At 39.1% G+C, this 144,179-nt stretch overlaps 2 protein-coding genes across 6 annotated transcripts in view; one reads left to right on the top strand and one right to left on the bottom strand.

Annotated features, from left to right (window-relative positions):
* The window catches only part of Gsdme (gasdermin E), a 47,282-nt gene extending 3,927 nt beyond the window's left edge, over positions 1-43,355 (top strand). Inside the window, exons 4-10 of the mRNA XM_090332776.1 lie at positions 19,173-19,344; positions 22,152-22,272; positions 30,781-30,945; positions 33,221-33,351; positions 34,951-35,152; positions 37,215-37,288; positions 40,794-43,355. Coding sequence (XP_090188902.1) covers positions 19,173-19,344; positions 22,152-22,272; positions 30,781-30,945; positions 33,221-33,351; positions 34,951-35,152; positions 37,215-37,288; positions 40,794-41,024 — 1,096 coding nt within the window. The 3' untranslated portion in view covers positions 41,025-43,355. The remainder of the gene's footprint in view (positions 1-19,172; positions 19,345-22,151; positions 22,273-30,780; positions 30,946-33,220; positions 33,352-34,950; positions 35,153-37,214; positions 37,289-40,793) is intronic.
* Positions 43,356-47,947: 4,592 nt separating this feature from the next.
* Positions 47,948-140,467, bottom strand: Pals2 (protein associated with LIN7 2, MAGUK p55 family member). Of its 5 annotated transcripts, none has more exons than XM_090332772.1 (13): positions 140,289-140,467; positions 97,658-97,776; positions 87,937-88,089; positions 84,673-84,822; positions 83,741-83,968; positions 75,441-75,482; positions 73,440-73,571; positions 71,947-72,046; positions 71,347-71,415; positions 69,773-69,934; positions 52,506-52,708; positions 51,515-51,643; positions 47,948-48,179 (listed from the first exon to the last, which is right to left on the bottom strand). In XM_090332772.1, exons 2-13 carry the CDS (start codon positions 97,772-97,774, stop codon positions 48,003-48,005), a joined length of 1,662 nt encoding a protein of 553 aa, XP_090188898.1. In that variant the 5' UTR covers positions 97,775-97,776; positions 140,289-140,467; the 3' UTR covers positions 47,948-48,002. The 5 variants fall into 5 exon arrangements, with proteins under 5 accessions (XP_090188898.1, XP_090188899.1, XP_090188900.1 ...); XM_090332773.1 differs by lacking the exon at positions 140,289-140,467 and adding an exon at positions 139,625-139,688; XM_090332774.1 differs by lacking the exon at positions 140,289-140,467 and adding an exon at positions 139,654-139,672.
* Between the last annotated feature and the right edge of the window lie 3,712 nt (positions 140,468-144,179).

The following is a 144,179-nucleotide window of genomic DNA, read 5'->3' as shown; positions in this document are numbered from 1 at the left end:
GGATGGACGGGCTCAAACATTGCCAAATCATCACATTTGGTAGATGGCCTGTTATGTTGGAGGTGTTACAGGTGTACTACTTTATTCTAGAATTTGAGTTGTTAGCCTGAGGGTGAGGAGCTAGGGAGTACTTTAAGAGGATGTTATTTCAGGTGAATATGTACTTTTTCTTTTGTGCTAGTCCTGAGGCTTGAATTCAGGAACTGGTTGGTGACCCTGAGTTTCTTTGCTCAAGGCTAGCACTCTACCACTTGAGCCACAGTTCCATTTCTGGCTTTTTTCTTTTTAGCAGTTGATTGGAGATCAGAACCTCATTGACTTTCCTGCCCATGCTAGCTTAGAACTGTGTAGCTAGGATTATAGATGTGAGCCACTAGCACCAGGCTGTAAATATATACTTAAAAATCATGTATGAAATAACAATGGTGAAAATAACCATAGTGAAAAAAAGGCTGCATTTTGATTTTATTTTTTTATTGTATTTTGGGAATCATGTTGATTGTATTTTTATTCTTATTTTTGAGAGGGAATCATAAAGTGGCTTGTATTCACCATCCTCCTGCCTCGACTTCCCAGTGTGAGGATTACAGGTTTATGCTGCTATGCCCTGTTCTCTCACACATTCTTTCTCTGTCTAATATTTTCCCTGTCTCTAGTGCTAGGGAGGTAGCTTAGGGTTACATGTTCACTGACCTATATATCCTTAGCCCTCACAATTTTGAATATTAATATCAGTATCAAGAAACTCACAAGGTCTGGCTAGCTCTTTATACTTTTCTAGTGAGGAAGACAGCAAGAGAAGAGCTTTAGGGGAAGGGCTGTTTTCAATATTGACATCTTAAAAAAACATTTAGCCAGGTCCGGGAGTTTGGCCAAGTGGTAGAGTGCTTGCCTAGCATGCACGAAGACCCGGGTTTGATTCCTCGGTACCACATACATAGAAAAGGCCAGAACTGGTTCTGTGCTCAAGTGGTAGAACACTAACTTGAGGAAAGCCCAACGATAGTGCTCAGGCCCTGAGTTCAAACAAAACCATTCAGCTTTCAGTAACTATTACATATCTTAAGATAGCTTGCTAATGTACTTTAAGTCAATTTGCCCACTCTTTGATCTTATTAAATGTATACTGCGTGCCCTCCATGCTGAGGATGCTGTGGTAAACACAATGCCATGATGTGTCCCCTACATTCTGTCACTAGAGCCGGGTACCAGTGGCTCACACCTGTGAACCTTGCTGCTTAGGAGGCTGGAGATCTGAGGATGATGGTTTGAAGGCAGTCTGGGCAGGAAAGTTTGTGAGACTCTTACATCCAATTAATTACCAAAACAGCTAGAAGTAAAAGTCTGGGTCAAGTGATAGAGTACCAACCTTGAGTGAAAAAACTAAGAAACATTAGGCCCCAGGTTTAAGACCCAGTACTAACATACACACAGACATATTTATATACATATGTATACACACATATGTGTGTATACATATGTTGTATAGGTATAGGAAATACAGGCTAAGAAAGGGGCTATGGTTGTATAGGGCTATGGTTTTATAGGGCATGTCTAGAGAAGACAACACTCAGAAGCTGGTGTCCAAGTCCTGGGGGAGAGGAGAAAAGGTCGGGCACTGATGCTGTGGGCAGTGCCCAGGGTGCCTAGAGCCAAGTGGTTAGAGAAGGGTAGTGCAGCTAGAGGAGCCAAGTCCCTCAGGACCCGAGAGCCCATTGAAAAGTCTTTAACTTTTACCCAGAGTGAGATGGGAGCCCTTGGAGGATTTTAAGCAGGAAAGAGCCAGGTTCATTCTGGCCAGCTGAGTTGAAAAGAGTCTAGATGGGCAGAAGGCAGGAATCTGAGAAGTTTTGCAGTAGTCCAATTGAGATGACATTTCAGTTAATATAGAGCTATATGTACATTCTTCGTCATTTCATCAACATTTTTTTTCTTGTAAGACATGAATTCTGATGTAGAATGAAAAGTCACTTGTACTGAGGTATGCATAGCTGATTTCTTTTTTCTAATGTTCTTTGGATTGTATGAAACTTAAAATACTTGTTAAGCAGGATTTTATTTAAAACAAAAATATAGAAAACACATGCCAGTGGATGGATTGTGTATATATAGACTGGACAACTTGGGTCTTCAAAACTGAGTTTGTCTCCTGTAAGACCCCTGTTGAATAGAGTTGAAAGCCTCTGGCTAGGGAGCTGCTTCAGGGTCAGAGAACTTGAAGCAGGTGGCAGAGGTGGAAGGTGGTCGGAGTGTATAGTTCTTTCCTTTACAATAATGCTTGTGAGATACTAGAAAGTCTTCATTTGTATGACATTTAATGTAATGAGTTGCTCTAAGTTTTCTTTGGATAAATCTCCACATGCTTTGGATTGAGGAAGGAGATTCTAGAAAAACTTGGAGAGCCTGGGGCCTCTTTGCTTCTGCAGTCTTTGTGTGGCTTTATTTTAGCTATATATGGTGGTCTGGTCATTTTTGTTTTCATAAGTTCATTGTTGGGCAACGGCTCTGTAATCATACTTCCTGAAAAAGGTTTACAAACACTCTTTGTTATTCAGATGTAGAAATTATGGCCAACAGCAGGGGTGTGTGTGTGTGTGTGTGTGTGTGTGTGTGTGTGTGTGTGTGTGTGTGTGTGTCTGTCTGTCTGTCTGTCTGTGTCTGTGTGTCTGTCTCTGTCTGTCTCTGTCTGTCTGTCCGTCTGTGTGTGAGTGTGAGTGAAGAGGGAAAAAGTAATCTGGAGACAAGAAGTGATTTACAGTGAAGAGGTAAGGAAGGAGCATTGTGGATCACCTACTGTGCGCCAGGCCATTACAGCCTTCATCTCATGTCCTCTTGTACCTGTCCCCTATTACACATGAAGGAATTGAGATGCAGGAAGGGGAAATAACTTGTTCCCAGACATTGGGTTCAGTTTGGGTATGGGAAGTGGGATTCTACTCAGGAGGTTCTGGCTTTAAAGCTTCCTGTGCTTTCCTTGAAATCATACTCTGAAGGTAAAAGTACTTAAAGTGGTAGCATAGAATGCAAAGGCAGAGGCATGAATCAGAGCTCCCCCTTTCTCCTGGTGTGGGGACACCTGCTCGGGAAGGGTGATGGCGTGCCATGTCCTGAGCAGTGTGTGGAACTAGCTGGGCCCACTCACCCGAATACTCCCAGATAAAGGGATTAGCCTACCTGGGAAGTCACACCAGACACCTTTATTTATTGCAGAGGAGATGGGGGATGGAATGGCCTGGGGGGAGGGGAGCAGTGACACAGAATTAGTGAAATTAAAGAAAAAATACATATAGTGTCTCCAGAATTAAGAGGTGACTGTCATTGTTAGGTTAATGAGAGCTCTGAACTACAGGACTTTGGAGGAGGGTTCTACTCTTCGTTCTCGGGATGGATATCAAGCTAACTTTCATGCATGTCATGCTAGAGCAGTAAATTGTTATCTATATGTCCTGTGCCTATCTTTGGACTCTTATAACCTCATCCAGATTAATAAGGGGCTGTTGATACACGAGTCTTTTGGGAGTGGCGGTCAGTGATATGTAAGTACTGTATGTTCTCCAAGGCTTACTTGCAAACCAAGCAATTTTTTAGATCATATAGATGAGTTATCTGTGTACAAGTTATTTAAGACCTCGTAAATGAGTAGGAAGGCTGGAGGTCTAGTTCCAATATGGAGTATTTGTCTAGCAATGCAGGAGGCCCTGGATTTGATCTCCAACTTGCATCATTTTTTTTTCTTTTTACGAGTATTCAGTTTATTTCCTGTGAAATGTGAATTTTCTTGCGAATTTTCAAAAAGAAACTTTAACTGGGAGCTGGTAGCGCATGTCTGTTATACCAACTACTCACAAGGATGAATTCTGAAAATTGTAATTTGAAGCCAGTCAGGCAGAAAAGTTAAGAGACTTATCTTCAACCAACCAGTAAAAGTTGAAAATGGGGGTGTAGTACAAGCAGTAGAGTACCAACTTTAAAGAAAAACCTAAGTGAGAACTTGGGATTCGTGTGTGTGTGTGTGCGCGCGCGTGCACGTGCACATGCGTGTGCACACACATAGATACACACATAGACACACACACATACATAACCAAAATGAACCAACTTCATTCTGTCCTTGAAAAAAAAGAGCTATATTATCACTTTACAATGAGCTCTTTACAAAGAGCATGCATGTATAAAATAATCCTTTTGCATTATCAAGCATGAAAGCATTCCAGGGGTATTAGACCTTAAGCTGACCCCTTTGAACAAGATCATTAGGTTTATCTTAAACATGCCTGATGCAGACATTCATTGTAAGATGGATTATGTTCTTCCTTCTTTCAATGGAGAGCAATCGATACTGAGAATGGTCTCAGATTATTGCTTTGGTCCTCACATCCAACAAGATTCTGCCAGTAAATTCCAGCTTTCCTGTCGTGTCCTCTATCATCAGCTTCCATTTCTTACTGCCTTGAGCTTCACAGCCATTCCTGGACCCACGTCTGACCTTGCCTTATTGCCTTTAATCTCCAAAGGTCAAAGCGACTTTATTTCTGGTAAATAACAGGTGGGCTTGGCAGGTGGGCTTGACCTGCTAAGCTTTGGCCTTAGTTTCCCCAGTTGTAGGTAAGGTATTTGGACTGCATGGTCTTTGATGCTTCCAGCTTTGACTGTCTACAAGTGAACCCTGGCATACAAGTACCAGCTTTTTTCATCTGTGGTGCCAACCTGGTTTTACAGGCTACTTGGGGATCAAGGATACTGCTATCATAAAGGCACATCAGATTTCTGTTATTTGCCATATTGAAAAGCACTGTTTAGTGAGGCATAGATTAAATTTGTGCAGTGTATATACATAGTTGTTAGATGTTGGGATCTTCACAAAGATTTCTAGGTAACACGAAATTGATATGTTATGAAAGCAAAGATATAGCAATAAATCTTCACAAATAATTAACATGCTTTCAGACTCAAATGTTATTTATACACATTTTAGAAAATGCTGTGTGTGTCTGTATGCCTGTGTGATGTCTCTGTGTGTGCCCTGACTAGGGCCTGCATGCTATCCCTGAGCTGTTTTTGCTCAGGCTGGTACTCTGTCACTTAAGCAACAGCTCCACTTCCTGCTTTTTAGTAGTTTATTGGTCAGAGTTTCACAGATGTTCCTGCTTCGTGCTGGCTTTGAACCATAGTCCTCTGATCTCAGCTTTCTGAGTGGCTAGGATTACAGGCATGAACCACCAGCACCCAACAAGAGTGCTGTTCTTTATTATGGTTGTAAAGTGATAGAGTAGCTCTTGCGACTACTACCTCAGTATGTTAATAACTTATTTAGGAATTTTTAAAGGGGGAATGTGAGGGCTCATGTCTGTTCTGAAAACTCACAGCAAACTTCAAACTGTTTATTTTTTGCAGCAATGGGGTTTGAATTCAAGGCTTGCTACTCAGGCATTCTGCCTCCTGAGCCATGCTTCCCCTCGATTTTGCTCTGGTTATTTTTGAGATAGGGCTTTTTTGCCAGCCTAGACTCTGACCCTCCTGCTTATAATTTCTACCATAACGGGGATAGGCATATGTACCACACCCTGATGTTGTTGAGATGGGTTTCATGAGCTTCTTTGCTTGTCAGCTTGGAACTGTGTTCCTCCTGAGGTCACCTCCCACTTCACTGGGGTACTAGACACAGACTATTACGCCTGACTGTTGATGGAGATGCAGTTGTACAAACTTTGCAGAGACTGGACTTGATTTCTACCTCCTGTAAATGGATCTTAGTCCATTTTTCTGTGGCCAGTAGAGAATTTGAAAGCCATCCCACTTTGTCTTTGTTCCCACTTTCTTTACTCAGGGGCTAATCTGCTTTTAATAATTTGTGGGTTTTTTTTTTTTTTTGTCAGTCGTGGAGCTTGAACTCTGAGCCTGGATGTTATTCCTGAGCTCTTCAGCTCAAGGCTGCCACCCTACTTCTTGAGCCACAGTGCAGTTTTCTAGTGGTTAATTGGATGGAAGAGTCTCACAGACTTTAGTTCCTGGGCTGGCTTTGAACTGTGATCCTCAGATCTCAGTCTCCTAAGTCGCTAGGATTACAAGTGTGAGCCACTGTACCTGGCTAGTTTGTATCCCTTTCTTCTCTTTGATATTTTTCCCCTGCAGGGGCAGGCTGTAAATAAGAATAATCAATAATCCAGGTGAGGGCACCCTAACATCTGGGGGTGGGGTGATGCTGATAGTTCCCCTTTATGTTCTTTAAGTGTTGGCCTATGCAGAGTTTGAGATTAATTTCAAGGTGACAAGCCTCAGCTGTTCTTTCTCCCTTTTCTCCTTCCCTCCCTTTTCTCCTTCCCTCCCTCCCTTCCTCCTTACCCCTTGTTAATTTCTTGGGAGATAGGGTCTTTATAACAAATCCCATATTGGACTTGTATTCTTGATCTCTCTGCCCCTACTTCACCATCTCTTCCCCTACTTCACCAGTTCACGTTCTTTTTAAATTAAAAACAAACATGATTGTAGAAACACAAACTTAAAAACAAGAACAATATCATTAACACTAACACACTACCTTCTATCCAGTTCAACAGAAGACTGTCTTCTTCATCTTCTGCCTTCATGGCTCAGAATTTGATCAGCAAAATGTGCTTTGTGTTTCTGTGGGGGGTTACACAAGAGAATTTAAACAGGGCTGTTGAATGACAAGTTCTCAGGTTTTGTAGCTATGACTGGTGTTGCTTCTGGCAAAACAGATCCTACTTACCAAGCCTGGGGAAGTTCAGCCCTCCTGATGGAAAAGGCCTGATTTAGCACATGCAGGCCAGCAGGAGGCGCCTTGATGTGAGGCCATGGGATGGTCTCAGCTTCCGGGGTAGCATTTCCTGTGATTGCCTCTTAATCGTGTTTCCCATCCTGATAGCCGATGAAAGCAGGGTTGTCTCCATTTTGAACTGCAGTATGGAATGGCTGATGACCCCCAGTGAAAGTTGGAGGAGCTTTGGTCCTGATTACAGCAGCAACCTGTGTTTCCCAACATGAGGGTAGACCCACCCATAAAGCTGTGCCCTAGTAACAGTTTGGAAGGCTGCCCTTGGTGTATGTTTTACACACACTCACATGCACTATTTGTCCTGTGCTGTTGTTGCTGTCATTTTTTTTTTCCCCATTAATGCTAGCACTCCACCACTTGAGCTACTTCTTCCAGTTTGTTTTGGCCGGGTGGGGTGGGGGCTGGTTTATTGTATATGAGTCTTACAAACTTTTCTGCCTGGACTGGTCTGAACACTGATCCTTAGATCTCAGGCTCTTGAGACACTGATTACATGCTGATTACAGATGTGAGCCACCAGCATCCAGGTCCATTGCACAAAGATTAAGATGGAGAAGCCCTTAAAGAGAATCAGTGAGCCTTTGTTTGATGGACCTTATGGAAAACTCAGTTCTGAAACTTTCATGGTATGAACATCTCTACATTCTTTATGGTTATTTGCAGATGAGAGTTTCTTGAACTTTCCTGTCTAGGCTGGCTTTGAATTGTGATTCTAAGATCTCAGATTCCTGAGTAGCTAGGATTACAGGTGTGAGCAACTCTTTACTTTTTTTGTTTTAAAATAGTATGTATGTGATGTGTATGTATTTGTATACGTATTAATTTTAGCCTTTGACTGCTAGGCAAGTGCTCTACCATTTAGCCAAATTCCCCCCAATCTCCACCCTATCTGCTCTTTCTTACTTTGTCTCCTGCTCTTAGCTGTTGGGACTGTGAGTCCTAGAAATTTTTTTGACCTCTGTGGTTTCCTTCACAAGTATAAGCATAGCTAACTGCTCACCCCACACTGAAGAGCAGGGTGTGCTGGAAAGGCTGGACTGAGTCGAGAGTTGAACATTCAGCTGTTCGTCTGAACTTCTTCTCTGGGTAGGTCACCATGTGTGACACAGACGCTCCAGTCACCTCTGAACTTTGCATCTTCTCTCACCAGCCACAAGGAGCCATATCTAGAAAGCTAGAGATGGACATGCCTCCCTCCTCCCCTTCTTTCCTGCACCTAGTGTCTTACTAGTTGATTTTTAAAGCTCTTTTTTGGTGTTGGTACTAGGGCTTGAACTCAGGACCTCAAGTTCTCCCTTAGCTTTTTGTTCAAAACTGACACACTACCACTTGAACCATATCTCCACTTCTGGCTTTTTTGCTGCTTAAATTGGAGAGAATAATCTCACAGACGTTTCTGCCTGAGTTGTCTTCATACCACAATCCTCACGCTCAGCCTTGTGATCAGCCAGGTTCACAGGTATGAGCCGCTGGCTCCTTAAGCTCATCTATATTTGTCTTCTGTGTCCCTATTGATTCCAGCCTCAGGACCATTTCTTTCACCAACTTTGTCTTATTTGCCTCCTTCTGGCTCCTCCCATCTCATTGTCACTAGGGCAGCCAGTGGAATCCCATCACTGCCTGCTCAAGACCACCTGTGCTGTCCCCACCCCAGGACATGTATACAGACCTCCTCCACAAAGCCTCATCTCTTCATCTTCCCTGTGCTTCCTCCAGGAAAGTTCCTAGGTTCTGTGCTAAGTTCTCCCTCTGCCTTGACTGGCCAATTCTCAATTGTAGTCCTGCCTCAGAATTGTAGGTCACTCCTCGATTTCTCTTGGGATGCCGACCATGCTATTGGTTCAAGATGTCTGCTGTTTTTTTGTTTTTGTTTTTTTTTTTTTTGTGGGGAGGGTGGGTGGGGGTGGGTAATATATTGGTAGTAGGGCTTGAACTCAGGGCCTGGGCACTATACCTGAGCTTTTTCTGCTCAAGCTAGTAGTGCTCTATCACTTGAGCCACAGCTCAACATCTAGCTTTTTGATGGTTACTTGGAAATTAAGTTTCAAGAACTTTTCTGCCATGATCCTTAGATCTCTGTTTCCTGAGATCTGTAATTCTAGCTAGGATTACAGATGTGAGCTGGGTACTGGTGGAGTCTGCTTTAACTGCCTGGACCTTTCTGGTCCATTGTGGGGTCTGGCACAAGGCTGTATACAGCACACTAGGCACTGCTTGGTTGAAAGAATAATTGATTTATACCATTTTTACATCCAGAAATATGAAATGGAGAAATTAATTGGTTTGACTGAATTCAGTTAGGGTCAGGCTTTCAAAACACATGATTTTTTTTTCTCTACTAGCAGCTGCTTGGCACAGAGCTAGGGAAGAAGAAAAACAATTCTGCTCTATGAACTCACTTTCCAGCATTGGCTGTGCTTGGGCTAATCATGTTTCAGGCTAGTTGCATCTTCTCACCCACTGATGTTAATTAGTGACTGAAAAGCTGAGCACCATAATTGCTTGGTCATTTTTCCTTCCTTTCTCCCAGAGTTGTTTGAAATGAGGAAGAGAAAAGTATAGATGGGCGTGGAGAGAAGTAGAGCAGTCACAGGGTGGCTGTGGTGGGCTGAGGCTTGTCACCTTAGTAATCACATCTCAGCTGAGAGGAAGAGGGGGTCCGGGGGTGGGGGGTGGCCCCTGGCAGCGATGGAGAGATGGAGGATTTTCCTTTTACCTGTGCTGGGACCTGGACTTGAACTCAGGGCCTAGCATTCTTTAGCTGTTTTTATTCAGGCAGACAGTCTTAACACTGAACACCACCTCCACTCCCAGTGTTTTGCTTCTAGTGTTCATGGGATATGAGTCTACTTGGGCTGGCTTTGACTCACAGCTCTTAGATCTCAGCTCCTGAGTATCTAGGATTATAGGAGATATGAACCACCAGCTAATCACTGCCTCGCCCGAAGCTAAGTTAGAGATATGCTTTGAGACTACCAGTAGAAGCTTAAAAGTGAAGCTAGTTTTTGATTATATATGTGTGTAATATATATAAATATACATATAGATGTATCTACAAATACACACATGTATATATGCTTAGAATAGTTTTTTCTGCCCATACTTATGATAGAGATCAACAAAATAACCGAATGGACAGTTATAACAGTCTATATAACTGGAATTAAGTAACCACAGTCTCAGAATATCTTGTCATCATCCTTCTTACAAGGATGTGTGATGATCCGATATCTGTGTAGATAGAATGAGTGAGCATTACGGACTTAAACCTAATATGGCTTTACAGCTTAACCTTTGACAGCGAAGTTACCACAAGTTTTTTTTCTTCACAATTTCACAGGGTAGCTTTGTCTTACTGGAGGATTTGGCAGCTTCGTACTTTTTGTCTTTCTGATCATTAGAAAGTGTGTGTGTGTGTTCCCCAAAAGTTGAAGCTCACTAAGGCTTGTTTTAGGAAGTCCAAATTGCTATGATCTCTCCTCCAGGGGCCATTCATTAGTAAGTGAAATAAGCAATACTTGAGCAATTTTGCTGGCTCCTAAGTGACTCATGGGAGAATACATATACACGGTGAATACCACGTGCAGAGAATGATTCACATCTCAGGTCGATTGGCACTAGAGTGCATACACTACCCAGAAAGGTGTGCAATTTAAAACTTAAGTGTTTACTACTGGGATTTTCAGACTGCAGATGACTCTAGTAACTGAAATTATGGAAAAGTAAAACCTTGGGTAAAGGAGATTATTGTATATTGGAAATGGAGCCATTTCTGCACTGGGCTCTAGTTTTGGTATCTCGGTGCTAATAGTTTGGATCTAGAGTTTCCTTCAAAGGACATGGGTTAAAGACTTTGTCACCAGCCTATAGTACTATTGGGAGATGGTAGAACCTGAAGAGGTGGGGTTTAGTGGGAGGAAGGAAGTCATGAGAGCATGTCTTTGGAATAGACACAAGGACAGTGGTCCCTTCCTGTCTCTTTCTCTTCCTGGCTTCTGTGAGCTGAGCAGCCTTTCTGCCACCCATACTGGCTGAGATGGACTGTGCCACTACAAACCCCAAACACCAGGACCAACCAATTATGGGCTGAAACCTCTGAAGTCATGAGCCAAAATGAACCTTTCCTCTTTTAAACTGACTTGTCACAGTGGTGAAAGCTGCCTAAAGCAGTGACTGAAATGGAAGCAGTTGGTTGTTACTAACGAGCAAGCAGGTGGCTCAAGCTTTCCCTTTTTTTTTTTTTTGCTAGTCTTGGAGCTTGAAATCAGGGCCTAGGCACTGTCCTTGGGTTTTCTCAAGGCTAGCACTCTTCCACTTGAGCCACAGCACTACTCTGGCCTTTTCTGTGTATTTGGGACTAAGGAATCAAACACAGTGCTTCATGCATGTTAGGTAAGCACTATACCACTACGCCATACTCCCAGCCCCGAGCCTTCCTTTCTGCTCAGTAGCCCCTGGCCAGGGCACAATCCAGCAGCCTGCTATATAAATGCCCACAGCTGTAGGGGTTGACAGAGATGAGGGTGGAATTCTTACTACAGCCAGAGGGTGTCAGAGTAGCACAGCAGCTGTGAGCCTGCTGAATGATCAACTTGAGGCTTAGCTGTGTGACTTGAGCTACTGTCATTCACCTCTCTGAGCATAACCCAGGGTCTCAGCAAATCTTTGCTGGCTCATCCACTTGCCTTAAGAGCCCTATCCCATAGTGAGTGCTGCTCTGAGGAAAGTCAGGGGGCCAGGGGCAGCTCTCTTGAGCCATTCTGAGGTGTTTCCAAGTATCCATTGTCCCCAGTGCAGCACCCAGACCTCTCCTTGGGCTTCTTGGAGCAAGACAGAATATGGAAGGAAGAATTTCTTCCAGAGATTGTCTGAAGGTGGTCAAATGATTTGTTTCCTCTGTCCCTATGAGATCTCTCCCAAGGAAAGATAATGACATCTGTCCAGCATATGGCTTCCAAAAGGTGGCAGCACTGACCTGGGAAACAGAATCCCAGCCCCATGGCTGTCTTCAGTGCAGTGAGGCAGACTGCAGCTGGAGGGCAGCTTGGACTTTGCAGCAAGGTCAAAGTCAAAGACATGCTGGCAGTGGGGCCAGCAGGAGCTGGGGCTGTGTGATTTCTGCCTGTCATACCATCCCTGAGTGAGCTTCTGTTTTCTGTTCAGTGGGAGATGTCCCTTTGGGATCTTGCATGTCCTTTGCTGGGCTCAGCAAGCCTTGGGGACCATCCTGTCATCAGAAGTGCCTTTCCCAGTACCAGGGGTTCTGGAGGGAATTGAGGATTGGAAGAAAGGAGACTTGTTTTGTCTAGCCTCCTTTACTAGCCACTTACAATGGACTCTGAACTACATCATGCATTTTAGTGGATTCTGTTTTGGGCATTTCAGTTCAGTGATTTTAGACCCCTAGGCAGTTCTTCTACTCAGGTTTTTGGGCTTGTAGTCAGTGATGGCGCTGCTTTGTATGTGCTCCAGTGATCTGCTCAATCAGTCGAATCCCAGTGGTCTGCAGGAAGATGGACCTTAGAACAGGAACAGGAAGGACATTAGAATTCTATGCTGCTGCAGAAAAAAGAACATCGCCTCATTTGTAAGGAAATGGAAAGACTTGGAAAATATCACATTAAGTGAAGTAAGCCAGACTCAAAGGAACATAGGCTCAATGGTTTCCCTCATTCGTCATAATCAGTAGAAACCTTGGGCTCTACTAGCAGAGATTTACAATAGAGCAAAACCTAGATAAATAAAGCCATATAGGATGACACTAAAAGAAAGGACCTCCAGGATATAGAAACAAAAGCAATATAATGAGTGATTGTTGTTCTTAATATACTATGTTATTTCTCATCTCTTTTGCTGTCCCTTGGTTATCCCATATTGTTACAGTATTTCACCCTGTTATCTGATATATTGTATATATGCTTATTTGGTTATTTGAAATTGGATAGGGAAGGGGGGAAAACAAGATGAGGGGTGGGGGTGGGGGGAGGGAAATGGGGATCAAGACATGAGAAAGGGTATCAATATTTGTGAAGTAATGCACCTTCTATCTGGTGAATATAATGAAACCCTTTTAATTACAATAAAAATATATGGAGAAAAAGATGGTTTCTAGGTAGGTGTTGGTGTCTCACACCTATAATCAAGCTAGTCAAGAAGCCACTGAGATCTGAGGATCATGGTTCAAAACCAGCCTGGGCAGGGGTGTCCTCAAACTCGTTATCTCTATAGTTACTACCAAAAATCCAGAAGTAGAGCTGGGTCTCAAGTGGTAGAGCACCAGCCTTGAGTGAAAAAGCTAAACAAAACAGTGCCTGAGTTAACACACACAAAATAGCACAACATAGTGACTATATGTCTTCTATAATATTTTAGGATATATTATAGTAACTTGGTACAGGTATACAATGTATTATAAACAACTTGTGTAGCAAGCATTACCATCTCTTTAATGTTTCATTACCCTGAATCATTTTTATGTGTTAGGGATGTCATACTCTTCGAGTCATTATTTTTTTCATATATTTTTTATTGTAATAGAAGGGTTACATGATATTTGCCAGATAGAAGGTGCATTAATTCACATACATTGATACCCTTTCACATGTCTTGGTCCCCATTTCCCTTCCCCCCACCCCTACCTCTCATCTTGTTTTCCCCCCTTCCCTATCCAATTTCAAATAACCAAATACAAATATATCTTATATATCAGATAACAAAGTGAGATTCAGATAACAAAGTGAGATACTGTAACAATATGAGATAACCAAGGGACAGCAAAAGAGATGAGAGAAAACATAGTACATTAAGGATAACAATCATTCATTATATGGCTTTTGTTTCTATATCCTAGAGGTGTTTTCATTTAGCATCATACTATATGGCCTTATGTATCAAGGTTTTGCTCTATTGTAAATCTCTGCTAGGAGAGCCCAAGGTCTCTACTGATTATGACAATGAGGGAAACCATTGAGCCTATGTTCCTTTGAGTCTGGCTTACTTCACTTAATACGATTTTTTTCTAAGTGAGTCATTTTTTTTAATGCTGGTTCTGAAACTTGAATTCAGGGCCTAGATGCTGTACCTGAGCTTTTGGGCTCACATCTGGTACTTTACCACTAGAGCTACAGCTCCATTGGTAGTTAATTGGATATTGGATATAAGAGTCTCATAGACCTTTCTGCATAGCTTTGATCCTCAAATTTCAGCCTTCTGAGTATCTGTGATTATAGGCATTACCACTGGTGCCTAGCTAATAATAATAATAATAATAACTTTTTACTACTTGTGCTAGTACTTGGATGGAACTGGGGGCCTAGACACTGTCCTTTAATCCCCTGCCACCCCCTGCCAATGTTGGCACTTCACCATTTGAGCTCTACTTCTGGCTTTGTGATGATTAATTGGTTCATGACATTCTGATTTCATGGACTTTTCTGCTCTGGCTGGCGTTGAACTGCAATCCTCAGATCTCAGCCTCCTGAGAAGCTAGGATTATAGATGAAAGCCATCAAATCCTGGCTCTTTTTGTTTAATCTCTTGAATCCCACTGAATTTCCTTAGGATCATTCTTTAAATTTTTTAGGTATTTCAAATTTCTTAGGTATTTTACCATTTCCTTAGAATTCAGAACTATTTCTCAAGTTGTTTTTCTTTGGAGGGAATCATGTTTTCATGTCATTGTGATTTTGATTGTTTTGCCTTTTTCCAATTTTATGAAATCTTTTGTAGAAGGGACATTCTGTTTATTAGATGGGATTTAAAAACTCAGTTGAATACATGTTTTAGTTTGTAGGGGAATTCCAAAATCTGGTGCCTGTATACTTGATTCATCTTTGATGCTGGCAGTGTCTGTATATATCATATAGTCTTAAGTTATGCATAGGGGTCGTTCTGTGACTTTTCAGTAGACACAGGCTTCCAGTGCTAATAGCATTGGTTCATAGAGTAGCAGCTGCCAGAGTTTGGTGGTATAGGCTGTGAATAGAGAGGGCTATCCTCAGGTCCCTCATTACAAGTTCAAGTGTTACCAAAATAAGGACAAGAGTAAGCATCCTGGGCCACAGAATGTGCAGCAGGCCTACCCAGGGATTCTCAAGATGAACGGGGTGCCAGAAGCCACAGTTCTGGAGCTAGGGGGCACCCATAGTTCTGGAGCTTCCCCAGGTTCCTCAGGACAAGCTCAGCTGAGTTTGGCCCTAATAACTGTGGGCTTGATGCTTTGGAATACACCAGTGACTTTGCCAGGTTCTCTGGGGGGACTGCAGTTGGTCCTGGGAGTTGTAGGGCTTAGGCATTTTCACAGAGGTATGGTATCCACACCATATCTTCTCTGGTCCCAGAAACAAGCACGGGTGGAGCCAGCACATTTGACTCTAGTACTGATAGTTGGAATGCCCTGGATTGTGTTGCAGATGTTCCCAAGCTAGGAGCATTTGGGCTGTTGGAGCTGGTACCAGTGCCCTCCCGGAGGCCTCCAGGGTTAAGCAGGAGTGGTGCTTGGGCTTGTGCCTTTGATACCTGCAGCCATGTAGCTTCAGGAGGCAGGTTAGAATGGTGTTAGGTTGTATAGGGCAAGCTCTTTTAGATACTTGGCTCGCAGCATTGGTGGCTGTAACTCTGTCATTACAGAGCATGTGGGGACTCCAAGGACAAGCTTGGTCCATGCTGAAGTTTTTTCCTTTTCTTTTTCTTTCCCACCAGCAAGTGTAGTTCTACCACCGCAGTCCTGGAATAGGTGCAGAGCTGGGTGGGAATTGGAGCTGTCGCCTCAAAATGTTTTCTTCATACATCATTTTAGCAGCTATTTTTTTTTCTGTCTATTGGTTCCTCTCTTCTTCCCTCCCCTCCTCTCCCCTCCCCTCTTCTCTCCTCCTCTCTCCTCTCCTCTCTTCCCTTCCCTCTTCCCCCTTTTCCTTTTCTCTCTCCCTCCCTCCCTTTTCTTTTATCTGCCTTTCTTCTCTTTTCTACCCTCCCCTCCCCTTCCTTCCTTACCGTCCTTCCCTTTCTTCCATCCCCCCCGCCCCCCTCCCAGACCTCTTGCCCTTGTTTGGCTTTTTTGCACAAGGCTGTTACTCTACCACTTGAGCTATACCTTTACTTTTTTTCCATATATTTTATTGTAATAGAAGGGTTACATTATATTCACTAGATAGAAGGTACATTACTTCACAAGCATTGATACCCTTTCTCATGTTTTGGTCCCCATTTCCCTCCCTTTACCCCTGCCCCTCATCTTGTTTCCCCGCCCCCTCCCCTATCCAATTTCAAATAACCATATAAACATACAATATATCAGATTACATACACCTTCACTTTTGACTTTTGCTGGTTGATTTGAGAGTCTGAGGGATTTTTCCGCCTGAGCTGGCTTCAAACCATAATCTTCCAGTTCAGCTTCCTGAGTACTTCGAATTACTGGTGTGAACCACTGGTGTTTGGCTCATTTTAGTAGTTTTTAAATGAGAGTAGTATAAGATTACTTCATTCCTACTTTTTCTCAATTGTTTTTTATATTTTCCTGCTTACAAAATTTGGCTTTCTGTGTAAGGATGCTTTTCTCCTCCTTGTCCAGTTCCTCGGCAGCACTTGTCCTCGGGGACAGCTGTGTCATGTCTCCCCCTCCCCCACGCAGGGCAGATGGTGCATTTCTTCCTGTAAATCTGAGCTGCTCTTCCAAGTTGCTGACCTTTCTACCGTCCTCATACAACCTAAACTTCATCATCCTTTCTGATGGGATGGCTGGAACACTGGACTTGAATCCTGGCTTTTTGGAAAGAGGGGAAGATGTGGTCTTCCTGCAAATGTGGGAAAGAACCAGAAAATGCCTTTTATGGCTTTTGCATTTGTCAGAAGACACTAAGGGGGGGCTGGTGCCTCTGTAATCCAGTCCCTACCCACCTGACCTCCCAGCCTTGTCTCTGCCTTACATTCAGTAGCCTTGCATTCCCAGTTGAAGGTTTGGCATGACATTCCTGATGGGAACATATTGTTGACACTCATCAACTCCCCTTCAAGGGAGGCCTGCCTGTGCTGTGCCCTGGGTAGAGCAGCGAAGACGCTGCTCTGCAGAACCCATTTGCATCCAAGTATGTCTTGAGCTCATTTCCTCATCTCTCAGTCATTGTGGCCATGAGGATGCTGCCTGCTTCCTAACTTAAGATCTCAAGGCTGGATCAGCAGCCAGGGCACAGGAAGCGCTCAGGAAATATTGTTGGAATAAATGAATAATATCCATTTTCCCTCTTTGTCTTGTTGCTTTAATGAGCATAGGCATTTGTGTATGAAAGATGACTGGGGAAGATAGAGGAGAAAGGATAAGTCCCAGTTTGGTGCAGTGGCCATTGTGAAGCTCAGCCTGTTTGTGACATCTGTTTGGGTGTGCATGCACGTGTATGTGTGTGTGTGCCAGTAGTGGGACTTGAACTTAGGGCCTGGGCATTGTCCCTTAGCTTTCTCTGCTCAAGGTTGGCACTCTACCATGTGAGCCACAGCTCTCCTTCCAGCTTTTTGGTGGTTAATTGGAGATAATATTGGATTTTTCCTGCCTGGGCTGGCTTCACACTGTCCTCAGATCTCAGACTCCTGAGTGCCTAGGGTTACAGGCATGAGCCACCAGTGCCCTATTGTATATTGACCATGTACATTTTTGTATATCTTCCCTTTTTGTTTTATGTATTCTTTATATAACAAACGTTGCTGTTTGAATGCATTATTAAGCATATAATTGGATGGTGGCATTAAGTACAGTCCTATTGCCATGCAGCCAGCACCACTGTCCCATTTCTAGAACTTTTCTCACCCTACCAGGATTCTCCCAACAACCAATGAATCACTTCTCATCTGTCCTCCCTTAGCCTTTGTTAGCTTTCAACCTTCTATCGCTCTGAATTTGCCTATCTACGTGTATGTGGGACCACACTGTAATTGGTCTTTTGATGCTTATGCTTCCATACTGTAGCATATATGAGAACTTCCTCCTTTTCTCTGTGCAAACCATATCTCTTGATCTCATGTGTCAGTTCCCCTGTGGGTTATGTTTCCCAAAGGCTGTAGGGTTCAAGTATATCTTAGCCACCTGTATTTGTGTGGTTTGGGAGGGGTACGAAGCTTTGCAGGGAACTAAACTGAGCGGTTTCAAAAGCTCAGTAAACGTATAGATCTTTGCATGCAGAAACCAACTCTGATTTGTTTCCTCTGCCCACTTCTTCAATACGGTGTTCAATGATGTACCTAAGGAACTTTATTTCTAAACATGGTATCACTTCCTGTAGTCCATGTTCAAAGTGCTATCAAAATTTTAAGCAGCTGAGGGAGGGGTGGAGAGCCCCAAGGTCTCTGTAAAGGATTAGAAATGCCTCCTAAAAAGTTACTCTTCCTAAGTCAAGGTAAGAAACTCCCCCTCTCTCCCCCTCTCTCCCCCTCTCTCCCCCTCTCTCCCCCCCTCTCCCCCCCTCTCCCCCCCTCTCCCCCCCTCTCCCCCCCTCTCCCCCCCTCTCCCCCCCTCTCCCCCTCTCCCCCCCTCTCCCCCCTCTCCCCCCTCTCCCCCCTCTCCCCCCTCTCCCCCCTCTCCCCCCTCTCCTCCCTCTCCCCCCTCTCCCCCCTCTCCCCCCTCTCCCCCCATCTCTCCCCCCATCTCTCCCCCCATCTCTCCCCCCATCTCTCCCCCCATCTCTCCCCCCATCTCTTCCCTCTCCCTCCCTCCTCTCTCCCTCCTTTCCTTCCCTCCTCTCTCCCTCCTTTCCTTCCCTCCCCCCTCCCTCCCAGCTAGTTAGGAGGCTAAAATCAGAAGGTCCTGGTTTAAAGTCAGTTTGGGAAGAAAATTCTGTGAGACTCCTTATTTTCAATTAACGAGCAAAAAGCTGGAAAGTGGAGGTTAAGGTTCAAGTGGTAGGTCATCAGCCTCGAGTGCAAAAGCCAAGGGAGAACTTGAGGCCCCAGTACTGGCACACAAAAATCACCACCGCCACCACTAAAACAACCACTTGAATTTCCTCCTTGCCACTGTGTTTAAAGCCTGTAGTCCTCTGTGTAAGCTACTGCCCCCTCCCTATAATATGTGAGCTGCCTGGGCCTGGCTGTCAAGTGTTGTCCCTAGGTTCTCCCAGAGTCCACTGCGGCTGGACTGCACATGCTCTGTGCACTGGTTTCCTCCTGGAAGCCAGTGCTGTAGTTGGATTGGGTTGGTCAGCCTGTCCTCAGCACGATGTGGGGGGACTCAGGGGAGCTTGGTTAAGACCTTTCTGGGTGACTTGTCTTACATTACCTGGAACTCAGCATCACTGATTGTCACCCTTCCCTCCTTTGCCATCTGGGTCAGGAGGAGAGAATTTGTGCCATCATCTCCCCAAGCCACTCAGTGGTCATTTTTCTTTTTCAGAAAGCTGCATCTGAACAACCCGGTGCTGCAGCAGGTGCTGGAGAGGAGGCATGAAGTGCTGTGTGTGCTGACGCAGAAGATCGTCACCACGCAGAAGTGCCTGATATCTGAGCACGTTCACATCGAGGAGAAGTGTGGCGGCATGGTGGGCATCCAGACCAAGACCGTGCAGGTGTGGACCTGGGGCGTGCGGAGTCAGCCACTGCCATGAGACTCTGCAGGCAGGCAGGGTGTCCACTTCATTAGAAAGAACACTTTCCGGAGTGAGTTGGCAGATACACAGGTCATACTGACACAAGTGAGCGAGGACACATTGACGGCTGTAACTGGAGTATGCGAGGCAATCTGGCTTCAGTCACTGCTGGATCCAGGAGCTGACATTGTGGGCCACTGCCCCTCACAGAAGGTTAATTTGATTAGTCTCCTCACTACCCCCTACCTAGTCCAAGACATTCTTTCTTCTGTTGGTGTGCCAGGCTTTCATCAGTTTTATTGGAATCTGTGGGGGCAAGATTGCCTTAAAACTGGTGTCACCAGATCACTTGAGTCTTATCCAGACCTGAAGCAGTCCCGTGGCCTAGCAGAAGGCGCTTGCCTTTAGTGAGAGTGGAGTGGGCACTGACCAGGCTGGATAATAGGAGAATACTCCTCACACCTTGGGGCCAGGGCTCTCAAATATTTACTCTGAGGTTAGCTAACTTGATGCTCTGTGAACCGAGTGAGGCCCATGACCAAGTTCTTCCAGTTTAAAGTAGAAATGTCCTTGAAGCTGATTCGTGTGTTGGTGCAGACAGCCCCACACTGCACCCTTGACCCATTGCTCCCTAGGGTTTTGGAGATCTACTTTTTGGGTAACTTTTTCTTTCTTTTTGTCCAGTCCTGGGGCTTGAACTCAGGATCTAGACACTGTCCCTGAGCTGCTTTTGCTCAAGACAAGCACTCTACCACTTGAGCTCCAGTGCGACTTGTGCCTTTTCTGTGTATGTAGTAGTGAGGAAAGGAACCCAGAGCTTCATGCATGCGAGACAAACACTCTACCATTAGGTCTTATTCCCAACTTAGTGTAACTTTTGTCATTTTGTTTGTTGTTTTGGAATTTTTGTTTTGTTTTTGTTTGTGGTGTTGATACAACAGCTTGAACTTGGGACCTAGATGCTGTCCCTTAGCTTTTTTTGTTTGAAATTGGTGCTCTACCACTTGAGCCATACCTCTACTTTTAGCTCTTTGGTGGTTCATTGGAGATAAGAGTGTCATGGACTTTACTGGCTTTAAAGTATGATGCTTAGAGCTCAGCATGAACCGCCAGTGCCAGCTCACTTTTGTGTTTTTCTAGTAGACCCTTCATGGCTACATTTGACGAATGGGGGTCTTTATAGGTAGGTAGGGGCGATGGGACAGCGATGGGAAGATGGGCACTTGGTGAGAGATGGCATGCACTGTTCCTACTGATGTTTTGGCTTGTGGTCAATGCCTGCTCAAGTCCTGATGCTGTAGGAGTCAGGAGTCTATCAGCCATTGCGTACTTGACCTAAAGCCACACAATCTAACCAGAAGCAAGTTGCTAAAAAAACGTTTCTTTAGTCTCTAGCAATAGATTCCCAGCCTTGTCTCTTTCAGATCACAGGACTTAAAGGAGGAAACTTTTGTGCCCATGTTTCCTTTGCAGCCTCTCCCCACACTGCCCCGGTTCCGGGCGCATCTGCAGGCATCTCCCAGACACTCTCCTTCCATTGGGATTTTTAGCAGGATTTCCTAACTGTGTCCATAACCATGGATGAGAGTATTGGGAGTGGATTTTATTTGGTTGTACACTGCTTATTATGTTCTGAGAAATGCTTCACTAAGTGATTTCATGGCTGGGTGAACATCACAGCGTCCAGTTGCACAGATGTACATGGCTGAGGTCAATCAGGCCTCTTGATAGTCTAGAGACAAGTGGTCCCGAGATGACAGGCTGCTGCCAGCCTCACTCAGTGTAGTTTCATGGCATTCTTCACCTTCATAACTTAGAAGTATAGCCATTGGCTTCTGAGACAGGAGGATCAAGAGTTCAGGTCCAGCCTGGTCTACATAGTGAGAGCCATTTCACTATGTCTATCTGTATATATGTATGTGCATCTATATATTATATAGTATGTTGTATGGTTTATACATAGCAATATAGTATATACTTTATGTACTATATATAGCATATACTGTATAGTATATACTATACATGTTTAGTTTTTATGTATATACTGCATACTTAGTATATAGTATGTTTTATTTATACTGTATACTTAGTATATATATATATATGTGCACACACACTCAAACGATAAAAAGTATGGTAGAAGTAATATCATGTGCATACACCAACATCACCACAAACACCAGTGGTGTCTCTTGCTGTCATGCCACAGTGGCTGTACTATTACTGTGAGGAACTTTATGGTTTCATTAGTTATTATGTTATGGAACTATTGTAATATATATGATCTGTTGACCAAAATATAATTCAGTAATGAGATGCCTGGTTATTATTTATTTATTTATTTTTGTGCCAGAAGTGAGGCTTGAACTCAGAGCCCCATGATCTAGTTTGGCTCTTTTTGCTCAATTTTCACCCTCTACCACTTGAGCCATGCCTCTACTTCCAGCTGGTTAACTGGAGATCAGTCTTTCAGCCCAGGCTGGCTTGAACCATGGTCCTCAGATCTCAGTCTCCTGAGTGGCTGGGTTTACAGACCTATGCCACCAATGCCCTGACATGTGTACGTCTTACCTCCCTGCCTCTCACACTCTGGGGCTGCACAGGCTGCCCTCTAGCTCTGGCATATGGCAATACATCACAACACCCGTGGGGTTTAAATCCGCACCTTTGTCAGGTCCTCTTTCTCACTTGGCTCCATGGCCATTTTCCTAGCGTGCTTGTATGCAAGGCAGGCCAAAGGGAGCCGAACAGAGAGTGCAGGAGGGGGTGTGTGTTCTTGTCCACAGGTGGCAGCCATGGAGGATGGGAATGTCCTCAAGGACTGCAACGTGGCCCTGGAGATCCCAGCTGCCACCACCATCGCCTATGGCATCATGGAGCTCTATGTGAGACAGGACGGCCAGTTTGGTGAGTGCTGCCTCTGGAGAAGTCTGAAGGACCCCAAGTTCCCTGAAGGCACACACTTGCAGAAGACCTTTTTTGCTTGGGGGTCCTGGGGAGAGAGGGAAGAGACAACAGATGAGTTTGAGCCCATGGCCCTGGATGGTGGGCAGCCCTGGGGGGGCTGAGGTTGGTGAGGGAGTCTAGGGGGATTTCGTCATCCTTCTCAAGACGTTGGATGAGTAATGAGGTTCTACCGCCGGGCAAAGGTACGCCTGTGACTCTGCAGCCAGCCAGACTGGGCTCACCCAGCACCCTGTCCCCTCAGAGTGTGGAATCTTAGAATTTTAGCTTTGCCCCTTGGAAGGGGAAACACACCCCCTGTTGAGGTGGAGGGAGTGGTCAGCTAGATGAGGAGGAGGAAGTACGGGCATGCAGTCACCAACTCTTAAACCTCAGCTGTTCATAGGTTCCTCGTCAGACTCTTAATGGCTAATACTTGTGATTCTAAGGATCCTGATTGAAAGCCTACTCAAGCAAATTCCTCAGACTCATATCTCCAGTTAAAAGCTAGAAGTGGGTGGTGTGGCTCAAGTGGTAGAGCTCCAGCTTTGAGTGAAAAATGGTAAGCAAGAGCATGAGGCCCTGAGTTCAAGCTCCAGTACTGCTGCACTTACGTATACACACACACACACACACACTAGAAAGGAAATGACTAAAACAATAACCTGACCTTCCAATGACATCAGAAGCCTGTCATCTGTCATTGTGACTTGAAGGCAATATCAGTTTCTGTCTCATTCATGTCCCTTCACCTTAGAGGCTCAAGGCCCCTTCCCTCTCAGTTGTAAAGAGAAGAGGTTGTGTTGAACCTAACAAATTGCTTCCTTGGAACCAGAATGAGTAAATTCTACAGCTCAGTGTTACCCTTTTTGGGTATGATAATGACAGTCTGGCTGTGTCTCTAAAATTGTCATGTAGAAGCCGATATTGAAATCTCACAGATGCAAGGACAGTGCCTCTGCTTCGCTCGACTGTGGTGAGTGGAGCGGGTGGAGTGATGCAGGGCAGAGGGCCTTGAACTGCTCATCAGGACCATGCCGTTCACAGTACATGGTGCACACTTGTGGGCCTGTTTGGCATTTTCTAATAGAGTGGCAGGAGGTGTGGCAGTACCCGCATGCACGTCTCGTGCTGTCTCCTCTCCCTTCGCTCGCTCGCTTCAGCCAAGTGGGTTCATGAGTAATTCCATGCGGGGCCTGCTACTCAGCCACCCACGAGACTTGTAGCCCCTCTGGGACAAACCAGGGATGCCGACACCTCATGTAGCGACCCTGTCTTCACCTTCTGGGAACCTGAGGACTCAGCTTCCCTACATGAGGCAAGCCAGCATTTGAGGAAGTATAAGCAAGAAGATGTCGGGTTTTTTTTTTGTGTGTGTTTGTTTGTTTTAACTTGAGCCACACCTTCCCTTCTGGCTTTTTGGTGGTTACCCGAGGATAAGAATCTCAAGGATTTTCTTGCCTAGATGGCTTTAAATTATGACCCTCAGATCTCAGGCTCCTGAGCAACTAGATTTCAGAAGTGAGCTGCGCCCTCCAGTTGAAGTCGGCTGAGGAAGGTTGAGAGGGGTTGGGGGTCAGGAGCACTAAGAGCTTCAGGTATGGCGTGCTCCTCATGTGTGCCAGGCTCCTCATGTGTGCCAGGCTCCTCATGTGTGCCTTCCTGGGTGGCCCTGTGATTTTCTTCTCTTTGAAAGACTTGGGCCTTGCAGTTCTGTTCAGCTGAACTTGGCCTGTGAGCCAACCATGCTTTATTGAGATATAATGGACAGATAACAAGCTAGACAAATTGAATGTGCCCGGGGGATTTACTGTCATCTGCACTGTGAAGTGACTGGCACAGTCAAGCTGGCCAACATATCTCTTACCTGACATGGGTACCGTTTAGAGAGAGTGTTGAAGAGGTGTGTTCTTAGGAAATCGCAACACCAGTTTTAGTTGCTCTAGACTTTAATCCCATATTTATGACCTATTAATATTTATTTAATGTTTCAATGTGTGCCTGTTATATATTGATCATATCCATCACCTCATGCATTTGTTGAATCTTTATGGCAACTATATTCTTTTTTTTATTGTATTTAATAAAAGGGTAACATGATATTTGCCAGATAGAAGGTGCATTAATTCACATACATTGATACCCTTCCACATGTCTTGGTCCCATTACCCTCCCCCCCGCCCCCCTCTTGGTTTCCCCCCCTTCCCTGTCCAATATCAAGTAACCAAATACAAATGTATCCAATATATCAGATAACAAAGTGAGATATTGTGTCAATATGAGACAACAAAGGAACAGCAAAAGAGATGAGATAACATAGCACATTAAGGACAGCAATCATTCATTATATGGCTTTTGTTTCAATATCCTAGAGGTCCATTCAATTAGCTTCATATTATATGGCCTTATGTATCAAGATTTTGCTCTATTGCAAATCTCTGCTAGTAGAGCCCAAGGTTTCTACAGGTTATGATGAATGAGGGAAACCATTGAGCCTATGTTCCTTTGAGTCTGGCTTACTTCACTTAATATGATTTTTTCTAAGTCTTTCCATTGCCTAACAAATGGGGCAATGTCATTTTTTCTGACAGCAGCATAGAATTCCATTGTGTACAAATACCACAACTTGTTGATCCACTCATCAACTGAGGGACATCTAGGTTGGTTCCATATTTTTGCTATGGTGAATAATGCTGCAATGAACATTGATGTGCTAGTGGATTGAGTATGCCCTAGTTTCTGGATGGTTGGGTAAATGCCAAGTACTGGAATTGCTGGGTCATAGGGGAGCTCTATGTTTAGCCTTCTGAGGCACTGCCATACTGCTTTCCATAGTGGTTGAACGAGTTTGCACTCCCACCAAAGTGTAGTAGTGATCCCTCCTGGCCACATCCCCTCCAGCATCTGTTATTATTCGTTTTCCTGATCCTGGCCATTCTAACTGGAGTGAGGTGGAATCTTAGCGTTGTTTTGATTTGCATTTCTTTTATGACCAGAGATGTTGAGCATTTCTTCATGTGTCTATAGGCCATTTTTGTTTCTTCTTCAGAGAAGACTCTCTTTAAGTCTTTGGCCCATCTTTTAATGGGATGGTTGTTACTTTGGAGATTAGTTTTGGAGTGATTTAATTTTTTGAGCTGTTGATATATTTTAGATATGAGGCCTTTGTCCTTTGTATGGTTGGTGAAGATCTTCTCCCACTCTGTAGGCTTCCTAACTAATTTACTAGCTATGTCCTTTGCCATACAAAAGCTCTGCAGTTTAATGCAGCCCCACTTATCCAGCCTTTCTCTGATTTGTTGTGATTCTTGGTCCTTATTAAGAAAGTTTCGACCTGTGCCAAGGTGGCCTAGTGTATCTCCTATTCCTTCTTGTAAAGTTTTCAGTGTGTCAGCTTTTACCTCCAGGTCTTTGATCCATTTGCAGTTAATTCTAGTGCAGGGTGACAAAGAAGGATCCAACTTTAGTTTTCTGCAGGTGCTTAACCAGTTCTGCCAGCACAACTTGTTGAAGAGGCTGTCTTTCTTCCATTCTATCTTTCTGGCTCCCTTGTCAAAGATTAGGTGGCCATAGGTCTGTGGTTTAATATCTGGGTCCTCAGTTCTATTCCATTGGTCTTCAGGTCTGTTCTTTTGCTGTTTTGATAATTATAGCTCTGTAATAGAGTGTAAAATTTGGTATTGAAGTTCCTCCTGTGCTGTTCTTTCTGGTAAGAAGTGTTTTTGCTATGCGGGGTCTTTTATTATTCTATATGAAATTTTGAATTGCCTCTTCTATTTCTTTAAAGAATGACATTGGGATATTGATGGGTATTGCGTTGAATTTGTAGATAGCCCTTGGCAAGATTGTCATTTTCACGAGGTTGATTCTTCCAATCCAGGAGCATGGGAGGTTTTTCCATTTCCTTAGTTCTGCTTTAATTTCCTTTTTCAGGGTTTTAAAGTTTTCATCAAAAAAGGTCCTTTACATTCTTAGTTAAGCTAATTCCTAGGTACTTTATTTTCTTTGAGGCTATTGTGAAAGGAGTTGCCTTCCTGATCGTTGCCTCGTTCCTCTCACTGTTGGCATAGAGGAAGGCAGTTGATTTTTGAGGGTTAATTTTATAGCCTGCTACCCTTCCAAAGTTTTGAATCAACTCAAGGAGCTTGGGAGTAGAGTCTATAGGATTCTTTAAATACAGAATCATGTCATCTGCAAAGAGGGATAGTTTTACTCCTCTTTCCCTACTTGGATCCCCTTTATGCTTGCTTCTTGCCTTATTGCATTGGCTAGGAATTCTAATACTATGTTAAAGAGGAGTGGAGAGAGTGGGCATCCTTGTCTCGTTCCTGATTTTAGAGGGAATGGCTTTAGCTTTTCGCCATTAAGTGTAATACTAGCTGTGGGTTTGTCATACACAGCCTTTATTATATTGAGGAATGTTCCTTGGAGTCCTAGTTTCTCCAGAGCTTTTAACATAAAGGGGTGTTGGATCTTGTCAAATGTCTTTTCCGCATCTATTGAGACAATCATGTGATTTTTGTCCTTGCTCCTGTTGATGTGTTGAATTATATTGATTTGCGTATGTTGAACCAGCTTTGCCTCCCTGTGATGAATCCTGTTTGATCATAGTGTATAATTTTTTTGATAAGTTGTTGTAGACAGTTGGCCAGTATTTTGTTGAGAAGTTTTGCATCAATGTTCATCAAAGAAATAGGTCTATAGTTCTCTTTCTTTGATGAATCTCTGCCTGGTTTGGGGATGAGGGCTATACTGGCTTCATAGAATGAGTTTGGTAAAGAACCTTCATTTTCAATTTCGTTGAAGAGCTTGAGGAGTATTGGTGTGAGTTCTGCTTTGAAGACCTTATAGAACTCAGCAGTGAATCCATCTGGCCCTGGACTTTTCTTAGGTGGAAGTTCTCTTATTGCCATTTCTATTTCAGTGCTTGAAATAGGCTTGTTTAGTTGGGTCAGTTCTTCTTGGTTCAGTGTGGGTATATTAATATTGGCTAGGAATTCATCCATTTCTTCTAGATTCTCAAATTTGTTGGCGTAAAGGTTTGAGAAGTATTCCCTCATGATACTCTGGATCTTGGTAATTTCCGTCATGATATTACCATTTTTGTCTGTGATTTTGTTTATTTTGATATGCTCTCTTCTTTTTTTGGTAAGGTTTGCTAAGGGTTTGTCAATGTTAATTCTTTCAAAGAACCAACTCCTTGTTTTGTTGATTCTTTCTATAGTTTTTTTGGATTCCAAGTCATTGAATTCTGCTTTGATTTTAATAATTTGCTTTCTTTTACTGGGGTTCGGGTTGGTTTGTTGCTCTTTTTCCAGGAGCTTAAGGTGAAACATTAACTTGTTGGTTTGTGATTTTTCCAACTTGTTGTTGTACGCACTCAGCGCTATACTGCCTTTGTATGGCAACTATATTCTAAAGTCTATTCTCTAGCTATTTTGAAATAGTTAAGCTTATTGTTAACTAGCGACCATCTGTTCAAAAAAGAAAAATCCCAATGACTTATTCTTCCTATCTAATTGGTCTCCTATGCATTAACACCCTCTCCCCATCTTCCTCTAGGAACCAACATTCTGGTTTTTTGGTTGGTTGTCTGCGTGTTCTTATGGTACCGAGGATGAAACTCTGGTCTTCAGACTTGCTAGGCTAGCACCCTACCAAACTGACCCATACATCCAGTCCTACAGTTCTCTTCTAGAACATCACTGTTCTTTAGATCTTACACATGGTGAAGTACGGGGTAATACGGTGTTTATCATTTGTGGCTGGCTTACTTCACTCAGCACAGGGCCTTTCAGGTTCCCCTGGTTATCTGAAATGAAGGATTTCACTTTTAATGTCTGAATAAATATTCATACACACAACACAGTATTATTAACTATTGTCACTACTAGATACTAAATTCCCAGAACACCAGAAACTTAGAACTGATTCTATCTCATTTCTGATCACCTTGACAACCACTGTTCTGGTCTCTCCTTCTGTGAGTTTTTTTAGATTTCAAATAGAAGTGTGAACAGTGTGTGTCTTTCTGTGCTTGGCACATAATGTTTGCCAGATTGGTGCATGGTGTAAATGGTGGATTTCATTTTTTTATGGCTGACTAGTATTCCATTGTATATACACAGCATCTCCTCTGTTCGTTCATTCTTGGACATTTATTATTTCTATATCTTGGCTACTGTGGATAATAGCATTGTTGTGAATGCTTTTGAAATCCTGGCACATACCAGAAGAAGCTCATGGCCTCTGTAAGGACACTTGGTATCTGGGGAGACAGGCAGGGAGTTCTGTCCTGCCTTGCCTGCAGCTCTGTAGGGGTAGCCTGTCTTCTTCTCAGAAGGGCCTTTGAAATGTGGTCTGCTCTCCTGTTTGCATTTTAATTTGGAGGCTTTTATCTTAGCTGGCTTTTGCTGTGTTTGAAAATAAACTCCTTATTGTGCTGCCAAGAAGAGGCACCCTGGGAATAGCTCAGTACTCCCTCGACTCATTTCCTGATTCCCCATGGCCTTTGCCCTCTCTCAGTGCCATGCCTGACATTTGAGCATCCCTTGCCCAGACTGTAAACTGTGGATGCATTTTGGTTATTGTCAGTGTTTCCTTTCCTGTCACTCTTGCCCCAGAATGTTTTTTTATTTTATTTTTTTTATTGTAATTAGTAAAAGGGTTACATGATATTTGCCAGATAGAAGGTACATTAATTCACATACATTGATACCCTTTCACATGTCTTGGTACCCGTTTCCCTCCCCCCCCCCACACCCCCCACCCGTCTTGGTTTTCCGCCCCAGAATGTTCTAGTTCTGCCCCAGGGAAATAAGGTTGCAGGGGCTGAAAGGACCCCCTCTTTCACCTCTTAACCTTGGACAGTAGCCCTTGTGTACTTTGTTTTTTCCCTAAGGACCAGGTGCTGCAGCCTGCTGCATGTAGTGCCATGAGTCTTTCCTTCTACAGCTCAAATTCTGGCTTTTTGGTGATTGATAGTCCCACAAACCTTCCTGCCTGTGCTGGCTTTGAACCTTGATCCTCTGGTCTCTCTACTGAGTGTAGGATGACAGGTGTGAGCCACCAGCATCTGGCTTATTTCAGCACCTTTAAGCAATAATGGTTTACTGTATTGACCAGTTTTGCCTTGGTATAAATAGATGCATATAAGATGCATTACTTCTTGTCTTCTTTTTAAAAAATAATTTTTTTTTTGCCAGTCCTGGGCTTGAGCTCAGGGCCTGAGCACTGTCTTTGGATCTTTCTCAAGGCTAGAGCTCTACCACTTGAGCCTCAGCACCACTTCTGGCTTTTTCTAAGTATGTTCAAGGAATTGAACCTGGGTTTTTGTGCATGCTAGGCAAGCACTCTACCACTAGGCCAAACTCCAGGCCTTAAAAAATATTTTTTATTGTAATTAATAAAAGGGTTACATGATATTTGCCAGATAGAAGGTGCATTAATTCACATACATTGATACCTTTTCACATGTCTTGGTCCCCATTACCCTCCCCCCCACCCCCCCATGTTGGTTTTCCCCCCTTCCCTATCCAATTTCAAATAACCAAATACAAATATATCCAATATATCAGATAACAAAGTGAGATACTGTAACAATATGAGATAACCAAGGGACAGCAAAAGAGATGAGAGATAACATAGTACTTTAAGGAAAACAATCATTCATTATATGGCTTTTGTTTCAGTATCCTGGAGGTCCTTTCAATTAGCTTCATACTTGTCTTTTTGCTCCATGTAATATTTGTGTGATACACTCATCCTATCACAGAATGTTTCTTTTTATGGCTGTATCATTGTCTTTACTAACACAGAAGCTAGGATCCTAAATAAAATAAAAAAGAAGCTAGGACTTGTAAAGATGTAACTAAATGGCTGACTGTACACCAAAATATACTGACTATATGACAATGTATATGAATATAACAAGTGTCACATTCCTCAATTTTGTTGATCATAGTGGATGTTATTTGTCTGTTTAGAGTTGTTTGTTCAGATCGGGAGATTATACTCCCAACATGTGAAAGACCAGAGGCTTTCTACTTGTCTGGACATCCAGAGTGAGAGCACTCAAGAGACAGGGCAGACCAGAGGGATGGCACTCCAGAAACAGGGCCCTCTAAAGAGAGAACACTCAGACAACAGGCACTGCAGGAGAGGGCACTCCACAGAAAGGGGACACAGAACAGTTTAGAGAGTGTGAGTGTAGTCCAAGAGAAAGGAACTAGACAGGGCACTCCAGGTGAGAGCGCTAGAGAGACTGCTCTTGAGAGCTTTGGACTCAGAACAGCTACTGAGGGTGCATTTGTAGGTAGTGGTTACGTTTTTGATCAGGCTGCAGAAAGTGGGTAGGAAGTGGTTGTGTGTGGATATGTCTCTGCTCCACCCTGAGTGAGGTAAAGGTAGGGGAAGCTGTGTGCAAGCTAGGCTGATGCCATGCCTGGCCTGTCTTTTCCTTCTGCACTACAGAATTCTGCCTCCTCCAAGAGAAGCATGGTGGCTTTGAGCATGAGAGGAAAGTTGACGACATCTACCTGGACACCCTGGACTACAGAGACATTACGTTTGTGGACATGGCAGATGCCGGGCATGAGTCATCTTCCGACCATGGACCCTTGCATGTTTTTAAAAAAGGTATTGCTAGCTCAGTGGGGTGTGGCCCATGGAGGCTACGAAACCCTTCTGCTCCAAGAGGTGATAAGGGTTCCTGGGCTCAGTGACTCATTGTGAACATTGCCAGGTAGTATCTCTAATCTGAAGCCTGGTCTACTCAGCAGGAATCCCCTTGGGTTGGGCTAAGGGCCTGGGGAGTGAAGCACCATCCTTCCCTGTAACCACCGAAGCTTGCTGATGATGAATAATGAGTGAGCAGCCAGGCTAGAGAACCCACCTTTTGGACCGCTTTCCATTGTATCCCAGGCTTCACTGGCAAGAGCAGTGATGCTTTGTCAGCATCCCAGGCACAGTGCTCTGTGGGATGGCCACTTGGTGTGAAGAGGAAGAGGGCCAGGACTCCTGAGGAGCCCACGGAACATTGTGGTTTTCTAGATTGGTTTCTTTTCGATAAGGTTTCAGACTGCAGCATCCCGTAGGAGATGGAGATGACAGACAAGTAATTAGATAAGAACTCACGGCAGGGCATTTCATGCCTATAATCCTAGTTACTCAGGAAGCTGAGTTGTGAGGGTTGAGGTCTGAAGCCAGCCTGTGCAGGAGTCTTTGAGATTATTTCCAATTAACCAGCAAAAATCCAGAAGTGAAGGTGTGGCTCATGTGGTAGAGCATCCACCAGCCTTGAGTAAAAATGCCGAGTTCAAGCCCCAATGCATGCTGGGGTGTACACACACACACACACACACACACACACACACACAATGAAAAAGTGAGCGGTGGCTTCTTCCTGGGGCTTCCATGTATTCTGGATAAAAGGATGTTTTTTTGTTACAGAATGCTGTTGTTGGAAGGTTCGGCAATGAAAACCAGTCTCGTTCTTCCTATTGATAATATAGAAAGGGACTGCACTGCAGCTGGGTTTTCCTTGATAGTGGACTATTCTAGATGGCTGTGGTGTGGTGGCAGCCAGGCATGTTGGGCAGGGGTGGGTGGCCTTACCTTTTGCTCAAGTCAGGACTCTAGGACATCTACTTGTGTTTGTTCCTGAATAGGTCAGATTACTGCACTTCTCTCTCCTCTTTTCTCTCTCCCTTCTCTACTTCTCCCGTCTCTTTCTCCACCCTCTTCCCCTGGCTTTGGGCAGCATTTCTGTATTAGTATACTGCTCTGCATAGGCAAACATGTTTTTTTGAAAAAACAATATTTTAATATAGAAAATCTAAAATTAAATCAGATATTATACTCTAGTATGTTTTTCTGAAATAGATATCAAGATACAATACTAAAAGTTAAATAATGGGCCGGGAGCATAGCCTAGTGGTAGAGTGCTCATGTAACATGCATGAAGCCCTGGGTTTGATTCCTTGGTGCCATATACACAGAAAAAGCCAGCTGTGGCTCAAGTGACAGAGAGCTATCCTTGATCAGAAAGTGTCCAAAGACAGTGCCCAGGCCCTGAGCTCAAGCCCCAGACTGGCCAAAAAAAATACCTAGAAATAAATGCCTTATTTTCTAAAAAATATTCATTGGGCTCAACTTACTAGAAGCGTGTGTGCTGGCACTGAAGCTTGAATTCAAGGCCTAGCTGCTGTGCTTAGTGTTTTTGCTCAAGGCTGGCACTCTACCACTTAAGGCACAATTCTGAGTCTTGGAGACATTCTTGTCCAGGCTTACTTTGAACCATGATCCTTAGAGCTCAGCCTTGTGAAAAGCGAGGATTACAGGGGAGAGCCACAAGCACCTGGCTGAGGAGCTGTTGACTACCCTTAAAATAGAACAGAGAAGGGAGAGGCTCTCAGGAAGCCCCCACCAATGGACCCAGTGCACACCTTGAGTAGATGAGAATTTCCTTGTTTGCCAGGACCATGTGGGTACCAGTACTTTTGAGAAAGGGGTGTTCAACACGAAAGATACATTATGAAAATGCATTAAGTAATGTGCTTTGGAATTTGCATGTTTCTAACATAGGCTCTGTAATTCAGCATTGAGAAGTCTGCTAGCAGGGAGTTGGACTCTTTAGTTGGTTAGACTTGATAATGTAATCCGGGAACAGGAAGCCTGCACTGCAAACCTGGGCCTCCCTCTTCCTTTCTCCTCTCTCCCTTTTGGGAGTTTGCCAGGTTACTGGAGAAGTTGCAGGCTTGTTTTACTGAGTGCCATGTATTTGAGTTGGTGTGGCAGGTGGCAGCGAGATGTGTGTGAGGGGATGGGTGGGGAGAAGCTGTAAGAAGCCGGCATTGCTGTGTTCCGACATGTGCACAGCAGGCAGGGCACTGGGTCTGTTCTGTCTCCACAGAGACCCTGGACCTGGAGAGGAAGTTCCACCCCTTCGTGGAGCTGCCGGAGCAGCAGCGGACAGCTGTGTGGCATCTGTTACAGCAGTCCATCCTGCTGGATGAGGAGTTCCTGGTGGCCCTAGAGCAAGTGGTGAGACATACAGCTCCTGCTAGGTGTCACTGCTGCTCAGTAGATGGAGCTGGAATGAAATGGTGCTGTTTCCCCACCTCTTTTCAACTCTTTTTGTCTGCGTTAGTTTACAGGTTTTGAATTTTGAACTGCACAAAGGCAACTGACTTTAGGCAGAGAGGGGTGTATAAGTTTCTCAGGGCTGCTACAAGTGACCAGCCACACACAGAAATGTGTTCTCGGGAATCCTGGAGACCAGAAGTAGACATCCTGGTGTAGACAGGGCTGTGCCTCCCCTGGAGATCTAGAAGCAAGCCTTCCTCATCTGGCTGCTGCCATTCCTTGTCTTGTGGCGGTGTCGGTGTGCTCTCTGCTGCTTTCATATGTTCTTTAGAGTGTATCTTGTGTATGTTTGTGTCTCCTTACTGTCTCCTTTAAGGACACAAATCACTGGATCTAGGACCCACCACAATCTAGGGCAATCTCATCTTGAGATCCTTACAAAGAAGCTTGTCTTTGAATCAAGTCTCATTCTGAGATTGCAGGTGGGCAGATGCTGGTTGGGAACTAATCAGCCTAGAATAACCAGGGGCTGTCAGATAAAACCATGACTGCCTCTGCTATTTTGAACAGAGAGCAGAAGAAACTTGTTTTTCAGTATTGCAGCAGGATTTCCTGGGTAGAACAAGTGTCTTAACCATTAGTTTTGCATTTGCAAAACAAATCATTTTTAAGGATCCACTTGCTGTCTCCCCACCCCAAATGCCCAGACTTTTTTGTATGTAAGGTGGCTTTGGAAACCTGCTTTTGTCTTTTGGGTGTCCTACTGTCTGGGGAGTTGGGTTAACTGAATGCTTTGATTTCTGGGATAGTATTTTTCCCTCTTGAAATTGAATTGTGCTGTGGGAATTTCATTCCCAGCCACAGACCTTGAAGGTGTTGAAACAGTTCAATGACCCCCGAACACCTTTGTGTTCTAGAAATGTGGAGCTCAGCCCCAGGAAGAATACAAATTATTCAAAAAGCCAATGATGTTTGCTTCCTAAAATAGCTTTTTCCAAGAAGAAAATGTCAAGCCCGCTCCCCCTGTGGCCAGAACATCAGCTTTCCAGGTGGCAGGTGGGGAATGGACAGGAGCCAGAGGGCGACTGCTGGGCAGAGTGGCAGCGGTGGGTGTAGGTGAGGCTGGGGACATACTCAATTTAGAGCACTACTCTTTGGAGCCTGAGGACAATAAAGGGCTTTTATGTCCTCTCATCAGTTCTGTGTGTAGCCACTTGTTCTTAATCTCTGGTACAACCCAACATTCTAGAGGCATCGATTCAACATCCCTCTCTGTGGAGGGATGGTACTCAGGCAGGCTTTACCAGTCTCATTAGGAGGAAATGTCACAAGGGTGAGTAGGTAAAGGGCACAGCATCTTGTTTCACCTGGGAGGTAAAGAACATGGGGGGGGTGTGTGTGTGTGTGTGTGTGTGTGTGTGTGTGTGTGTGTATTGGAGTGTGGTGCCTGGGAGGTAAAGAACATGGGTATGGGTGTGTGTGTGGGTGTGTGTATTGGAATGTGGTGCCTGGCCTCTGGCCTTTATCACAGCCTCGTTTTTTCTCCTTGCCCCACAGTGTGATGACATGTTCAGTGGCCTCTGGTCCCCACAGGCAGTGTTGGCTGTAGGTGGGCTGAAAGCTGCTCAGCAGCAGGACTTGACGGCCTTCCTGGGGCTGGTGGGGTGCAGGGTACAGAGTGAGTGTCCTGGCCCTGAAGACAAGATCAGCAACCAGAAGCTCTTTGCTACAGCCTACTTCCTGGTCAGCGCACTTGCAGGTATGGAAACAGAAGAGAAGCTGCTGCAATGTGGAAGTCAGGTTGCTTTGTGGGAAGTTTGGTAATTAATGCAAGTTCCTCCTTTCCAGTCAGAGAGGGTAAGAGGCAGAGGCCAGAGGAGAATTCTAGACTCCAGCAATGGAGAAAACTTACTGTCCACCTTGGGCCTCTTTTGCTTTTGGAAGAGCTGTTTCCCCCAGTCCTTCTCTTTACAGATTTGTCACCCCCGACCCTGGCAGCCCAAGGCTTAGCAGCAGCCCCTCCCCCTCCCAGAGAGCCAGCAGCCCCCCCACCTCCCCCTCCCAGCGAGCCAGCAGCCCCATGGCTCCTACCATACTGACCACCCAACCCTGGCTGTTCACCTGTCTGCTTCTCCTATCCTCAGGGTCAGAGACTCTAGGGGTTGTGCCCCTTGGTGAGGAAGCTGGGTACACTGTTACTTCTTGGGAAGAAGTGGCCGAGCAGCCCAGCTGCCCTGCTTAGCCCCATCATTCCTTCTCTAGGTAGTATGAAAACTCCTTTATCTTCCCATGGGCAGCTGAGGGCCTTGTCAGGGTGCAGGTACCACAGTTGAAGGCACTATTAATCTCTGCAGGATCCTGTTTGCTCTTTTGAGAATGAGCCATGCTCTCCTGTCCCCAGACCATAGGTTCAGTGACAAGCTGCCTTTTTACTTCATTATTTTTAGTAACCCATTCACAAGTTCATTTACATAGACTGGAAGACAATTACAGTAATTCTTAGCTTTCATGGCAACAGATGTCATCTTTAAGTTTATCCATCTTAGGAGACTCCATTAAAACTGAAAGTGGTATAAAAACACATGCAGAGTGAAATCCAGGCAGGGGGAGCAGTGACTGCAAAGGCCCTGGGGTATGGATGACTGGGTTGATCAAAGAGGTTATTACCAGAATATAAGCTTGAGAGATAGGCTGAAGCCTGCTTGCCATGGTCTTGTGTGCCGGGTAAATGAATGAGGTTGCTGGGGAAACTCATTATGGCATCTGGAGTGAGGCCAATTAAGGTACTTCATAAAATTAGCATACATTAGCATACATGCTGTTTTTAAAAATATATACAAGGATGCGAATGGTTGCAGGTGAGAGCAATTCCTGAGCCGGCACCACCCCTTCCTCCCGGGTGCTTCGACAGGTGATGTTTCAGCTCAGCTTGTACCTGATGAATTGAGGTTATTTTTAGGCACCGTAGCTTTTTTTTCCTTGGCCAGTCCTGGGGCTTGAACTCCACACCTGGGCACAGTCCCTGAGCTGCTTTTGCTGAAGGCTAGTGTTCTACCACTTGAGCCACAGCACCACTAACAGCTTTTCTGTTTATGTGGTACTGAGGAATTGAACCCAGGGCTTCATGCATGCTAGGCAGGCACTCTATCACTAGGCCACATTCCCAGCCCCATTACTGTAGCTGTTTTATTTTGGGAGTATCTTAATATCTCTTTGGAATAACAGACTTGATTTCCTTTGTCCTGGGAATGGACAGGGCCCTTGTCGCAGAGGCCACAGTGATGCCACAGCTTTGTCTATGCTGAACAATGCTCCCTAAATGATGTTTGGGGCCATGGGTCAAAAGGACCCTTCATAGCTTTCAGTGTTTGAAAAATGCTTCCTGAAGATAATCTACCATTAAATGAAGAAACTGAGGCTCAAACCATGTCACCGGATGACAGGGTCTTTCTGTTTCCATGCTGAGTCCTTTCTCCCACAATCCACATTGTTCTCCCTGACTGACTGAGAGGAATATGCTCTAGTGACAGGATTCCTGCACATTTCAAAAAGGCCTACTGTGTATTTAGCACCTTACACTCATTTACTGAACAATTATTAAACATTCATTCCTCCTGACTGGCTGGTGAGAAGGTGTAAAAAATAGAAACTAAGCATCATTCAGGGGCATGTTTTTTTTGGTGAGCGAAGGGGCTCAAGCCTTGCTCAATGGCCCAAGCTGGGTGTGTAACTAGTGCTCCTGCCTCCGCCGCCCCACCGCAGAGATGACAGGTACACACCACCACACTGGGCTAGTATGATGCAAATTTTGTTTCCTGCAGAAATGCCAGATAATGTTGCTGCTCTTCTGAGTACTTGCTGTAAACTCCAGATGATTCCTACGCTGTGCTGCTTGGTAAGAACATGGGGTGGGGGGTCTTTGGCATAGGAATGGGGAAATAGGGTGGTGGAGGGGAGACTCTACATCTAATAAGACATCATCTATAACAGCTCCAGGGCAGCTCAGAGGTGTCACTGACCCCGACACTGCAGGGGCACATACTCGGGAGGCTAGAGCCTGCCCACGGCCAGTTATTTTCCCCACAGCTTGGAGTTCTAGGGCATGAATACAGTCTGATAACCCTCTCTGTTATGGTGGCAGTGCTTACTTACACTTTTGTTATAAAAACTATCATTAGAATGAGTTAGTGGCGAGCTGAACAGCAGCTCTTTTAGAGCTACTCCAATGTGTAGTATCTGAGTGCTCAGCAGTTCACAAGCCAGCCTTCCTGAGATTCACTAGTGACATTGAGAATGTATGGAAGGAAGTCCTGCTCTGTAGCCAGTGGCACAAACGTAACTGGGATTTCAGAATCGAAGGTACTCTGCTCTCCACCTGTAGTGGTATTTTTCCTTCAACATACTGTATGTGTGGTGGGGCTTGAACCCAGGGCCTTTGAACTGGGAAGAGAGAATCCATAATTCTTAGTTCAGCATGGGCCAAATAGTTACACTGAATATGTAGTGGTGGTTTTTGTGCTGGGCTAGTATTAGAGCTTGAACTCAGGGCATTAGCACTGTCCTTTAGCTTTTTCACTCAAGGCTGGTGCTCTACCACTTGGGATTCAAAGTATGATCCTCAGCCTCCTGAGCAGCTAAGATTATAGACATGAACCACTGGTTCCTACCAAGTTGTAGATTGTGTGTGCTGGTCCTGGTTCAAACTCAGAACTTTTGCACTGTCCCTGAGTTCTTGTGCTGAAAGCTACTGCTCTACCCCAGCTGACTTTACACCAGGAAGCTGAGATCTGAGGATCTTGGTTCATACTACTGGTACCTGGTAAAGTACAGATTTTTTTTTTTTAACTTTTTTTTTGTCATTGGGCCTGAACTCTTCAGCACAAGGCTAGTCACAGCGCCACTTCCAGTTTTCTGGTGGTTAATTTGGAGGTAAGAATCTCAAGAACTTTTGTGCTGGGCTGGCTTTGAACCACAGTCTTCAGATCTCAGCCTCCTGAGTAGCTAGGATAACAAATCTACTGGCGCACAGCTAAGGTATAGAAATGGGCTACTTGACTTTCTGCATTTTTTTTTTTAGACTAGTCCTGTGGCATGAACTTAGGGCCTGAGCACTGTCTTTGGGCCACAGCACCACTTTAGAAGAGATTAAACTGGGTCTTCGTGCATGCTAGGCAAGCATTCTACCACCAGGCCAAACTCATTAATCTGATCTCAAGTGCCTTTTCCACAGTTCTTGCTTCACCCATTTGATTGCATCATGAGCTGAGTTCCACAGCCCTGTGACCCCACCCACACCTGCAGGATCTAGGGAGCGTCTTCCTAGCCTAGAACATTACAATATTCATTGAGACTTTACCCACTCTTGTCAGTTCAGCCCAATCCAATTATCAGGGGCCCCAATACCCACTGCACTCACTTGACAGGAACTAGGGGAGGTCTGAAAGTACAAAAAAGCCCTAGCATGGTTTAAGTAGTAGAACAAGGAGTGTTTGGCTTCAAGCCCTAGCATCACCACGCTTGTCCTTGGGAACTAGAGGGAAGGCACCTCTAAGTAGGCTCAAAATGCAGGAAGCTTTCCTAAGGATATTACATCCATGCAATCAAGTTCTACAGCCATATACCAAATCTACCTACACCTGAGCTGCAGGACCCAGGAAAGGCTCTCCCATGTCCTGCATTCAGCCCTGCACCACACACACTGGACAACCAGGGAACAATCTCAATGGCTCACAGACTGAATCACAGCTCTTCACGCCCAAAGTCTGGGTAACACTTGTGCTTGTCCATTGGGTCAAGTAGGTACTAGCTGGACCCACAGCTCCACAAAAGTGGCTATCAGTACTACAAGCCTCAGCAACTGCCATCTCCCCCATGAGACCTATTAAAGTTCCTAAGTACTTTTCCCCTTAACTCCATGGCTACTGGAGCAATGTCTGTGCTCACCCTGGAGAATCTGGAGAAGGTCGCGTCCTTCCCTGTATCTCTAGATCTGTAGGAGTGATGCCATAGGCTCAGGTATCAACTCACCTGTGTTAGCCTTGAGGGGTCTGGGTAAATAAAAGTCCCCTCAACATGCCACACCAAGACTTCATAGCTACAAGTCCTAGTATCAAGGATCAATTCTGTGAGGCCTGGCGAAACACACCATTGGCAGGCAATGTCTGCTTCACATGAACCAGTCTACAGTAGAGACTATTGAGACACCCAAACATTGATTTCTTTGGTCCATGTCAGCCTAGGGCAGTGTGGAAGAGGTGAATGAACATCAAGAAGCATCACAACAGAAGAGGGATTATTTCCTAACATAGCAAGGTATTTGTTTAAAGAATCATTTTAGTTAAAAAGAATGCCATGCTATTGTTTAAAGAGATGAAAAGCCATCTTACCTAAAATTAATTACATCAAATTACTATAACATACTATTTAAGATCACAAATATGAAGATGTGGTATTTATATACAATGAAATTCTATACTGCTGTCAGAACGACATTGCCCCATTTGTAAAGAAATGGAAAGACTTGGAAAAAATATTAAGACTCAAAGGAACATAGGCTCATTGGTTTCCCTCATTTGTCATAATCAGTAGAAATCTTGGGCTCTCCTAGCAGAGATTTACAATAGAACAAAACCTAGATACAGAAGGCCAGATAGTATAATGCTAAATGAAAGGACCTCCAGGATATCGAAACAAAAGCCAAATAATGAGTGATTGTTGTCCTTAAATGTACTGTTCTCATCTTTTTTGCTGTCCCTTGGTTATCTCATATTTTTACAGTATTTCACCTTATTATCTGATATTGTATATATTCTTAATTGGTTATTTGAAATTGGATAGGGAAGGGGGGAAAACAAGATGAGGGGTAAGGGTGGGGGGAAGGGAAATGGGGACCAAGACATGTGAAAGGGTATCAATGTATGTGAAATAATGCACCTTCTATTAATTACAATAAAAAAATATATGGGAAAAAACCCGTCAAAAGTACTTTTGAGTAATAAAGTACTGCAAAAACTTGATAATATGAATGGCCTGTCCTAAATAGTGTCATAAATGGAAGACCACACACAAAAAAAGATCACAAATATGTTTCAAGACAAAAAAACCTAGACAACTTTACATAACAGTGTATAACAAAGTACTTTGGACCTTTCTGATGTTGGAGTTACTGGGCCTAGAAGGCATAGGTGAGAGTGGGGATTTTGAGGACTAATTGGATAAAAATCAGGTTTAAGGTTCTGGCCTGGAACAAAATATATCTTATTACATCTTAATGGTTTTCCTGCTCCATTTGGTGAATTAAAAATCAGTTGCTTTTTTCATAATTACAGAGCAGTGCATTAGCATCTAAATCCATGGATTTTCTATGGCATTTTAAAATGAGCTTACATTTGTCATTCCAGTTGCATGCTCTGTCTGATGATGAAATATGTGATCTTGAAGACCCAGCATTGGCTCCTCTGAAAGACACAGAGAGGTTTGGAATTGTGCAGCGCTTGTTTGCCTTGGTCGACATTAACCTGGAGAGAATGCAGTCATCTGTGAAAGCCGTCATCCCCAAGGACTCTGAAGTCCTTCCTCTAATTCTCTGTATTTCCTTGAGTGGACTTCGTGCTCTAGGCAGGGAACACTAGTTGCCTGTCAGCCATAGTACAGGTTATAGGCCAAGGCTAGCTAAGGTACTACTTTGGGAGTGAGGTCTAATGGCACATGAAGTTGATTGATTAATGAAGCTATATACAAAGCACTTTAAGAGGTGATGTTTTATTTTATGAGTGCTGATAAGTCCTCTTAGAACTACTTTTTGCCAGAGGCCTGTGCTAGATTCTAGCACCTGTGGAGCTGAGATTCTAAGCTAGCTCCTATAATACAAACACATTCCTTGAAAAATAAAGGACCCACCCATGTTTCTTTTATATACACTGTTGACTGTGTTACAAAATAGGAATCTTTGAACACTTCAATCTAAAACTCATTTTAAATTGTGAATACCATGGGAAAGCAATTTCTGTAGCCTCTCAGCAGGTTACATGTTGGTGATTGAAAAATGAACTGTAAATGCTCTGTCTCTAGTGTGTATGAACATGTATATATTGTGTGAACATGTATATATAATATACACACTTTTTTCAAAACCTCTACAAAACAATTATATTTAAGTATTACAATGTTAACTCCTTCCCTGTTGGGAGTCTAGCTAATGTACATTTTATCTGAACATGCATTGATGAGCACACTAATTCCTTTTTTCTTCCTTCAGCAGTTCTGGTGCTTGAACTCCTGTCATTACACTTGTAATTTAGGTGTTCTACCACTTAATCCAGACCTCAAGGCACATGAAGATACTAATTCTATGACTAACGTGGTATTCTTATGAGTTCTGGGCACTTTTGATCGAAGGGAAGTGCATTGTGCCCTTCTGTTTGACGGCTGTCTCCTGAGGGCGGCTGCTCCCAGTGGCAGGCTCTGTTAATTCCCCATCAGGGATCGGAAGGTCCTGGCATGAGGAGTGGCAGCTGCGGGGGAGAAGCACATTAGGATGTGCTCTTTCCTTCCACGCCACCCACGTCCACCTTTTGTTCTTTCATATTTTAAGAAATATGAACAAGGATGAAATAAAGCAAATAAAGCTTTCATCACCTCTTTGAAAATGAGCCTTAGGCAAGTGCTTATTATATGTGGGGGAAAGGATCTAAGTTGCACACTGGTAAGTGACTTGAAAAACAATTACCTTCTACACAAAATGGAAGGAATATACAACTGACGTAACTGCTAAGTTAGTGGCACCATAGGTGACTTATTGTCTGGTTCTCTGTCAATATAAAAAAAAAACTGCAAAGAGAATGTATACCACGAATCTGCTAATATAAAATATATGTATCACAAGAAACTTGTCAGTGTTCATTTGTGTGCAGGGCCTTAAGATGTTTGGATAAGAGGCAAAGGGACTCCTGTATTCCTCTTAGACATCTTTATGGATCATCCAGTATCACATGGAGTAATGAGCATTATGAAAGCTTGGTGGGAGACACACCAGGCACTTTCTCAAGGGTGACGTGTGGACTCTTGGAAATCATCAGTAAAGAGCTGCCCCTCTCCGCTACCTGTTAACAGCTACAGGCCCAGGATTAAACTGCATCGCAGAAATGGCCACTGTAACTAGGCTATCTGCAAACAAGGTACCATGAATCACTGCCCATCTCTCCTACTAAGGAGATGAAGACCTCAACTTTTAACTGGTACTACGTTCTTTCGAGATTTTGTTCTTGTTGTGGCTGTTGCTCATGGATGGAAACTAAGACTTTACGCCTGGTAAATATTCTAACATGCACTTGTATACACTGCACACTGCTTCTCCACCCTGCTGATTTTGTGTATACACTGCAACTGGGGCTTGAACTCTGTGCCTTTTCTCACACAGCCTTTTTTTTTTTTTTACTCACAGCTGGCACTATGCCACTTGAATCACACATTTTTATTTTTGCTGGTTAATTGGAAATAGTCTATGGACTTTTCTGCCTGGACTGGCTTTGAAGCTTGATCCTCCAGGTCTCTATCTCCTAAGTAGCTATCTTCTTAGTTTGGATTCCAAGTGTGAGCCATAATTGCTGGGCTAGCTAATGAGCTTCTAATGCTGTGCTCTTTCTCTCTTGTAACTTGGAAGGTTCATTAGGTTTCTTCTAAGCTTTTGGAAGAAGAAAAAAGGACATTTTAAGTATGACCTCTCATTTATATATATTGCTGCTTCTGGCTTATTGACTAAAGTGCTATAAAGACATTTTTTTTTTTTTGGTCAGTCATGGGACTTGAACTCTAGGCCTAGGCATTAAAGACAACTTTTAAAATCAGGGTGTGGGTGTGGGGTTCCTGTTCAGTGGTAGAATGTGTACTATCTTTGTTGTGTGATAACACTGTTTTATGAGACTCAGAGTTATTCTAGAAGCAATAAATTATTTAACTCACAAGCTCTAAGTGGCATTTACTTTCACTATAGATACTCATTGTTTGTTCTGGAGATGAGAAAGCAGAATGACTAGCAGGAAAAAGAAAAGAACTATTGCTTTTTACCTTTTGTGCATGTACTTAAAAGTCAAATTTATCACACCAATGAATGATCAGCCAATGGTGGAGAAACAATTAGAAATAACTCTTATCTGAATTTTGAGGTTCATTAACTTGACTGAACTGTGACTTTTTTCCTATGAAGAGATGCCTATTAAACTTAACATCATGGCTTAAACAGTGGTGCTACAGAGGTAAGGACCAGCGATTCTACCAATTCTGGATTTGCAGTAGGATTCTTCAATGGAATTCAGTGGTCCTACGAGCACTCCTGAAAGAGCAGAACACACCCTCAACTGTATCCCTGGGGCCGTCTTAAACCCCAAGTGAGGACCTGAATAGTGTTTACCGTCGGCTGTATCACCTTGAGGTAACTTTAAAGGAACTAGGAGATAAGCAAACTCAATTGAAGTCAACATATTTAATAAATAGAAGATTTACCATATCACAATTAGAAATTATTCCTGGCTTCATAACTTAAGGTGATATTAACTGAAGCCCTATGTAACATGGGTAATAGTAAAGATAAAGGTATAAACTTTCATCAACAACTGGAGTCAGGATGCCAGCAGTTATAACTACATTATTTTTACTTTTACCATGATGGTGTATTCAAAATGGTACAGCAGGGTGCTGTTCAATTTGTGCAATCCATGCTCCTTACCTGGCAGTGGGGCCTCTATGATTCTTTGTAGTACACATTGAGAACTCATATTTGATCCTGGGCATTTGCAACTCAGTCTGGGCACACACATGTTAACATGATGAAATATAGTTTTAAAAAGGAAGTAATTTATGAAGAGTTAAAATAAAGATGCAGTTTAAAAATGACACTACCTTAAAATACAAGAGAACTGCCACCTGCAACAGGCCTATCACACATGCTTGCATAAAAACAGACACGATGCCGAATTATTGGCCAAGTGTATTCTTACATGCTTGTGAGTAATATATCCAGTTGCACTACACATAATTAATGCCACCGTTGAAAGTACTGTTTTACCCAGGAACTCCAAATACATTATACATGTTATCACAAAAATTATCACAGCAAATCCCTTGGAACAAAAGGAGGGCAGGTATTATAATTGGTAAGACTGAATCATGGCACAATTGATTTGAAATTAAATAAGTTCTTCCCAAAAGGCTTCTTTCTATCTGGAACCCTGTATTTTTGTAAGGAAATTAAGGTAGAACAATAAACAATACTTTTCTGAATTTAATTTCTCATATATTTTTCTGAAAGGAGATTAGTATCAGCTTTAAGGCAAAACCAGGGCCTTTAAAAATAATCAAACTATTTCAGAATGTTTATTTCAGAATGTCTAATGATTTAAGGAGTAATGAAAGATTTTTAGAAAACCACTTTAATACATTGGTGAATATTTGTATTATTCACACATTTTTGGAGAATAGAATTCTATGCACAGCTGTGTATATATGTACATAAGTATTTATACACATAGCTACAGATACTTAACATTTAAAAAAGAATTACTTATGTACATAAAATTTTAGGTAGAATGACCAGTTTTGTATTTAGTAGAAAGACTACTATAAATTACAAGATCTCAAATCTGTGATTCTGAATAAGACAGTTTTTCAGAAGTTAACCAGGTAAAGTCTGATTATTCAGATTCTGAATTACAGGCTCTCAAATCTGATTCTGAATAAGACAGTTTTTCAGAAGTTAACCATGTAAAATCTGATTATTCAGATTCTGAATTTGCCAAGTCAAAATAACTATACATCGTTCTATGGTGATCTTAACTTTACTCTTTGGATCATGACATTTGTTATACAATAAAATTTTAAAGTAAGGGTTTTATTGTCATTAGGTTAGCATGGGCAAAACAGTACTGGTCATAAATGTTACACCATTGGATTTTATTGCTAATTTGGGTTAAACTGTGGGTGTGTCCTAATAAACCAATCTGCAGTTTTAAAGAAAACTTCTCATAGACTATAATAAGTAAATTTACTAGACTCTACAATCCAGGACATAGACTCATACTAGGTTTCTGATCACAATTTCTGTTTTGGAAAACTATAGTCAGGAACTGTATGAAGTTGGCCAAAATAAAATAACTGATGTACTTGACTTGGGTATCACCTAAATATCAAGAATAACGGGTATCACCTAAATATCAAGAATAACAAGAATGGGGACTTCATAATAAAAGTTGGGTTATAATGAAGGTAAAAATTCTACTCACGTGGCATCCACTCCTTACAGCTAAACGTAGTGGTAAACCAGGGAACATCACCTCCACAGGTAGTTGTACATTTGAAAATGAACATGTATATGAACAGCCATGTTGAGTGCTGGATGTGGATGCTCATCTGGCCACAGGAATCCTTCAGCGTGACGTATCAGCACACCTTGTTTACCTATTTCCAATTATTCAGTAAAGCTATTACAAGGAAGTCTACAATCTCAGACCTCTCCTATAAGAGGAGTACACATTTCCTTGATTATATTACCTGGAAAAATCCTGAGGTGGGGCATCTTAGCTTCAGCACAGCACTGCTGCAGAAATACTCTGGATAAGCTTCTGTGCTGTCATCCCCAGGCTGTGTGAAAAGCTTTCCTGCAGCAGCATGCAGGTGTACTAGAGAAACAGTCCATTTCCTGGGTGTGTGGAACTGGTATTTCTCTTAAGCACACAGTGGGTGGAAACAAGAAGTCACAGGCTTTCACCTCAGTACTGTGCTTTGATTCATGTTTTGAAAAGCCAAGATTTTAGAGCAAATACAGCTTAGCACTTTCCAAAGTTATCAAGAGGAATGATCCATTACGTCACCAATTTCCAGGTTTTAGAAAAAGAATGTGTTTTGGCTATAAAAGTAACAAAACAAAATTCCTATGAAGTTTTCCACTTTAAACAAATATGTAGCCTGACATCTCTGTCACCAGAGTCTTATCAGTATTTAAACATCTACCTCTCCCCCTTTCTTTTGTCAGTGTTGGGGCTTGAACTCAGGACCTGGGCACTGTCCTTGGGCTTTCTCAAAGCTAACACTCCTCCATTTGAGCCATAGTGCCACTTCTGGCCTTTTCTGTTTATCTGGTACCCAGAAATAGATCCTAAGGCTTTGTGATGCTAGGCAAGCACTCTACCACAAGGCCATGAGTGCCACTTCTGGCCTTTTCTGTTTATCTGGTACCCAGAAATAGATCCTAAGGCTTTGTGATGCTAGGCAAGCACTCTACCACAAGGCCATGCTCCCGGCCCACCTAACCCTTTTTTAAAGTATGAAAACTGTATATGAAAATCTAGAAGGGCTACAGAATATGGCTAAATTAGGTAAGCAATGATTTGGACCGCTCAATGTTTTAGGAAAAAAAAATTATACCATGCAAAATCTTCTAAAGGAAGACAGAGGTAAATGTGGGAATTTGTTATATTATGGTTATCAATGCATCTAAAGAACTTTTTCCAAGTCATCAACAAAAAAGTACATTTCCTAAAAGAAATGTTAAACCCTCAAACCATTATTCAATACATATCTTATAATATATATAAAATGATACATATTATATAATGTATCTATGTAATTGTAAAACAGACAAATGTCTAATTTTTGTAAATTATTCAGTGGATTTGATTTCCCCATACAACAAGCATAACAAGTACCCTAACATTCACATCACATTCAAAAGTCCTATGGATCTTTCACAGAAACACTTCCAGTGGTAAACTTAGAGCCATCTTTAAACAACACAGAAATTTGCAGAGGCAGTTTTACTGATCATACCCTTAAAAGTGTAAATTCGTATTTTCCAGGATAAGGCACTCTCTTTAAGTGTGCATGACCTGGCTCAAGTTTCTATACATGTCAGTTAACATCAGCATGTCACATCAACAAATGAAATGAATAATCTTATACAAGAGTACAAGGGATTGCTCTTCATTTTTTCACTAAAGTTAGAAATGAGGGGGGAACTACTTATGGTACAAATTACAGTAATAGATCACTGAAATAATGTAAAATATGTGATACTGGAAAGACTTTTGGAAAGATGATAGATTAACCATAGCACTAATTTTAAAATCCTGATTTTTTAAAAATCTGATTAAGAAGGAGAGGTTGATAAACTACTATTTTCTTCTAATAAGAGCATCTGACCCTTGGCTAGTTACTGAACTAGATGACAGCTTTACAAAACTATTTCAAGTATTCATTATCACAGTGAAAATGTGAGACCAATGGTAAGAGTAAATGATCTGAAAATTCCTTTGATGAAAAAGGTAAGGGTACTAAATCAAAACATATACAAAATGCTTCAACGCATTTCTTTATGTGATATGAATAGAAAGATTATCCATAAAAAGTTAGAAAAATTAAGATTAAATTATATATTAGTACACCTTCTCAACCACACTTTATATAAAAATTCAGAATAGTGTACTGTTATTTCAATCTACACAATAAAAATGCCTTGACTTGGCAGATTATCTTCTATCTGTGCATGTATTTTCTCAGCAGAAGGTTTATTTGTTGAGTCACTGTTTAAGTTTTATTTTAATTGTTAACCTATTGCATCGTCAGTAAACCCAGCTGATTGGAACCCACTGTGGCTCCATTCTCAGTTTCTCTGTGGCATTTTGTAGTTTCTCAAAGGCTTTGTCTAGATTGTCATTTATGATGATCAGATCAAAATAGTGGTTGTAGGCTCTCTGAATCCGGGCACTTTCATCCACTGTTTTCTTCAAGTCTGAATCCTGTAAAAGTTTAAAAAGATAATGATCATACTGCAATGCATATTTACTTGCTCAAACTCTAAAAGCAAGTAAGAAATAGATCTATGGATACCTACTTAGTACAATACTTTGTAAAATTCATTTAATCTTTACATAGTTACACAAAGGACTTTCACTGTAAGAGGTCAACTTGTTTGTTACAACTAATATTAATCTTCAAAATCTATTCAGTATTTAAAAATGCTACATGTTCATCTCTTAGTTTTTTTTTTTTACCATTTACATTTATGTTTGTACTTCTGGTTATTTCTTATCTTCTGTTTTGCTGACACCAAGACAAAATTCCTAATTAAAAGGCTGCTGACTATAATCTTGGGGTGCATCTACGGCAGTTATTGGCAGGTGACAGGTTTCTAATCCCTTTCAAACGATTTTGTCTTATAGGCTATGTAACTCATGGAAGCCATCTAAGTAGAGTAATGGGTTTTGTATGAGTAAGTAGAGCTTTCTGTAAAATCCCACAACTCCATATCTTACAAATATTTACTGAGTTGCTGCTGTTTCACAGTCAGCAGCCGACTGTGGAAGAGACCAATAATGGACAAATAAACAAATTGAAAGTTGTAAATAGCATTATAAAAGAAACAAAAGCATAAAGTATTTTAAGAGACAGAATTGCTGGAAATACATTGATCAAAGGACAGTTCACTAAGAAGCAAAAGAAAATAAGGAAGTTGTCACATGTGTAGTAGAAATAACATTCCAGACAGAGGACACGACAGTTTTAAGTCCAGAAACGACATGGCCCTAGAGTACTTAAGAGACTGAGAGGGAGGGTTGGAGGTTGAAGCTAGGTGATGAACTGCTAGATGTGACGTGGGTCTCGAGAACATGCTGAGAGTGAATGCAGGAAGATTGGTGTCTGTGATCCCGTCAGAGTATATGGTTACCTGGGGTCAGCATGAGTGGCTCACACCTGTAATCCCTGCTACTCCAATGGCTAAGATCTGAGAATCACAGTTTAAAGCCAGCCTGGGCAGGAGAATCCAGAAGACTTATTTCCAGTCAATCAGCAAAAAGCTGGCTCATGTCAGATCACAAGCCTTGAGTGAAAAAGCTAAGGGACAGTGCCCAGGCCCTGGATTCAAGCCCTCTTACTGGCAGTGGGTGATAGGTGGGGTGGGAAGGTTACCTCTGCCTAGATGGTAACAGTGGCAGAGGACAAGGCAAAGACACCAGCCTGGAAATTTATTTTGGTGACAAAATAATCAGGATTAACTGAGTAACTAGAACGAAATAAAAAGTTGCTCTTAAGTTTCTAGCTTGTGTAGATGCATTAAATACATGGCATAGAAGATATAATATTAAGGAGTTGGAAATGAATGTAGAGAATTTTTGTTTTCACATAAAGTATGTGACAAGCGAGGGCTTTGTAATCCATGAAGAAAAAAATGTAATTTCAAATAACTCCATCTTAGAAAACTCATGCCTGGCATAAAAAATTACCCAGAGTCAATGCTGCAAAGAAGTACTAAAATTCCTCTATACAACTGTTCAAAGATAATAATATTAAAAAAAAGATGGGAAACCAGGTGCTGGAGGCTCATATTACTGTGTTACTATGATTCTAGTTACTCAGAAGGCTGAGAAGTTCATGATATCCTTAGCTCCAATTGACAAAAAAGCCAGAAGTACAGCTGTAGCGCAAGTGGTAGAACAATTAACCTTGAGCAAAAAAGCTTAGGGACAGTGCCCAGGTCCTAAACTCAGGCCCCAGGAAAAGCATGGAAAAAATAAAAAGGTAGGAAAATTCAGCCTACAATGAGAAAAATCATTTAATTATTCACTCCAAGTGACCCAGAACTGATAGCAATAAAATTAGTAGTAGAAACATTAAGCACTTATTGTTAAGTATATTTCATATATTTTAAAAAGTTAAGTGAAGACATGGAGCAACTTAAAAGAGCTAAGGTGACTTAGATCACCTGATTTCCAGACACATTAGCAGCCATATAGGATGGAAAGAGGAAAGTGTGGGGGTGGGGGAATTTTAATGAGGAACACAGGGAAAGTGTAGAGGTGATGGACTTCAGATTCTCATTGACAGGGTTCATGAATACATGCAGATACCCAAACTTATCAAATTGGCTAGTTTTAGATAAACAGAGAGAGCTGTAAGTCAACTGAGCCGAAAAACAGAGATTTATTTAGGAGACACTAAGTAAATGCAACGTATTGAACTTTTTTGGATCCTGATTTCAACAAGTCAACTACAAAAAATCTACAATTTAAAAATTAAAATATAGGCCAGGCATTGTGGCTCATGCCTGTTAATCCTAGCTATTCAGGAGGCTGAGGTCTGAGGATCCTGGTTTAAAGTTAGCCCTGGCACTAAAGAACACATGAGACTCTTATTTCCAATTTATCACTAGAAAATCGGGAGTGGGGTTGTGGCTCCAGGGGTAGGGCAGTAGCCTTGAGCTGAAGAGCTCAAGGACAATGCCAAGACCCAGAGTTCAAGTCCTATCACCCACTAAAAAAAAAAAAAGGAAGAAAACTAAAATATAGAAGACATAGTGATATTAAAACAATGGCTGTTTTTATTAGAAGTATCATGATCATGTTTCTAAAGAAGTTCTTACATTTTAGAAATGAATACTAAAGTATAGCTGACATGGTTATCAGATTTGCTTCAAAATAACTCAAGCTGAGAGAGAAAGTAGGGACGGAACAAACAACAATGGCCAGATGTTACTTATGATAGGAGACAGGCACACGAGGCCGTATGACCTTTTTGGAATGTGCCTTCATATTTTCCATAATATGAAACCATTTGATGAACATGTTTGTTAGAGGCCTTGAAGCCATATTTCCTTATTGGTAAACAGAAAGGGTTGAATTCATATACCTAATTTAATATGATCCTTTTCCTTCCTTCCTTTTTTTGCCAGCCCTGGGGCTTGAACTCAGGGCCTTGGCACTGTAATTGGGCTTTCTCAAGGCTAGTACTCTACCACCTGAGCCACAGCGGGACTTCCGTTTTTTTTTGTTGTTTATGAGGTACCCAGGGCTTCATGCATGCTAGGAAGCATTCTACCACTAGGCCAAACTCCCATCCCACCCTTGATCCTTTTCATTTTATAAAAGATGGACAACTTTTATTTTAAAATAAGGATTCTCAAATAAAAGCAATACTGTCCCAAATGCTAAGTCTAGTGAATTAATCTTTATAATACCTTGTATAGTATATGTTTAGCTTCCAAGTACAATTAAATAGAATCCAGTGTACTTAGAAGAAAAAAGGAAGGAAACAATCTGGAGAAAATAGGGCTGCCTGCCTGCAAAGCAGCACTCACCGTCAGAAGCTTGGTGGTAATGCCAGCATCCACTACAGCCTTGTGCATGGCACGTAAGGTCTCCAGCTCTGGGGCAGCAATAAAGACCACGTACGGCATGAACTCTGAAGTCCTCAACACCTTCAGTGCCTGCGAAGAAGCACAATTAGAAACCAATTTATATAGCACTAGAATCTAAAGTATACTACCATTTAGAGTAAATCAAACTCTAGCTACCCGGTTCTAAGAATTAAGGATATCATTTACCATCTACCCCATCCTACTCATCTATTTTCCTGAAACAGTGGTCTACTTTGTTGTGAATTTGGTCTCCTCTTGAACAAGGAAAGGTGTAAAAATTAACAGAAAAATAATGGAGTGATATAAACTCTAAGAGAACTGTCAAATTGAAAAAAGTAGAAAATAACATACTGCAGAATGAAGTAACTATACATTCAACAGCTTTTCAGAAACTGACAAGAGATCAAGAAAACGGATTTTAAAAATGCTAAAGAATCTGCATGTAATCTTTCCACTTATATAAAAAAATAACAAGTAAAAAAATCAGTGACAGCATGTATGTATCTGTATTTAAGGCATACTAAAATGACTAGAAAGATACACACCAAGTACTTATTTATCTGAGTAAAAAGTGACGTTGAGTTGAGTGAAGAGGAATAGGAAGGGGTGAGACAAAGAGTATTTCTTTGTTGCAGCTTTGAGTTTTAAATTTAGTATTTATTGACATACACATTCATGTCTTATATAACAAGTGAAACACGGAACTTTTATTTAATAACAAGATTTCTATTGCAATATGAGCCCTTGCAGGCTAACTGGTCAGAAATTTAATTACATAATTAGCTATGGATGCATAATGATCTTCTCTATTATGTAAAGTTAGGAGAAAAAAAAAAAGAGTCGTCTTTCCTCTTTGAGAAAGCAAGAGTCCCATTTAGCCTACACAGAACCAAAAACTCCCCAGGAAATAAAAGCTTTAAAAGCAGCTTACTTGTGGGTTGACGTCCAAAATACATGTCCGTCCGGTTTGGACAACTTCAAGAATAGAGTCAATTTTCGTCCCGTAGAGGTTTCCTTCATATTCCCCATGCTCCAAATACTTTCCAGCTTTAATATCTGCTTCCATCTCAGACCGTGAAACAAATTTATATGCTTGGCCATCTTTTTCATCCTCCCGTGGCTTCCGTGAAGTGACTAAGTAAAAGAACATTCCAAATTTATATAGAGATTACAGGGCATAAAAATTAAGACTAAAGTTTGAACAAATGGGAATGCATTAAACTACAGAGCTTCTATATGGGAAAGGACATGGCTAACAAGTTAAATAGAAACCCCACAGAGTGGGAGATCTCCACTAACCATACAACAGACAAGGGCCTCATATCTAAAATATATCTACAGCTGAAAAAATTGAATCTAACCAAAACAAATCTTCAAAGAAACAAACATTCCATTAAAAGATGAGCCAAAGATTTAAAGAGAGACTTCTCTGAAGAAGAAATAAGAAGGGCCTATAAACACATGAAGAAATGCTCGACATCTCTAGCCCTAAAGGAAATGCAAATCAAAGTAACTTTTGAGATTCCACTTCATTTCACTTAGAATGACCATGATCAAGAAATCTAATAACAACAATTGCTGGCCGGGAAGAACTGCTACTACCCTGTTGGCGGGAGTGTAAACTAGTTCAACCACTCATTCAAGCAATATGGCAGTTCCTCAAAAGACTAAACACAGAGCTCCCCTATTACCCAGCAATTCCACTACTTGGCATTTACTCAAATGTCCAGAAGCAAGGCCATACTAAAGCCACTCGCAAAACGATGTTCATTGCAGCATTATTTACCATAGCGAAGATATGGGACCAACCCAGATGCCCCTCAGTTGATGAGTGGATCAAGAAGAGGTGATATTTATACACAATGGAATTCTATGCTATCATGAGAAAGAATGACATTGCCTCATTTGTAAGGAAATGGAAAGACTTGGAAAAAAATCATATTAAGTGAAGTAAGCCAGACCCAAAGACTCAATGGTTTCCCTCATTTGTAATACTTAGTATACTTTAGGATTCTCCTAGCAGAGGATTACAATAGTTCAAAACTAGATACATAAGGTCACATAGGATGAGACTAAATGAAAAGATCTTTAGGATGTGGAAACAAGAGCTTTATCTTGCATGATTGTTGTTCTGAATGTACTATGTTATTCTCTTCTTTTTTTTTGCCCTTTGTTTAGTCTTATATTGTTACTGTATCTGACTTTGTTACCTGGTATATTTTATATACGTTTATTTGTTTATTTGAAATAGAAAAGGGAAGGGGGGGAAACCCAAGATGATTAGGAGGGGGTAAGGGAAATGCAGACAAAAACATGAGACGGGGTATCAATGTGTGAGAAATAATGTACCTACTACCTGACAAATGTAACTGTAACCCCTCTATACATTATCCCAACAATTAAAAAATTAGTACTAACATACACTAAGTAGTTTGTATGATTTTTTTCTTAGTGCAGGGTCTGGCAACTTATAACTTACAGCTAAATCTGATCATTTTTTATGTAAAGTATTATTGGACTATAAGCTATTCTCATTATGTATTTTTAAAGTTTCCTTCCTATTAGTTTCTATGACAAAGATGAGATGGAACACAAAGTCTAAAATGTTTACTGTGTGGCCATTAAGCAGAAATTATTTGTTTACTTCTGACTCAGAAGAATGTTTTAGTAGCAAATATAAAATTTATATAAAAATGTGACTAGGGGGTGAAGGGTCAATGGAACAATGAAGCTTGGTGAAATTGCTTTGTGAAGAGGTGTCAAATGAAATAGTGTTGTATAAACTAAGTGATGTTAATTTAAAAAAATGTGGGGAAAAGGTCATTTTGAAACTCAAAAATTATTGCCTAGAAACAGAGTCCTAAATTAAGCCCACTGTTATGTGAATCTTAGTAAAAGTTTAAGACCGACTGCATGAATCTTGTCTAACTAGCGTGTCTTTTACCTTAAAGAATTTATTATATCCTTTCTTTCTACTTTACTACTTCCTAATTGAGTACCAAAAAGGTGAGCAAAGTTTTCCCTTTCTTAGTAATACTAATTTTCAGAAATGTAGTACTATCTAGAAATTATCTATTCATTAACTTCATTCAAGACCTATCCTTCTTCCCAGGTCCCTCTTGATCAGCAGGAGGGACAGGGAAAACATGCCCCGACCAGGACGAGCGGAGAGGGGAGAGGGCCCATTGACTGCCTGCACCCAGCCTTCCTTCCCTGGAGGACAAACAGACGCGCCAAGGAGGTTCATCAAGGCAGGAACTCTCCCAAAGCCCTCTCCTGAGGAAGTCCCTCCAGCTAATATACCCTCACTCTAGGTCTCAGCAGAGTGATAAAGCCATAACACATCTGTAAACAATGGTAATCAAGTCTTGTGCCCTGCCTCTTGCGCCTTGCCTTGTCTCAGCAGAAAGTTATTAGACATGGCGTTACTTGGCTCCCAGCATGTCTTTTAGCTTCCCACTTATGATCTTACCAAACTTCAAATGTTCTATTCAGAGATGGAGTTAGCCACCTCATTATTGTTATGGCCTATTAATCTCCCCTACAGTTCCTGACATGCGCTTTCTGAATGAGAGTGTTTAGCCCAAGTCCAAATTCAGAAGAGGATCTCTGTGTATTTTACAACTCTGAATAATTTTAGACATGTATGTCTGTGGTAGAATGGACTATTCCCATTTTTCAAACTACTGCAAAGGTGTATTCCTAACCAACTTTGGCTTTTAGAAGGAGATTTTTATTGTGTATTATTTTAGCTTATCTGGCTGGATCAGATTGATCTATCTACCTATCTATCTAAATTCTGAAGTGGTGCTGTGGTGCCTTGAGCAAAAGGAGCTCAGGGACAGTGCCCAAGCCCCAAGGTCAAACCCCATGACTGAACCTCTCACCCCAAAATCTATCTCATATTATATACTTAAAAATGTAGAATGTATATCCAACTAAATCATTAAGTGCAATAAATTAAAATTAGGAAGTAATGTAAATAAAAAGTTCAAAATGTAAGATATCATGAAAAGGTTTATATGATTAAAATGAAGCGTCCAACTCAAGATTCAACAATAAGGCTCCCATTATGAAATCATTTGTATAGCAGGAATTCTCTGGAATAACAAACCTGAAGAATCTGTAAGATGTTATGATAGCTTTTCATTCAAAATATCATCCCTCTTTCTGGAATCCACCAAAGGCAGTATATGATAAAATTTCTAAGGTAACTTGAAATTCTCTCAGTAAATGCATATTGAGACTTGGCTCAACATCTGAACATAAGCATAAAAATGGTTTTTTTTGTTTCATTTTTGGGAAGCCTTCCAATGAAACTATGTATGGAAACATGCTGCTTAAAATAAAAGTAATGTATATTGCGTGTCACCCCTCAACAAGATAGCTCCCTCCTTTCTTTTTTCTTTCCCTTTTCTCTTACCTGCCTACGTGCCTCCTCCTTCCCAACCTCCCAGCCTTCTTTCTTTCTTACCCCTACCCTCCCCCTCTCTCCTTTCTCTCCCATTCTTTCTTTTTGCCAGGACTGGGGCTTGAACTCAGGAACTTGCTTTCTTTCACAGCTTGCCTGCCCATGGCTAGTGCTCTACCACTCAAACCATACACTTCTAGTCTGGCAGCTTGCCGGTTAATTGGAGATGGAATCTTACTAACTTTTCTGCCAAGATCTTCTGATATTAGCCTTGAGTAGACAGGATTGTGGAAGTGAGTCATTTATCAATGGCAAAAACTTTAATTCTTGGTAAAATGTTTACAGATGATTTTTGTGTACAACCTCATTCTCTACTGAACATGCCAAGACAAACCTAGAACAGAACTTTCATATGTGAACCCTTTTGCCTCATATTTATACCCTTTCCATTCCTAAAAGATAGAAATTAAAATTGAGTACAACGGAGTCCTTGTGCTTATATGCTAAGCAATTTATATATAATGTGATTTCTTAGAAGTGAGTGTAAATGATTGGAAAAAACTTCATCAGGGAAGAAACAATAAAACATTTCTTTAGTTTACTAAGCTCAAGAAATCATTGTTAAAAGAGAAAATAGGGTTTATAAGATAGTTTATATTCCTGAAATACCAATGCTCTTCTATTTTACTTTAGGATTATTTTATAATATATTAAATAATAAAACAATAATATAATACCATCTGTATCCAACCTAATAATATTTAATACAACACCATGTACTACTATACATTAGATTAGATCTATACACCCCCTGTAGGTCAAAGACCCAAAGGAACTAAAATTAGACTAATAGCATTCTTGGGTTCCCGGCACCTCTATTCATAGCCAGATATGGAAATAATTCATGTCCACCAACCAGACCAAAAAAAAATACCATGGAAAATAAACACAATGGATACTATTCAACCTTTAAAAACCAGGTAATTTGCAACCACATGGATCAATCTAGAGGCTAATAGGTTAAGCAAAATAAGCCAGGCACAGAGACAAATGCAATACATTCTGACTTATAAGTGGAAGTTGAAAAATTCAAACTCACAGAAACAAAGAGCAGCCTTTGATATAAGACTGAGTGCAGGGCAATGGGTGACATTTGGTTAGTGGTTATAAAGGAGAGATGTTATCATGTTCCATAATATGGTAATAAAATGACTAGTTAAAAGTAAATTGAATATTTACAAGAGTGTTATAAATACTCTAATGGTTATTAGATAAGCTAACACAATGTGAACATTATGTAATATAAACATGTATAGAAACATCCATTGTTCTATCTATCTATCTATCTACCCACCTACCTACCTACCTACGAATGATGCAACTTAGGAAAACTCGTCTTAATCAGCATTTTTTTCTGTGCTCTATAAAAAGCCAGATGAATGATTTAAAAAAAGCATTATAAGGTGGGTGCTGCTGGCTTATGCATGTAATCCAACTCAGGAGGTTGAGATCTGAGGATTACAGTTCAAAGACAGCCTGTACAAAGATATTTGAGACTTAATCTCCAGTTAACTAGCAAAAAGCCAGAACTGCAGGTATGTCTCAAGTAGTAGGGTGCCAACCTTAATCTCCTTATCTGCCAAGCCCACACATAGGAACAGCAATTGGCTGGGAATGCAGCCTAGTGGTAGCATGCTTGCCTAGCATGTATGAAGCCCTGAGTTCCATTCATTAGTACCATATAAACAGGAAAGAAAAAAAAAGAACAGCAGTAATACTTAGACTTAGTAATACAAAGACTGTAGCACATGTTGGAATATTAAGAAACTATTAAAAATTTTCAGCTTTTTATGTTAGTAAAACATACACAGGAGAGCCCATTCTAATAATCCTTATTTTAACTCAGTTTATCTAGTGCATTGACATTGCTTTGCACCATGACTATTCATTCCAAAACCATGAATAGCTAACGCCCTGCTATGCATGCTCCCAGTCACTGGTCAGCACTATTTCACCTTTTATCTGTTTTACATACTCCAGGGGACTCATATAGATGGTATGAGAGGTTTATTTCACTCATCATATTTTAAGGTACATTTGCCTGCACCAAGTATCAGAAGGCCATTCCTTTTCAAAGCTGAATATTTTAATCATACATACACATCATATATTGTTCATCTAATCATCCACTGATGGTCAATCGTTGTGTTTCTATTTTTGACTATATTATAATGCCATGAATACTACAGTACATGTATATCTCAATTCTGTTCTGAGAAGCTAAATTACTATATCAGATGGTAATTTGTGTTTATTAGTTGAGCCACAGCCCCACTTCCAGTAGTGTGGTAGGTAAGTGACAAAAAGAATCTCAAGGACTTTCATGCTTGAGCTGATTCCAAACTGCAATCCTCAGAGTTCAGCCTCCAAGGTAGTTAGGATTATAGGCCATGAGAGTTTAGTGCCTAGCTTCCTTTTCTTTTACTCTGTTATAATATTAATGTTTTCCCAGATATTTTACAGGCATAGGAAAAATACTCATGTTTATTCATTCACCCAATATTTATGGAACACATACTACAGACATTAGTCTAGGTATAGGGTTTTATAGAAGTATAAAAGATAAATTCTGTTATTGTGGGATCTTTTAAAACATCGAGACAGGTGAGTAATTAAACAACAAACAGGAATTTAAGTCCTATGTTAGCTATACCAGAGACTACATAAGGTAAATGGTCAGTGAAAGCCTTTGAAAACATGATTTGAATAACAAGAAAAAGCCTGGCAGGCAGAATGTTCCTGGGAGAAGGGCTAATAAAAACCAAAGGCATAAATTACAAGTTTGAGGGGTTTGAAGAAAGGTGAGTACACAAAGTAAGGAAAAAAGTATGCAAATCTGATTTAAATAATGTGATTATAATTCTGTAATTGTAAATTCAATAACTGGAAGGTCTGAATGTTTCCTTTGAATGGTATTTTAATTGTAGTCTCAGAATTTCATTCAAGTCTTAAGAAGATGCTAGAGAATGTCAAGGATCTTTCGTCTTATCTTTCCATGTTATCAAAACTGGTCTTGGATCATTTACCTAACCCCTCTACTTTATGTATGTTCAGAAAGGAGTCATTGAAGTAGTTAGTTACAAGTTTATATGGCAATGGATTTTCTTCTTTTTTCATTATGACTTGTTCTGGCAGTGGAGTGGCTTGTACTCCTACAATTCAACAAGAGTAGGCTAATAAACATATGTGCATGAGTATCTAAAAGATAACATGTGTGGATTTTGCTGAAGGCGTTATACTTAGAAATTCAGTAAAAAACGTTTTTTTAAAAAAAGAGCCCTCTGGCCGGGAGTTTGGCCTAGTAGTTAAAGTGCTTGCCTTGCATGCATGAAGACCCGGGTTCGATTCCTCGGTACCACATACATAGAAAAAAGCCAGAGGTGGTGCTGAGGCTCAAGTGGTAGAGCTCTAGCCTCGAGAAAATCCAAGGACAGTGCTCAGGCCCTGAGCTCAAGCCCAGGACTGGCAAAAAAAAAAAAAAAAGAGCCCTCTACATCCACAGGCTCTTCAACTGCATATTATATTCATCATAGATGGAAAATAGTTAGGGAAACAAAAGTCTCCTGCATCTGAGTATGTCTAGATTTTTTTCAGCTGCTTGCAGCTACATTGGAATTTTATTTCTGGCTATAATAAACAGTTAAGAGACAATTTCAAGTACACAAGATGATGTGCATGGAACACATTGAAATATTGTGTCACTTGAGCATCCTGGTGGACAAGTCTCTGTAAGTGGAGGGGCAGTGTCTTGACTCTAGGAGTTATGGGCAGAAGCTTTGGCAACACCCAAAGAAACAGTTGCAGAAACCTCTATTATTGTTTGTAACAGCACAGAACTCTCCATGGAGGTTCTAAAAACAGCCTCCAAATGGGCTACATTGCAGAGACAGTATTTGAAAATTCATAACATAAAGAACCTCAACAGGCCAGGTCTCACAGGACAATACTTTGTCTCTTTTCCTTTATTGCCTACTTCTTCCTGGTCTGCTCTTGGAAAATCAAAAACATTAGTGGATAAAGAGAAGGGGCAGGCTGATCAGGAATGAGTTGTAAAGAAAGGAACGGAACTAGACTCAAGACTCAAGCTTTCAGTAAGAATAGTCTTTTTAAAAACAGCTAAGCCAGGCATGGTGGTTCACACCTGTAATCCTAGCTACTTAGCAGGCTGAGATCTGAGGAACATGGTTCAAAGCTAGCCTGGGCACTAACATACATGAGACTCATATCGCTAATTAATCACTAGAAAAAAACTAGAAGTGGCACTGTGGCTCCAGGGGTAGGGTGGTAGCCTTGAGCTGAAGAGCACAGGTATAGTGCCTAGACCCAGAGTTCAAGACCCATGACTGACAAAAAAACAAAGAAACAAATAAGAAAACCAACAACAACAAACAAGAAACAGCTAAAAGTGATTATCATTTAATAATAAAAAATCTGAAAGTGAGTAGAAACATTATAGACTCTCTTGGGGCTGAAATAAAAAGGGGGGAGAGATTGTGTTTGGATTCAAAATTGGATCTTTGCTGCTTGATTAAAAAATTCAAAAAATTGGTTTCTAGCCAGCAGAAATATAAAGTTTACTTATGTGTTCTAACAGTGTAGAATGAATTTTTGTTTCCTTAAATTTAGAGCAAGCTTTTAATGAATTATGGACAGATGCTAAAATCACTGGATAAACATTTGTTGAGAACAATTACATAGTTTCAAAGTATTTTTGAAAAGATTACTTGTCAGTTACTTAGACGGACAGTTACATTTTGCAGTGGAGAAATTACTGAACTTAAGTTGTCAATATTAACATTAATGGGTACATTGAGCAGATACAGCCCAGATGCAGTATCGATATATGCTAAAATATAACTTTTGTATTTCTATATCATCCAAATCTAATTACAAGGAAACAATCAAGCAAAATTTGATGGACATTTACCTTATCAGGATTTATAATGAATCAACACAAATTCTAAAAGGCAAAGACTGGCATACTGCATTAAAAAAATTACCACGATCGAACTATATGCTATCTATGAATGGTACTTTATATTTAAAGATATAAATATTAGACAGAGTAAAAGGATTTAAAAAGCCCCACTGTACAAATAGTAATCTAAAGAGAATCGTATACTCTCAGACAAAATAGCCTTTAAGACAAAATCAAATAGGTTAATAGAAACAAACACTTTATCAAGAAGATGAACAACCGTAATCAAATATTTCTCTAACAACAAACTCCTGAAATAACCTGACAAGACTAAAGGATGAAATAAGCAAACCCAAAATAGACAAATACCTTACTTTCATTGATGGGAAAGAACAAATAGGCAAAAGGAAATAAAAGAAAAAGAGAGGACTTGAAAGACTTGAATAATACAACTAACTAGACCTAATATATCCAAAGAGTAACATACTTTTCAACAGTAGAATACATATATTCCCAAAGTGCACATGAAACTATTCTCTAAAACATAAAACAACTCTCAATGAATTTAGGAGAAATAAAATTACACATGTTTTATGGCCACCATGAAATTGTTGTCAATAACAGGGGGAATATAAAAAATTAAAAAAAAAACGTGAATAGAGGGAGAGTGAGTAAATGTAGTGAAAAATTTGAAAAAAGTATGTGGAACTCATAAAAGTCTCTGTAGCCCTGGCACCAGGATTAATTCCAAATAGATCAAAGACCTCGAAGTAAAAGCAGATACCCTCAACACTTTACAAGAAGGAATAGGAGATACACTAGGTTTCCTTGGCACAAGTCAAAACTTTTTTAATAAAGACCCAGAAACACAACAAATCAAAGACAGTGTGAACAAATGGGACTTCATTAAACTGCAGAGCTTCTGTATGGTAAAGGACATAGTAAACAAACTAAATAGAAAGCCCACAGACTGGGAGATCTTCACTAACCATATAACAAAGGCTTCATATCTATCTACAGCTAAAAAAATTGAATCTCTCCAAAACAAATCTTCCCAGAAACAACCATCCCATTAAAAGATGGACCAAAGACTTAAAGAGAGACTTCTCTGAAGAAAGAATAAGAATGGCCTATAGACACACGAGGATATGCTCAACATCTCTGCCATAAAAGAAATGCAAATCAAAACAACTTTGAGATTCCACCTCACTCTAGTTAGAATGGCCATGATCAAGAAATCTAATAACAGATGCTAGCGGGGATGTGCCCAGGAGGGATCATTACTACACTGTTGGTGGGAGTGTAAACTAGTTCAACCAATCATTCAAGCAGTATGGTGGTTCCCCAAAAGACTATGACCCAGCAATCCCACTCCTTGGCATTTACCCAAATGTCCAGAAACCAGGCCATACTAAAGCCACTAGCAAAATAATGCTCATTGCAGCACTATTTACCATAGCAAAGATATAGAACCAACCCAGATTCCCCTCAGTAGATGAGTAGATCAAGAAGAGGTGGTATTTATACACAATGGAATTCTATGCAGCCCTGAGAAAGAATGACATTGCCCCATTTGTAAGGAAATGGAAAGACTTGGAAAAGTACCTAGGAATTAGCTTAACTAAGAATGTAAAGGACCTTTTTGACGAAAACTTTAAAACCCTAAAAAAGGAAATTAAAGCCGAACTAAGGAAATGGAAAAACCTTCCATGCTCCTGGATTGGAAGAATCAACATTGTGAAAATGACAATCTTGCCAAGAGCTATCTACAAATTCAATGCAATACCCATCAACATCCCAATGTCATTCTTTAAAGAAATAGAAGAGGCAATCCAAAATTTCATATGGAATAATAAAAGACCCCGTATAGCAAAAACACTTCTTAGCAGAAAGAACAGCGCTGGAGGAATTTCAATTCCAAACTTTAGACTCTATTACAGGCTATAATTCTCAAAACAGCTTGGTACTGGCACAGGAACAGGCCTGAAGACCAATGGAATAGAACTGAGGACCCAGATATTAAACCACAGACATATGGTCGCCTAATCTTTGACAAGGGAGCCAAAAAAATAGAATGGAAGAAAGACAGCCTCTTCAACAAGTTGTGCTGGCAGAACTGGTTAAGCACCTGCAGAAAACTAAAGCTGGATCCTTCTTTGTCACCTTGCACTAGAATTAACTCCAAATGGATCAAAGACCTGGAGGTAAAAGCTGACACACTGAAAACTCTACAGGAAGGAATAGGAGATACACTAGGCCTCCTTGGCACAGGTCGAAACTTTCTTAATAAGGACCAAGAATCACAACAAATCAGAGAAAGGCTGGATAAGTGGGACTGCATTAAACTGCAGAGCTTTTGCATGGCAAAGGACATAGCTAGTAAACTAATCAGGAAGCCTACAGAGTGGGAGAAGATCTTCACCAACCAAACAACGGACAACGGCCTCATATCTAAAATATATCAACAACTCAAAAAATTGAATCACTCCAAAACTAACCTCCAAAGTAACAACCATCCCATTAAAAAATGGGCCAAAGACTTAAACAGAGTCTTCTCTGAAGAAGAAACAAAAATGGCCTACAGACACATGAAGAAATGCTCAACATCTCTGGTCATAAAAGAAATGCAAATCAAAACAAGTCTAAGATTCCACCTCACTCTAGCTAGAATGGCCAGGATCAGAAAAACGAATGACAACAGATGCTGGAGGGGATGTGGCCAGGAGGGATCACTACTACACTGTTGGTGGGAGTGCAAACTCATTCAACCACTATGGAAAGCAGTGTGGCAGTGCCTCAAAAGGCTAAACATAGAACTCCCCTTATGACCCAGCAATTCCACTACTTGGCATTTACCCAACCACCCAGAAACAAGGACATACTAAACCCACTAGCACAACAATGTTCATTGCAGCACTATTCACCATAGCAAAGATATGGAACCAACCTAGATGTCCCTCAGTTGATGAGTGGATCAACAAGTTGTGGTATTTGTACACAATGGAATTCTATGCTGCTGTCAGAAAGAATGACATCGCCCCATTTGTTAGGAAATGGAAAGACTTAGAAAAAATCATATTAAGTGAAGTAAGCCAGACTCAAAGGAACTTAGGCTCAATGGTTTCCCTCATTCGTCATAATCAGTAGAAACCTTGGGCTCTACTAGCAGAGATCTGCAATAGAGCAAAATCTTGATACATAAGGACATATAATGTGAAGCTAATTGAAAGGACCTCCAGGATAGTGAAACAAAAGCCATATAATGAATGATTGTTGTCCTTAATGTACTATGTTGTCTCTCATCTCCTTTGCTGTCCCTTGGTTATCTCATATGGGTGTAGTATCTCACTTTGTTATCTGATATATTGAATTTATTTGTATTTGATAGGGAAGGGGGGAAAACCAAGACGGGTGGGGGGTGTGGGGGGGGAGGGAAACGGGTACCAAGACATGTGAAAGGGTATCAATGTATGTGAATTAATGCACCTTCTATCTGACAAATATCATGTAACCCTTTTACTAATTACAATAAAAAAATAAAAAAAATAAAAAAAATATAGTATGATATTCTCTTCTCTTTTGTTGCCCTTTGGTTAAACTCATATTGTTACTGTATCTGACTTTGTTACCTGGCATACTATATATACATTTATTTGTTTATCTGAAATAGAAAAGAGAAGGAGGAAAACAAGATGATTGGGAGGGGGTAGGAGGAGAGAAATGCAGACAAAAACATGAGAAGGGGTATCAATGTGTGAGAAGTAACGAACCTACTATCTGGCAAATGTTACTGTAACCCCTACATACATTACAATGATCATTTACTGCGGTGCTAAAATACAGAGGAAAAAAAAGTCTCTGTAGCTACTTATGTAAAAAGAAAAGAAAATGGACTTCTAAGTCCAGTTAGTTTTATCTATTTAGGAGAAAGAGCAAACAGAGAATATTGTAAGACAAATGAAAACAAAATCATAACATACAAAAACATTTGTAAGAAAACAATAGCAGTGTTACTGGATGTTTAGTGGGAAGCAGTGTTAAATTCCGATGTCAAAAATATATATACAAAAATATACATGTGAGTACCATGGCGCACCTGTAACCTTAGACACTCTGGAAGCTGAGATCTGAGAATCATTGTTCAAAACTATCCAGGAACAAAAGTCCCTGAGACTCTTATCTCTAATTAACCACCAGAAAACTAGAAGTGGTGCTGTGGCTCAAGTGGCAGAGCACTAGCATTGGCCAATGCCTAGGCCCAGAATTCAGAAGCCCCACAACTGAGCAATAAATAAATAAATAAGATCTGAGGATCATGGTTTGAAGCCAGTCCAAGCAAAAAAGTCATGAGACTCTTAACTCCAATTAGGCATCAAAAAAGGTGGAAGTGGAGCTGTGACTCAAGTGTTAGTTTTCGAAAACAAAACTCAGGTACAGCACTCAGTCCCAAAGTTTAAACCACAGGACCAGCACAGAAAAAGACAAGATCTCAAGTCAACAACCTAACTTGCCATAAAAGAAATGTGAAAAGATCAATCTAGATCCAAAGGTCAAGTAGACACGAGGAAACTATAATAAAGAGTACAAAAATCAACAAAAGGAAAGTTTTTAAATTATGAAATTGATAAATATTTGGGGAGAGAGAGAAAGAGAGAAAGAGAAAGAGAGAGAGAGAGAGAGAGAGAGAGAGAGAGAGGGAGAGGGAGAGGGAGAGGGAGAGGGAGAGGGAGAGGGAGAGGGAGAGGGAGAGGGAGAGGGAGAGAGGGAGAGGGAGAGAGGGAGGGAGGGAGGGAGGGAGAGAGAGGAGAGAGAGAGAGAGAGAGAGAGAGAGAGAGAGAGAGAGAGAGAGAGAGAGAAGGGGGAGTGGGAGAGGGTGCATAAATTTCTAAATTTAAGAATGTTTATTTTGGACTCTATAGAAATCCTGAAACTGGTTGAAAAGAAATTGAAAGTGAAAATGTTTTTACAATGCTGTCACTATATTACAAACCACTAATGTGTATACTTAAAATGGATGGCTTGTATGTATCTGAATTATATATTAATGAAGGTATTAAGAAAAAGAACCAAAGCCAGGCATGTAATCCTAGGTACTCAGAAGGCTGAGATCTGAAGATCACAGTTTGAAGCCAGCCAGAGCAGGAAATTCCATGAGAGTCTTATCTCCAATTAACTACTTAAAAATAAAAACAAAAAATGGCCAGGAGTAGTATTGTGACTTGAGCAAAAGAAGCCCAGAGACAGCACCCAGGCACTGAGTTCAAGCCCCAGGATCAGCAAAAGAACCAAGAAAGATGGAAAGTAAAAAACAAAACATAAAAAAAAGTAAAAAATAGAGTATAAGGGTGAAGAAAAAGTAGTGGTAAGCAACATAGTTCTGAAACCTGACTACCTTCAAATTCTGTGGAAGTAAAAGCATAAACAGAAATTCTAGTTTTGGAAACTTATGATACTCTAAGCCATGCTTCATTAAAACAACTTTAGAGAACTGATTTTTCAGGCAGAAGCCATAAAGATGTGGAAAGGGTAATGGATGACAATGAAGTGGATTTACTCCATAAGAACCTCGAAGAGACTTTCAATACAAAACTAACAATTGAGAGGAGTTGATTGTGTATATAGAGCAAGTAGTCTGCATCCCAATCCTCTCTTTATCTTCAGTAAATAATAGTCCTGCTTCTCAGCAGGATTATTATCTGGAGAAATTCAATAGTTACAAAATAAAATTTCTTGCACAAACATTTCATGCACCTCCAGTAAAGCAGCAAATTCCTTATCTCTTATCTCAGCCAACTAGTAAGACTTGCCAAAAAGCATACAGAACCACTGGTTCTAATATTTTACTTGTAAGTCTGGATATATAATCTGGGATCAGTCCAGCATAAAAAGAACATAGATCTACCATGAACAAATAGAAAAAGAAAAACAAAAAACAGGAAAAGAATAACCAGAGACTTTTAGCCTATGAAAGTATTTAAGCACAACATTTAGTATTCTTAAAGATACAGAAGAGACAGCACAACAGAAGGAAAAAAGAAAAAAAGAATGAAAAGATAAAAAGATAGCACATGGATAAGAGAACAGTAAGAACATGAAAAATATGATTACTACTGATTGTCGTGATAATCTTTCAGAAGGCAAAATAAAACAAGACCCTGAAAAGATAGATGATTTTTCCCCTATTAAAGTACAGATTAGATTGAGAAGAGAATTCATGTCATGTATCTCAGGCTAATGAATCCTTGAGAAAACAGGGAAAAATCAACCAAGAAATAAGAAAATTGTCCAGGATTGAAGGACATGAATTTCATACTTGATATGCTCACCAATCATCACAGTAAATGAAAAAATAAGATTCAGCACTTAGGTATACTATTAAAATTTTGGAATGCTTTAAAAAACAGTGAAATAAAACAAGGGAGCCTAAATACCTATGAAAGAAAACTCTGGTCATGTATTAAAAAAATAAGAACTAGGGCAATTTTTCATCAGAACTGGATTCAGGAATAACCCAGAATTTGAGAGAGAGAGAGAGAGAGAGGAAGGAGAGGAGAGGAGAGAGGAGAGAGGAGAGAGGAGAGAGGAGAGAGGAGAGAGGAGAGAGGAGAGAGGAGAGAGGAGAGAGGAGAGAGGAGAGAGGAGAGAGGAGAGAGGAGAGAGGAGAGAGAGAGAGAGAGAGAGAGAGAGAGAGAGAGAGAGAGAGAGAGAGAGAGAGAGAGAGAGAGAGAGAGAGTGAGTGTGTGTGTGTGTGTGTGTGTGTGTGTGTGTGTGCGTGCGCGCGCGCGCACCTGCACTGGGACTTGAACTCAGGGTTTCATGCTCTCTACCACTTGATCATACCTCCATTTCTGACTATACCTCTGCTTCAGGCTTTTTGCTGATAACCCAGAATTTCTATTCTCAGCCAGCTAAGTAATCAACTAAACAGATAATAGGAAACATAAACCTTAAAATACAGATAATAAAATTATATTCCATCACTTCTTTTGAGGTGAAGGGTGGGAGGAATGGTGACAAACCAAACAAGAAATATAAGGCATCTGTAGGGGTTGGGACAAGCTCTAATGCTCATAGCTACTTGGGAGACAAAGATTGACAAGATTTAGTTTCAAGGTAAGTAAGTTAATGAGATTCTCTAACCCCTATCTCAACCAATAAGCTGAGCATGGTGGCACACACCTATAATGGAAGCTAAACAGAAGATGTAAGTAGGAGAATCATGGTTTGAGGATGGCCTCAGGCAAAAACATGAGATCCTATCCCCAAAATAATGGTAAAAAGAGATTGGGGAGTGATAGAATACCTTCCTAACAAGCTGTGAGGCCCTAAGTTCAAACTCTAGTTCTACCTCCTCCCCTCTACAAAAGGACATCAGTGAATGACAGCTTCAACAAAAGACAAGAACAAAAGGAAGACCCAGTGTTGACAGCTGGGCACTGAATACAGGGCTCTGAGACAAGTGTGACCTAGTAGACAAATAAATCTTTGATTCCCAGGGCAACAACAAAGAATTACAACACCCATTCACATAAAAGTGAAGAGAGAAAGAAAAGTAAAAACAAACCTCTAGTGGTTGCTGGGTAGAGTGAAAGACTAACAAGTAAAATTGAATCAATCAAAAATGGTTATCTTTATATCTTAAAAGTAGTCAGTTATCTTTATATCTTAAGAGTAGCCAGAAAGTCAATAGTTAAATTAGAACCAGATAGAGCAGGAAATAGCACAGTAAGAGAATAAACACACTAAGAGATCTGGAAAACTACCAAAAGAAATAGCAAAAAGAATGAAAAGCAAATGCTCTGCTAAGTGGGTCAGATGCAGTCTAGAAAGACAGGGGGTTATTTTTTTTCCCATGATATGTCTTTAAGAATTAGTTGCTAAATGTATGGTATACACAGTGAGAAAAATAAACTTTTTCCTCTTTTGCACATTTAAACCCTTTAGAATATTCTGGTCACAGTGAACTTTTATTTTGTTAACTAGTAAATAAATTCAGTAACTCGAAGGGTGGACAATGGAATACAAAGCCTTAACCTGAGAGGTTGTATGTATACCAGCGGTACACAAGCTTACTCCCCAAACTGCTGATAAGTGTAGGTAGCAACAAGGCTGCTTATTCATTGATAATTAAATCTTAAAACATGCTGGGTGGACAAAAGAATGTTGCCTTCCACAGGGGAAATATGGGCGTTAAGAGACCAAAACAGGGACTTAGAAAGCCAACACTGGCTTATAAATTTTCACAGCAGACTCATACATCTCAGAACCAAGAGACAAATGTACAGTAATCACAACAATGTCAATGCTATAATTCTAATTCCAGTCTAATTACATTTCTATCATTTTAACTTTCCATGTAAATATGCAAAAAGAGGGCAAAAATCATGAGTGCTTGATTTTGTTAATGGCTATACTTTCTCATGAATACTATCTCATTTTACACATTAATCCGTGCCTTTAAAGAATAGGTCTGCTTTGGAGGATAAATTGCTCTTGACGTGAAATCAAAATTTAGGCTTATGATCTTGTAGGACTGAGACCCAGACTATGAAAACTCACTAAGTGTATCTGAGGATCCAGTAGGCTTTCTCCTTTGACTCTTCTCATTTAACTCCAATATTTTTAGGTTAAACAGTCTGGAGAGTTAGTTGCTATCAGGGAGCAACAAAGTATAGGATTACTACATTTTTCAAGTATTGTTTCTCCTTTAATTACTTATAATCAAATTTTAATTTACTTAAAATAACAAGAATTCCTCCATCTCCATGCCCACACTCTTTCCTGACAATAGAAAATGCATAAGACTTACATGGCACTGTAGTTCCAAATCTACTGGGATTCAGTACTATAAACCTGTTTTTCAAGCTCCGTCTGCCCACGCCCTGAGCTCCTATCAATACTAGTGTTTTTCTCTGGAATGGGGGCATTTTGGCAACCTCCTCATATATCTGGATTTCATGACGATCAAATTCTAAATGAGAAATGAAACAAAAAATTACATTCACTTTTCTTTTCTGTACCTGAAAAGACCTCCATTATTCTGACAATGATTGCCTTGTCTTGATTGTTAAGTACCACTTGAATCTCTAATTAGCTTTTATACACTTGGTAAGACACAATAAATTTTATCTTTAGTTATATATACCTGGCTCCCATGCACTTGCCCTTAACAGTTCATCTAATCAAGCTACAAAAATCCCCATGTTTTATTCTAATTGAATATTCTAGTTGTTCATGGCTCCATATCATCAAATTGGCACTAAAAAAATCACTGCTTCCATACAAATAAAATCAGCTTAAGCAGGTTACTCTAGAAAGCATCTATCAAACCTGGAGGACAAAAACATGTTCAATGTAGCTGCTTAATTTGCACAAATGAGCATGTCCTTCTGAAATGCTGTATAAAATGTATACAAACAATATGCTGGTATTATCTCTTTTAATGCACTTTTTTAAAATTTAAAAATATTTCACTATTAGTAGTGCAGATCTGAAATATTTTAATACGGCGCCATTTCCACAATTATCTTCTTCCTTCCTTAGTGCCTTCATTTATTTATTGTTGAGACACACTCTAACACTAAGCTGTATCTTTAGTGCCCTGGTCTGAGGTTTCAATTTTTAAAAAACTACTTTTCAGCTGTTTTTTTTTGCCAGTCCTGAGCCTAAAACTCAGCACCTGAGCACTGTCCTTGGGCTTTCTCAAGGCTAGAGTTCTACCACTTGAACCACAGCAACATTTCCAGCTTTTTTCTATATAGGTGGTACGGAGGAATGGAACCCAGGTCTTCATGCATGCTAGGCAAGCACTCTACCAGTAGGCTAAACTCCCGGCCCTACTTTTCAGCTTTTAAGTATAATTGACCAATAGGATTGTATATACTTAAAAACCATACAACTTGATGTTCTAATGTATGAATGCAATGCAATCTTATAATCTTACCATTTCATTGTCTTTAAGATCAAAAAGTTTAAGAAAGAATTCTGTTAAATTAGACTAAGTTTCTTTTGGTGTAGGGTTATTTTTCCAAAAGCTGCATAGACAATGCTATGGAACAATCGTCCTTAATCATAATTAAAGTATCCTAACCAAGTTAATTTGTTAATTATACTCACAAAATAAGGCCCATGAAGTATTATAAGTATCATAAAACATTATATTTTACTATTTTCTTGAGATGGAGGGTCTTCATGTGTAACCTAGGTTGGCTTCAAACTTGAGATTTAAGTAATTTCTTTATCTTATATTTTATTATATGTTCAACTGCCACACTTGCAATTGGGTATATCCATTTTGAAATTTTTATTAAATGATGTATTTATAGAGTTTGTACCATATAAATTGGTGATATAAAGCTATTTAAGCTACCCAAAAAAACCTACCTGCATTTCTTGTTGTGAGATACATCATCTTTTTCTTTTTTTTGCTACTTATAGTTCCACAGAAAGGTCCTGAGGATGATAAGAACAAGATGGTTTTAAAAAACCTATCAAAACATGATAAACTATATGTTACAGGGGCAGAATGACTAAGCTCCTACAGGCAGCAGGTTATAGAGGTTACTCTAACAGGAGGTTTGGAAAAAAGGGATAAAAAAGATAAGCTTCAAGCTAGGCACCTGAGGTATTATATCAGGAGGCTGAGATCTGTGGATCAAGGCTAGAAGCCAGCCCATGCAGGAAAGTCTTCAAGGCTCTTATCTCCAGTTAATCACCAAAAAGCCTGAAGTAAAGCTTTGGTTCAAGTGTCAGAAGCTTGAGACAGTGTCCAGCCCCCGAGTTCAAGATCAAGAAACACACACACACGCATGCACACACACACACACACACGCACGCACAGAGTTATTTTAGGAAAGAAAATAAAATGAGTAGATAGGAGAGACAGTATCTACTTCATGTTTTAAAGAAATACATTTCTACATTTAGACAAAAGAGGCAGAGGAAAGTGAACACAGGGTTACTATAATGTGTGGACTTTATTACCTGAATTGTCCCAGTCTCTTCTAACAAATGCCTTTCTCTTCTCTTCTAGGAACTGGCTTGGAATGAGACCAGCACTGCCTCCCTCCTTCACATGGCTAGCCTAAAATCAAATTAATGAATTATGTATTTCAGTGGCCAAAATTTGAGAGCATATTCTAATAACAGAATGAGCAATGGTCAGTTAAAAAAATCATATTTGCTTTTAGAAACAACTGTTAATTTCCATGGCATTGATGGTTGAATTACTTAAACACTTCAGCACTGAGGAATTAACTGGCACCTAAGATTCTTTGTATTTATTATCTGGTTGCAAAGTTTTGAAACCAATGGGTTACACAGGCTTTGTAAATTACGAAAACTTGAATTAACAGTATGAAAATTATAAAAGAAATCCTGTGGAAACTATCAAAATTATGAACTGTAATTTACCTACACCTTAATTTTTGTACCAATTTGATCTTAAGATGACTAATAAGACTGCCCTTCTGGGAATCATTTCCTGACAGATGTCAACATCATGAGGCTAAGATCTGAGGATCATAGCTCAAAGCCAGCCAGAGGAGCAAAGTCTGTGAGATTCCTATTTCAAATTAACCACCACAAAATTCCAAGTGGTACGATGGCTCAAAGTGGTAGCAAAAGATCTCAGTGAGATCGCAGAGGCCCTGAGTTCAAGCCCCATGACCACCACTAACCCCAACAAAAGAATTCCATATAACTTAATAGTGCTAACATGAGTTGCCAGTACCTCAGTTAATTCTGAAGTTTTGCGCTAGGTCCTTGGTCATTCTTAAATCTTTTCTATAGTCAGACTACCATTTGTTTTGATAGTTTAAAAGATCTCAGACTTTATTACCAGTTTCTTCAACTCTGAATAATGTGGCTGTTTGTTGATATGAACAATTACTATCACTAGAGATTTCTGCAAGCAGTCATTAGAAAAAAAAAAGGATGATCATCACAGATCTCACGGAGGGGGATATAGTTTGGTAGTACAAATCTCTTCCCATATACACAGGTTTCATCTGATAGAGCTGACCTTCATTTCCCAGTAAGGTGGAAGAAGTGGGTAGATTTGAGAAATTATGCTTTATTATGCCATGAATGTACACAAACAAGGTAAAGGCTACTGTATCTACATAAAAAATTCTTAGTCAAAACAAACCAAAATCCAGCACTGACAAGGGATGACCCCAAGACAATTCTTCTTGTCTGACACCATATTTTAATGCAATCAACATTACTCTAATTCCTAAACCAAGGGAATTATACCACAGGTGGATTAATTCTGCGTTTATTAACAGCTACTCACAAATTCCCTCTCAATTTGGGTCTTCTGTCATCAAAATTAGTAGACATGAAGCAGGAGCTGTTCATGCGGGAAAAATCATTGGAACAAATGCTAATACCTTCTTTCTGCATATTCAGATACTGGCCAGATCTAAGATTAAAAATAGAGAAGCAGTTGAGGAGCTTTTGAGAAGCATACTAACCTGCCACCAATTTGGATCTTCTCTGTTTACAATCTGAAGAATTTCTCCTTTGGAAAACTTCAATCCTGCTTCTTTGCAGGGTATCAGGTTATCATTGTATGGATTATAATCAAAATGACACTTCACAAATACCTAAAACATACAGCACAATGAAAAGTACCGCACATGTATCACAACTGCCACTGGATTTTAAAATCCTTTTTCAAGCCACTGTAATGTACTTAGTACTCAGATATGGTTTTTTGTTTGTTTGTTTTGCCAGTCCCGGGCTTGTGCTCAGGGCCTGAGCACTGTCCTTAGGCTTTCTCAAGGCTAGAGCTCTACCACTTGAGCCACAACACCACTTCTGGCTTTTTCTATATATGGTACCAAGGAATCAAACCCAGGTCTTCATGAATGCTAGGCAATCATTACCAAACTCTTGGCCCTATATATGTTTCTTACAAATAAAAAATCAAATTGTTAAAACACCAATAGAATTTGTCATTACAAAGTAACTTTCTTACAAAATCAAGTTGTTAGAACAGCAATAGAATGTGCCATTACAAAATAAGCATTAATGCTATATTAAAATTGTTTGCATTTTAAGTTCAAATCTAAAATCAACAGTTTGATAATTATTCCAATCATTCTTCTACCTTCCCCTATCTTCTCTTGATTTTCCAACCAACTTCATACTTTTTAATATAAACAATGTACTTTCCAATTAATAGCCTAAAATAACATATGTAATTAATGAGGCATATATGTGAATTGGTGAAGGTACCCTGAACCCAAAATTAAACATAGATGTTCATGTATAAGTCAGACCTGAAATACATTTAGTAACCTTTAGAGTTAAAAATTCAATGTTTACCTCATATATTATATACATACATACATACATATATATATATATATATATATATATATATATACACATTGGCCAGTTCTTGGGCTTGAATTCAGGGCCTGAGCACTGTCATTGGGCTTTCTCAAGGCTACAGCTCTACCATGTGAGCCACAGCACCACTTCCAGTGTATGTGGTACTGAGGAATCAAACCCAGGTTTTTGTGTACGCTAGGCAAGTACTCTACCACTAGTCCAAACTCCCGGCCCTCTAATAATATTTTTAAATCAGCCATTTACTGAATAAAATATAAAAAATAACCTGTTGAATTCATTTTGATTTTTATGATCGCTTAAATTTAAATTACAGTATTAAATTAGTAAAGACAAATACTAAACTCTTCTAAATATTTTCCAATTTCAAGTCATTTAAACATATACATCTTTTAGTTTTATTAATAAAAGTAAAATTAAAATCAGTCACAACTGTTATTTCAGATCTCCAATACCTGGAATATTCTGCTTATTCACTTTAATTTGAAACCTACTTAAGTGCTGTCAACATTTGGTGGCAAATTTAGACCAACTCTTCTGTTATAATTGACTAGTTTCATACATATTCATAAAAATTCAAATTTTATCTTCTAAAGTACAGTCTCAGCATTAATCAGCAAGTAAATTTTAGTAAGCAGGAAAGCACACAATTAGTCAAACTAACAATTATTTTCATATTAATCACATTTCTATAACTAATCAAATAATCTACTCAAACAGCACAAGTAGATACAGTACATTATTAGTATGATGAAAGACTAATGACTGATGTATAGTAAAAAATGTACAGTCTGGGGACATGCCATAAAATTTTATTTACTATTAAGTGATGCTAATAAAAATTGTAAAGTTTTACAGTTACTTTGAAAAGGGTAAAAAATAAATGTTTAAAACAATCAGTAAGACATTAACTATTTCCCAGTATATAGTTTCAGAAGTACCTGTAAAGCAAGCATACAAACAATATTAAAATTGCTACAATGTGATAGTTGACTAATTTCACAATAGCATGCAGCTCAATGATTTGGCAATGATAAAAATCCCAAATAAATCTAATCAATGTAAATTTAGTACACTAATAAGACAAGAAAACTGATTATTTTGGAATGGTCTCATACCTGACGGACACGTTCTGGTTGCTTCTCCATACTGATGCAACTCTAGAAATATATATTTTAATTGTATAAATAAAGCCAGGTTTTTAATTTATTATAAACTAAAAAAATACAAATTACTGGCCCACTGTATTGCTTTACTCACTTGTATTACTAAACTCATGCTGACAGATATGAAATGGTGGTTGAATTCAATTGTAATATCAATGTACATATGTGAAAATGGAAACAGGATACTTAATATGTGGGAGATGAGGATAGGAGGAGGGGGTAGAAGGATGGAGGGGTGATACTGATCAAGGGTGCAATCATAAATCAACAATTCTGAACTGAAACCCCTCTGTTACTGTTTAATCACAAATACACTTTGAAATTTAAAAAAACCTGCCTCCCTAAGTAATTGTCTCAAGGTTCTACAAATTATAAATGATAAAAAAAACAGTTGGAGGCATTTGAATGAGGGAGGCAAAGAAAGAGAGGCCTGTAAAGTCATGAAAACACCCATACTCTCTCCTCACTCTTGAAGAAAGGTAAACTGAAGGACTATATCTGCAGCCTCAACACAGATCTGCTCATTAACCTTTTTATATATTTGGCAACCATATAGTTACACATTTTATCTAAACTTCAAATATTAGTTACCTGCCTGGCTCCCTTTATATTGTTCTAGAAATATTATTTGTGAGAATACAAGCTACATCTTTTTTATATGAAGGCTTTCAAGAAGAAAAAGTAATTAACAACTTTTATAGCACTACTACCTTGGTAAAGCTATCTGAAAAATCAATTAACCTAACCTTTTACCTAGAATTATGTAATGATTTTGAAACAGGAGTTGATTAGATTTAGTACAATTTTATTTTATGAAGTACAAATTACAGTTTCATTATTCGGTTATGAATGTTAACTTGGCTAAAGTATTTCACTTTCATATTCATATGAAAAAATGACCAACAATTTAGAAAAGAAAATACAAGTCTTTTAAAACACAGATATTCAATCTTTCTCAGAGTATTTTAATACTTATTTGTATTTGAATAGCAGAAATCAAAATAAATTGGCATAAGTCTATGCTATTTTCCTATAGGTAGTTTCCTAACACGGTCTGAAAGAGTCATTCAATCTCATGGGAGGACTATTTTGGTAATAGGATTATCAAGATTACCAATGAAAACTCCCTAACCTATAATTCATTCTTTAGAATGAATTCAATGGCTATATTACTCAGCTACATGCAAAGTGGCTCATTTATGGAACTATTAACTACTAAATTATTACTAATAACCAAAGAATCAACCTGTTTAATAGTGAATAGCTTAAAGAGTCAATGCTAAAAAAATGTGTTTAGAAATTAGGTACCAATGAAGCTAATTGAAAGGACCTCCAGGATATTGAAACAAAAGCCATATAACGAATGATTGTTGTCCTTAATGTACTATGTTGTCTCTCATCTCCTTTGCTGTCCCTTGGTTATCTCATATTGTTATAGCATCTCACTTTGTTATCTGATATATTGAATGTATTTGGTTATTTGAAATTTGATAGGGAAGGGGGGAAAACCAAGACAGGTGGGGGGTGTGGGGGGGAGGGTAATGGGTACCAAGACATGTGAAAGGGTATCAATGTATGTGAATTAATGCACCTTCTATCTGGTGAATATCATGTAACCCTTTTACTAATTACAATAAAAAAAAAGAAATTAGGTACCAATAAGAAAAGATTCTTAAGCTACATAGCTACTTGAAGGGTTCAAAATAACTTTGCACTATGCAAACTTTTCATGGAAAATGAGTTTGAAAGGGAATAAGAATAGCTTTGGAAGAGAAGTTAATAGGATTTTTTTTCTTACTGGGACAGCGAAAATGAGGCTGTAATGTATACTTACATTTCTTTGATTTCTGAACCTAGGATTTACTTATTCAAAACTATACAGCAATAAAGAAAACGACTCCTCTTTCAGACTTTGATGAGGTATCTAGGACTCTTCCTCCTGAAACATCTAAAAACTTGGACAAAGATATGAAACCGTATGTCAAGATACTAGACCCAGGATCAGATAAGGAAAAACATGGACTCATGCAGAGAAAGTTTCCAGGTCACAAGTCAGTAAGAAAAAGTGTGTTGCATGTGGTGATCATCAAGCTGAGAAAAGGAACTGGAACACCAGGGCAATTAGGTGGCCAAAGTCCATAGAACACAGTATCAGTGAGGAAAGAAAGTAGTTGCAGAGACAGGGAGAGACACAGGGACTCCTGGTTCAGCTGGGCACTGATTGATCAGAGAGCCTTTTCTTCATGATACTTTAAGAATAACTTCAAAGTCTTACAGGGAAACAATCAAGTCATGTAGGTTAATAACGATCTCTCTTTACAGCAGGTTGAATAGAAAAACCTCGTAATTCATGACAGTGAGTAGCAGAAGCACTTAGAAAGTCTATGTCCTACTGTGTGGTATTAAAGTTTAAGGAGTAAGATCAAACTTTTCCCAAGAAACCTAACTCCATCCTAGAACAAAGATAAAGAATTCTAATAAAAAAAATTGCCAGCACTCAGCCAGGCATGGTAGTAAACATTTATAATCCCAGTATTCAGCATACTTAGGCAGGAAGATCTTGAGTTCAAGGCTGGTCTGAGGTACAGGGAAAACTACCTCAAAACAAACAAAAAAGACTCAATTTGAACTTAAATAAAAACTACAATATCTGATACAAAAGAAAAAAGCAACCACACACACGCACACACACGCACACACCTGGTGTGATTTTATTAAATTTATTTTTTTTCTGCAGATTATAGATGAAATACCAGTGAACTATTTTTGTTGTTTTTTCTTTTTTCTTTTTTTTTTTTTTTTTAAAACAGATCTTACTAAGTAGTGCAGAATGGCCTCAAAACTCCAAATCCTAGCCCAGGAGTTTGGCCTAGTGGTAGAGTGCTTGCCTAGCATGCACAAAGACCCGGGTTCGATTTCTCAGTACCACATACATAGAAAAAAGCCAGAAGTGTTGCTGAGGCTCAAGTGGTAGAGCTCTGGCCTTGAGAAAGTCCAAGGACAGTGCTCAGGCCCTGAGCTCAAGCCAAGGACTGGCAAAAAAAAATCAAAAAAACAACCAAACCTCCAAATCCTGTCTCAGTTTTCTGAGTACTAAAATTACAGGCATGCACCACCATCATGACCCACTACAAAACCAACATGGAAAACTAAGCAGAGCTACAGTAAGAATTAGTTTATGCCCCCCCCCCCAAAAAAAAGAAAAAGAGAGAAGAAATAAAACCACTAAGTCAAATATTTTCTTCATGTCCTATATAAAAATGAAGAATAAAGGTACTATGCACCTACAGGTTAAACACCAAGTCATAAAATTCTAGAAGAAAATCTTTATCACATACAATTTCTTATGAAAACATGATTTATGAAAGAAAAAAAACTGATCAATTTGTACTTTTTGAATGATAAAAGAAACACATGGAATGGAAAAATATTCCTACAAATCACAATACTGATAAAGTATTAGTATCCAGAATACATAAAGGACACTTAAAAAAACAAATAATGCAATATTCACTATTGAATAAAATCACAATGCGATAGTACTGTCTACCTATTGCAAAAACAGTTAAAAGACTGACCACACTATGATGATATGAAATGACTACATCTTATACAATACTGGTGGGAATGTAAACTGGAAGAACTATTTTGGAAAATCATTCAATTAAAAAAATTTTTTCCACAGAAAGCTGGGTACAGTGGCTCACGCCTATAATCCTAGCTACTCAGGAGGCTGAGATCTGAGGATCAAGGTTCAAAGCCAGCCTGGGCACCAAAGGACCTGAGACTCTTATCTCCAATTTATTACTAGAAAACAGGAAGTGGCGCTGTGGCTCAAGGGTAGGGTGGTAGCCTTGAGCTGGAGAGCTCAGGGACAGCAACCAGGCCCAGAGGTCAAGCCCCATGACCCACAATAAATAAGATTCAATATATATCTACCATATGACACAATCATTCAACTTGTAGGTATTTACTCATTTAAATGTCCATAGTACATTTATTTGCACTGTTGCAAATTGGTAATAAAAATTATTCATTAGCTGGTTACCACAATAACCTAGCTCTTACAATCAAACTCTTGCTTTTCTGCCTCAAAGGTAGAAAAAAATAACTGATACAAGCAATAACTAAAAAGCAGAAGCACACCAGGGTCCATAAATTTGAAATACTAAAGATGGTGGTGTATTTCATATTCTACCTAAAAAGATAATGTTAGTCAAAAATTTGAAATTTTATTTTTTTAGAAGTCAAATAAATTCAAGTTTGCTTCACTGTTTGAAGCTTCATCAAAATCCTTCTCTAGTAGCAAGTGGTGCTTTTTCATCCAGTTTCTGCCAGTGTCCTGAAGCTTGTAGTACCAAGATAGTTTAAGATCTTGGGTGACATTTCTGTCAGCTGCTTTGTTTCAGCATGGCTGGGAATGGTTCAAGTTTGTGTGCCAGATGTCTGAATGCTGGTGATCTTTATCCTCTTTCCCATGAGGTGGTTCATTCCTAATTTCTTTAAGGAGAACTGAATATTTTTACTATAATTTAAAACAAATATTTTAGGTCTCATCATTTGAGGGCAGTTCCTTTTAGCAGTGTACAATGGTGTCTGACAGCTGGCAGGTCTCTTGGCTCATTTATTTTGTGGGAAATAGGGCTTCAGCTGGCACTTGAAGACTCCAGCAGAATCTGATTTTAAAGGGAGAGCTTCTAACATAGGCCACTCCTAAGAATTTTTCATTGTAATGTTCAGTTTTGAAAAAAATATTAAGGAGATTTCCTCATTTCTAGTTTACTAATCTTTAAAAAAATGAACACTAAAATTGATCAAATTCTCTACTGAAGCTACTATTAACCTGCATGCATGCATACACACACACACAGATTTTTCTAATGAAAAATGTTCCAGCATACCTGAAATAAATCCAACTTGTTGATGGTATTATCTTTCTCAGGTACTTTGTAAGGAATTTTTACATACATATTATTGACTGAAAGAGACTTGTAATTCCTTTGCTCTCATGCTTTTGGTGTCCCGATTTCGATGGTCGTAAAAAATGAGTTAAAATAATTTCTCTCATCTCTTTTGCTATCCCTTGATTATCCCATATTGTTACAGTATCTTACTTTGTTATCTGATATATTGGATATATTTGTATTTGGTTATTTGAAATTGGATAGGGAAGGGGGGAAAACAAGATGAGGGGTGGAGGTGGGGGGGAGGGAAATGGGGACCAAGACATGAGAAAGGGTATCAATGAATGTGAATTAATGCACCTTCTATCTGGCAAATATAATGTAACCCTTCTATTAATTACAATAAAAATATATGAAAAAAATAATTTCCATCCACAGGCTCATGTGCTAGATATTCAGTCCCCAGATGGTGGATCCACTCACTGAGAGGTAACTGGATCACCACAAGGGCACTTCATCGATGATTAGTCCACTGATGAGTTCATGCTGAATGAGATATTATGAGGTAGGCAAGGCTGGAAGAAACAAATGAGGGCTGTCCTTCAAGAGTTTAATCCTCCCCTGAACCATCCCTGTTGGACCCTGCTTCTGGGCCACATGAGGTGAGCAACTCTGCCTCTGCTCCTTCGTGTCTTTCTGTCACGGTGTTTTGTCAAAACAATGGCACCAACGAATCATGGAGTGAGATATCTCAAGCTAGGAGGCAAAATAAATCTTTCCTCCTTTTAAGTTGTTCTTTCAGGTGTTTGTCACAGTAAGAGGAAACAAACACCAACCTTAAGATGATTTACTGACATCCTTTCGTGGTTAACTGGGAATAAGAGTTTCACAGACTTTCTTGCTGGGGCTGGCTTCTAACCACAGTCCTCAGATCTCACTCTCCCAAGTAGCTAAAATTACAAGTATGAGCCAGTAACTTTTATTCCTTTCATGATTTTATGGACAAAAAACTCTATTCTTACTGTAGACTGTAGAAGTTTAGGATTAAAATTTTTAAACAATTAACTTTTAATTGAGAACCTTCCCCTTTTCACTATAAATAGGAAGAAGCACTTTATGGTTTCTGATTTGGCCTTGTGTGTTCCCTTCGAGCTTTGGAGCCATTATTAAGCAAAATAGGGTTAACCTACAGTCTTACACTGTATTATCTTGACAAAGTAGACAGACATTAAGAGATTAATGGAGGAGTAAGTACAGCATAGATACAATGGACAAAGGGAGGATGCACATCCTGAGTAGCACTAAGCAACTGTTCATTACATTACTGAGAGTATTGTGCAGCTCAAAATTCATGCCATTGTTTAGCTCAGGAATTTTCCATTTAGTAGTGGTTGACCACAGTAGGTCGGCTGAAACTGAAGAGCCCATCACATGGGAAATGGGGGGAGGAGACTACTGTATCACACAGCAGAGCTGTTAGTCAAAGATCTGAAGAACTTCAAAGCCCTTCCTTCCTCACAGTATCTGACAACAGGACACTCTTGATTTTCTCAGGATAGTCTTGGTTTATGCCCATGCTCCAACATAATGAATTCTCTTGTCCTTTTTTTTTTTAAAGTCCTACTTTAGATATGCCTTAGCTTATCTTTGAAAGTGTATATGAGTTCAAGTACCTCTCCTTTTTCCCGAGGCTTCAACTTAGGGCATGAACACTTCCCCTCAGCTTTTTGTTCAAGGTTACTGCTCTACCAGTTGAGCCACAGATCTACTTTTGGCTCTTTTATTGATTAAGAGTTTCAATAACTTTCCTCCGCAGGCTGGCTTCCTACTATGATCCTCTGATCTCAGCCTCCAGTTTAGCTAGGATTCTAGGTGTGAGCCACTGGTGCCTGGTTTACCTTTCCCTTACTTTTTATGGTTGACTATGCTTGATACTGCTTCACACATTTACATCTGTTATTTACACAGATATGCATCCCTCTCCTTTCCCAACTCTAAATTTAGCTAGGTAAAATATAGAGATTATGAAACAACAATATAGGAAAAATGTTATGCTTATGCCAAGACTTAAATAAATATCCATACATGCCATGCAACTTTATTCAGCAGACAAACTCTACCTAGAATCAAACATTACAAAAATTTATTTTGCCTATAAAGTTCATTGTAGCTATGAATAGGAAATTTTTCCTATTGTACCTATAACATAATAAAAAGTAGCAAATCTTAGATTTTTAACATTCCAATCTTCTCAATTACAAAGTAAGTTACAAAATGAAATAAACGTGTAAACTGAGAAAGTAGTCAACCTCTAAAGTTCTAGTTACATGCTAAAATAATTGTTTAAAATAAGCATCAAAAGAATATTACTACCCTTTCCCCCTTCATTTGGCCCTCCTCTTTCTCTTCTTCTTCCCTCCTTTCCTTTCCTTTTCTCCCCTTCCCTCCCCTCCCTCATCTGATGATCTGCCTCTCCTTTCCCTTTCCTCCATTTATTTTTTCCCCCCGAGACTGGGTCTCACTATGTAGTACAGGCACATATAAGTCACTCAAGTAATATAATTTCATGTAATTGTATGTAAACATAAACTAGGCTTTTAAAATCTCCTAAGATAAAACAACAAAACTAACAAATTCACACATTAAATAAGTAATTTCTGGAATAAACCTTAACATTAGAGCTACCAATCTAAAATACTGATAGATAATTCCTATTGTATGTTATATAGGTTTGAAAAACCTCTCTCTCTTCAGTGCTTATCTTCCCTCCATAATTTTTTCCTCTTTGCAATTCCTTTCTTTTTCCTTGATTATAATTCCATTCTCCTCCTGTTCTGTCATCACCATTACAAAAGCAGCCAGTTGTTGACCTACAAGTCTCTATCAGTAGAACATTCCCTAGTTCAATTATCTATTTTACCTAAAATAAAGATCAAATGTGTGAAAGTGACCAAGGTTTTCTTCAATCTATTCTACTTTCTGGCTTTATTTTTCCATTTGCCTATCACCTGAGCATGAACCTGGATGTCCTAATACATACACTTAGAACACCACATGTTAAAAATGTTCTCATGACTAATGAAAAGTTTTAAGGTTTTTCTAATATCTAGCTGTAGGCTACTATAATAACAGGGTCTCAAGTATTTACAAAGAAATGCCATTATTTTGTTCATAATAAGATTAATTGCTTAAAAATTCAGATATTCACTCATGACAACATAAGCCACTTCAGAACAATTATTTCAGACAGCTGTTCTGCTCTTTACCAAAAAGAAAAATGGCATTCTATTCTATAGAATGATTAAAGGACCACAAATGTTATTCATATGACCAAAATCTATTACTAACCTGTTGAGGAGTGATGGCATCTCTGTAACTTGGTAAAATTTTTAGGGTGACACTTCCACTAATATTTTTCAGTAATTCTTGTAATTCTTTTGGATTATTTCCAACCTCATGTCCATTAACTTCTTTAATGATATCTCCCACATGCAGCAGACCTTGTCGATCTATCATTCCTCCATGAAGGATTCGGGCAATTACTAAATCATTATTTTCAACTCTAAATGTGACACCCTTTAGGAATAAATATTAGGAAAACTATTTTTATTAAGAACCAATATGTAAATATGCATGAATATATAAGAGCCATTAAAAACTAGGTAACCGAATTGTTCTTACTGTCCTCATGTTTTCTGCTGTAGTAGTTTAATCCCATTAACTTAGTTTCAACTGTGACAATGTATTAATGCCATTCTGTCAAAAGGACTTTCATGGTAAGATTGACCCTAAAAATGAGGTCAATACCAGTACATAGGCTATATTCTACAGGATAACATGAAGCTCAAGGAGTTAATAAAGACACTCAGGCATTTGGATAGGCTTATCCCTGGCTTTTCCTTTTATTTACCATTGTTCTTTGTTAGAAACCATTAATAAAAACTAACTATAAACAGTAAACTTCACTATACAGGGTCACATTATGGCTGTTAAGTTTTAATAATAACTTTCATATTTTGTTACTCTAACATTCATTTTTTCAAAGAGTAGAAAGAAATGGAATAAACTTTTTGCTACTCTTTCAGTTTAATTTTTCACTTCTGTTCAGTCTCATTGGCCAAATCAAGTTGAAAGAACATCAGTTATGTATTTATACATGGGTCTGAAAAAAGAAACATGGATTCAATTTCACAGTAATATGTATGGAAGACAAAAGAAAAGTAGCGATTGAACTACAAATTACATCTCAGATTTAAAATGGCACTGATGTGACTACTCACCAATGGTTCCCCAGCTCTTTTGTGAATACCAAGAATACGGATGGCATCTACTGGCAATAACTGATTATTGACAGAATTATTCATTTCTGGACTTGACGGAGGTGAATCATAACACTTTGATGCCACAATATCATGGGCTTCCAAGAGCGACTATAAGGAGTCAAAACAGCCTGAGGTTATTAGCTACTGATGGAACATGTTTCTAAAAATAATTTGTTAGTTCATTATCACCATGGAGCACTAAAAATTTTCAAGGCACACACACATTATTTAATTCACAAATGTAAATCAAATCAAATAATGTAATTTTAAACTATGTGTGCTATCATCAAATAATTTTGTTTTCTTATTTTATATTTGAAGAGACAGATATTTCAAGGGGGCATGCTCACTGTAAACTGAATCTGGGTTTGTCTGATTCATGGAGGGCATTAAATTTCCCTGCCACCAGTGTCATTCTCCTCATTCCATACTTTAATCATTAATGGCTATTCATCAGGTACTATAAAAACTTAAGTGACAATTTTTAATCTATATCTCTATGTCAGTATTATACTTTTCAAACATACAAAATGTCTGTCAAAAAGCTGTTCAAAAGAAAATAAAAACCAAAAATTAACATTAATGAAAGGAAGTATATGTCAATAAAGGATTTAGTCTGTTAAAAACATCTTTTCAGGACAAAAGTGAGTCAGAAGAGTCCTAGACATAGTATATAGTTTTCCTTCTGTATTTATTATATATGCACAATCATCATGGATGATTATGATTTAGCTTTCTAGAAATTCCTTGAAAAATCTTCTTATATACTAAAATTTTTTCCTTCCTTATCCTAAAGGATCAGAGTTGTACTGTAGTCATATATAGTTATCTTAAAACTAAATTTAAGTCATGTAAAATAAGAGGTAAATCCTAAGTTAAAAATATTTTCTTTGGAATAGAGTACAAATTAAAAACAATAAATCAAAAACAATCTAAATATTGGCTTACCTGATAATTCCTAGTCATTTCATAAAACCATTTTTAAGAGACAGAAAAAAATTCAGGGATTGGGGCTGGCAGTTTGGCCTAGTGGTAGAGTGCTTGCCCGGGCTCGATTCCTTGTTATCACATAACACAGAAAAAGCTGGAAGTGGTGCTATGGATCAAGTGGTAGAGCTCTAGCCTTGAGAAAGACCAAGGGCAGTGTTCAGGCCCTGAGTTCAAGCCAGGACTGGCAAAAAAGAAAAAGAAATGTGTAATTTTGGAAGTGGCGTTGTGGCTCAAGTAGTAGAGGACTAGCCTTGAACTGAAGAGCTCAAGGCCAGCACCAAGGCCCAGAGTTCAAGCCCCATGACTCCAAAAAAAAATAATAATAAATAAAATAAAAAAATAAAAAAAAAATCAGAGAACGAACTGAAAACTCTATGTGGAAAAATTCTTCCTAAAAATGTTGAAAGTTATTCACACTTCCTATAGGTAATATTTTCTGCTTTATGATCTGAAACTCCACTTATACAATGATAATTCCCAATTTTAAATCTTTGGCCCAGAATTCATATGTTCTGCAGATTAATATACTAAGAATACGCTTCTACTGTCTAAAGTCATGACTATTTATTTGAAAATCAAAAAAGCAATTATGGAAACTTACAACACTGAACTAATGAAAAATCTGTAGCTTCACAATGCAACGTTGAAAACAAAGAGTAAGGTAACTTATTTGTTACCACTTGAAACTGCTATTTTAATCAACTCTTGACTTTGAAAACTGATAATAAGATCAGGCATTACTCTACTTTTTCAATAGGAGAAGCACTAATGGCTAACAGCCTCGCTGATGAGAAATATTGCTCTTATCAAATAGCACCTAATTAATGCAAAATGGGAGAATTTGACTGATTTATGGACTTAGGCAAGGATTTATTTGTGCTAATTATAGGGTAAATGGTTAGTAGGATATACATTCTACAATATGACAATAACACACTAGATTATTTCCTAGTAGAGAAGATTTGAAACAAAGGATTAGGCTGTCATTTCATTTAAATAAGGGACCAAATTTTAGCATCAAGAGTTGTGTGGCAAGTACAGGTTATACATCTTCTGATGAAGTCCTACACATCTTGCATATCACTTAGGATGTATTCTATCCCCAAGAAGCAAGCTTGAATCAATGACCTTTTAATTAGAATTTCTGTATATAAAAATCAGAAGGATGACAATATCGCAAGAAGCTACCAGACAAATCTAGGAAGGATTATCAACCAGACAATGGCTGGTCTCTGATTCGTCATTATTATAATCAGGAGAGAAAGGAGTAGTCTAATCAGAGGCCACACAGATCATCTGGGTTGGAAATTTATATACACCCTCCTTGCTAGAAACTCAGACTTCCTACTGCCCTCATGATAAAATCCATTTTTTTTGAATAGTGAGAATTTAATCATTTGGTCCCTTCACAAAGAGTGTATCTGATATGTGTCCACGTTTTTTATTCTTAAGACAGAGGTTAACATAAGAACCTATTCATTTTTGTACTTTGCAACAATAGTACTGCAGGTCCCAGTCTTTAGCCTTGACAAAACAAAGGGTGTTGGCAATACATTTTCAGACTGCAGACCTTATTCTTCCATACTATCAACACCCTGGCTCAAGGTTGCTATAAATGGCTGGATATATTTCTAGGGTTTCTATTCTCTATTATTCTATTTTCCTAACACTTCCAAGTACCACATTGTTTTAATTATTATAGGTTTAAAATAATTTTTCCTGCTCTTTCCTGAGTCTTCCTTGTGAAACTGATTAACTCATTCAGAGGGAAACTAGAACAAAGTATGTGATGCAATAGTTTCTATCCTTAGTTCCTTTGTTCCACAGTCACCAACTATATCCCCATCCTGAAAAGCAATGCTAAAAAAAGAAAATGTTCATTATTGGGCCAAAGGAGGAATGGCAAAGTAACAGTACAGAAGAAAAATAAATCTCTTCTCCTAATGGGGAAAAAACTGCTACCATGTGGTCCCACAGTGAACCACAACTGCTATTTCTTCAGCTGTGCAGAGACAAATCCAAGGTGATAGTGTCATTCCCCACTCCCTAGGAGGTACTATGCACTTATACAGTGTGTCTGCTTAAGTACCTTCAGCATATCCAGATGTAAAAATGCCTGGTGGAATTTACCATATTTATAAAATAAGTTCAGACGTAGGCTTCACAAGGAAAAATTACCTTCAGTTGCAGCTTAACTATGACTTGGGGCAAGGAGTGATTGGGAAATTTTACCTGGAAATGAGGCTCTTTGAGTATACCAACCAGCTCGGCTGCATTTTCATCCACATTCACCAGAGGAGAGATGTCTTCAAGAATTTCATTGACTAATTCCAAGTTATTGTCACTCACAGCTTCTAACTTTGAATCTTCAAGCCTCTCATGAGCCTGAAAAGACAAGAGAGTTACTAAAGCAAAAGTGCTGCTTGCTTGGCTCCAGGTAACACCTGATTGACAGTTCTTGGCTTATTTTTTCCCTAGTTTCAAAAGATAGTGATTGGTATTTGATTAAAGTCAACTTTAATGTTTTAATAAGAGGAAATATTTGGATTTTACAATGTATCATGTAAAATGATAAAGCTTAGCTACAAGACATAAAAGACTTCATGTTATTACCACTTCTGGGAAGAGTGAACAATCAGATGACTAATAATGAAGCATCCTATATCCTCTATTCACCAACAGGAATTCCTCATGACTTCCTAGCCAAAGCTTGAATTCTGGACATAACTGTGTTTTATTAAATAATTGACCATAACAAAATAAGCAACATGGACATAATCATTAGATAGGCTGATGTTTGCAAAAATGATAAAAGATCAGCCAAGTTTGGTGGTGCATGCCCATAATTCCAGCGCTCAGGAGGCTGAGGCAGGAAGATCTGTAATTTAAGGTCAACCTGGGTTAGAAAGACTGTTTAAAATGCACAAAAATAAAGATCATTTGGGAAATCTTAGGATCCTATTTTTCATTTTTGAAAATCAGAGCTTTAGTGCAGCACCCGCCTAACATATGTGAGGCCCTAGGTTCAATCCCTACAACAACAAAAAGTGAAATGCCAATTTAGAGCAGGTGGCTCTGAGTAGGACTCTGACAGACCTCATAATCTATGTAGGGAAATAAATCCTTCTGTTTCCAGATGTCTTAAATAACACAACCTTTCCCACAAAAAATGCACTGTGAACTTGAATATCTTTTTAACAGTAGTGAAATAGAGTTCTAAATTCAAACAGAATGAATACTGAGCAGACTCCATCTTTAAGGTGCTTTGCTTTTTTAATGGTGGCAAATTTTGAAGAAAGCAAAAGTAGTTCACATATACTCTTTTGAATTTATTGTAATTGATGAACTCTATGTTGTAACAATTACAAACACCTTGACAAATGTCATCAGTACGCCACTACAATACAGAGTAACTTCATTGCTTTAAAAGTCCACCCTGTTTTAATAATCCATCCCTGTTTCTCACAGTTGCATCAGTCAACCATTGATTTAACTGTCTCCAGTTTTTGCTTTTTAAAGAAGGTCAAATAGTTGGAATAATACCATAAGATACCTTCTCAAACTGTTTTTTAACAATACATAGTTAAGGTTCTCTCATGTCTTTTTTTTTAAATTTTTTATTGTAATTAGTAAAAGGGTTACATGATATTTGCCAGATAGAAGGTGTATTAATTCACATACATTGATACCCTTTCACATGTCTTGGTACCCATTACCCTCCCCCACACCCATCTTGGACTTCCCCCTTCCCCTATCAAATTTCAAATAACCAAATACAAATAAATTCAATATATCAGATAACAAAGTGAGATACTGTAACAATATGAGATACTAAGGGACAGCAAAGGAGATGAGAGATAACATAGTACATTAAGGACAACAATCATTCGTTATATGGCTTTTGTTTCAATATCCTGGAGGTCCTTTCAATTAGCTTCATACTATAGTAGCTTTTTTTTTTTTTGCTAAATAATAACCCATTATATTTTGTTTATACATTCACTACGGAAGAACATTTCACCTATTCTAAGTTTTGGCAATTACAAATAAAACTACTATAAGCATTTATGTACAGGTTTCTGGGTAGATATAAATTATCAGGTCACTTGGGTAAATACCATAGAGCACAATGATGGACAGTGTACAATTGCTTTTTTTTATTTTTATTTTTTTGTGGGTCCTGGGGCTTGAACTCTGGTCCTGGGCGCTGTCCCTGAGTTCTTCAGCTCAAGGCTACCATCCTACCCCTTGAGCCACAGCCCCACTTCCCATTTTCTAGTGAATAAGTCTCACATTCTTTAGTAACCAAGTTGCCTTTGAACTGTGATCCTCAGATCTCAGCCTCCTGAGTAGCTAGGATTACAGGCCTGCTTAGATTTTTTGTTGTTGTTTGGTTTTTTTGCCAGTCCTGGTCCTTGAACTCAGGGCCTGAGCACTGTCCTTGGGCTTTCTCCTCAAGACTAATGCTCTGCCCCTTGATCCAGAGCACCACTCCTGGCTTTTCTATGTATGTGATACCAAGGAATCAAACCCCAGTCTTTGTGCATGCTAGGCAAGCACTCTACCACTTGGCCAAACTCCCAAACCTGCTTAGTTTATTTTTATTTTATTTTATTTTTTAAGAAACTGGCAATGGTACTTTTTAGAAAAGACAACAGCCTTGCCTAGTCCTGTGTCACCAAAACCATTTCTTTCCTTTCTTATTGATATTGTGGAGTTGATATACAGAGGGGTTACATGAATCGGATACTGAGTCATGAGTACAATGCTTTTCAAATTGCACTTCCCTTCCTTCACCACCCACAGTGTCTAGTGAGTTGCATGTAACCACCTTTGTTTCACCTTTTCTGTGGCTCTCCCTCACCCTCTCAAATACAAATAAAAGGGAAAGCAAACAAAAACAGCAATCCTGGCAACTCAAAATGTCTCGTTTCCTTTTCTTAGAGTTCATTTCATAGAATATTGATATGATCATATGCACATAGCTATTGAACCTCTGTCAACCACTCCTATGGACAGCCTTTGGCCTCAGTGTGTGAATGTCTAGAGTCCTATATAATTTATTCTGTCCCTGTGTGTATGTGTATTTTAATCATTCAGTGTGTTTATTTGTATATTTACAGGCACATTCTAATTATCGCAAATGAGCAAAACCATGCCTCTATGTTTCTAGAAATTGTTTCTTTGGCTCTAATTTACTTCAATTAATATGGTTTTTCCATTTCCTTACTAATGGTACAATATCATTCTTCCTGATGGATGAGTAGAATTCTATTGTGCATATGTATCACATTTTCTTGATCCATTCATCCACTGAGGGACATCGGTGTTGATTCTGTATCTTGGCTCTAGTAAAAAATGCTTTAATGAACATGGCTGTGCTGGTGCCTTTATTAGCTCTGCACCAGACAGGGCCTCATATATAAAATATACTTGAAAAAATTTAACCTCCCAAAGACACAAACCCTAAAAATCTCAACAACCCAATCAATAAATGGGATAAAGACTTGACTTCCCAGAGGAAGAAGTAAGAATGGCCAATAGATACATAAAAGAGTGTGCAACACCTCTGGTCACAAAAGAAATGCAAATCTAAACAACATCGAGATTCCACCTTACTCCAGTTTAGAATGGCATTAGGAAAATTAACAATAAATGCTGGTAGGGATGTGTCCAAAATGGGAATGCTACTACTATACATTGTGGGAATGTAATCCTGTTCAACCACTCTGGAAAATAGCATGGAAGTTTTATTTTAAAAAATTAAACATAGAGCTTCTCCCTATGACCCAGCAATTCTACTCCTGTGCATTTATCCAATGGACCACAAAACAGACCACACTAAAGCCCAACCATTGCCTTTCCTCTCCTTTCACTTCCCTTTTATGTGTGCATGCGTGTGTGTGTGCGTGCGCCCGTGCGCGCCCACATGAGCTTGTGCCTATCCTGACACTTGTTCTGACTGTGAGCAGTCCCTAAGCTTTTTTGCTCAAGGCTAGCACTCTACCACTTGAGTCACACCTCCATTTCCAGTTTTTTCCAGTCATTAATTGGAGAGAAGAGTCATCTCACAAAGCTTTTGGCCTGAGCTGACTTTGAACCATGATCCTCAGATGCCAGGCTTCCAAGTACCTAGGATTACAGGTGTGGGCCATCTTCACTTGTCTAACCAAGACCTTTTCTATATGTGCTCTTTTAAAAGTTTTGATGGTCTTAATTCTTACTTTTCTATCAATGATTTATTCTGAGTTCACTTTTCATCCAATGTGAAAAGGAAAATTCTTTTTTTTTTGCCTACAAACATTCAATTGTCAGTTGTTCCAACAATTCATTGTGAGAGATTTTCAACTTGTTCACTGAATTCCCAATGAATTATATAAAAAAGAAGTAGAATGTTCATGTTAGTCTCTTTTTGGACTCCCCTTTCAATTCCCGGACTATAGGTTGATACTAAATTGTCTTTATTAACAGTAGAGTCATAGTTATTTTTGAAATCAGCTTAGTAAAAACTTTTGTTTTCCAATTTTTTGGGGGGAGGGGGGTCTAGATGGTCCTGAAATTTCGATGGGGATTATGTTGTATTCATAGATCACTATAGAGAAAACTAACAAAAATGTAACATCCATTCCCTTCCATATATACACATATGTACATACTTAGGCCTTCAGTTTCAATAATACTTTAGTTTTCAACATAAAAGCCTTACATATATTTGCTAAAATTCATCTCGAAACTACAATTTCCTTTCTATTTCATTGATCTCCTTCCCTTCTTTTCTGTAAGAAAAATGTAAAAATCGTATTATTTGTACTTCATCTGTTTGGTAGAATATTGTTGAAGACATCTGAGGCCAGAGGTTTTTTTCTTTTCTTTTTTGCAGAATGGTTTCAAAATATTTAATTTTGAAAAAAAAACACCTTATAGATTCACTCTGGTTATCTCTTATGAAAATCTATGTCTTTCTATTACCTAAGTGTCATATTTATTGTCATAAAGTTATTCATACTATTTCTTCTTCCCTTTGCAATGTTAGTGGACACATGATATGCTCTTTTTTTATCCCAGATACAGATAATTTGGGACCCAAATCAAATTGATTTTTCTCTATCTTTGTCATTTTTTTGTCTACTCTATTACTTACTTTTCTGTACTAGCTAGGATCCCTTAGTGTGCAGTGACAAAAATGTGAACATTCATCCTCATCTTGCCTCTGATCTTAAAAGAGCAGCATTCTGTTTCCTACCACAAATCAAAACTTCTGCATACAGAAGTTGGTTACACTTGTTCTCTTTCTGTTCTACAGGATGACATTTAGATCACTGATTTGTGATTATCACCTCTCTTTTCTAATATAGGCATTTCCCTCTAAGTGTTGCCTTATTGCATACCTCACAATTTTTTATGTATATTCTCATTCTCATTCATAAAAATTTTGTTTTATGATCCCTCCTTTAAATCATGGTTACTTAGAAGCACATTATTTAATTTCTAAATATTAAAGGATTTTATTCCCCTCATGACTGTTACTGATTTTCAGTTCATTTTTGCTATGGTCCATATCAGTTGATAAGATCGGTCTGCCATTGTAAGCTGGGTATGAATTTTGCCCAATAACCTGCTCATTACTTAGGGGAATTCAAAGGATCTTGTGGGCTTTGTCCTTTGTGGGCTATGGAAATTGCTTAGCATATTGATTTCTAGCATATTTTAAATTTTATTTCCTACATGTGTAGGTCAGTGTTGAACTTTTTCCTCCTTGCTTTTTGTACCCCACAAACTCCAATTACCCAGAATTTTTAGAACTTCAAGGTCTATCAAGGCAAAAGGATGGTTTTTATTTTCTTCTGCATTTCAAGCTAAAAGTATCTATGAATATTTTTTATAATTTCTTTCTCTCAGGGCTCATAGGCCTCTGCTACCTATTGTCCGGTGTTTGGAGATAAGATATTCTCTTTAGTATGGTACCCTTTCTAGATGTTTCTGGAGGGTAATTTTAGACTTCATTTTTTTCTTTTTTGGCCCTGGTAAAATATATTCATTATTGTAATTTTTCTTTTGGTGGTCAATTTAAAAGTTTTAATATCGGGCTGGGAGTTTGACCGAGTGGTAAGATTGTTTGTCTAGCATGCACGAAGACCCAGGTTCAATTTCTCAGTACCACATACATAAAAAAAAGCCCTAGCCTTGAGAAAGTCTAAGGACAGTGAAGCCCAGGACTGGCAAAAAGAAAAAAAAAAAAGATTTTAATATCCATCTCTGATATTTTATATTCCATTTAAGCTACTGCTTCTATCACTTCTGAAGAATTAAGTCTATCCATCCTTTTGGACTAATACCCTCATCTACATTGTATATACATATATCCACACATATCCAGATATATGTGCCTATGTGTATATTTACAAACACATTTGTAAGTCATGGAATATGTCATTTTAAAATCAGTATTCATTTACCAATTAATACTTTTCTATCAAAAAAGTCTTTTTTGCATTTCTTGTAGATATATGAATATAAATTTTCTCAGGCTCTGGAAACAGTATATTTTAATAGCTGAAGGTCGCTTTTGCTAGTTAGAATGCAAAGTTAGCACTGTTTCCTTTCTGGCACTAAAAAATCTCAAACCCTGTGTTATGACTTTCATAGTTACTATTTTATTGCCATTCATTATTCTTATCTATTTCTCCTTAAATATAATGTCTTTTTCTCTGATTACTTAACACATTTCCATTTTGTCTTTGAATTTCTGGAGTTTAACTAGGATGTTCCTTGATTATCTTTTCCTTTATATACTTCTCTTGTTAGAGGGTTCACTTGTTTTCCTAAATTTGTCAGTTAATGTTATTAGTTTCGAAAATTCTTGAGACATTGTACTTTCAACTATTTCTTCCTCTCTTTCTGTTCCTACTACTTATATGTACATTAAATCTTTCAATTATTTCTATTACTCTTTGCTGTTGTCATTTTAATGTAGGTTTTCTAACAGTACCTTAAATGCTTTCATTTTTCTATTAAAATAATTTGTAAATTATTTTAAGATCCATGATTACAAATTCCAATAGAAGGACTATTTATGTTACTGCTTCTATTATCTTCCTCCTAAATACTGGCCACATAATTCTGCCTCTCAGGACAGCAAGTTATCTCTCCCTTGTTTGCTTCCTACTTAATGCACTGAAAGTATTGGCCTGCTATGACCTATTTTCTTTTTACAAAGTCCTCCTTAATGCTGGGATTTCTTTACTGGTAATTTGCTTGAATGTTGGTTACTACTGAGTGATTCTGTTCTTCATTTAATTTTTTCAAATTTATTTTGATTGTAAAAGGTGATATACAGAGGAGTTAGGGCTTCCTTGGGTTCATCTTTTTGAATAGTGTCACTTCTTCCCTTGTTTTCTCCCTCCCGACCCTCTTCCCCCACCCATTGTACAGTTCATTTTCAACATAGCACCTAGTGAATATCACTACTGCAATAGTTAGTTCACTCTTTATCTCAACATTTCTGTGCTGCTCCTTATTCCTCATTTAATTTTAATCAACAGAAACGTATAGTTGTGCTTTACCTGCTCAAAAGTGATTAAACCAGCTGGGTGCTGGTGGCTCATGTCTATAATCCTAGCTACTAAGGAGGCTGAGATCTAAGGATTGCAATTCAAAGCCAGCCCAAGAGTAAATGTTCAAGAGATTCTTAATCTCCAATTAACCACCAGAAAACTAGAGATGGGGGTGTGGCTCAAAACAGCCTTGAACTGAAGAGCTCAGGGACAGTGCCCAGGCCGAGAATTCAAGCCCTGTGACAAAAAAAAAAAAAAAAAAAAGTGATTAAACCATTTATTCAAACTGCTAATAAAGAACTGATGAGAGGCCAGGAGCATATCCTAGTAGTAGAGTACTTGCCTAGCATGCACAAAGCCCTGGGTCCCATTCCTTGGTACCATATACACCAAAGGGGAAAAAAAAAAAGCCAGAAGTGGTGCTATGGCTCAAAGTGGCAGATTGCTAGCCTGAGAAAGCCCAAGGATAGTGCCCTGGCCCTGAGTTCAAGCCCCAGAACTGGAAAAACAAAACAACCAAAAAACCCTGCTGATTCTCTAAAAGGCCATCATCACGATCACAAATTCAGTAAAGTTTTATTCACAGTTGTTATGTATACGCATATCCCACACACACCTATACACACACACACACACACACACACACACCTATACACACACCTACACACACACACACACACACACACACACACACACACACACACACACACACACACACACACACACACACACACACACCCCGTTACTGCAGAAGAGCACAAAATGTGAAGGCACAGTTCTGACTTGAGAGTGGGAAACCTATCTAAATCTTAGAGATCTGTCAATTACTACCAAAGTGACAAGATACAAACCATTTTAAGTTTTAGTTTTCTTTTCATAAATCTATTGTAGGACTAGGGGTGTGTCTCAAGTGGTTCAGCATTTGCCCTGAATTCAAATTCCACTACTGTCAATAACAAAATAACAAAGGAAAACAAGTTGTTACAAGGATTAAGAGTATGACTTTTAGTTCTTAAACATTTTTGAATAAAAAAGAGTATATTTAAGAAGACTTTTGTAAGTTATAAAAGGGTTGCAAAATGCTTTATATCTTGTTTCTAAATCTACACATCAAAGCCATATATGAGATATAAATGTGGAAACCAGTATGAAACTGATTCATGGAAAACAAAACCTGACAATAGTATGACACCAAAGGAGGAACGAAATTATTTTACAAGTACCAATGAGAACCCAGGAAAAACCATCTAATACAGGCTTAAAAAGCTAATTTCCACTGGTTCTGGAGGTATTATCTCCACACAGAAAAAATTATTATGATTAAAAGTACAATGTGAAAGTCAATAATATACTTATGATAAGATTTCAATAAAGAATAGCTAACATAAAAAAAAAACCCAGTTGGGTGAGCTGAAAGAGGATTACTTTCTACCTATGTCAATAATCAGATATTTGGTTTTTTGTTTTTGTTTTGGCTAGTCATGGGGCATGAACTCATAGGCCTAAGCACTATCCTTGGGCTTTCTCAAGGCTAGATCCCTTCCACTTGAGTCACAGCACCACTTCCAGCTTTTTCTGTGTATGTATATGAGGAATCAAACGTGGGTCTTCGTGCATGCTAGGCAAGCACTCTACCACTAGGCCAAACTCCCAGCCCTTCCATTCTACCTATGACCCTTTATATCACATGATATTAACATGATTAATTATGTGAATAAAATGAAGAGAATGCATCATGAACTCACTCTTAATAAAACTCCAAAGATTTGATTTTCCAGAATGCTTGGACAAAAACATACTAAAAAAGATCACAGGAGAAGTTAAAATAATCTAAGAGTACAGAACAAAAATAGTGGCTGGTGCTGGTGGCTCACACCAAATCCCATATACTCAGGAACTTGTATGAAAGCAAGCAGCTGTAATGAAAATCAGTACCCTATTATTGTGGAACATGGAGATAGGTAACCTGAGCCCATCATAACATGATTGTGCTGTTGCCTTTCTCCAAAATATTCGATCACAAGAGTCATTTAAATTCTGTATTTAAGATAGAATAAACTGGCACTGGTGGTTCATGCACTCAGCAGATTAAGATCTAAGGAGTGCAGGTCAAAGCTAGACTGGGCTAGCTAGCTTTGGAGATAAGTCCATGAGACTTGGAAGTTTCCAATTAACCACCAGAAAACTGAAAATGGCTCTATTGCTCAAAGTGGTATAGAATTAGCCTGAAAACAAAAGCTCAGGAAAGAGCCCACGCCCTGAGCTTAAGCCACATGACCATTAAAAAAACAGAAAGAAAAGAAAAGGTAAAAGTGGCCTTATTTTTGCATACATTAAAATATTAAATGATTTATAGAAGCAATTTTCAAAGCAATTCAGTAAACTTATAAATGATATACCTTAGCAAGTGATTTTACAATAGGATTCTCCATGATTCCCTTGAGGAAAATTAGGTCTATTTCTTCTGCTCCTGTAGATGAGGGCAGCTCTGTAAGGTTTTCCAAGACTTGCTGCATTGCTGTTGAGATTAAGAAACACACACAAACATTAAGAAAGTAAAATAATTGAAGTCATCTAAGCTACTATAGGGTTAGACATTAATAACACTTTGAAAGTATAGTTCACTTTCAAAAACTGAACTGTAAGGCATATGAGTTTCAAATTAACTTCCCATGAATCAGTAGTAGGATAGATTTTTATATATGCAATTAGGTTTTTATCAGACTGTAACTTGCACTGGCTTTATGTTTTTCAAATTTGAAAATGTAACTAGTAAACAGAAAACACAAAATCTGAATAGACTTAAGAAAAAATTAAATACACCAAATCAACAATTAAAAGTACCCATAAGTTCAGAATCTGGTTTTAATGGTAAATTCCATAATTTAAAAAGATATTAAAACTAATACTTAAAACTATCACAAAAAATACAATAAAAATGATTCTATAAAACCAGCTACTTTCACACACACACACACACACACACACACACACACACACACACACGGAAGGAGCAGGAGGAGAAGGGGAGGGAAAAAAAAATACAGCTTTGCAGTAAGAGGCTTGTGAAATTGGGATAGGATCAAGTGGTAAGGAAATGTCCTCAATTTACTCAGAGATTCAGGAAAAGGCGAAGAGTCTCAAAACTCAAAAGTAGATTTATTTGCAAGTTAATTCTCCTCCTCCCCCATGATTACTACAGGATAGACTCAGTTTGATTTGAGAACACAAATGAATTATTATTTGCATCACAAAAAACATATTTAGTTTTCAACAAACCAAGGATCTCCAAACACCTATGTAAACTAGTATCATGAATGACACCGAAGTCAATAACCAGAACTAAAAAAAGAGGGGGAAAAAGAAGAGAAAGATTAGGACTGAATTAAAAATTGGGAAGATAAAGCTGGAGAATTTTATCTTAAAATCAGGCTCTAAAGCACACAACTATTGTCTTAGCACTTAGTAGGCTAAGGTAGGAGGACTATATGAGGAAAAACTGGGCTACGCCTCAAATCCTTCCTTCCCCTTTCAAGAAATAAAAATACAGAAAAAAAAAACCATTAAAAAAGGGCACAGAGGCAGAGGATATAGCTTAGTGGTGGAGCACTTGCCTAGCATATCTAAGCCTTGGCTTCAATCCCCAGCACTGCATAAAAAAAATGAATTAAATTTTAGAAAAAGAACAAGCAGAAGCACAGAGAAAACTGCTGGATACCAGGAAAAACGAAGATGCAAAAGGTAATAAATAGTAAGTTCAGAAATACAAAGGAATAACATGGGAAAAAATCAAAATACAAATAAATGACAGACTGAATAAATAAGCCAAGAAATAGCTGGCTATTAAAAAAAAAAAATCAGGGACCGGGAGTTTGGCCTAGTGGTTAAAGTGCTTGCCTAGCATGCATGAAGACCCGGGTTCGATTCCTCGGTACCACATACATAGAAAAAAGCCGGAAGTGGTGCTGAGGATCAAGTGGTAGAGCTCTAGCCTTGAGAAAGTCCAAGGACAGTGCTCAGGCTCTGAGCTCAAGCCCAGGACTGGCAAAAAATAAAATAAAAATAAAAATAAAAAAATAAAAAAAAATCAATAGAAACAGACACATTCTTGGCTATCCAAAAACATACAAATTACCAAGAATGTGACGAGAGATTATGTGTAGGTGTAGAGAATCTGCAAAGGAAAATATAAGGAACAATTTTATTTGAAAATCTAGTTAAGCAGATGCTTTTTAGGAATCTGCCAATAACAGATTTTAGAAAAAAAAGAAAATGGCAATGTATTACAGTAGAAGAAACAGAGATTTTCAAAAAGCCGTATCTGGATTGACTTAAGAATAATTGCTACTAAAATAGAGGAAGAAATAACTCAAATTTTAAAATCAAAATAGAAACACACACACACAAAAGTAATTCTGATGGAAAAATCTGAACTCAGTAGTAAGAACAGAAGGAAAGCAGTCATTTTATCCACTTCATTGAGAAGTGTTGGGAAGTTAGGGGCAGACAAGAATGCCCAAAAAGAGAATCACTTTTTTTTTTTTTTTTTTTGCCAGTCCTGGGGCTTGAGCTCAGTGGACAGTGCCCAGGGCCTGGGCATTGTCCTGTCCTTGGCCTTTCTCAAGGCTAGTGCTCTACCACTGGAGTCACAGCACCACTTCTGGCTTTTTATATATATGTGATACCAAGGAATTGACCCCTAAGGAAGCACTCTATCACTAGGCCGTGCTCTCAGCCAGCATCGTTCTTTAAATGTGTCTTTTAATTAATCTAATTACCTACTTAGAAAGTCTCATTATATTGAGAGTTCGGCTAAATGACTACGCATAAGAACAAGACCAACAAAGGCTAAACTGGAGTATGTCTCAAATTATAAAGCTGTCTAAGAAGTGCAAGGCCCTTAGTCTAATATACTGCTAAAGAAACCCCACTCTCTTCCTCCCCCCAAAACATTCAGATATGAGGACATTATAAAATTATACTAAAGGACAATTAAAATACACTGATTAAAAGAAACCAGGCTCTAAGAAGATTCACTATAGTAAAATTGCCAATTCTCTTCGAATATTTTTTAAAGAATAAACTCTAATAAAAATCCTAACAGGACTCTGGTGCAATGTTTTATAAAGTTTAAAACTAGCGAATATGAATGAATGTTAGCCAATACATTTTTTTTTCAAAATGCACAAATGTAGAAGGGCTACCGCTGCTGTCATCTACCATCATAATCACATAATGAGTTTTAGCACCATATCTTGCTCAGAGTACCATAACAGCCTATCTGCATAAAAATACATACATGTTTATGTCTATCAATATATAAAGCTATCTGTATATAAAGCTTTGTGTTGCTATACAAAATATCTGTACCAAACACCTTCACAAAGATAACAATCTGAGAAAAGGCTTGTTTTGTTCACGCTACTTAGACTGTTTTTTGTAACCAGTGGCCTTACCGCTGTCAGCCTGTGATGGTATTTCATGGAATGATACTGGCACGGCAAAGCCATACTGCATGGACACAACTCAGAGATAAAGATCAGACTCCTGCCATCTCCTTTGAAGCCATGCCCCCAATAAAATCTCCCTCTAGACGCCACCTTTTAAAAGTTCTCCTATGAAAGGGTATCAATGTATGTGGATTAATGCACCTTCTTCTATCTGGAGAATATGATGTAACCCTTCTATTAATTACAATGAAAAATATATGAAAAAAAAAAGTTCTCCTGCTTTTCTATTCCACCATGAGCTGAAAACCAATCATTTAACACATGGGCCTTTGTGGATATTCATAATCCAAACTACAGCAACAACCTATGGTTGTAAATGTTATGGGTTATAACATTTCTGTGCATCACTAGGTCAATCACTAACTTTAGCTATATTATCTTGTCCCAGCCTTGCAACAATGCCCCCTCCCATGTCTAACACACATCTTCAGGAGCAAATTGCTTATATCTTAATATATAATTTTTTAACATATGTACATATATATATATTCATAGGACTTTGTGCATCTGATTATCTGGGTATCTGGTATTCAATACTAAGCTTCCTGGTTTAAATTGTGTTGTGTGCAGAAATACTTTTTTGTTTTTCTGTAATTTGTTTCTCCAAACAGCTATGAGACCCCTTGGCACATTGTAAGTTCTTGATGATACATTCATTCACAAAATATAATAATTCTTGTTATCAGAACCAAATAATGCATTCTGATTTACAAATAATACATCATACTTGAATTCAGCAAAATGTGTTATATAATTCATAATCTTTTTTTCTTATATATTATAGTTAATAGAAGGGTTACATTATATTCACCAGATAGAAGGTGCATTACTCCACATACATTGATACCCTTTCTCATGTTTTGGTCCCCATTTCCCTCCCCTTACCCCCGTCCCTCACCTTGTTTTCCTCCCTTCCCTATCCAACTTCAAATAACCAAATACCAATACATACAATATATCAGATAACCAAGTGAAATATTGTAACAATATAAGATAACCAAGGGACAGCAAAAGAGATAACATAGTACATTAAAAATAACAATCACTCATTATATGGCATTTGTTTCTATATCCTGGAGGTCCTTTCATTTAGTGTCATCCCATATGGTTTTATGTATCTAGGTTTTGTTCTATTGTGAATCTCTGCTAGGAGAGCCCAAGGTTTCTACTGATTATGACAAATGAGGGAAACCACTGAGCCTATATTCCTTTGAGTCTGGCTTACTTCACTTAATAAGATTTTTTCTAAGTCTTTCCATTTCCTTACAAATGGGGAGATGTCCTTCTTTGTGACAGCAGCACAGAATTCCATTGTGGAATGGATCTTGTTGATCCATTCATCAACTGAGGGGCATCTGGGTTGGTTCCATATCTTTGCTATGGTAAATAGTGCTGCAATGAACATCGCTGTGCTAGTGGATTTAGTATGTCCTTCTTTCTGGACGATTGGGTAGATGCCAAGTAGTGGAATTGCTGGGTCATCTGGGAGCTCTGTTTAGTCTTTTGAGGAACTGCCATACAGCTTTCCATAGTGGTTGAAAGAGTTTACACTCCCACCAACAGTGTAGTAGTGATCCCTCCTGGCCACATCCCCGCCAGCATCTGTTGTTATTAGATTTCTTGATCCTGGCCATTGTAACTGGAGTGAGGTGGAATTTTAAGAGTTGTTTTGCATTTCTTTTATGGCCAGAGATGTCGCGCATTTCTTCAAGTATCTATAAGCCATTCTCATTTCTTCTTCAGAGAAGACTCTCTTTAAGTCTTTGGCCCATCTTTTAATGGGATGGTTGTTTCTTTGGAGATGAGTTTTGGAGTGATTCAATTTTTTGAGCTGTTGATACATTTTAGATATGAGGCCTTTGTCCATTGTATGGTTAGTGAAGGCCTTCTCCCACTCTGTAGGCTTTCTACTTAATTTGCTAGCTCTGCAGTTTAATGCAGTCCCATTTATCCAGACTTTTAGAGTAGTAATCTTAAAGCGGTCAACTTCTCATCCCAATTGTTTTAATCCATAAAGAAGTGGTATCCTCAAATACTTCCTGATAATCATATTTCTAACTTTCTATAATTATGTATATCAATTACCCTATATTCTTCTACAAGTTTAACATAAAACTGTTTTACAAAAGCATTTCTATTGTTTTAGAACTCAAGTAATTAAATGGGCTGTTCTTAATAAATTAAGACTTAATATTAAATACTTAATATTAAAGATTTGTTTGAAATATTTGGTGTCTGTTTCCATCCACTTAATTCAACTAACTGAACACCCAAATAAAAAAACATCACAACTAAATTAACTTATGATTAAGAATTATTCCTGTTTTGGCTGAGAATATAGCAGGGATAAAGTACCTAGAAGTTATTTAGATTATTTTTATGTGCCTTTTATGGGACATTCAAGAACTTGACTACAGCAACAACCCATAAGGAATTAACTAAAATCAATACAAAGTTTTATGGCCGATATACATTGCTATGATTCAATGATATTTAGTGTAATACAGTAATATTGTTTTGTTACTCATTTTGGTAGTACTAGGGTTTGAATTCAGAGCTATACCCTAGCTAGGTACTCTACCATTTGTTCTACATTCCTAGTCTACACAAACAAAATTCTTGGGGCCTAGTGGTAGAGTGCTTGCCTAGCATGCACGAAGACCCGAGTTTAATTCCTCGGTACCACATACATAGAAAAAAGTTGGAAGTGGTGCTGAGGCTCAAGTGGTAGAGCTCTAGCCTTGAGAAAGTCCAAGGACAGTGCTCAGGCCCTGAGCTCAAGCCCAGGACTGGCTGGCATGCATGCATGCATGCATACACACACACACACACACACACACACATCTTTTAAAAAATACTTTCCCAAGAAATAGTATAGAAAAAAAAAGTACTTAAATTTGAATGTTTTCTTAAGATTTAATTTTGACACAATAATGATTTGATCATAAGATATGAATTAATACAAAGCTTTAATTTAAAAACATTTTCTATGAGAATATGCTATCAAAACCCTGTCAAACTAATATCTTGAAATCCTCATTTAGTGAAATTGAATCAAAGAACAACAGAACTTTGTGCACAGTTAATTCAATCCATATTTATAGCTTAATAAATCCTAAGTGTACAGGTAGAAGTTGAAAAAAATTAAAAGTCCCCACAAGTTTAGAATCAGGCTTTGAGGGTTAAGTTCCATCATTTAAAAAGGTACTGGTTAAGTTCCATCATTCAAAAAGATATTAAAACTAATACTTATTAACTATCACAAAAATACAATAAAAATGAATACTTCCCAACTCATTCTATGAAATCAGTAACCACAGTCTAGTTACATTGTTTAGAATCTGGATGCATCATAACACTTAGGGAAAATAGTCTTCAGTATAAGGATGTATAATTCACTACATCTAGTAAGACCTACCCAACTGTCATGTCTTTTGTTTCACTTATTTTTTCTAGTTGATATATGTCATATTCAGAGCTGTATATTAAAGTCCTCTATTATTAGTGAGCTTCTGTCTACATTTCTTACATTTTCTGTAACAAGGTGGTTGCTATAGTATTTGGTAAACCCATATTTATAAGTGCTATCTTGTCTGAAAAGAATTATGCTTTTTCATTTTTAATGCTAGAATTTTAATTTATCCAGTGAAGATACTACCTTTGTTCCATTTGCCTGATACCTTTTGTCACTTGTCTTTTAACCTTTTGAGAAATTTGTATTAAATATTATATGCAATATGTTTTATACACAATATACAGTCAGGTTTTTGGTGAAGTGAGTTAATAGAGTGGGAGAAGGGAAATGGGGACAAAAACATGACAAGGGGTATCAATGTGTGACAAGTAACGTACCTACTTCCTGGAGAATGTAACTGTAACCCCTCTATATATTACTCCAACAATAAAAAAAAGTGAGTTAATTCCCTTCACATTTATAATCATCACTGTTATGTTTGCTTTTAACATATATCTTATATATTTTTAGATATGTGCACTATATTTTATAAGAAGTATATTCTCATACTTTTATTCATTTTGGGGGGGGAAAGATTTAGGTAAGCTTAGGGTTGTTTTAGTATTTATCTTTATATACATACACTTTCCAAATAATGTGATTAAGTTTTGTTGTTTAACTTTACTGTGTGTTTTATTAGGGCCTTAAAAAAGAAGGTTTAACACTAACCTACCATGTATAGAACAAGTTTTTATTTTTGTCCTCATCTTTTTATCTGCATTATCTCTACTTATCACATGTTTACTTGAATCCTTATTTCTGAACTTAAGCTTTAATTTCCCTTTGGTAAATAATAAGTAGAACTGGTGGGTCACTTTGTGTATGCTCAACTTCATAAGACATTACTAAACTTTTCAGGATTTCCACAATGCTTTTCTGATCAGTACCACATATGTGCCACCTACTGGCCAGTAAGGGACATGGTAGTGGCCAACTAGTCTATCAGTACACATCTTATAAAGTATGTTCTTCAGGGAGAGGTTCACATATGTACAATTCAGGAGTGAGAAAAGTGGAAAAACAACTTTAAAGGCTCTCTTTCCATACCTTCTACTTCTGTATAATCCTGCCCTGGGATGTCCTTTCTCAACCTTTCCCACAAATCTGGTACTTTATTCATGTCACTCTGCCACAACTAACAACTTCACTCATACCCAGATTTAAACAGTGGGACAACCCAGAAAGAAAAAGAAAAACCTAACAGGGTTCTACTACCCTCTTGGGACCACAGCTCTTCTAAAGAAAGAGGCAAATCCCCTTCTTTGGAATTGTAGAGTCTTGTGTTGCAGTTGCACCAACATTGTTGCCAGAGGATTTTCTGGGGTTTAGGACAACACAAAAGAAAATGAGGGAAAGGAGGCCAGTGATTTCTGTATGACTACTGGGCATCAGCAAAACTCTTTCCTACTTTTCAGGTCAGAACTTTTGAGCTTCTGAAATTCTGTGGAACAGTTCATTAGTGGTTTGAAGGAGTTACATTGCTGGGCTCCTCCCCTAAGTATATCATCCATAACTTGTGTGTATATACATATAATCTGCATATGCTATTATGTATGTTTGCATATTAGATGTTACTTTCACATATGAGAGAAAACATGCACCATTTCTAGACCCGACGTAAGAATAGTTTTTCAAAGTCCATCCATGTTCCTGCAAAATGTATTTCTGACAGATTCATTCATCCATGGTAGGGCATCCTGGCTGTTGTGAATAGGGCAGCAATGAATATGAATGTCTAAGAGTCTACTGTATCTAATCTGTAATATTCTATGTAGATAGCCAGTGGCTGGATAGTAGGTAATTCTCCACTTTTTTTTTTTTTAAGGAATTTCAAACCATCTTCCAAAGTGGATGCACTAATTTACATTCCCTCAGCAGTGTAATAAATAGGGTTCCTCCTGCACTCCTCCCCACTGTATCCCCCCTACCCCAGCATTTGCTATTGTTTGTATTCATGATGCTAGCCAATCTTATTGAGATAGAATCTCAGTTCTTTTTTAAATTTCTATTTCCTTTACAGCTAAGGATATTAAGCATATCTTCATGTGTTTGTTGGTCATTCTTGCTTCTTTTTTGTGTCATATTTTTTTCCAAGGGTTTTCTCTTTTTTCCTTCTTCCTCTTGGTCTGAAATCTTATTGCAGAAAAGTTTGATATCCAAGAAATTAGATCTTAGAGGCTCTGTTTACTGTTTTTTTTGGTGGGTTGTGGTGCTTGAACTCTGGGCCTGGGTGCTGTTCCTGAGTTCTTTAGCTCAGGGCTACCATTTCCAATTTTTCTAGTAGTTAACTGGACATAAGAGTCTCACAGACTTTAGTGCCCGGCCTGTGTTTGAACTGTGATCCTTCAGATCTTAGCCTCCTAAGTAGCTAGGATTACAGGCATGAGCCACCTGGCTCTATTTTTTCTTTTTTAAATATTTTTCTTTATTGACCTTTTGTGGGTCATGGGGCTTGAACTCGGCTGGGCACTGTCCCTGAGCTCTTCAGCTCAAGGCTACCACCCTACCCCTGAGCCAAGCCCTACTTCCCATTTTCTAGAGGTTAACTGAAGATAAGAGTCTGAGGTCCTCTTGTGCCAGGGCTGGCTTTGAACGTTGATCCTCAGATCTCAGCCTCCTGAGTAGCTAGGATTACAGGTATGAGCCACCGGTCTCAGTCTTTATGGACCTTTGAAAGTAAAATTCAAATAAAAAAAAAAAAAAGACCACAGGTGTGGTAATTTTACCTAGTCATACTGCAGAACATTATTAATCAAGATATTGTATAGTTTTTTATTTTTATGTATTTTCTGGGCAATAAATATATACACATTTCTAATTTTTTACTTGTTATGTAGATTTTGGAATTCAAAATGTTTATAGATCTTTTCTATTTATAAATATAAATACAGTAATGAAAAAGTAACCATCAACATATAATGTATACTTACAACCAGTTCACTAATTCTTACAAACCCTTTTTTCATGATGATTTTGTTGTTGTTGTGGGACTTCAACTCTGGGTCTGGGCACTGTCCTTACGTTTTCTCAAAGCTAGAGCCCAACCACTTGAGACACATCACCACTTCCAGCTTTTTCTGTGTACGTGTTTTTTGCATGCTAGGCAAGTATTCTACCAGTAGGCTACGCTCCTGGCCCATGAATTTTTATTTATTGTTACATTTTCTCAACTACCCACTGCTGTTGAGCCTACCCATCCATTGAATTTCTCATTTTAAATATAATGCTGATGGTATTTTTAAAATTTCTATTTGGTTCAAACATCTAAAATAGCCGATTTGAAGACTGTTACACCTAACACAAAGGCCGGTTGATCTGTTTCTACTGGTCTTAATGGCTCACATTTCTTTCCCTCCCTCTCTTCCTACGTTTTTGGGGGGTGGGGGATATTTAGCACTATTAGTGAAGTACTGGGATTATTTTTGCGATTTCAAATTTACTAGTTTATTCAGTAATTGGTCCTAGCTTAAAAATGCAGAATCTGTTTCTCACAATTATATACATCTGTTTCTCCCAATTATATACAATCAGAATGTCTGCCAAGTTCAGCCTGGGTCCCCTAGTGCCAACTTCTATAGCTTAATGAACAGCCAATGACTCAAAGGTTGTGTTCACATACTTTGCGCCTGCAGAATGTTTGTATGCAGACTGGGAAGCTCAATCAAATTTACATTTCTCCCTTAATGTTCACTTGAATTTCCCCATGGGGAAGAGCTTATCTTACCCCATCTTTCTCTCCTTTCTAGGATTTCCCTACTAAATAAACATTTGGGGACCACTGTTCACCCCAAACCAAGTCTGCAATATAAAGTCAGCAGAGCAGCAGGGTTTTCTACCTCTGTGTCCAACCAGATCCACCTCTTTTCACCAGCTGAGTCACGGGACTCTGTGTTCCTTCTCATTCCATTCTAGCTTGCATCAAGGCACTGTAACATTTGGGCAGCAGAGCTGATTTGTCTCCAAATCAGGACACAAAAATATCTACCCAAGAGTGCTTGCCTAGCATGCACAAAGACACAGTTCAATTCCTCAGTACCACGAACATAGAAAAAAAAAGCCGGAAGTGGTGCTGAGGCTCAAGTGGTAGAGCACTAGCTTTGAGAAAGCCCAAGGACAATGCCCAGGCCCTGAGTTCAAGCCTGGGACTGGGAAAAAAAAAATCTACCCAGGCTAGCATGCAGGAAGCCCTGGGTTTGACTCTTCAGTACCACACACACAGAAAAAAGTGGTGCTGTGGCTCAAGTGGTAGAGCACTAGCTTTGAGAAAGCCCAAGGACAATATCCAGGCCCTGAGTTCAAGCGCCAGGGCTAGCACTAAAAAGAAAAAGTCTACCCATTCATCTCTTTTTATAAGAACACTGATGCCACATGGGTGTACCACTGTTCATGATCTAATCACATTCCAATCACTTCCCAAAGGCCCCTACTTCAAATACCATCCCATTAGGAAATAGGATTTCAACATAGGAAGTAAACGGGAATAAGCATTTCATCCATAGCACAGAGAAAGCCTAAGTTCTCATCAGCTGAGCTGACGGGGTCTAAGAAGGGACATAAGAACAGCTCTAGGCTAAAAAGCTGCACACTCCCTACCCAATTCTTAGATCAAGCTCCAGTACTTTTGCAAGAATCCTTCTCAATTTCTGAACTGCTTTTGGTCAACTTCCGGTATTTTGTAAAAATAATAACAATTTTATCCAGTTTTATATTTGCTTTATGAAGAAGCCAACTACTAACTTCATGTCAACGTTACTAGAATTTGAGTACTGTTTTTAATAAAAGAGTTTCAAAATTGTAACTTTACTAAGCCTTAGAACTTGTCTCTCAAGTAAAACAGATCATCATGTTGCAGGTAATAGTCCTAATGAAACCATTTACTATGATGCTCACTGTGGCATTAATTTAAAATATGAAGAAAAAAAAACAGAATTAAAGTGCTCCTCAGGAGAAAAACAGGTTAACTATACTCTTCCTGTAAATAAATGATCTTATTAAGTTTTCTTAGCTGAGCACTGATGGCTCACATCTGTTATTCTAGCTATTCAGGAATCTGAGATCTGAGGATCACTGTTCAAAGTCAAGGAGGGAATGAAAGTCCATGAGACCCTTATCTCCAAAGAACCACCAGAAAAATCACAAGTAGCACTGTGGCGCCCTAGCCGTGGGCTGAAGAGCTCAGGGATAGCACCCAGGGCCAGACTTCGAGCCCCACAACCAAAAAAAAAAAAAATTTAGGCACTATCACTAAAAGCTCTCTAAAACACAATTTTCTTTTTTTCTTTTTCTTTTTTTTTGCCAGTCCTGGGCTTGAGCTCAGGGCCTGAGCACTGTCCTTGGACTTTCTCAAGGCTAGAGCTCTACCACTTGAGCCTCAGCACCACTTCCGGCTTTTTTCTATATGTGGTACCGAGGAATTGAACCTGGGTCTTCATGCATGCTAGGCAAGCACTTTAACCACTAGGCCAAACTCCCGGCCCCTAAAACACAATTTTCTATGGGAGAAAAGTAACGGCTATTTAATACTATACTACTAATATGCCATAGAAAGATATTACAAATATAAGATTTTATATATTCACAAAATTGTTTATAGAAACAATGTATACAAAGTACTTCTTACAAGTATAAATATGTTAACCCATAGCTTGGGCATATAGCAACTACTACTCATGAGGAAGGAACAGACTGAACAGAGACTGTGGTACTTTAAATTGGTATATAAAACTAATATGCTTACATATTACTGTGTAACAAACTAGCAAGTAAAAACCAGCCTATGAATTATATACTATTTGAAGAGTCCGCATCATCACAGTTTCTATATGAATTCAAAAAAGAAACTACTTTTCTTAAATAAGCATTCTTTTGTTATTAGGCAACATTTCTTAAATCATAGGTCTATTCATCCATAAATAGCCCATGCCTAACGTACTATTTTATACTTTTTGTCATGAGTTTCTTTCCTAGTAAGCCATTTTAGTCTGTTCTATTAAATAGTGTCTTAAAATGATTGAACAAGTGTACCTATAAAACTATTTTGAGGGCCTACAGTTTAAGAATTACAATTAATGAAACTCATCAACAATTTCTCTCAGTTCTTTAGCTTTATCTCCTATGACCTGGACGTTTTTACCAAAAAATATTTTAGCATAACCACAACCTTTTTAGATTCTCAAAAGAAACCAGAGGCTTCAGGCCATTGTCTAAATAATTAAAAATAAAACTTATCTTCCACTTTTAGACATACACACACAAAATGAAAATTTGTTTCTACATGTAGCTCTAGAGTATCTGATCAGAGACTTTTCACAATGGAATTTCATACTAATTCTTGATAAATAGTTTCACATCAAAGACTATTTTTTACTCTTCTGAAAAACTCTTATTACGTCTTCACAATTATAAAAGGATAGGAAAAAAAACCTCAAACTAAGTAAGAAAAATAAGGAGCCCCTTATTTTTTTATTTAGCCTTCCTAAAATAAACATGTATGGTTCTCCTGTCACTACCTGACCTCCCTATGGATATTGAGACGACTGTTTTAATTTCATTTTAGTTCAGTTGTTCACTGCTCCCCACTGCAGATCAGCTGCTTCAAAATTCAACATGGTGAATTCTAAGTATTGTTTAGCTACTACTCTAAATAACAGCCTTCACTTTCATCTTGGGGGAAAAAGCAGTAAGCTGGTTGGGATGAGTATTATCTCAATGAGAAAAATGTTTACCTGAATGGTCCTAAGCCATGCCTACATTTCAGAACTGTAATCATAGGTATGTGCAGCATTTTCCATGTATGAGTCCTTCACAAAGCAGTCTCAGTATTTTATCGACACAAATGGGGAAAAATGTTGAAAAGGCTGGAAGAATACAAGACACTGTGCAATGGACTGATGCATGGCAGCATGATAGTATGCGCCTATTTTCTGCCATTAAGGATTCATGAAAACAAGTAAGTGGCAGATGTGCAGCAGGAAAAAAGCATAAAATAATCTAGTCTTAGTGGGCATGAGAAAGTGTACTCTCAGTTTCAGACTCACTACTATGCCATGAAGCTTTATTTGTAACTTTAGCCCTGAAGCAATGGAAATATAAATTTTTGAAGGATTGAGATACAAATTTCCACGGGCCAACATCATCCCTACTGAATTATTCCCATCGTTCTGCCAACTATTCAGATACAATAACAGAAGAATCAGAAACATCCCAGAAGTTGGTAGCAGATGAGAAGCTCAAGAAGACGGAATGACTAAGATGCCAGTAGTACCTTGCTTAGAACTAGAAGATTGAAAGAAATACTTGCAAGGACAAAAGATAAATATACATATACACACATATATTAAAGACATCAAACTATTTGCAAGATGTTACAGATTAACAATAGTATTATGATTCCTTTGACCACTCTGTTTTACTATCTATGTCTCCATAAACTATGAAAGCAAGCAGACATGATTGCTGCCACCTTGCATTTTCTTCCCATTGAACCACAAGCTACAATATGGAAGGGGGCAGTACATCTAAATATTTTGTCTTTTTTTTTTTTTTTTTTGAGGGTCATGAGGCTTTAACTTGGCTTGGGCACTGTCCCTGAGTTCTTCAGCTCAAGGCTACCACACTACCCTTGAGCCAAACCCCGCTTCCCCTTTCCTAGAGGTTAAATGGAGATTAGTCTCAGGTCCTTTTGTGCCAGGGTTGGCTTTGACCCTTGATCCTCAGATCTCAGCCTCCTAAGTAGCTAAGATTACAGGCATGAGCCACCGCGCCCAGCTCAAGGTAATCTTTAAGGGGAGAAAGGGGGAGGGAATGAAATGGTAAAAAAAAAAATAAATCATATCACTATATATTATATAGTTAAAACTATTAAAACAAAGTGTTTTAATCAGTTTGAGCTGCCGTAACATAGTATTTCCCCTTTCTTATCCATGGGGGATATACTCCAAAACCCCCAGTGCATGCCCCAAATTAAAGACAGAATACTGAAAAGCCTTTGTAAGTACATATCTATAATAAGTTAAACTTACAAATTAGGCACAGTGACTGACAGTAATTAGCAACAATACTGTAAATAAAAATATAAATGTGGTCTGTCTCCAAGTACCTTAGTAGTATTATTTCCAGGTTGCAGTTGAATGCAGGTAAAAGAAACCACAAATAACTTCTGATAAAGAAAGCCTGTGTGTTACCTATGGGTCTAGGGAATGCAAGCCCCAAAACAGGGTGTCAGCATGGCCAGTTCTAGTGAAGGCACTCATCTATGCTGCAAATGCTGACTTCTCATTGTATCTTCACATGACAGATAGCACTGGAGGGCTGTCTAGGGTCACTTGTACAAGGGCACCAATCTCATTCAAGGGTCCATCCCCATGATCTAGTCACTTCTGAAAGATTTCACCTCTAAAGTTAGCACACTGAGGTATAAATTTGAGAGGGACACATTCAGTCCACAAGTTACTAAATAAAGCCAAGATCCCAAATGGCTCAAAATATTTATATTTTCCTGTTTTAAATGAAAATATATGGAAAGATAGGTGGAAAGAATAGTTTTCCAGTGTTGACCCCAGGAGTCTCCTGCTTTAGTTATCCATGATTAACTGTAGTCTGAAATTATCAAATGGAAAATTCAAAAAAAGATACAACCCACTAAGTTTAAAAGTATGTACTGTTTGCATAACACAATAAAATCTTGCACCATCCCCTGAGTTCTGACAGGAAAACAAATCATTCCTTTGTCCAGTATACTCACATTATATATAGAAAAACTGTATATGGGATTCAGTACTATCCACCGTTTCAGGAATCTAGGGGTCTGGGAATGTACATACCCATATAACGGTTTCATCTATGCTTTGCTTCTCTTTATTACAACATCAAGGAATTAAGAGTTTACTCCAGTTAGAGTTCCCAGTATAGTGTCTCGTAAACCAGATATTCAACAAATATTCAGTAAATAAATGAACAATGGTGTCAAGGATTATTAGTGCTATGAATTATCTCTTCTTTTTACTATAGAGCTTTCATTCCTAGAGAAATTTTTGTAATAATCAACAACTGAAACATATTAAAGTTGAATACAAAATGGAATTTTCTTGGGTTTGCAACAGCACCAGTATCTTCAAGAAATCAATTTATTTCCTGATAATCTAGAGACTTGAAGATCTAATGAAAAATGCAGATTGAAGCAAAGTGTAGATGGTTATAACAGCCCCTGGAGACAAAGCTAAAGTGTGTACATAATTACAGATCCCTTTACCCAAAAAAGCACCAATTAATTAATCTAATTAAAGTTGAATAATAGTTTTCTAACAAAAATTCCTCCCCAACAGGCTCCAAGATGTTGTTTGTATTTAACAAAGGTGTCAATATTTCCAAGAGACACTGAAGTCACCTAATTTTTCTCTTGCCAAAAAACCCCCCACAAAACAACATGCAATAGTGTGTATCATTTCAGAAGGTATTAATTTATAAAGGTAGGCTAAAAAGACAAAAGGGTTTTTTTCATTAGAAAGTTATGTAATATACAAAGGACCAAGACTTGATGGGATCAAACTTTAACTTAGGCTAAACTAACAACTTAATAGAAAAAAAAAAATCTTCATTTGCAGAACAATCTTCCCAGATTCACAAAGTAGTTGCACAAGGAACTAGAAGTGAGGAGAACAACAATAATAGGGTGACAAATTGTCAACAGGCCAGAGGTGTGGCTTACTCAGGTGGTAGAGCATCATCTGGGCAAACAAGCTGGGAAAGACTATGAATTTACACCCTGATGTTAGGAAACTAATACTTTCTAAGTTCTCCTTGATGACAATGAACCATCTACCATCCAGACTTATTGTCTGTAAAGGGTAAGGTAAGACATGTCTCCGGACTATGGACAGGGAAAAGTATATGGAAAAATTAAATTACTAAATGTGGAGATAAATCCCCCTATGTCTTCTCCCCCATGGCCATCTGAAGCCTTCAGCCTGGTCTTTACCATTCAGGTAAATGTTAAATCTTCTCTAGAGAGTATGGTCCCCAACATGAAGATCAGGTATTACCCCAAAACAATCTTGCTGCAAGATGGTCACAGGAAAGTTCGACATGCAACCCACACCTCCCAACTATTCCCTAACAAGCTGTCCTACTAAGACCAATGAGCTGAATAGCTTGAGACAACAGGCAGTGAAAAAAGAAACTAAAACCAATAAACAGGTAACATGCACTGGGAATAACACTATTCCAGGTGGAGAAAACAGTGATTAAAATTACCAAAGAAGAAGAGCAATCTGTATTCATGAAACTGAAATGTGACTGCACAGGAATGTTTCAAGGGAAATAAGAGCTCTTAGGAAATAAAATTTTGAAATAAGAAACAAAAATTCATTAGAAATTATGGAAAACAAATGTAGAGTAATATGAGAAAAGTAAAAGAGCGTAGAGGGGGAAAAAAAAGTTAGGGGACCTTTACCAGAGGGTAAAGGAATTTTGGGAAAAAAAAGCTCAGACAAAATGGACAGGAAAAGGTTGGCTAAATATTTAACATTTTCCTAAAAGGAAAGCTCTCTAAGTTGTACTTTGAGCACCCAGACAAATAAATGAAAACCGATTCAAATTAAGACTGTATTGTGAAATTTTGGTACACAGGATCAAAATTCAGAGTGGCTTTGAATTGAGAAGGACATCTAACAATTTAAAAAATGTGAAATGCCTTTAAAACACTGACAGCCCATTTTGTTCTGTTTCTGAGACAGTCTCACACCCTAACTCAAGATCATATTGAACCTGTGGTCCTCAGCCACTCAAGGATTAGCATTACAACCAAAAATCCCTACTTTGCCAAGCTGCAACCAAGTGAGGATAGTTAAAAATAATTTTCTGAATTTCCTATAAAGTTTCACAAGATTATATACCACCGATGTTTTCTCAGAAAGACTTTTTAAAAAGGAGAGAAAAAAAGAAAACAACTGCCAGATGCCCATGGCTCAGCCCTGTAATCTTATCCACTAAGGAGGATGAAACCTGGAGGACTGTGGCTTAAAAGTCAGTCAGGGCAGAAAAGTTTGAATTCTATCTCCAATTAACCACAAAAAACCAGACTAGAGACACTGCTCAAGAGACAGAACAAGTGGCACAGTATCACCTCTTGTGAGCAAAAAGTTTAACAAGTGTTCAAGCCCTGGTACTAGCAAAACAAACAAAAAACAAATAAAAAAACACAAAACAACAACAAAAAACACGCTGGTCCCAAAGCATGAAACAAAAGCACAATATAGAGAAGATGCAAACAGGAATGCATTACTATTATTCTGATTCTGAGAATAGAGAATGTACACTAGAGAGCTCCAAAGGAAAAAAAAAACTCCAGAAATGACATCCTCAAAAAAAACAAAGTTGGTCTGACAAAAGGCTAAACATACATAAGTTATATTACAAAATAGGGGTTAAAAGTTTAATTATCAATACTCTATGTGAGAAACTAAACAAATTAATAACTAAGAAAAAGAGAGGAAGCAAGTAGGTAACTAGTTAGTACTAAAGGGTCAGCTAACAAATATTGATCTAACAAAATTACTAATACAGTTATGTTGGAGGGGGTTGACTTATAGTTATACATATATGTAGTACAGGCAGAAAAGAAAGTTTGTCATAACCACATTCCCTAATGGCTAAAAAAAAAAAAACTCAAAAGCCATCAACATTTACTGACATGGAGTTAAAAACCAGGTTAAAAAGTTCAAAGTTGTAACAATAACAAATAAAACCAAATAGCCAGGGCCACACTTGTCTTTCATGTATTAATAGTTTTGAGCTGGGGCTGGAAGTTTGGCCTAGTGGTAGAGTCCTTTGCCTAGCAAGCACAAAGACCTGGGTTCAATTCCTCGGTACCACATACATAGACAAAAAGCTGGAAGTGGTGCTGAGGCTCAAGTAGTAGAGATCTAGCCTTGAGAAAGTCCAAGGACAGTTTTCAGGCCTTGAGCTCAAGCCCAAGACTGGAAAAAAAAAGTAGTTTTGAGTATAAGGAATCATGGGTTCAATCTCTCCTCCACAAAAGAAGCCCTTCTTAAAAAATGTGTAGATATAAAGAATATTTTCAGTTTGTTGAAATTATGGTAATTCTCTACATTTATAAATCCAAAGATTTAATTAACACAAAGGAAACTTTTCAGTCTCATTTAATATTCTACTTATTGCCTGCCATATTTAATTTACTGTCAACCTAAATCTGTTCCTCTGCCTGGCAAACTACCAGCCCCCTTCTAACAAGAAATTGGAGCTAAAAAAATAACTGATCTCTAATCAAACACAATTCAGCATGGAGCCTTTAGTATTATATTGTACTAAATGACAGACTAGTAGAAATTTGAACAATTTACTTTTCCCTTACTCGACACTCAGGTTATTGTTCACTTTTGCTTATACTTCCCTTTACAATGTTAAGACAAACCACTGCAAAAAAAAGCAATATATACTATCAAATGATGTGATTTGATACAGATCATGTACATAGGTATGATGCATGATACATACTGTTACACTATACATAGTATATATAGTAAATGTATAGTATACTATACATACATATAATGATTCACATGATATATACTATCAAATATATAGGTGTGAAACAAATTCTTTTTTCCAAAGTCCAATGCCACTTAGTCATCCCTTCTGGGCAAATGCTCAGGTAAAAAGATCACAACACCCACTGAACCTACCAGGGGGCAGTCAAACACAGTCCAAATATTAGAAAATTGATTCTGTATATCCAGATGGAAACCTTGCACATAACAGCTTTTGCTACTTAACAAAGTCAAAAAAAAAAAAGAGATGCCAGAGAGGTCCTACTTTGGTGAAAATACAGGTCAAGGTCATATCAAATCAAAACACTCACATTATTTTTTATTTTTATCATGTTTCTTACCTGAAAGACTTTCTGGCTATAATAAAGCAATATGTAATTTGTTCCAAATGGTGAAAAAGTTCTCTAAAGAGACGAACTTACACAACCGAACACTCATTGCAAATTCCCCTATGGCAAGTATAAACACAAGAGACAACTGAATATCCTTGCCAGCCTTCATTTCTAGCAGTTAAAATCTCTGCTGGGTCTTATTTTGAAAAACACTGGACACATAAGCTAAAAATATTATTTGTGTATGTTATAAATCTTTTAATGTTACGTACAAATACTGCTCAAAATTCTGCAGAATGTTCCACAAGTTTGGTCCTACAATGATAAATTCCTACTTTAACAGGACTCCTTACATACACTTCGTATGTAGTTTACATGCAGAATTAGCAAGACTTACCCAGTGGCCTGTATATGGTTTGCCTGCAGATATTCAATACAGGCAGCACTGGCCAGATCCTGAAGGCAAAAGCACTTAGCCTTCCCTCTTCTACATCTCCTTCCTCCATTTCAGTGACTTCCTTCATAATCTTATCCTCAAGTGTCTCAAGATTCTCAAACTACCCTGTCCTACAGAAATCAAAATGCAGCACAATCCATACTTGTCCCACCCTGAGCTCTCTCCTAGGGCCTAAAATCATTTAAATCAATTACTCATGAAGTTTTAGAAAAGTTACACTGTCTACAGATTTTGTTAACAGGGAAAGCAAAGGAAAACAGAGGCTATTTTTTGTTTTACTGATGTTTCCCAACACTTGTAAAATACATGACATCTTTAACCCTTTCCTTCAAATTTCAGGAGAAAATAATGCTCGCCCTTTCTTCTTTACCTGTGCAGTATCAGTCCACTGCATGATCCAATTCTTGTAACCTTAATATTTTTCCTTGATTTCATACTTTTTTAAAAAAAAAAAAAGTACCATCTTCAGCCCAAGGCTACCACTCCATCCTTTGAGTCCCAGCAACACTTCCAGTTTTCTGGTGATTAACGAGATGAGTCTTAAGGACTTTTCACTGCCCTGGATGACTTTGGACTGCAATCCTCAGATCTCAGCCTCCAGAATAGCTAGGATTACAGGCATGAGCCACCACGACAGCACTCAGCTCTGCATCTCTGGCTCTATATCTCTATTCTGAAAGATCTGTATTTTGAACTCCATTCCCTTTTGGGGAAATATCCTTACCATCTTTACATAGTTTTACAAAGGTGTTGGCTTTCACCAAAGCAATTTATGAATATAGTACATTTTGAGCAATGTCAGCCCTTCTAACATTCGCACCCACCCCTCTCCTTAATTTTAGGTTATGTATTGATTTTTTTGTCATTTAATGAATCAGTTTATGTGTACTATGCATCTTTTTTTTTTTTTTTTTGCCAGTCCTGGGCTTGAGCTCAGGGCCTGAGCACTGTCCTTGGACTTTCTCAAGGCTAGAGCTCTACCCCTGAGCCTCAGCACCACTTCCGGCTTTTTTGTATGTATGTGGTACCAAGAAATCGAACCCGGGTCTTCGTGCATGCTAGGTAAGCACTTTAACCACTAGGCCAAACTCCCGGCCCTGTACTATGCATCTTATGATGCATCTTAATCTGTGTCACCACTTCTACGTTTTCATCCCTCTTCAACCTACCTCTTCCCTAAACTTTTAGGCTATATACTATACAATACATTCTTACCTACATTCTCCCAGCATCCCCTCTCATTTTTATACCCTTCTTGCTTTTGCTATTTTTTGCTATTTTCTGTTATTTTGTTGGATTATGACTTAAAATAGTACAATTCTTTAAAGACTATTTTTTTGCTGCTCTCTATAGTTAATTCTTTTTTTTTTTTTTTTTTTTTTTTTTGCCAATCCTGGGGCTTGTACTCAGGGCCTGAGCACTGTCCTTGTTTTGTTTTTTTTGCCAGTCCTGGGCTTGGGCTCAGGGCCTGAGCACTGTCCCTGTATTTTTTTTTCTCAAGGCTAGGACTCTACCACTTGAGCCACAGCACCACTTCTGGCTTTTTGCTACATATGTGGTACCGAGGAATCGAACCCAGGTCTTCGTGCATACTAGGCAAGCACTCTACCACTAGGCCAAACTCCCGGCCCTGTTAATTCATTTTTAATCCCTTACCACTACGTTTTTCTTCATATAATTTTATTGTAATTAATAGAAGGGTTACATTATATTTGACAGATAGAAGGTACATTAATTCACATACATTGATATACTTTCTCATGTCTTGGTCCCCATTTCCCTCCCCCCCACCCCTCATCTTGTTTCCCCCCCTTCCCTATCCAATTTCAAATAACCAAATACAAATATATCCAATATATCAGATAACAAGGTAAGATACTGTAACAATATGAGATAATCAAGGAATAGCAAAAGAGATGAGAGATAACATAGTACATTAAGGACAACAATCACTCATTATATAGCTTTTGTTTCTATATCCTAGAGGTCTTTTCATTTAGCGTCATACTATATGGCCTTATGTATCTAGGTTTTGCTCTATTGCAAATCTCTGCTAGAAGAGACCAAGGTTTCTACTGATTATGACAAATGAGGGAAACCACTGAGCCTATCTTCCTTTGAGTCTGGCTTACTTCACTTAATATGATTTTTTTCTAAGTCTTTCCATTTCCTAACAAATGGGGCGATGTCATTCTGACAGCAGCACAGAATTCCACTGTGTACAAATACCACATCTTGTTGATCCACTCATCAACTGAGGGACATCTGGGTTGGTTCCATATCTTTGCTATGGTAAATAGTGCTGCAATGAATATCGTTGTGCTAGTGGATTTAGTCTGTCCTTGTTTCTGGACAATTGGGTAAATGCCTAGTAGTGGAATTGCTGGGTCATAGGGGAGCTCTATGTTTAGTCTTTTGAGGACCTGCCATACTGCTTTCCATAGTACCACCAACTATGTTTACTTGTAGATTTATAGGCATCTTCTCCCTTTCCTTCCCCTTCTCTATAGACTTGCACATACTACACACACATCAACTCACTTCTCTACTTAGCTTGGGGGGGGGGGGTGCGTGCGTGCGTGCGTGTGTGTGTGTGTGTGTGTGTGTGTGTGTAGGTAGGTAAGAGCCCAGGCTTTTTGGATGTTAGGCAAGTACTCATTTCAAAACCACAATCCCAGACCTCTGGAACTTTGAGTAAGATGAGTAAGATCAGGAATTGCCTGACCAATCACATGTCTGGACCTCATCTCTTAAGAACAGAGTATCACTCCATTGGTATCCCCCAGGTTTTCATTCTTCTCTTGAAAGATTTCCTTTACCTCTGGGGCTTCAACTAGTTATACCTGATGAATTCCAAACCTTATTACAGCACTCACTTTTCTCCAACTGCTTTCTGAATGTATTTCCCCTGGGAGGCCCAAAGATACTATTTTCAAAACTATTCACCAAGCCTTCTCCTTCTAATATAGATCCTGCCTCATGAGGATTATGACATCACCATCTTCCCATTCTTTCCAAAAGTTAGAATTACGGCATCATCCATTTTTTTTTTGTCTCTCTGATCATCAGCCATTGAAGTCTCCTCCAGATGTTTATACTGTTTCACAAAAACCAAAAATCCCACAGACTATTCTTTGGTGTAGAGTTTTCTCTTGCATATTTAAAGAGCCTCTGGTCTGGTTGATTACTCAATACCACCAGCAGAGTGAGATTTCCAAAATGTAAATACCTGTGCTTTTCCCTATGATAAAAATCATTTACTAGTTTTCCGTAACATATAAACCCACAATTTTTAAGATGGCAAGAGGGGCCTTTAAATCACCTTTGGTTAACTGTCCAGACCAAACATTCCTACTTACTCCTTACAGGGGCCCTTTTAATTCTACCCACTGGGCCAACTGCTAAGCCTAAAACCATGGCTTCATGCTGCTGGTGCTTCTCCAACTGTTCTGACTGAAGATTTCCCTGACACACTGAGAGATTTAGGCTGTATACACTCACTGGCCTGTATTATATGGTGAGTATTGTATTATTCATGTGCACAGTAGTTTGCTAATTAATCTACTGACCTGAACTTCTTTGTCTATCAAAGCCAGTGCTCATAAAGCTGCTGTGGTCATTTGTGGATCTACACAAAACTGAAAACTTTTGAGTAGACCAATATTTCACAGTCCCAGCTAAGCATGAACAAGAAAACAACGCTGCTCACTTGTTTCAGGTCTCAGAGTGAATACAAATGTCTTTTTCATTCTATTCAGGGTGATGTTTTTATTGTTTGATTTTGCTGTTTAAAATGGACCCCTTTCAATCATACTATTGAAATGCTATCTGGTATTTCTAATACAGAAGGTTGTATCCGTAGGGAGAAAATGTTTACTATATAAGATTCCTTCTACTATGAGTTATAGTGAGTCTGAATATTAGATAATATGGTATCTATGTACAGAAATACACATTAAAACAAGGTTATATATTAATCAGTATTAGAGGTAAAAGAGCTGAAAGAGACAAAAAAAATCAAACCGAAGTTTTAGAAAATGAATAAAGAAATGCGAAAATAAGTGAGCATATTGGGTATCTGGCCAAAAGTAGGCTTGATAATCTGAAAACAATTCTCTTACAAAGCACCAAAATGCTGAAAGTCCAAGGACAATGATGAGGCCCTGAGCTCAAGCCCAGGACTGGTAAAAGAAAAAACAAAAAAAGAAAGAAAGGGGGAAAAAAAACTGGGTTTGTAGAAACAGACAAAACCAAAACCTGAAATCATATTTAGCATGATGGGCCAAGCTCAATAAAGGCAGATGTCATATGTTCTCAATCATATGCAGAATCTAGACCTAAAAAAATTACCATAACATGGTTGGGGGCTAGCTACTTGGCAGACAGAGATTGGGAGAACTAAAGTCCAATTTCGGCTGAGAGAAAAAGTTCACAAGATCCTATCTTAATACAAAAAGTCAGGCAAGGTGCTGTACACCTGTGACCCCAGTTACAGTGGGAAGAATAAATTAAGAGGATATGGTCCAGAGTGGCTTAAGCAAAAAGAACAGGACGAGTCAAGAAACAGAGAAACTGCCTACCATGCTCAAACCCTTGAAATGTAATACACCAAATACACCAAATAACAGTAATATGATTGTAAAAAGGGGTATTTACTGGGCGTGGGTAGATGAGAGTAGAGATGTGGAAAAAAAAAGAGAATGACAGAGGCTGGGAGTTTGTCCTAGTGGTAGAGTGTTTGCCTATCATGCACAAAGACACAGATTCGATTTCTTGGAATTACATACATAGAAAAAAAGCAGGAAGTGGTGCTGAGGCTCAAGTGGTAGAGCTCTAGCCTTGAGAAAGTCCAAGGACAGTGATCATACCCTGAGCTCAAGCTCAGGACTGGCAAAAAAAAAAAAAGAGAATGACATATATCTTTACGTTGTGTGTACATATATATAAATATATTTTTACATATTTCAAATACATATGTATATATATGCATGTATGTATTTGAAAAATAGCATAAGGAAACCAACTAAAACTTAAAAGGATGGGAAGGCAAGATAAGAGATAATAAAAGGGGTAAATTTAATCAAGACATGTACGGAAGTATCACAATGAAATCCTGCTGTATGATTAATTTATATTAATAAAAATAAATACAGGGACTGGAAATGGAGCTGCAGCTCAAGTGATACTATTATAGTCTTGAGCAAAAATAAGCTCAGACACAGTGCCTAGGCCCTGAGTTCAAGCCCCAGGACTGGCAAAAATAAATAAATACAATTTCACTTGTATGTGTTCATAACATTTTGTGTATGGAAAAACTGTAAGAAGGCCAACTGAATTGGTGTTGAGGCAGATACTCATGCCTTTTATCCTATTGAGACATTCACGTATTTCAGGTTTTGTCCAGATGAAGACAACCTGGAAAGGCAATGATATATATGTAATATATCTATGTCATACATATATGTGATCTATATGATATAAATATATTACATATATCTCTACATATTATCTCTCTCTCTCTATATATATATCAATGATATATATGTAATTCTCTCATTGACTACTCTGGCCAAAACATAAAGATTGATTTGGTAACTTTTCTAGGCAATAGCCAAATTTCCCATTCGGATCTATTTTTAGTAAGCAACATATGAATTCATCATAACAGATTTTTTAATTCATAGCATTGTTAACTTTAACTTTCTTTTTAAAGAACCCTATTAAAGTAAACCCCTTACTGTGTAAATATTTTTAAAAAGCACACTTGTATGTCAACGATCAATCAAAGGAAGGGGAATTCAGGTTTTAAATATAGTTCCCTAGTTAGAAAACCTGAAGCAGAAGTTACAATGATCCTGGACAGTAGCTTTCCCAGGTGCCAAAAAAAAAAGGCCTTCGCCAGATCTCTGGAAGAATGTGTGTCTGGATCAGGCAGCACAGAATTCCTGTGAATAAAAACTCAGCCAAACAAGAGAATATAATTCAAAAATCACAAACCACTCAAAAAAGGTGAGGTAACAAAGCACAAGACAGTAAAACTATAATTGACGAGCCAATTGAATATCTTGTAAGACTCCAGGGGTAAGCACAGTTCTTCCAAAAGCAGGCTTTCTCTGGCCTCTCTTGAGAAGTATATGTGAACAAATATTCTTCCTTTATAGTATAGTTGATAGCTATATGTAAAGTCAGACACATAAATGTATTGTTTCTAAGACAGGTATATTAAAAAATTACAATGCCATCCTTTGTCAAGAGGGCATATATGAGGGCATTTTGATTGTTTCAGTGAATGGAAGGTAATAAGGACACTAAAAACTAACAGTATTCAGGACAATCTACACTGTAACTAGAGAATTGCTAGAGACAATGGTCATGACTTGTTGGGAAATACTTCACAAATAAAACTAAATCTAAAACGCTGAAAAATTAATGACATATTGCTAGTGTGTATTAATAAATTAACTCCATGAAAACTAGGAATAGAAACTTTTATACTAGCCGTTCTTTCTTCTATATTAACAATTCTATTATATAACATTAATAGCTCTGAAGTTTAATTTAAAATAAATTGATGATAAGTAACTGGAAGAGTGTGCTTGTCTTACTAATCAAAATATGCTAGGCTGTCTAGAGCACAGAGGATAAAGCAAGGCAACTGACTACCTGGACTTCCTAGGCTCATAGAGCAGTCTCTTCAAATAGTCAAATATTCCTGAGCACTAATGTATGCTCACATTAATATGACCAACATTCATATTCCCAATGGATGACAAAAAAGAAGTGAAGGCGCACAACAATAAACATGCAAATTTCAGTGTCAAGCAGGATGGTGTGTAGTGCTGTTCAAGAGCAAATCACTTAGATTTACCAAAGAAGCAGAGTTTGGATTTGACAGAGGAGACCAACACAAGAAATACATGCACAAATGAAAATGAGTATCAAGATGTAACTAATCTATGTGAGCAGACAAGAAGTGCTACTGAAAGAAAACCCTCACTTATAGAACTGTGCCTCCCAAAGGTGACAAATTTTGCACCTAGATATCAGAATCCTCCACGGCTTCATTACTACATTATGAAGATTCTTCTGCTTTTCCTTCCTATTTCTTTATGCCTCAGACCAGCTAGTTCATATAGGAAGACTGCTTATATTACTAAATTGGACATAGAGTAAGGAAAAAATACTTCTTTAAAACCATCTCTTCCTGTCTATTATGGATACATTCATTCATCTTTTATCTTTATGGTACAATCAGTTATTTTGCTGTTCAACAAAAACAAAAACAAAAAATCCTCACATATAATGTTCATTCTAGAATTTCAATGTTTTACATTTACCATTACAAACCCATTCTATATGCAGCTGTTATGTATGGAGCAATCTTCAAATACAAGCAGAAATGAAACTACCCCAGCAGAAATAACTTAGTCTTTTCATTAAGTTGCTTGTTGTTTAAACTTTTTATACACATTTAAAAAGTGGAATAAATTCAAATGACATAAACAAGACATGCATGCATACACAAATGCACAGACAAGAGAGAATATGAATGAACTTGAGTTCTGGACTCAAGATCTGGTTCAACCCAACCTGGAGCATAAAAGTACTCTTGCAAAACAAAGTACTTAAAGAAATCACATCAAGAGACCTTCAGAATTTAAACATAAAGTGATTGCTTAAGAGCAAAATTAGTGAACTTGAGCACTAGATAAACATAGCAAAGAAAAAGTTACCTTTAGTAAAGGTGGTTAAAAATATTTGAAAATATTTAATCAAAATGTTTTAAAAGATATATCAGAACATGATAAAAATATTCTATTTTAAAAGCTGGTAGAAGGACAGGATTTAAAAAAATAATGCCAATCTCCAAAAATGCCCAGGGATTAACTTGCCTTCTTGTATGTCAGAATGTCTCAATGTAGGCAACACTAACATGTGAGGCCAGGTAACTATGGAGAGGGGGCTGCCTATCAATTATTTAATAACACTCTGGCCTCTACTTATTAGATATCAGTAGCACCTTCCACAGTGAGTTGTAAAAGCCAAAGTTTCTCCTATCACTGCAATGACCAATCAAACAAATGTTTTGTTTTGCTCCCATTAAGACCACGCTACTTTTCTTGCTCATATAGTTTAAATGTTACATAATCATTGGAATTTCTAGAGACAAGATGTATTTGTTATACTGTTCTTTTATGAAATTAGGGAAAAGATGTCAGAGAGGAAAACTTGCAATCAAAATCAAAACTTTCTCACAATAAAAATCAACCCAGATGCCAGAGGCTCACACCCATCATCCTAGCAACTCAACATAGGATCTGGAGGATCAAGTTCAAAGCTAGTAGAAGTCAACAAGAATAATCAAAATAACCTGAGTCATAACTTGAGCCAGAGTCATGGTTCAAGTGTTAGAGCACCAGCTGAGTAAGCAACAAACAGAACAAGCCTAAGGCCTTGAGTTCAAAACAAAAGCAGGGGGAGGGAGGATCAAGCCACATACAAGCCACAATAGCAAATATTGTAAAGCACAGTTCAGACATCTGAATTGCTTTTTTAAAATGTTATAATATTCTCACCATAACTATTACTATTAGTATCTTAGTTTTTTTGGTTTTGTTTTTGTTTTTTGTATGTATGTGGTACCAAGGAATCAAACCTGGGTCTTTGTGCATGCTAGGCAAGCACTTTAACCACTAGGCCAAACTCCCAGCCCGTATCCTTAGTTTTTTAAATTCCCCCTTTTTTTCTTTTGCCAGTCCTGGGCTTGAGCACTGTTCTTGGGCTTTTCTCAAGGCTAGCACTCTGCCACTTGAGCCATAGCACCACTTCCAGCTTTTTTCTATGTATGTGGTACCGAGGAATGGAACCTGGGTCTTCATGCATGTTAGGCAGGCACTCTACCACTAGGCCAAACTCCGGGCCCAGTTCTGCTACCTTTTCCATTTCCTTATATTACAAAACTCACATGGCTCATTCATCATCATATCTAAGTAGGTGGTCTCAAAAGGACTGTTCCATTCTGTGATAATAAAGGAGTCAATTGTATTGAGAACAACCTGCTAAAATCTAAGACATAGTAACAACTTATTTTTTTAATGAGGTCTAAGGTATAGTAGCTTAGAGTTAACTAACATGCCTTACATATGCAAGCATTCTATGATTAGCAATATATACATACATACATACAGCCTTAATGAAACTTTGGGAGATGATGGTGAATTTCCAGTGTCATATTCAGCTGTGACTCTCCACTCTCCACCACTCTAAGACTTTCTTGTTATTTATCATTAACATAACACTCAAGTCTATTCCAGTCTTCTTTTTCACCATAATACATAAAAGCATAGAGCTATCCAGAACATGATACAAATATTTCAAGGAATGTTACATTAGAAGAAAATGTTTGGTTTTCTACCATCTGGTAATGCTTAAATTTCTCTTCTTAAAATCTATCTTTCCATCTACTTAATGTTAACTTACTTTTCTTTAATGTAATCTCTCTAACAGCGACATCAGGTGTTTTTAGTTCTTATCTGTGCAACCACATATCTCATCCCCACTCCAACCGGGTGTTTTTAGTTCTTATCTGCACAACCACATATCTCATCCCCACTCAAGTTACTATCCCATTCATTCAACACTTTATTTTCCCTTTGGCTATTTAAAACCTAACCAGTTTATGATCCATCCCTTGGGTCAGAAGTCAGTTTTAGAGTTAAATGAGTCTTCAAATCCACCTCAAAATCAATTTAATCGGCCGGGAGTTTGGCCTAGCGGTAAAAGTGCTTGCTTAACTTGCAGGAAGACCCAAGTTCGATTCCTGGGTACCACATTCATAGAAAAAAGCCAGAAGTGGTGCTGAGGCTCAAGTGGTAGAGTGCTAAGCCTTGAGAAAGTCCAAGGACAGGGCTCAGGCCCTGAGCTCAAGCCTAGGAGTTGCCCCCCCCTCCCCCCCAAAAAAAATTTTTTTAAAAATGAATTTAATCAACTGAGTAGGGAAGTCTCTGGATGGGTGAGAATTTCTTTTTCTGAACACTTTTAGAATTTAAAGTCTGCTACTGACAGTACAATACTATTTACATAATATATTGTGTTCTTCCCTCACGTTTAATAAAAAATGTATAAGCATAGCCTATGTTCACAGAATAATGCTTGGATGAAGGAAACAAAGACATAGTTTCTTCCTTCTCTCAAATTAGCTACACAAAAGAATACTTTTTGATATATACATTTAAAAAATTTCCAGAATATGTGCATATTTACCTTTACATTTACTGATATTTTGTCCTTGAAAAGTAACGAATTCTAAGCTATTCTTTGGGGACTTTGGGAAAGGAGAAAAATCTGGGTTTAGATGGTAAAATAGAAGGAAAAGAAGAAATGGAGTAATAGAGTGGTAGGTAATCACAGTGAACACTTGACAAGAAAACAGACACAGAGACAAAGCCAATTTGTAGCTTCAACCAAGAATTGCAGAGTCTGTTGGGAAGGAAAGAATGAAAGCAACAGAGAGCCAAGTAAATGTTTTGTGTTATGTTCTGATGAATACTGGCATTAAATTATCATGAGTGAAAATGAACTATACTTACTTGGCTGCAACAAGCCAAGGGAGATAAATTAAGGTTACTAAACGCTTATTTTTAAATCTTAAGCACCCAAGTTATACTACATACAGCACAGAAGTTAGAATTAGAAAAGTCAGGGACAGTAACTTCAAAGGAAAACGTACCCTGATAGGATTTATGAGGTGTTTTAGTTTGTTTTATTGGTTGGGATCCAGACTGGAAACTCTCAAAAGCGTCTTTCAACAACAACAAAAAGTAGCGACACATGGAAAATAATTGAATACCATGAAATGTCAATAATCTGATCTAATGATTAGTATTTTCACTGGATGAACATTAAAATTTAATAAGGAATTTTATAAATTCACAATTTCACATCTCTTAATTTTATTTATGCTCTAGTCTTAAATTTCTCAATTTGTTTACCTTGAGGTTTTCCCAAATTTAATTCTAAGGCTTTATGAGGGCATACTGTGGCCACTTTGTCTCCCTAAACCTTCTTAAATATGTTTTTTTGCTGTTGTTGTCTTTGCCAGTCCTGGAGGAGCCTGAACTCAACTCAGGGCCTGAGCACTGTCCTTGAGCTTTCTCAAGGCCAGAGCTCTACCACTTGAGCCACTGTACCATTTCCAACTTTTACTATGTATGTGGTACCAAGGAATCGAACCTAGGTCTTCGTGGATGCTAGGCAAGCACTCTACCACTAGGCCAAACTCCCAGCCCAACCTTCTTAAATATGTTTTAAATGCTTTTCATGTATTTTCCTTCTAAAAGATTAGTCATTTAAAATGAGAAAATAAAAATAATTTGAATCATTAATAGAAAAATATGTATAATCATTTTTTAAAGTAAACAACTTCAATGCTTTCAACCTTTTCACTCAGTTACCTAAATTTCTTATTTTGAAGATTCACCTAGAAAAATATTAAAAGAAATTCAAACACTGATTTTTTTTCATGTAAATTTTAATTTTTCATAGAAAGTTTATAGAAAATACACAGACACTAAGTAGCAAAATAAAATGGAAGAGAATTCACTTGACAGCCATTATATACATAAGTGCTAAAGAATTTAAATTATATGACAATGTACCACTTATGGTCATAAATTACTTATGGTCATATTAGAAGTACATTATTAGAAGTATAGTCATTTTCTTTAATCAAAATAAAATGTTACTATGAAAAGCTAACTTCTGTAGAATTTTCAAGGCAAATAAACCAAGATTGTGTCTACCGTATAAAATTACAAGTGGAAAAAAATCTTTGCAGTTATCTAGGCCACTTTGCCATCAAACATTTCATTTGTCTTTGTAAACACATCAAAAGGTGATATAAAAATAAGACCTTAGCTTTAGTCAGCAGTACATAGTTTACTGAACTATATTAAAAATATAACTAATAGTTAAGACTCTCATCTCACAATATAGGAAAAAAGAAAGCTAGAGATCAAAGGCAATTACAAAACATGTTTATCCAATGTCTATTAGCCACTGTATATATAATACCAGACTAGACAGTAAGACATTTAGTGACTATCTACGATGTACCAGCCTCTGTGCTACAGTTTATTTGCATTATCCAGTTAAAATAATAGCTAGGCATGGTGGCACATACCAGTGATCCTAGAATTCATGAGAGACTGAGGTAGGAGTACTGCCAATTTGAGGCCAGGCTACCCTACAGAGTGAAACCTTGTCTCAAAAATCAACAACCCTATACAATAAATAGAACTCTTATTTTGGAAAGGAAGTACACTGATGTTAGCTGAAACTCCAAGCACCTCTACCAGTTATGTACTGTGAACAACATAAACAAGCTAGAACTCAGACCCCCCCCCCCCAAAAAAAAGAGGCTATCACGCAAGACTCTTGACTGTTGTGAATGCTGAGAAACAAAAGAATAAGATATGGTACTTAATTTTAATGACCTGTATGAGAACCTACATAACTTGAGGGTAAGGATGGGAGAAAGAAAAGTAGGAGAAGGGGTGACATTGTCCTGTACTTATTACCTGACTTACAGAATTATAACCTCTTTGTACAACTATTTAATAACAATTTTTTAAAAAGATCCTATGAAATTATTTTGATAGCAAATAATATCTACCACAATTAATGAAAAATCAATGTTTCTTTTAGCAGGAAAGTAACAAGCATTAAGCTGTTAATATTGATATAGTTAATATCCTGAAATTTATAAACTTATTTTAGTACTAAGCAAACTGTAGTAGCCTTGGCTCTCTCCATATTTCCAGGCTACAAGTCATAATAAAAAAGTTTCAGCTGAAGGTAATACTCCAAGTCATGAGAGAGCTAATTTTGGGTACAAAACAGGATTATAATATATATATATGTATATATAGTATATATACAGTATATATACTAGATATACTATATATTTATAATACTTGATATAAGACAGATTTTTTATTTTCTTTCTTTGAAAGCTGTTTAATGACTTGGAAAGAATCAAAGACGCACAAGTGACAAAATAAAACAAGTTAAACTGCTTTATAATTAAAGGTGGGCAGGACAAGTATAGACAATTGAGTCATAAAACACAAGTGAAGATACTATACTCATATTACTTCAAATCTCAAAGCTAGTTATCAGCAATAATGTACTACTTAAAAATCGTAAGTCTGAAAACTCCAGGCAAAAGATACATTATCAACTCAAGAAAAGACTGACCTATAAGTGCACATACATATCTTAAAGTAATAATATAAGTTAACCTACCTGTGACTTTTATATAGCTTCGCTTAAATCAATTTCAAACAGCCAAAAACTACTACCAGTCCTGACCAAATCAAATTACAGGTTTTTATTCATGATGTATGTGAACACAATTTCTGGACTACTTTAAAAGCCTATTGGCAATAGCTATCTTTACAACAGTGTTCTTTAGCCTCAGCACTACTGATGTTTTCTGGGAAAATGTATATATCCCCATACTGGAATTTGAATTTAGGGCATTGAGCTTGTTAGGCAGGTGCTCTACCACAGATACCAGCAGCGACTTTCAGTTGTGACAACCACATGCTCTTAGGGGAGGGGGTTGGCAAAATCTTCTTTTGGTTAAGAGACAGGAGTGAGATGGAATGAAAACATTTCCATCAATCTCCTTTTTATTCTGCGCCATCTCAAACCATCATTGTGAAAGGCTGAATAAGGGCTGCACAAAGAAATCTATCTTAATATCTCCAACCTATGGATGTTTCCTCATTAGGAAAGGGGGTTTAGTAGATGTAATTAAGTTAAAGCTATTGTGTTGGGGAGATATGAGACTAACAGGCATAGAGAGAGGGGTAGACATAGACAGAGAAAGGATAAAAACAGCTGATTTGAAATTCTGGCCTTTAAGAATGGATGGATACAACTACAAGCCAAGGGATGGCAACAACGACCAGAAACTCCAAAAGCAGCAAAAATATTCTCTACTATATCCAACCTTGATTTTGGCCTATGATGCCAATCTTAGATTATCTGGGTTCAAAATTGCCAAAGAATTAATATCCATATGGACCATTTCGTGTACCCACAGGATACTAACAGAATCTTTCTTTTTTTCTTTCTGGAATTGCAGCTTGAATTTTGGACTGGGCACTGTCCCTGGGCTCCTTCTGCTCAAGGCTAGCACTCTATTACTTGAGCCACAGCATCATTTTTGGCTTTTTCTGTGATATTGGAATCTCATGGACATTCCTGCTCAGAATGGCTTTGAATTGTGAGCCTCAGATCTCTGTCTCCTGGGTAGCTAGAATTACAGGCATGAGCCACCAATACTCAGCTGTGTGCGTGTGTGTGTACACACACATACATTTTTTAAATTTTTTTGTTGGTCATGGGGCTTGAACTCAGGTACTGGGTGCTGTTTCTGAGCTCCTTTTGCTCAAGGCTACTGCTCTACCACACTGAGCTACAGTTCCACTTACAGAATCTCGTAAGGATTTGAAAGATCTGATTTTAAATCCACAATGAACAATTGAAATAAAGTGTGGAGAACATTTAGCATAGATCCTGAGCCCTACTGAACAAGAAGAAAAAAAGTAATATTCAAATAGTAAAACTGGACATGCATGTTTAAAGATGCTAAGAATGAAAGCACATACTGTATCATCTACTCATGATTACTATACTTGTCAGATACATAGTGTTATATTATAATTTGTCCTGTATTGAGGAGATAAATTGTGGATGCGGCCAATGATGGCTTCTTGGACAAAGAGAGCCCGAGCATGATTAAAAAAAAAAAAAAAAAAAAAGAAGAGGGCCAGGAGTTTAGCCTAATGGTAGAGTGCTTGCCTAGCATGCATGAAGCCCTGAATTCGATTCCTTGGTACCACATACATAGAAAAAAAAAGCCGAAGTGGTGCTGAGGCTCAACTGGTAAAGCTCTAGCCTTAACAAAGTCCAAGGACCGTGCTCAGGTCCTGAGCTCAAGCCCAGGACTGGCTAAATAAATAAATGCAGAAAACAAACACATAAATGAGTACTGGGGGGGGAGGGGAAGCCAACTTAAAACAACAGAAAAAGAAAGAAAGAAGGCAAAGGGAGGAAAACAAAACAATGGAAACCACTGAGATACTTACAGAGGCAATGACCTGGCTAGTGCTGACATTAGGTAGGACAGATCAAGTCCTCAGGGTATGATGATCTGAATGGCATAGGGCCCTAAAGCTATGTTGAATGATCAGGTTGTTGAATAGAACATTCCCTAGCATGTATTATTTTACACTCTAGTGGTTCTTGAGGACTTTTAATAATGTAAACAATGTTCCTGCCTTATATCACACCTAGGGAAGTTAGAATCCTTCAGAGGATTGTTTTGCTGCTCATTTGTTTTAATAAATATTCTAAACGCATCAAGTGAAATTCCAAATCATTTTTAGAAAAGATTTCTTCTAATAGCATAAAGCTATGAACTGGATCTATGAAACTCAAAAATTAAGTTCCTTCAACTCAATCTTAGTGCTACTAAGTAGGTAAAAAAGAAAAAATCCTAGGCTCTAGGAAGGATACAAAGTTTGTGAAAAGTCTTAGTGATTCAGAAACAACAGAGGCTGGAGGTGTGGCTCAGTTGTAGGGTAAGCCTAGATTCAAGCAGCACCAAAACAAAAGAACAAAAAACACTCCCCCTTTAGCTAGGTGCTCCTGTAATCCTAGCTACTTAGGAGGCTGAGATCTGAGGATCTAAGTTCAAAGCCACTAAAGTCTGTGAGACTCTTATTTCCAGTTAACCACTAGAAAACCAGAAGTGTTGCTGTGGTTCAAGGTAGTCTTTGAGATGAAAAGCTCAGGGACAAAGCCCAAGCCCACAGTTCAAGTTCCACAACCTACAAAAAACAAAAAAAAAGCAAAAACACTCCCTGCCTTCCCAAGACAGTAGAAACAACTTCACAAGTACTAGGATAGAAGAAAGGAAACTTGTGAAGGTGAAGAGAGAATAGGATCTTAAAAAGAACCTCTCCGGGGGCCTAGTAGTAGAGTGCTTGCCTAGCATGCACAGAAGACCTGGGTTTGATTCCTGGGTACCACATACATAGAAAAAAGGTGGAAGTGGTGCTGAGGCTCAAGTAGTAGAGCTCTAGCCTTGAGAAAGTCCAAGGACAGTGCCCAGGCCCTGAGCTCAAGCCCAGAACTGGCCAAAAAAAAGAACCTCTTTGGGGTAGGGAGGGAAAAGGGGAAGGCCTGTTGGTTTAGTTTTAATAAGTAAAGCCAAAACACAGCAATGTAAGTGGTCATATAAACAACTTGTCCACTAGCTGTTTACTCTCCCACAAACATCCACACATCAACTTGGGCATATGTCCACTCCTTTATCTGTTTAACTTCATGCTCTTCCAAAATGTCAAACATGTGTCACATTCTATTGATTTATCTTTCCATCCACAATGTTAGAACATTTGCTAACCTCTATCCTCTCTAAAACTATGATCAAATTTTTTTTTTGATCTACAGCTGATAGATAAAAATGGCCCATGGTTTTAATGTGAGGTTGAAAGTCTTAATATTTGCATAAAAACAATTTGGATTCATATGCCCATTGTTTCTTTGTTTTGTTCAGATGGGGCCACACAGTCTGGCCTTAATTCGAAATCCTGGTGGCTCTTAGCTTTTTGAGGGATGGATTTACAAAGACAAGCCACCACACTCAGCTTGTATTTACTCTTCTGAGAATTATCTGCTCATAATCTTAACTCCCTAGATGGCTGGTCTTTCTCTTATTAGTTTGTAGGTATTCATTACATATTATATTCTTTGTATAATAAAAATTAGTCTTTTCTCTGTAATACAAACTGCAAATAGTTTCTCTTTTCTCCGTTATCACCGCACTTTTTTTGTTGTTGTTTCTTTCTTTCACGTATATATACTGTACTTTCCTTAGCCAAATGGCAAGTTATTCCCTTAAAAGACAATTCTTTCTTACATCCCCAGTAGAATGTTTTGCGGATCTTTAAAGATCAAATAAAAAAGAGGAAGACAAGTGTTTTGAGGACTATAACCATTAATAATCACAATTATCCCATTACATACAGCTATAATGATCACAACCAAATCATAACAATATACTGCAATATAGTTTGTGAATCTGGGAAGAAACGAGCAATAGATGATTATCTCTAGCTATCTGAACTTTGTACCATCAAACTTCAGGATGTGTCTGGCAGCCATGTTTCCATTAAAGGAATAGGAAATTGTCCTTGGTGGCCAAAGAAGGAATAAAGAGGATGTAGTGTGCCCTGCTGGCCTGGAGCTTCAGGCCCAGCATTGTTTCCATAAGACATTTCTTGCATCTTAACGATAAACTCCCCCTGGTGTGTATGTATGTATATATATGTGCATATAAATATGCATATAAATATATGCACATATAAATATATGTGCATATAAATATGTGTGTGTGTGTGTGTGTATAAATCAGTTAGCAAGGACTTTTATTACTGATGGCCAAGCCAGCACACTACTACATTCGTTTTCTACTCACATCACTTTATAAAGGAGTACTTCAACATCAAATCCTCAGGAAGATCATAACTTCAGATTTTTACAAAGGATTATCTATGTGATGACAGTGGTACTCTAGGAAGTGGTCTAAATCCTGCCTTATGAAGAAAGCATGTACATAATACAAAAATGTAATTTCATAAAGTGAGATAGTTTGTAGAAAAATTTTAGCAGAAAGTGGTTAATGACTGATAAGGTTATGTCATTTTGAAAGGGTGATTAAATGGTAAAGCTCTTTTGAAAAGATATGATTTGAAATGAAATATAAAATGATGAAAGCAAGCCAATCATGCAATAATGTCAGAAGACTATCAGAGCAGTGTGTGAAACCCAGTCAGGTAAAACAACAGCATTAACAAGGAACAAGTACTGTAATGCTGATAGACTATATCAGGGTGAATAGATAAAGAAGCAACAGATCTGAAAGGAAAAGAAGGAAATTGACAAGGTGAGTAGGCATCCATTCCTAAGTAAGTGGTTTTATATATATATATATATATATATATATATATATAAATATATATATACTATATGCATATATATTTGAAAATAGCCTTAAAAATACCTCCCCCAAGGTAAAATTCATTGTAATATCTTTCTCATTTGTCTTGACATGCTGTTGGCTCACACCTGTAATTCTAGCTACTCAGGCGGCTGAGATCTGAGTATCAAGGTTCAAAGCCAGTCCTAGCAGAAAAATCCATGTGAGACTCCTATCTCCGGTTAACCCACACAAAAACCAGAAGTAGAGCTATGGCTCAAAGTGATAGACCACTAGCCTTGAACAAAAGAGTTCAAGGACAGCACCCAGGCCCTAGTTAAACTGAAAAAAAGAGAGAAATTTTATTGTCCCCAAGTATTTAAAATAATGTCGAAGTTATCCCGGAATGATCATATTAGTAAGCAGAAAGTATCTCTTCTGGTATATTTTAAAAATAAAAGTCAAGGGGCCGGGAGTTTGGCCTAGTTGTAGAGTGCTTGCCTAGCATGCACAGAGACTAGAGTTCAATTCCTTGGTACCACATACATAGAAAAAGCAAGAAGTAGTGCTGGGGCTCAGGTGGTAGAGCACTAGCCTTGAGGAAAGCCCTACGACAGTGCTCAGGCCCTGAGTTCAGACCCCAGGACTCGCAAATATAAATAAATAAATAAATGTATGTCAACAAATGTAACTGTAACCTATACATCACCCTGATATAAAATTGAAAAAGAAAAAAAGTCAAACATATTGCTTCATTTTCATGTTTATGCTGAGATCCAGAGGATCATGGTATGAAGCTAGCCAAGACAAAAGATTATCAAGACTTCCATTCACAAAATGTCTAGGTAAAGTGGCAAATGTCTGTCAGCCCAGCTACTCAGGATGCTGGGGAGATGGAAGTTGCAAGCTGAGATCTGAGGACAGGGGTTCAAAGCCAGGACAGGCAGAAAAAAAAAAAATTTGTGAGACTCCACCTCCAATTAGAAAATAAAAACAAGCTTGTGATCTGGCTCAAGGGAGAATACCAGCTGTGAGCTAAAAACACCGAGATGAAAAGTACTAACAAAGTCAACCAACCAATTAAGCAAGTAAAAAGGGCTACAGCTGTGGCACAGAGGTAACGTGCCCATCTAACAAACACAAAGTTTTGAGTTCAAATCCTAGTTCTGATTGGGGAGGGGAGAGGGTAGAAGTGAGGGGAGGAGAGGTTTAGGACCAAAAGTAAAATCACCTTAGAGAAAAATAACCTAGAATACTACTACTACTCCCATACTCTTGATTTTTGTCTTTTATTCTGTGAATGAATTGACTAGGATGAAAATTATAGAAAAGTCTGAGCGATTCAATCACAATTAAGGAAGATCAAACTCCACTGCAAATGCAATATCCTTTGTTTATTGCGTTCTCCATTACCGGACTGGGCATTAAGGAGGTTAAATATTGTCAACAGCAGTTCATAAAAAGAGGTACTTTCTGAGTAGGGTGTGTTATAGACAGAAGTCATAAAGTACCTTGATCAAGACCGGTTCTAAGTGCACACATTCATCCCCAACATTTTAGCAAAGTGCTAGGAATGATTATCAGCTAATATATGCAGAGGGACCTGGTCAATCTAAGATGCAAAGTCTCCCCCAAGTGGTCACACACAAATGACAGAAGTGTAGGAAAGTCACTGCAGTGTTGACTGACTAAAAAATATTTGAAACAAAATTCATCTCTATAAAAAACAAAAAAAATTTAATAAACAGCATTAGACATAAAATCTTCACTACTGGAATCATGCTAGTCAAAATCTGCCATTCTATTTGCTCTCAGGGTGGATGCAGTGCTGACAAATGTGAACACTACTTCTGGAAAGAAAGAACATGCAGGTAAGACAAAAACTGATGACTGCTCTAGTAACAACTTCGGGATAACTGACAATACAACCACGTAGCCCAGTACTTATCAAACAAGGTGTTCGTTTTTTCCTGAAATAAATACCAGCACATCCTCTGCAGATTAGCTACACTTATCTGAAGCAGAGTTCTGATACAAATTTAGTTCTTTAGCAAATGAATTTTTTTTTTTTGCCAGTGTTGGGGCTTGAACTCAGGGCCTGGGCACTGTCCTTGGGCTTTCTCCAGGCTAGAGCTCTACTACTTGAGCCACAGCACTATTTCTGACTTTTTCTGTGTATGTGGTACTAAGGAATTGAACCTGGGTATTTGTGCATGCTAGGCAAGCAATCTACCACTAAGCCAAACTCTCCGCCCTCAAATGAAGTATTTTTTGAAGGGAAATTTATTAGTGTTACATAATGTACAATTTACAAAATTCTCCTTAAGTATATTACTGTAACCAATGTAAAATATATGAATGGGTCCTCTTTGTCTCTTATTTTCTTGGTGTTGTTTTATATCAGGTAGTCTTTGATGAGATGAACTTGGTAATAATTTGAAACTCTCATCCATAATTTACTGATGCTACTTGTCCAATATGTGGGAGGTGTTAAACAAACATGTCTTCAATATCACTCATTATTCCGGTGGTAAAGAGGAAAAAGGAGTGGTAATTTTTCAAATAAGCAACTTCATTTTAAAACATTCTTTTAAAAAAGGGCAACATGGAGTCATTTGACTCCCCTCCTCCCCCCAAGCTGAGGGAGAGAGAGAAGGGAAAGAGCAGGCTTAGCAGTCTTCGGGAACAATTCTGGTCCGAAATGAGGCTCAGAAAAAGAAAGTAACATAAATGTTCCTTCAAATGTTTTAGAAAAATTGTTCATTTTTGAAAATCTAACCGTTGCCCTAAAGGGAGGGAGGGACAGAGATGCAGATGTTGAAACTGTATTACATGGAACAACCAGAGTTGCTTAAACACCATTTTTTCCCCCAGTGTTGATTTCAACTTAAATGTCAAATAGTTCACAGCTAAATATGCCAGGTAGAAAAAAAGATTCAGTAGCCTCATTAAAAACAAACAAACAAAAAAAAACACTTGTTCCATAGAATGTACTCTCTATAGGATAAAACAGAACAAGTACTTTTGTATTATATAACAGTCTAGAATTAAAAAAAAATTACGGGCCTCATAGAGAAGTAACACATCCTATAAACATGTATTTAGACAAATATTTAAATATATGATGGAGTCAAGTACAAATGCGCCTCAGAACGACCTAACCCACAGAAATTCTTTGTTTACATTAACGAGATCTCTAAAGACAAAATGATAATAATCAGGCCATAATCATGCCTGGGCAGCTTGTCATAGTTCCACAGCAGACACCTCAAGTCCCAGTTACATCTATATGACAAACTATCAGCGTTCATAAGTGTATCTCGCACCCCCAGACATACATTAGATCATGTATTTCCCAATGACCAAGATTTCACGGGTAGAAATGGCTGTTAAATCATACTCCAGTCGAAGAGCCTTTTTAATGCACCCCAAAAATATTCTCGGCTTTACCACAAGGAGAGCATTTCAGGAAGCGTAAAGTAAAATTCCAACAATTCCCAGAGGCGCAGGGAAAGGGAGAGATCTGGCTAGTTTCTGACCTTAACCAGCTGTCTGTAAGTAACACAGAGAATTACTTATGAGCATCTTCTTAAGTAATTACTTTGAGCTTCCCAGTCAGTGCTCAATTCTCTTCCTCGCCCCCCTCCCCCACTACACAAATGCACGCCCCAGCTGACGGAAGTCTAATAGATGTAATCAGGAGACCTAAATCCCCAGAGCTAGGAGGATTGAGAATAAACTCCCAATAAAGTGTTAAAAAGTCTTGGAGGAAAAAAAAAATACACCAACTAATCCACATGCTGTCATCACACGGTCGGATCCCTCAATCTACTCCCTCTCGGCTCTCCACCCTGCAAAAAAAAAGGGGGGGGAAGCTTGGGGGGAAAAGAAGATTAATATCTTAGCACCTTTCCGGCACCGGGTTAAAGTACCTGGGCTCGGAGTGCACGTATTTCCCTACCGTGGCCCCCACAGCAGCCTGTGCGCCGCCCACCACCACTTTGGCCAAGACTGGAACCTCGAGCCTCGGAAGTAGCAGCCAGGAGTTGCCGAAAGCAGCCACCCCCACCACGTCCGAGCTCGCCGGGAGGCTGAGCCGGAGAGATCGCCCCCTCCCAGGACCGACCCGGAGGTGTCAGCCACCGCCGTGCCGCCCTCGGCGCGCCTCCCCATTCACGCTTCCACGCGGCTCCCACCGCAGAGGGCGTCGGCGTCCCGGCTCCGACCCTCGAGGGGGCCCCCGAGCGTCGGCCCGCAGCCCCGGCCGGGGCCGCGCCGGGAAGCGCGTGGAGAGCGCAGGGCGCGGCGCGGCTGCCGAACAGCAAGGGCCGGACACGTTGCCGCGCGTCGGCCCGCCAGCCCGGCTAGCACGCAGCCTGCGACCGAGGGGGAGCCCCGGCGGAGCGCTCCCCGGGCCAGGCTCAGGGCAGCCGGAACCCTCGCCGCCCCGGCCCGCGGAAGCCCAGGTGCCGAGGGGCGGGGCTGCCCGGGGTCCCCGCGTGGCGCGCCGCGACGAGCAACAGGGCGCCCCCCCGGCCGGGCAGCCGGCGCGCGGCCAGACCGTTACCCGAGCGGCGTGGGGCGCCGGCAACTCACCGGCTCGCACCTCGACCGCCTCCGCGCCGCCGCCGCTCCGCTCCGCCCGCCGCCGCCGCCGCCGCTGCTTTCCCTCAGCCGCAGGCGCCGCCGAGCAGCCCCATCTACAAACTCGGGGCTCGTAGTTGGGAATTGGAAATGCGTCCTGGGTGCCCGCCTTCCTCTCCCTCCGCCCCCTTCCGCGCTCCCCACTCCGCCCCGGCTCCGGTGGCCGCTGCCGCCGCCGCCGCCGCCGCCGCCGCCGCCGCCGCCGCCGCCGCCGCCACCGCGCGCGCGGGCAGCCTCCCCTCAGCTTTTCTCTTCCTCCTCCTCCTCCCGCCGCCGCCGGGGCGCGCGCCCTCCCGGCCTCGCGCGTGCGCCGGACGCCAGCGAGCGCGCGCCCGGGCGCGAGGAGGCGCCGCGGCCGCCGCTCCGAAGCCGGGCCCCGCCCCTCGGGCCGGCACCCGGCGCCCAGGTAGGGCCCCCGGCGAGCCCAGCGCCCGACTGCCCGCTCGGCCCGCACCGCCCGCACCGGACCTCTCCGGCCCGCGGGGCTCCCTCACTCGCCGCGGGGCTGCCGCCACGCCGAGCCGCGCCCCGTGGGAGGGACCCGGCCCATGCGGGCTCTTTCAGACGAAATAGCGGCTGTCACTCCGCGTTTTCTGATGGGCACAGACAGTCCACCCCGCGGCAGAGGAGCCTGCGAGTCCTTCCTGAGAGTTTACAGTCAAACGACCCGCTCGGGCGGTGCCACAAAGGAGAAACAGACCTCGAGGAAAACACGCCTCTGGACGATCTCCTCCCCTTCCCCTTCCCCTCACGGTGGGTGTCTGGCCGGTCCGGCAGCCGCGCTGACTCGTCCTTCATGAATTTTCTCCCAAAGGCCCGACCCCCGAGTGTGATTCGCACCCGAAGAAATGGACGGACACTGGCTCTTTTTATAGCACCCTGGCTCCGTGGAACCCTTGGAGTCGCCTTTGCCAGACACTCCCTGGACCCAGCGGTTCAGCTCCTCCCAAACATCTGGCCTGCCCAGACCTTGCAGCCAGGCGTCCTCTCGCCATCCTCTCGGCGGCGGCGCGGAGTGTGGTGAACTGGGATGAGTGTCCGGTGTGCAGATGACACATTTTGACAGTAGTGCAGATTTAATTCTTCAGTTGAAAGGAAATGAGCGATGCAGTCAGTGCAGCAGAGGCGTCTGGTTAGAAAACCACAGCCAAGGCACTCAGGGAACTTCCCAACCCCCTTTAAAGGTCACTGTGAACCCCTGGACTTGTGATGGGGGCTTTTGCAGAAGCTGTCATGTTCTTCCTGAAGTTGAAAGAAAGAAAGAAAAAAAAAAAAAACCAAACCTATTAAGATGTTTCAATGGAAGCCCGTATTTACTGCAGTCCTTTCAAACCATAAATGTAGAGAGTGCAAGAACTTCTCATGTGACATGAGGCTTCCCCCCTTTGCAGCCATTCCCAGCTCTGAGCACCATGCATACCCCATGCATGAGCCTTGCTTTGGATAAACGTTTGCACGAATGAGCGAATTCATAGTGATCCTTTGCAGTCAGACATGGATTTATGGAATGGATTGCCTCTTCGAATGCAGCAGGCATGGAAGAGAGAAAATTCTATGATGTGGTATAGTAAAAGGGCCAGGGACCCTAACAGTGAGTTTTGTCTTTAGCGTCGATCAAGCATCAAAGATTAATTTGCTTTTCCATAAGGATCATTAATTTTGCAGACTCATACATTACGTGTACTTTGTAGAGTATTAATTTAAAGAATTTCTTTCCTGGAAGAGCAAACTCAGGGAAGGGAAATTGGAAGAAATTAAATGTTGAATGTGCCAGGAGGTGCAAAGTCACTTTAGGCAGGTGCCATGACCTCCCTTGCAGCTAAGCCTGCTGGGTGCTTGGAGCCCAAAATCAAGAGCAGAAGGGAAGTATGTGGTTTCTTTTCTGAGAATCAACAGACCCTCCAAGCTTTTTTTTTTTTTTTTTTTACCACCACAGGCCCCAGGATCCCCAGGGGCTCCTCCCTGTCACAGCCTATTCTAGGTTTCTGATTTTCTTTTTTAATTATCTTTCATCCTTCTGACTCCTACCTCACCATATCCCCTCCCACCCAGCTAGTGAACTTGCCTTGATCTTTTCTAATCAGGATAGGGTGTGGCTATCATTTTAGGTGTGTTGCCAATCTCTTTCATGCTGATCCCTTTATTTTAGCAAGGATTTTCTGGAAACAATGTCCTACACTCCACTCTTACTACCTACCAGGAGGATAAGTTAACTGAGGCAGTTAGAAGAGCAAAGGACAATAATATCCCTCATGTAATATGTATGATCTACCTGTCCTATAGACTGAACTAGTCCTGGCCAACACTGCTGTCTGTGTGTGAATCAGGAAGCTCAAGACTGAAGGAACAAGAATCTCATTTACAGTTACAAATCTGTCACTAAGTAAGAACAGCAGGGATTAGATAAAGGTTTATCACTGTTGTAAGACTCGGTCTTATCCTCAATCAAGAAAACGATTTTGCCCCAATAACTGTCTTCAATCATTTCTTTCCAGCTCTTGCAGTAAAGTTTCCCCTTCAATGTCTTTGTTTTATCATGTATTGCCTTACCAATTATATCATGAAGCAGAACTTCCTTAATGTCCCACCTTGACATTGTACCCTTCCTTTCAACTCTAAAAAGATAGGCATGCTACAGTTCATTTTAAATGGTCTGATTTAAGCACTGAAACCCTGGGACATCCTAGCTTTCTTTCCTAAGGGATTCTAAGACACCACCCATTCATTTCCCATTCTAAACCTTCATTCTGGAAAAGGAGAATGTTATGATTCAAAGTAATGATTCAAATCTCTTTTCTGTGTCCTTTGCTTTTCCCTCAAGATTACTCTAAGGAGATCATAACTTCACCACGCAGCCCAAGCACTTGAGATTTCGGGTGGTTCTGGCTTTGGGTAAATTGGAAGATAAGCATTTTATAGACTTCCCTGTCCAGGCTGGCTTTGAACCTGAAATCCTCACACCTTAGCCTCTGTAGGATTGCACTCATGAGCCAGTAGCGCCTGGCTGAAACTTTTGCTAATAGTAAAGGCCCCTAAGTTTTAGTAAAAACAGCCCTACTGCTTGTTCCCCAACAAATCCATCATTAGAGCAGCAGTATTTCTGCAGGATAGCTTTATGACAAATTGCAACCGACATATATCACAATGTGCAACCAACTCTTCCTTCAGAATACTTTATTTAGCTTCCTTCTTTTTATCTCTGTACACAAAGCTAGGTCAGACTCCCATTTCCTGCCTCCTTGCTAACCTTTCTAAATCCAGTTCCTTGTCAGTTTACAACGTTGCCTACACTCCATTTTGGCTGCTTGTTTGAATTACCCTAAAACTTTTTAATAATTGATGCCTGCTTATAGAGTGGGTACTTTGTCCTTTCAAACCTTGCAGGTGATGCTAATATGATGCCAGATTTAACTATGAAAAAAAAAACCTCTCTTCCAGTTAACATTTTATACTAAGTCTTTTCAGAACACCAAGGTTGCTCCAAATCATCTTGAGTAATCAAATTAAAACACTTAATCCTGTGCTTTAAGACTCTTTGCCAATTGACTAGAATAGTCCCCTTTCAAAACAGCTTAAATTTATCTCCTTTCTAAAGCTTCCCCAGATTAGTCTCACCTGGCTGCCTGAAGATCTCTGTTCCCAAATCTCTGAGCACTCCTACTTGCACTGGTTTACAAACCCTTGGACTACAGCTGACTGTGTATAATATTATTTTAATCTCGCTTCCAGAGGTACCAGTCAGAGACTTTTCTTGTAATCTAAATCTTTCTGAAATCTCACTGGTCAACAGACAATCCCAAACAAACAGAAATGTTATTCTTAGCAGAATTTTCTCCTTTAAAC

This window comes from Megascapheus bottae, chromosome 5 (genome assembly GCF_031878675.1).
Source record: "Megascapheus bottae isolate mThoBot1 chromosome 5, mThoBot2.hap1, whole genome shotgun sequence".
NCBI classification, from domain to species: Eukaryota; Metazoa; Chordata; class Mammalia; order Rodentia; family Geomyidae; genus Megascapheus; species Megascapheus bottae.
Note: the sequence above shows the minus strand (reverse complement) of the source record. Positions and strands in the feature narration are given on the sequence as shown.

Coding starts and splice junctions, on each gene's coding strand:
- Pals2 (XM_090332772.1), bottom strand. CDS start 97,774: ATGCAGCAAGTCTTGGAAAACCTTACAGAGCTGCCCTCATCTACAGGA. Junction 75,483..83,740: donor ATGCCATCACTCCTCAACAG/GTTAGTAATAGA, acceptor ATATATTTCTAG/AGTTGCATCAGTATGGAGAA. Junction 69,935..71,346: donor TCTCACAACAAGAAATGCAG/GTAGGTTTTTTT, acceptor TTTCTCATTTAG/AATTTGATCGTCATGAAATC.